Below are 144,179 nucleotides of genomic sequence, written 5' to 3'. Positions count from 1 at the left end.
ACTATGACAGAGTGTCTTTAAGGGCACTTGCATGAAGCATAGTTCCAAAATTCGATATAGAATAAACAAAAAATTTTAGTGTTTGGGGTGCAAGAGTGAAAATATTAGCCTTAAAATTAGTATTTAGTGCATCGTAAATAGCATCCAACATATCATACAAAAACTTTGAAACTGTACTTTTTACAAAACAGTATAGGCCTAATCAATGGAAAGATGTAATTGCCAGATGTCAAATATCGAAGTGCCACTTGTAGTTGCAATTGAGCCAGAGTTAACTCTTTAATGTGAGTATCGATTTTTTAAATAGAGCTCAAATCACACCTCTTCAAGCGCTCGAAATCTGTTTTGCTGAATTTATTTGAAGTTGTGCAGACATATGTTAGTTAACATTCAATGACTGTCATTCAGAATATGTGTGAAAGACAAAGTCTGGAATAAGGTACTCTGAACACCTAAATCACTGTAAAGTGGAAACACATAAGTACACTATACTGTATTTGCAAACCACTTCATGTAACAGAATAACTGGCCTACTAGCACAAAGACGCCAGTAAGCAGTAACAATAATTTGTAGACAGCTAATGTCCACCTACCACAACCCAAAAAGTTCCTTTACAGTAATTTCAGTCATCACTTGAACAAATTATTTTTCGAGATTATAACGTTTGACACACCTAAATTTCTGATAAAGAATTTACCTTATTGTGGTTTCCAGTAAACCAGCCATTTCAGTCCATAAATTCCGAATTATATCCCAATTATATTTTTCATCCTAAGGGTACCACAAACTACTCCTCTGACTAAACTTAGCAGTTTCTTACAGTCTATATTCGTGTCATGTGGGCCATTATGACCGAAGAAAAACTAATTTGTATTTAACCGATTATCGTCTGAAATCCGTACGTTCGGTCGATGAGGTTGGCTACAATATGATCGTGCACAATGGCCGTCTTTGGACGATGTCAGTCATCAGCGCAATCCACCAATATCGCTGTCAGTGTGAGTGCAGCGTCATATGTAGAGCTGTAAAACTACTGTACACTACCGTGGACTACCATAAAGCTAGGTTCACACAAGCAACTAAATTGTCACCACAGGTAGTATCATACTGCAGTTGCATGTGTGGATTTCCAGTTTTTAATGGCCCAACTTAAGAAACGCACTTTTCGTCATGCCACAAAAAGTTTGGTTGTACTTTGTTGTGTCACTTTCCTTCCACCACTGGCCCCTGGTGGCAGTATTTCGAAATGCGAGCATTCTGTTGCAGTTATCGTAGAGTAATTGCTGTTGTAATCCGTTAGATTTCAGTGTGTTTTCATTTTTATTACCGAAAAAATTGAATGAAGTGGATGGCAGATACATTCTTGCAGCTTCTGGAAACACAACAACAGCAATATATGTTTGATTTTCTGCAGCAGTGTGCATGTGTGTGTGTGGGGGGGGGGGAAGGGGGGTTGGCAATATTTGCAAACCGATGATGTATCCCATAATCTTAAAAGATGTTTAGATGAATAAATAAATAAACTTAATTAATGTTACCCAAAAATCGAGTCATACAAACTTCATGATTTGTAAGACCAAGCGTTGTATGAACTGTGTATTCTATGCAGGAAATAGCTCCTGAGTGTAATGTGGCAGCTGCCAAACTAAAAATTAGTAATTAAAAACGTCTATAAAATGAATTCAATAAGATTCTAAACTCTTGGGAGAGTGGCGCATCTGCAAGTCATATTTACATGCCAATTGACGCCATACTGAAAGCTGTGCAACTACATAGAATTTGTGGCATCCTGTGTGAGCAGTAGCTCATGATCCCACAAAAACACCCTAAGCTGAGGCACCACATTAGTTTTGTGTTAGGATTACCAGATTATTTAATGGAAATGTAGGACACAACGTTAAAAATGTAGGATGTTTGAAAAATCTATGACATTATGTGTCAATGCAAAATAACATGAAGTTGTAATTTAAATGCTATTTATATATACCCATTGGCATATACTTTAATATTATCTTAAAATTCTGAAAAACACAATTTTAATTGGCATCAGCAACAGTAATCAATTATACTTCTCTAAAGAACTAATCTTAGGCAAAACTTTTAGCTTGTTTGAAATATAATCAAGAAATTCCACATGACTGAAATTTTTAAAATTATGCTTTATGAAACAATACCTTTGACTGAATCAGTAGGTAATCTGTTACTTTCATCTATTCAGTGAGGTCTTTTTATTGAAAATACTCTTTCAACATAAGCAAGATATGCAGAAATAGCAAAAAAATACGCTCCTGGAAATGGAAAAAAGAACACATTGACACCGGTGTGTCAGACCCACCATACTTGCTCCGGACACTGCGAGAGGGCTGTACAAGCAATGATCACACGCACGGCACAGCGGACACACCAGGAACCGCGGTGTTGGCCGTCGAATGGCGCTAGCTGCGCAGCATTTGTGCACCGCCGCCGTCAGTGTCAGCCAGTTTGCCGTGGCATATGGAGCTCCATCGCAGTCTTTAACACTGGTAGCATGCCGTGACAGCGTGGACGTGAACCGTATGTGCAGTTGACGGACTTTGAGCGAGGGCGTATAGTGGGCATGCGGGAGGCCGGGTGGACGTACCGCCGAATTGCTCAACACGTGGGGCGTGAGGTCTCCACAGTACATCGATGTTGTCGCCAGTGGTCGGCGGAAGGTGCACGTGCCCGTCGACCTGGGACCGGACCGCAGCGACGCACGGATGCACGCCAAGACCGTAGGATCCTACGCAGTGCCGTAGGGGACCGCACCGCCACTTCCCAGCAAATTAGGGACACTGTTGCTCCTGGGGTATCGGCGAGGACCATTCGCAACCGTCTCCATGAAGCTGGGCTACGGTCCCGCACACCGTTAGGCCGTCTTCCGCTCACGCCCCAACATCGTGCAGCCCGCCTCCAGTGGTGTCGCGACAGGCGTGAATGGAGGGACGAATGGAGACATGTCGTCTTCAGCGATGAGAGTCGCTTCTGCCTTGGTGCCAATGATTTTCGTATGCGTGTTTGGCGCCGTGCAGGTGAGCGCCACAATCAGGACTGCATACGACCGAGGCACACAGGGCCAACACCCGGCATCATGGTGTGGGGAGCGATCTCCTACACTGGCCGTACACCACTGGTGATCGTCGAGGGGACACTGAATAGTGCACGGTACATCCAAACCGTCATCGAACCCATCGTTCTACCATTCCTAGACCGGCAAGGGAACTTGCTGTTCCAACAGGACAATGCACGTCCGCATGTATCCCGTGCCACCCAACGTGCTCTAGAAGGTGTAAGTCAACTACCCTGGCCAGCAAGATCTCCGGATCTGTCCCCCATTGAGCATGTTTGGGACTGGATGAAGCGTCGTCTGACGCGGTCTGCACGTCCAGCACGAACGCTGGTCCAACTGAGGCGCCAGGTGGAAATGGCATGGCAAGCCGTTCCACAGGACTACATCCAGCATCTCTACGATCGTCTCCATGGGAGAATAGCAGCCTGCATTGCTGCGAAAGGTGGATATACACTGTACTAGTGCCGACATTGTGCATGCTCTGTTGCCCGTGTCTATGTGCCTGTGGTTCTGTCAGTGTGATCATGTGATGTATCTGACCCCAGGAATGTGTCAATAAAGTTTCCCCTTCCTGGGACAATGAATTCACGGTGTTCTTATTTCAATTTCCAGGAGTGTAATTTCATCAGTTTAGAATGGAAGTCCTCATGATTGCTGCCAGTGAAATATCTGATCCTTTTATCGTTACAAGATAGCTTCCCAGTTTTAGAGCTATGTTGCCACAAAAACTGGTTCACATAATGTACCTCACCACAACACTTTACATCATCTATAACAATGTGCATATTTCATAAGAACTGTACACACTTTTGTACATCATCCTTTCAGACTGTGTCATTTAAGTTTAACTCGCTAAAACGTTTGAACATTGGAAATGATAGATATTTTTTATTTAAACATTCCATACATTCGTCATAAGCTGAAAGCCTCCCGCTCAAAATTATTAACTTCTTTATTTAGACCCACCTGTGTAGAACTTATCAATGTTTTTTTCGTCTTTAGTGACATGAAATTACTCTCCAGTTCGTTGTTGACAACAAGCAGTATCTAATACTGCAGTCATATCAGCAGTGGCTATTTGTTCATTTTCAAGTTGTTTCATCCCATGCTGAAAAACAGACATTAACGAATGTAAGTGATACAAATAATCCTAACTCAAATTCTTTTCAAAGAATATCTTTACAGCATCTGGAGCACTGGATGTTGACAAAAGTAATCTTTTAAAGCCTCACACAGTTAAAGTACTCTGTCAAGTGCAGGGAACAGATATAACTATTTGGCTTTACTGTGATGAATAAGCTGTTGTAACTAATTTCTACAAATTCACAGTACTGTTTGGGTTTCTTAGTTTTTTATTGTATGTATAGATAAGTGATTGTACAGCTTGAAAACAACACACTCTAAATCTACACTTAAACTATCTGAGCTCTTCTCAATGTCACTATCAAGAATATGAGCTGGGCAACCCACTCTGACCAAATTTTCACTAACATCTGAATTAAATCTGGTGAATTCATTTTACCCTCTGGTCGTTTAATGCCACCAAAATTTGGGTGCATACTGTCAGCTAATATGCTAAGCATTTCTGCTGGAGGACAAACAAGGTGTTGTGGTTCATGTTCACTTCTTCTTGCCTTGAAATACTTATACTTTAACAATGAATGATTGAATTTACATTCCTGTTTTGGATTGTAACAAAACAACTGTGAATTAACTTTAACTTTCCATTTCCTTATTCTCCTACAACCAAGATGTAAGTGGAAGAGTGAGAGTAAAGCGTTGCTTTGCTTTGCCTTGGAGTGCAAACGCTGCATTGTTATATATCTCACTTAATGATGTTAATTCATGAGTATGGTCTTTGACTTTAGCTGGTGCAGCCATGTTACCATAGCAAGTTGCAGTTGCAGCTGATAACCAGTTATTCATTACTATTTTTCCAGTTGTAAGTTCATTTTCTAACGATTACTACTTGTTTCTGAAAATCTAGAAGAGACTTTTAGAAATTCCTCCCAGTTGCTGGAAAAATAGTTAAAATTTATGGCATGTCTGGCATGTTTCATCATGGCACTGTAACACGAGGATGTCTTCACACTGTCCGTCATGTCACATCACATCATATCAATTCGCTAAGCCTAGCACTGAGTGGTGAAAGTGAGGATATGAGATGTCATCTGTGATAGAAATAGTCAGAGTGTACTATCAGAATTAAGGAACTTATAACAAGTTTATTAATGCTAAAAACAAAATTCTGGATCAGTTTTGTGTGGTAAAGTACTAAGGAGTGAAACATTTCAAAATATTATAATTTTTCTAGGGAAATTATGTACATAAAAACACACCAAAAATAATATTTATACTACAATAAATAGAACCTGTTTACTTGATCATTTCTTTTACTTCTTATGTAACTAGTAACATCATGAAGTACTATATTTTCATCCATCATTAGAGGTGAGTTTTTCACTGAAAGTGTTATTTAATGAAAACTGCATCATATTTTTGTGTTCTCATTTATATATAGTGTGGCTGTCTGATGTGTTCTGTTATTATAAAAACTAAATAATTTTTAGCTGTCACAAATTTGAACTCACTTGTGGAAGAACACCTACTGAAAAAATACTCAAGTGGTTACGGAACAATTGCTATGTGCCACGAAAGCAAAACACAATAATTCTCTAATGACCTTGATGTCGGCGGGAATTTAAACTGTCTTTCCTAAAACACAATAAAAAAACAAAGTTTAAGAAGACACAAAAGCTCAAAATCCAATGCTGTAACATGAGTAGGCGTGGCGAAACTAGGTTAATTTCCTATGTTAGGAGACGACAACATCGTCAAAACTTTCTTCCCGAGAACCTTGACGTGACGTGACGTGACGGTACGGTGACAGCCTGTGCGAGTGCCGTTATTTGAAATGGACTGTGGAAGGTTTCAATGTGATGTGAAGTGACAGGCAATGTGCATTGGCCTTGCAGAACGTTGAAGTTATTTTTTAAATAAATTGGTCTTTTACAAGACTGGTTTTTCTCATGCTAAGGTTTCTTGATCAATTAAAATGGTCTATTGTTTTTCGCTGAGGCAGTCAATTTGAAACAAAATGCTTCATTCTACATTGCCTTGTTTCAACCATTACTGAGTTTCAAGTACCTAAGTTGCCGGTAGCACAAGGTTTTGCTATTGCAGTCATGAGTCTATTATGATTAATTTATGTGATGAAAATAGAGGACGTTTCTATTATGTGATGCACAGATAAGTTTCTTGTGTAAGAAAGTATTATTAAATTATTAGTGATAGCTGATTTGTAGTTTCACTATAGTTTATTTAACTTTACAAATAACGAAACTTAATCCAATACATATTAGCTTTTAATTAGTCTTTGGAGCATCTTAAATAGCTTTTAACATTACACGATTACTCTTACACTGCACTTTCGAAAATGTGATTTAATAGTTGAACGATGGCAGATAATCACCAGATGAAGAATATTGAAAAGTCACTTTTAGATTCACTCTAGATTGGACTGCATCTTTAATTTGAGTATAGAATTTTGTAGAGTCTCACTTTTATAAGTACTCGAAATTGGATTTTGTTATTCGAAAGTAATCCACAAATAGGTCTCAGTTGACGAGTACTGCTTCGTTTATAAGTTTGTTTGATGTTGTTGTGTTATTTCTGCATAAAATCCACTTTCGAATCTAGCATTTACGCTTTCTCTTCTTATTCCCTAATCAAGTATGTGCTCCACTAGTGACTTTCGATTTTGAATACAATTCATATGCCTTCTGGCAACTGCTATCCAGTACCTCATGGGAGCAGGAAAACATGTATACATTACCATTACAAAACAGTAACACACTATAATGCTAGAGCTGTGCGGTTTCAGATTTATTACCCATGTGGAATGCAATGCTGTTAATATTCGAATGTAAGAAACATATTTCCAGCGCATGACACACATTCCCCCTGTACGTTTCTCTCCAATAAACTATGGTTTGCAATTGATGAAGCATTTCCCATCGACAGAGCTCAGAAACTAAATGTACTTTTAATACCAGAGCCTGGAGATGATCGCAACTCGTTGCGGAAACCATGGCATCAAGTAGTCCAGATCAGAAACAGTAACATTAGCGGACGCCTTTGTGATGGAGGAACCAGCAGAGCCTTTGTACACCAGTTTGTAAATTGCCTGCTGTCCGTGGAGGGCGCCCTGATCGCATATCAGGCCAACACTTGTGGGGGGGGGAAGTTGCCTTGTGACCATTGGCCGTTGACAATGGTGGATGACCAATCGACCTCACAAGGAATACCTAGTGTTCGGTAAATATGTTGAATGTGTTCATGTTTCTTGGGATCTGTCTGTCATTGTGGCATATTTATGTGCGACTAGTAGTCGATAGGTATATGCAGATGCAGAAGTGATGATTTAGTATGGTACAGGATATGATTTGTATTTACTACAACGATATAGTATAGTGGTACAACCGTTTGAGGTAGAGATCGGCTTCCTCGACAGTAGCAGAGCAGTGTAATTGATGAAGTGTCTTTGGCGATAGTTTCCATATTTCAGGATGTGCAGACCACTTTTGCAGGGTTTAACTCTCAGTGCAATATGGCTGCCGTATGTTTTTAGATCTGTACAAAATAGTTTGTCGCTAAAATTTTCGTAATTTGTTCGTCTGCAGAAAGTGGTGGATAGTGTTCCCACACCGGTAGCAGTAATTTGTGAGGAAAATTCAGTAAGAACCAATCAGAATGCTCCATTCACAGAAAGATCCAAGACCTCAGAGAGTCACAAGACAAAGTTGAAGATCACAAGACATCATTTGTGGAGGCAAAGGAGTCTCAACATGATGGGGCCCGAGCAAGGTATCTACAGAAAGTTCCGTGACGTCAGAAAGTGACGTGATATCTTCTTTGTTCGAGTGTTCAGAGACAAGTCCAGGCAAACCAGCCTCTTCCGGTCCAGACATGTGGGATGCTGTCCCCTCCACATCATTGTGGCTTTAAAACATCTACAGACCAGCAGTTGCAGGACATTGTCTGTAGAATAGAGCTTCAAATTCTGGGAGAATTTTATAGGCATCCGATCTGCTGTGTGTGTTTTTTTCGCGATTTGTTGTGGGTTTCCAAATATGTCATGAACTTTTCGACATGCAGTTGTTCCGATTTTCCCGTCTGTGCTTAGACGCCATTGCGCTTCGAAAAGTGAGGAATGTAAAAAATAAGTGCCTTAACATCCCCGACTCCAGCAGCAAATGTAAATTAACCCCACTCAGCATTTCAGAAAAGTGATGAACACTGCCACATCTGTAGGATGCAGTAATTTTTTTCTTTTTGACAGTGCCTTCAAAACAAGCAGCTAAAACTCAGAACTGGTGAGCATCCTGTTTAGACTCACAGAGATATTTATTTATTTATTTCGAGTTGCAGGTGAAAGAGGGCGCTCTATGAAGAGTTTGAGCAGGCCTGCAGTTAGTTTCGAGCTGTACTGTGGCTTTTTAACACCAGTTGTGTAACGTTGTCAGTATCGAGCTCCATTGTGATTTTAATAATAAATATAAAAACTGTGTAAATTACATCCCTGTAAACTTGTTAAGTAAATAATATTTAATGTTGCCTCGTCTCCTGCAAATTGTTTAAACAGTATTCCAAAGCCTTACATTGTTTTAAGATATGTGATCGATGATATATTACCCTATTGTCTTGAGATCCTCACAGGACTGCACGATTTTTCCCATCATTTTTTCTGGGAGGGTTGGGATGTCCTCTGCTGGTGGCATTCCTAATTGTTTAAATAAATAAACAGGGTGAAATTGTTTAAATAAATAGTATTTTGATGATCCCAGTCTGGTAGCTCAACACAGACTGAGCGAGTTTAGCGCCATTTCCAGGGGTGATATGGCTGGTAGGTGGTGGGGGTGAGGGGAAGGAGAGAAGGGGGTGGGATAGGCAATGAGTGGTAAGGGAATGGACTGATGTGCTGGCTGGGGAAAACCTATGACATCATTAGTTGATAAATTAACTAATTTCCATAATTAATTTGATATCAGTTTGATATCAAAAGTGCGCCAGAAACAGCTTTGACATACTACTCAAAGAGACAATGATTTCTGCACCTGGGCCAATGGCAACCACCAAAATGGGCACAGAAGTCAAGGAAATTATGGAAGTAATATCAATAATTAATCCAACTGGAATCTGTTTAAGAATGGGAGCAATAATTTTAATAGAAAGAGGAGAAATGAAATGGGCTATGACACCTCATTTCGACTCAGGAATAAGGGACAGGTGAATGAACAAGGACAAAATGCAGGGCTGGCAAAATGGCATTCAAACCAAAGGGCACAAGATAGGAACCATCCTGTGATTAACATTAATGTTATACCAAATGCCAGCTCCTAATCAGCAACCACAATGGCTACTGCCACAGAATGAGGTACTGCAACAGATGCATCAATCTCACAGTGTAGAAATGGTGTGGATGACCCACAATCAAGTACATTGGAAGTCGAACTCCACACAACCTATGTAAGAATTCTGCATGTGGTCATGGGTGCATGAAAGGGGGCATTCAATATGTAAATGTATCCATGTTCAGATACAATGTAGGGTTGGATCAGAAAGAAGAACTGTGCTAATCTGAGAAAGTGCAGTCAGAGCAATACATAGTTGCTACAAGCCACAATGAAAGGAAACATACACAGTATGCCTGTGAATGCATTTATTGATATCAGTGCTAGTATATCCATTATAGACTACGATCTCTTCAAGTGCATCGGTCAGGTGAGTAAGTCAGAAAAAATACCATTTCAAAACTGTAGAATTGTATGAGCCGTACCTGGATGTATGCAGCGAATTCAGACTCAGGTACAGGCCATCAATCAAGTAGAAAACAAGACGATATGATGCTCATTCCTTGTTGTGAACAATTTAGCGTTTCCCTTATCCTAGAATGGTAATTCTTAATAGAAAGATGCCAAAGGTAGACCTTTCTCGAGCTGTATGACAACTTATGAGTAAAGGAAGGTTAGTTGAACTGGTAATGATAATAACAACTACTTTTCGTGGATACTATGGCAGCAGTTAGAAGGTAACCTGTAAGAAACCCATAAATAGTTGTACAAAGCCAGTATGATCACACTTTTGATATCAAATTAATTAATTAAACCCAAACCGAGAGACACATCTGCAAGAAACACACCTCGAACTCCCTCTCGATAGCATGCGTTTAGGCCACTGCCACTGATTGAAGAGCCTCACTGACTCGACTCACGCATCCAGTTTGGCATCTATCATTCATTCACAGAGTGGACTAAGTTCACATCACAGGCTACAACAGATATAATGTTCACATCAGGGAATAGCAGTGAGACTAAATACTGGGATAGCAAGATTACCAATGTCTGCAAGAGGATTATTACTGATGAGAACATGGACTCTTATGCAAGTAAAGTAACAATTTGCTGTTTATGTAAATAAAGAACCATATTAATCAATGTGTGCATTTGTGTTGTAAAAAGAGGATACCAGCTACACATAACAACACCCTCTACCTTGCTTCTTAGTGTTACAGGACTCTATATAACCCATGATGCCACTTTTGGTATTCAGTGACTGAACACAAGCTGCTTCAGGCCAGACCTGTGTTATTCAAATAGCCTTCCTCTCACTCTGTCAAACTGCTCTATCAGTATGCTTTTGTGTTGGACAGTTTTCGTTATGCATACTGCCCAATTCTGGAAATATTGATTGGCGGGAAATCGATTGCAGATTGTAGAATATTGTTTTTTTAAACAAATGTTTGGGAAATGATTGACGTGTGTGAAATATTTAAACAATTGCGGCACGTTTTTGTTCTGATACTGATGAGGGAGACAATGAATCAATAATTAAATCACTGAAGCCTAAGGACTTTCATGGATATGGCAGGGTATCTAGCAGAATACTAAAGTACTGTACTGCACAACGTATCCCTGTACATAGACATTCATTTAGGAATGGTCAGTTTCTTGAACGATTAAAGTACTCAGTAGTAAAGAGAGAAAATTTTAGACCTACTACTAAATTTATTGGAAAGGCTGTGTATGTAAGGGTAACTTATTATTTTACTTCACATAATTGGCTGTCAAATGTACAGTTTGGTTCTAGAAGTAATTTAACAACTGAAAATGCTATACTCTCTTTTCTGTAAGAGGAACTGTATAGATTAAACAAAATGACTCGAGCACTAGGCATCTTTTTGGATTTAAGTAAGGCCTTTGATTGTGTTGATCACAAAATATTGCTCCAGAAGTTGGACCATTATGAAATATGGGGAGCAACTCACAATTGGTTCATGTCTTACTTTAAGGACAGACAGCAAACAGTCATTCTCCACAGTATCAAGAATGGCTATGATGTGGGGTCCAAGAGGAGAGGGGGAGGGGGTTGCCCCAGGGATCAGTGCTGGGATCACTCCAGTTCCTCATTTATATAAATGAGTGCCGTCTAGTATTATAGGTGATTCTAAAATATTTCTGTTTGCTTATTACACTAGGTTGGTAGTAAAAGATATTGCATATAAAAAAAGATTGCATGTTATGCTTATTGTTTTATTTATTCCGACAAAGACAACAATTTATAAGTTTCAAATAAAATACTTTCATCGTAAAAAATTTAAATTCAGTAACATAATAAGCAGTAAGTACGTAAAAGTTTCCAGAATTTACTGGCTCTGAAAGTAATCTGTAGTTCTGGTTTTCTTTAAACATCTGATTACCTGTGGCTATAATACCTGTGATTATAATAGCTGAGAACACATTATCCAGTACCCCCTCACGCCTCTCCATGTATGATCTGATTGTACCAAGAGCTGCTTTGGCCTCCCTGGCTGTCATTGACGGTGCCTCTTCGATCTCCCCCTCCCACTCTTTTCAACTTACTTTTGGTCATTGTTGCCACCTTCTTTTCCGTTTTCTGTCTTCACAGAGCAAACAAAGTCGGTTTCTGTTAGCGATCCTACTACTACAACATCATTGTTCACATCCATGAAATCTTCAAAATGAACATTAGCGGTGTAGATGTGAGTCACCACTTTTGTCTATTCTGACGTGAGGATACTGACATGGAGTATTCCCTCTAACTACTGAATGAAATTAAAACTTCAGTCAAAATTCCCATAAACCAGTCTCATAATCAAACTAATATTTTATGTGCTTAAGTATTAAACCCACCAGCTGCTAAATTTAATATGTCGTCGAAAATCCACATGTTCGCAAACAATTGACGATCGTTTGCTCCTTCACGTTTCTCCACGCTTTATCCAGCAGTCTCATAGCATATAAAATGTTAGTAGTTGTAGGGTTATCATCATCAAACAAGCTAGGTAGTGCAGTGGTTTGCACACTGGACTCACATTCAGGCGAACGATGGTTCAATAGATTTACGTTGTTCGTGATTTCCCTAAATGGCTCCAGGCAAATGCCAGGATGGTTCCCTTCAAAGGACACAGCCAAGTACCTACTCCATCCTTGACACAGTCCGAGCTTGTGCTCCATCTCCAGCGACCTCAATGTCGATGGGATGTTAAACCCAATCTTTCTTCCTTCAGTCATAATCAATATTGCAGCCTGTCATTCAGGCCACTTCATATCTATAGTTCTCTTTAGCGTTCTTGATTTTTCCTTGATCTAAAGGCTGCAATTTCGATGTAGTGTTAGACGGTAAAAATTGTACTGTTACAGATTTTAATAGAAAGCTAGCATTGTGTGCATTGCAGGTGTCCACAAACAACATAACTTTTCGATTTTCATGAGTCATTTCCCTATAAAAATCCTTTGAGTAGTTGGAAAACACTTCTGAAGTCATCTATGCTTTCTTTCTCGCAATGTACTCCACAGGGCACTACTTACAGCAGGTAAAACATCATGGTTTCTTAGGTTTTCCAATCATAAATGCTTGAGTTTTCATATGCCAATCATATTAAATGCTAACAGAATAGTTACGCGATCTATTCTTAGTTGGCTCATTTGGCATTTTTCTCCTTGGAAAGCCAAAGTTTTGTCTGGAGGATAGTTGTAAAAAAGTTCAAGTTCATGTGTGTTAAATTCATCATCCGGTTTATAATCTTGAAGGGCCCTCTGCAATTCAAACTTGCACTCATAACAAATTTTTCCCTTTTCGGAAAAAGATATCGTGTGTTTTCGTGAAATGTTCTAATCAGCCATTTCTCATATCCCAACGCTGCTGCAAAAATAATCTGCCATTTCTTCCAAAATAAGTCCACTAGTGTTCACTTTATTCTTCCTCTGCTGTCAGAACCAATGCACTAAACACTCTTCTAAATCTGGAAACTCAGCCTTTCGTTGTCGTTTCTGAGCTGTCCCTTCAACTGTGGTAATCCTCCACTCTTCAATCTTGATTACTGTCGATAGTGTGCTTGCTGGAATCCAAAGCATTGCAGCTATATCTTTATTTCCCTCCACACCTGCTTTCACTTGGTCAATTAACTTTTGATTTTTAGCGACATCAGACATTTCCGCTTAGAACCCGTGACTGACACATACAGCTCACATTCAATCAAAACAAACACTGCCTAAAGTCCCACCTTCACTGATGACATAGGAACTGCCATGTGATGCGTATCTCTCTGACACATCAAAGGAGGGAGGGGAGGACTGGGATTCTGCTATTTGTGTGCATTTTGATGTACAAAGGTATCATATAAAAGGCTTCGATATATACAAGTGACTTCGATACAAAGAGTTTTTGTGCACTGAACTTTGACGTTCTGAGGTAAAATCTACCCTTCTCAAGGCTTCCAAAAACTTCGATGAAAGGTAGGTGTTCCTCCAAATATCAAGGTTTTGGTCGTCCAAGGAAATGGAATGAAGAAAAAATTTGATGTATTGAGGTTTTCGTGTGCTTTGTTTTTATGATATTCATTAAAAGATTATTTACATATTGTTCTGTTCCATCTTTTCTACATTTGAAATTCTACAATTGAAATTATCAGTTGGCTTGTCAATTTCACAGGTTTTACACTTCTTCAATTTAATCAATTTCATTTACTATAAAAATTAGTAATATATGAAGATTTAAATAGTATCAAAAAATATATAAAAATATTGGTACGACCGATTTGTGTACATTTGCTAATATGAATATCAATGAAGATGGAATATATTCATTAATTATGAAGCCAAAAATGTTGATATGGATTACAAGAATATTTTAGATAACTGAAGCTCCATCTGCCAACTGTGCCTCACATGCTAGTGAAAAACATTGTAATTGTTATAAAAATTCCTGCACGAATTAATCCTCCCGCTACCAAATGTAACATATGATACAACCTTTATTAATGAACCTGGATTATATTAATTAATTATGAATTTTTTAACAGACAATGAAAATATCTAACTGAAATTTGAGAATTCGAAAATACAAAGAAAGCATATCAAGAAATATACACTGATCAGCAGAACATTATGAGCACAGATCTACTATCAATGTAAATCCATCCAGGCAATAGAAGTATCACTTTGTGAGGAATAACTGTTAGTCAGATGTATACATGGTGCATGTAAGTCAGTGAGCATGTTGTCCATGTTTAGAATGGGGAAGTCATGCAGCCTATCTGAGTTTCACCAAAGGCAGATTGTGATGGGTCAGAGGCTCAGTATGAGCATTTTGGAAACTGCACGACTTCTCAGATGTTCAAGGAGTGCTGTAGTGTGTTTTAAATAATTAATATATATATATATATATATATATATATATATATATATATATCTGTGTGTGTGTGTGTGTGTGTGAGAGAGAGAGAGACTGTGTGTAAATATGATTATTTATATTATTTTAATTTTTGTTGAACTGAATTGAGATAGATGGAAATATTTTAAAAAATCAGTGAATAAACCATGATAAGGTGGCATCGGACATATACTTTGAAAATTTCGTCGCCATATGAATGAGGTTAATGGGCCACGTTATTTCTGAGCTAAAATGAGATAAATACTGGAAATACAGTTTACATACAATGTTGAAATTTTAGGATCATGGATTAAACAAATAATGAAAGCACAATTAATCATAACTATAATTACGGAAGTGCACTATGCTGCTTACATTTGGAATGCAATATTAATCACTAGTGATATGTTGATTATCCGCACGTCGGTATCTCGTCCGTGATCAGTGGAAATTTCCTTATATAATTACTAGTATGCGCGAGTATGTGCCCTGTAGTACGCAGTGACTTTTTATAAAATTAAAAAATTTAAATTAGAGCAGCCAGTCTAACGCACGAGGCATTCCCTTGACTCCATTCCAGAACAGATAACAGAAGAAGTAATTAACAAAAGACTAGACATCCTTTCTGTGTCTCACCAGCGATTACATGCGACAACGCACAAGATAACTTGCATTGGCTTTCATGCTTTATCAAACAAAAAAATAATAGATGTACATGCTATGGCTAAAAATCTGCCTTTAAACCGCCCCCAAAGTTGCGAGGCAAAAGATCACATCTTTAGACAAGCAACTTTCCCAAGTGGGATGGCAAAAATAAAAAAATAATAAATAATAAATACTCATACAATTCCTTAAACATAACAACATATACAGACACATTATGAGTGCATTTATTTACAATTTGACAAATCAAGTTCTTAGCCGGTCTTTAATTTGCCAGATTATGTCCCTTTTTTGACCATAGTCTGTTATTGTAGTGCTCGCACATGCGCTTCACTGTATGTTGCCGGGATCGTTGCTGGATACTCCGTCTCGCATAGTTGCCAGTTTCAGTCTCTGTTGCCGCGTGTACATCCTCGGATGTATCTCGTGATGATAACTGCGTACCAAAGTTCCTTGCAGGTAAGTACTTCATCACTTTGAAAAGAAAATATTTTCCATTGCTTTTTAATGTTCATTGTACTGGTATAGTTTGTAATTTATTCATTTCTTGCATCCGTTAGGTTCTCGTGCCGTCAATTGACGTCAGCAGTCAATGTCCATTTGTCGGTGTTATTGCAGATGTGGGACAGGTTTGTATTGTCCATTAAAGTTCATTACAGTGCACCTTTTCCTCGCTTTTAACGAAGGAAAGGTTCATTTTTGTCGTTTGATTGACTATTTTGTCGTTGTTCACAGATCCGGACATACGTAAGAGTTGAAGTACGTAACTTCACGTGTGCTACAAGTGTTTAGTCCTGGAGAAGGCATGGAAATCACTTCCGACGTCACAGTTTACTGATTTGGTTATCCAATGTTCTAAGGTTAGTGTTCGTCATACGTTGAATTATTAGCATTTTGAAGTGTTCCATAAGTTGCTCCTCTGGTCGCTTGCATGGCATTACATAGTTCGTTTCTCATGTCGTTAGTGAGTGCGCGACAGCTTGCACTCGTCGTCAAACATAATTGGCATAATGTCTTTGTTCAGAGCCGTTTGGACTGCAAATTTCACCGTATCACGTCGTTGTCATTGTTCGCATTCACACACAAGACCTAACAACGAACTCGTTCATAGACGCGAATAACTTCACACGTAAACACACTGATCACATTGTGTTTGCCGAAAGTTTCAATTTGTGGACATTTATATATTCTGGTCCTTTTCTATTCTCTTGTCCTTATTTACAGGTATAGATCAATACATTGACATGGAAATAAAATTAAGAATACAATTACAACTATATTTCTCACTCATTCATGTGAGGGTTTCATGTCACACATGTACAATATTATTCACATTTCTCCTTCTGTTGTGATCTAGTTTTCACAACTAAATAACATAATGAAATAAGTATCCTTTCTCAACAAGGTATGGAAAGAATTGTTTGAAAATAAAAAATTCAACAAATATATAAAGTTTAAAATTACCTGAAAATAGAGAATATAAGACAAAATACATCATAACTAGAGCACTGGACCCTGAGGCGCTCATTAAACATAAATGTTACCACATAACGGAAAGGAAATTTATTCAGTAAATCATAACCTAAGGTAACCATGAAATTAATTGGCCACTGTGTTCGCGTCACTCAGTGTTGTGTGTTTTTGTCTCAAATCGGTGTGATCAAGAATTTCTATTTGTTCCGCAGGCGTGCGCGTGAATCGGAGTCACAATCTACACATCGTACTGAAAACTTCTTTAATGGATCTGTCTTGCACAATCATATATACTTAATAACAAATAATATCACTTACCTTCTATCTTAATGACTATAATATTCAGCATCAGCGTTCTGCAATCATGTCTTCTTTCTTCAGTCAGGTACATAAATATTACTCAACTAATATTAGTATCCTCTGCCTGTCATTTTTCAGTGCATTCCCTTAAAATTACTATTTACATGTAGTTATTCTGTGTTGTACTTTTTAATGTCTTTATGCAGATATAATCCTATAATCTTGTCATTTCTCCTGTTCTTTAGTAAGTACGCTCCTGGATGTGGTATCCCATGGATTATATTTGGACCGTCGTAGACAAGTATCCACTTAGCATTCCTATGCATCAGAGCTGAGGATTTGTGGTGAGTAAGCAAAAGTCCAAATTCGCCTTGCTTGTAGTTTAGTCTTTTCTTAGGTGTAATGTAGACTTCTCTTAGCTTGTCTTCTAGTGTTTCAACTTCAGTATTGGAATACTCCATTCATTTCTTTCTGCTATGTTAAACATGATTTACATAGGTGTATAGGTAGTGTCATATATATTTAGATTATTATGCACCTCCTCAAATGAGTTCAATAGGCTTACCCATTTGGTTTGCTTATTTGGTATTTATGTCCTGATAAACCGATTGAGTTCCTTAAATACTCTTTCTGCTGGGTTACCTTGTGGTGCAAATTTACTAATGAATATGGGTTGTATGTTGTTGTCGGATAAAAATTTCCTCCAACGAAATCCTGTGTAGCATGTGGCATAGTGTGATAGGATTTTAACAGGTTTTCCTACATGTGGTATGTAATCGTTCTTAAATCCCCCGATAATGGCATTTGCTGTTGCAGATTTCAGTGCAAATAATTTTACGTGTTTGCTAAAAACATCATAAAATGCAAGTATGTTTTGTTCCTCCAGAGCTTGTAGGATGAGGCCCAGATATGTCAGTACTAATTATTTCCAATGGTTTGGTAGGCAGTATTGAATGTAGTTCTGTTCTGTGTGACTGGTTACTTGCTTTTGCTTTCTGACATATGGTACAAGTTTTGAGTGTGTTATGTACTTTTCTCCTCATGTTCGTGAATTAACAGTATAAGTTTAATTTAGAGAAACGTTTCTTAGATCCATAATGACCAAAAAGAAAATGTGTATGCCAAATAAGCTATCCTTCATATTGCTGGGGAATACAAACGCACCAGTTTTTACTCAAAATGTGTCTTCTGTAAAATAATACTCCTCTATCTAGTTTATATCTACTACACAGTGTGTGCTGAGGCTGATCTGTGATAACTTTCCTAATTTTTGACCAGTGAAGGTAGTGTTTCCATGTTTGTGCACAAGTCTTTGTAATACTGAGTATAATTGCTATTCTGCATTAGTAAAATTCTGTAATCATGGAGGTTCTCTGTTTCTGTTGTATCCTTACTTAATCCTTGTGGAAGTCGTGATAGTGTGTGCTATGACATTATCTGTACCTTTAATGTGAATTATTGCAAATGAGTATCCTTGAAGGGAAATCGCCCACCTGGTTGATCTGGCATGTAATAATTTACATGATAGAAGAAATGTCAACGCATGATGATCTGTGTATACCCTTGTGTGCTTGCCAAAAATATAATAGTTAAATTTATTGAAACCCCAGACTATGGCTAATGTTTCTAGTTCTGTAGTTGTGTAAGATCTTTCACATTCTGTGAAATTTCTGCTAGCAAATCCTATAATTCTAACTTCTTCCTTACCATCTTTATTTACAACTTGGAAAAGACATGCTCCTAAACCATAGTTGGAAGCATCACAAGCTAAACAAAATTCTGAGCTAAAATCTGGGTGGCATCAGATGCCTGTATTCATTAGTGCATGTTTAATTTTCTCAAAGCCTTCCTAACACTCCTTACTCCAATGCCAACTCTGGTTTTTCTTAAGTAGTTTGAGTGAATGTGGGTTGTTTCGAAGTGGGTGAGGTAAAAATTTTCTAAAAAATGAGAAAAACCCAATTAGTGACCTTAGTTGTTTCTTTGTCCTGTGTGGTGGGAGATTCTTCAGTGCATCCATCTTCATAGGATCTGGCCTTATGCATTTATTATATGTCCTAGAAATTTTATTTGTTCACAAGCAAACTTAGACTTAGATAGATTCACTGCAACACCACATTCCGTAAATCTGTTTAATAGCTTGTTAAGAATGTATGAATGTTCTTCCCATGTGTGGGTGGCTATCAGAAGATCATCCATGTAGTGTGTGACAGAATGTTTTAAGTCTTCATTCAGTACAATCTCTAAGGCTGAGAGAAAAACACCAGAGCTGATATTCAAGCCAAAAGGCAGTACACAAAATTGATAACTCTTTCCATTAAACGAAAAAGCTGTGTATTTTCTACACAGGTTCCAGTCTTGTTTCCCAGAAGGAATTGACCAAATCTAAGGAACTAAAATATCTTGCATCTATAAATTTCTGCAGTTGCTCTTCAAGGTTCTCAGGTTTAGTTGTAACAGGTAGTATAATATGGTTTATTGCCCTAGCATCTGATACACAGGACTAATGCTACCATTAGCTTTCCTTACAACTAATAGTGGGCTGCAATATGAAGATGTGCTGTGCTCAATAATATTCCACCCCAGCATCTGTTTTAACTCTTTCCAAACTGCTGGTTTCTGTGAGTGCAGTACACTATATGATTTGTGGCAGAATACTGTATGAGGCTTCACTTCAATGTTATAAGAATATGTGTTAATTACTCTTGGTCTATTTGATAAAACACTGGCATATCTATGCAATAGTTCTGCAAGTACACTTCGTTCATCCTCAGATAAGGCCGATGATTGCTGTACCTTACTCTGTATAGTTGTATCTGTCTCAAACATGTCTTGCTTAGGTACTGGTGTGCATGTCTCTGTATCATCATGTTCATGTATTATCTGTAACTTGTATCCTGGACAGTGTTTATCATGAGTTACTTCTCTAGTTTCTAAGTGCATGGTGTACTGATTGCCAAAATCCTTAAAACTACATGTTTGTGCAGAAAAGTCAATTATAGCGTCCCTTTCACACAAGAAATCCAGTCCCAGTATAGCATCACATATTAAATTAGGTACAACTAAGAATGCCCAATTGATCGATCCATTCTCTACTTGAAATGGTATATAAACTTGCTACTTAATACTAATAGGCTTGTTACCTACAGCAGTCAGTATGTTTCATCCTTGCACTGGAAACACATCCACTTGTCCATGTTCTTGCATTAAATTGCAAAAATTCTCAGATAACACGGTTACAGCTGCACCAGTATCTAGTGTGAGACTTGTAGTTATACTTCCTACTTTTGCTTTAGTGGAAGCAAGTACTACTATTTTGTGTGATGAACGGCAAATATTGTCATCATTTTCAGTAAGCTCATCTGATAAATTTTGACCATAATTATAACGTAAGAATAACACAGGTTCATGTTTGTAAATAATTCTTACTTTTTCTTGTTTAGTACTTACTGTGTCAGTCTTAAATAATTCTTTTAAATCAAAGTCGCCCCCATAGTATTCCTCAGCCACAACTTTGGGTCTAGTAATGGCTGTAATTAGTTTGAATGTCTATCTTGTGTTCCATCAGTCTGTCTTGGTGTAAGCGGGTTATTGTCTACCTCTATTATGTTTACATTCAGGTACTGTCTATTCCAGTCACTCGCATTCCTTCCTTGTTGCTATGTAAAAGTTGCATTGGGTGTCTTTTGTGTTGCGTTCTGTACTGCATTGCTGTAATTCCTTTGCGGCGGTGGCTGTGATTGAGTTTGATGTTGCCATGCGCCGTTGTTTACATTCTGAGGCTGTGGATATGCTGGATATTGTATTCTGTAGTTTGGGTTATTACTGTACCAAACCTGCCCCTGTTGGTTTTGGTTACCATTGTAATTAAAATTTTGTCGGTTATTTTGTCAGTTTTGGCCATTTTCAAAACTGCGGTTTTGTTTATTGTTCCGCCTGCGCTTGTAGCCATTGTCGCTTGGCGAAAATGTGGGGTTAGTGTTCAAGATGGGTGGTTGCATATTAGGTACACTGTTGCCAGCATAATTTGCATTCGCTGCAGGGCCAAATTGCGGCGCAACATATGGTATGGTAGGTGGTGTGTATTGATGAGGTTGGCTATACTGCTTGTTTTGGTTGGAATTACGACTGTCATATTGTTTGTTGTCATGTCGGCTGCTACGCAGATCTTCAAATAACAGATCAACAGTATATACAGCCTGGAGAAAATATTCTATGTCGTAATCCGAGATATGTAATAATTTCTCTTTGATATAGAACGGTAAACGTGCTTTCAACGCATGGAGTAGATCTCTAGACGTGACAGGTTCTGAAAAGAAATGCGTCATATTTATATACTTCTCAAAGTAACGTCTAAGATTCCCGTACTTTGGATTAAATGGCTCAGGTTCTACGATTTGCCTCCTTCTTCTTTCCTACACTGTATGTGACCAGAATTTTGACAGGAAAGCAATTCGAAATGTTGAAAAGTTTGGCATCTGTCTACCTCATTGTAGGCCCAAATAGCTGCGCTTCCTTGTATATAAGACACTGCAAAATTAATTTTCCTCCACTCACTCCACGTGCGAGGAAATGCGTCTTTGAAAGCTTTCATGAAAATTATAGGGTGAATGGTTTTCTTGTCTGAAGTAAAAGGTTTAAAGGTTCGGTGTTTTATAAAACTTTCTCGCTGTCTGTCAGATCTATATGTGGGTCAGAATCATTTCCGAAATTTCGGTTTTGTTCTACTTTTATGTATTTACATGTCTGAGTTGTCTGAATAAGTTTCTCTCTTATGTCTGTTACGTCTCCACAATTTATATCGGTTGTGTGTTTGAATGTAACTATCACTGTGATCTGAATTATCTGTACTATCAACATCGTGTACACGTTTGCTTACACATATTCTTGTGTGTGCGGCATCAGGTACTTTGCTCGCTTTCGTTACAACATATTCATCTACAGTCTGTTTGACTACTGCTGGTAGGTTTGTCCTAATGCATTCGTCAAGATTTTTTTTTGTCAATTCACTCATGAAATTCTTCATTAATTTTAGAAAAACGTCTGCCTGTCTCTAATTTGATTGTCTGGTCAATTGTCTTTGTCATGGTTTCTAAATCTGTCTCTACTTGTGTGACACACTTCGTGATGTCATCATGAGCAGTGACGCGCTTTTCTACTTTTGTCGTCACGGTGTCACACATGCTTCTGAACTGTTTGACATTGGTTTCAAGAACACTGATTTTTGTTTCATTATGTTTTGCTAAAACTGTTAGTTTTGAAAACTTCTTGTCCATTTCATCGATCCTTTTGTTTAAGTCAGTACCAATTTTGGTTAATTTAGCGTCATTACCCTCAAGTTTTTTGTTTATTTCCTGAAATTTATCCCTAAACTGTTTGTCATTGTTCTGTAAACTTGTATTCATCTGCTGAAATTGTTGCATGACTGCATTGATAAATTGTGATAAATTTACTGTTTGAACATTATCTGCCCCCAGTAAATCGTGAGAATGTACTGCTTGTGATTCAGTTTCCGTATCTTGTGGCCCTATGTTACTGTCTGTTGCTACTGCTAGATTTTTTAGGTTCTGTATTTCATTTACTGTTTCGATTGTTTGAGCATTTGTGTTTTGTGCAAGCATAAATTGATTCTGTGCTTCTTCATTGGATACGGAACTTGCAGTAGGCGAACTATTTATGTTATCCATTCTATTTGCCATACTACGATTCGTGACCATATCAATAGCAAAAATATAATAAAAATTTTTTGAAAATTCAGTAAAGTAAATGCGTGAAATATTTTTAAACTCGTCTCTACAGCAAATGAGTATCTACAATGTTTAGCTTGTATGTAACTGTTATTCAAACAATGCAGAGAGTTGATCTATTATTGACGATGTATCTACACGCCATGTTGTCTCTACTAAGCTGTGTATCGGCAATATTCCAATAATTATTGTCATACTTTGAAAATCCGAATAAAATTATGAAAAAAATCACACTCAGTATTAAAAATCACTTCTTTTTTTAAAACTTTTGCAAAGCTTCACTATATATCGCGAGTTAATGAAATATTGCACCAGAGTGAAATGCGATAGATATAATCTGTCTGTCCTACCTTCTCTGTTGTCGTGATTTTTGTCACAGTCTGACCAGATTTTCCATTATGCTTTCTGGATTTAATATTCTTTCCATTCCTTCTTGGTGATTTCTCAGATCAATGTTTGCGATGAAACATGAAAAAAAAATTATTAGCTCACAAATAATTTTCAGTCACGGTCGTCAATGCAAATAATTAAATATGATTATTTATATTATTTTAATTTTTGTTGAACTGAATTGAGATAGATGGAAATACTTTAAAAAATCAGTGAATAAACCATGATAAGTTGGCATCGGACATATACTTTGAGAATTTCATAGCCGTAAGAAGGAGGTTTGTTGGCCACGTTATATCTAAGCTAAAATGAGATAAATACTGAAAATACAGTTTACATAAACTGTTGAAATTTTAGGATCATGGATTAAACTAATAATGAAATCACAATTAATCATACCTATAATTACTGAAGTGCACTATGCTACTTACATTGGGAATACAATATTAATCTGTACTATCAACATCATGTACACGTTTGTTTACACATATTCTTGTGTGTGCGGCATAAGGTACTTTGCTCGCTTTCGTTACAATATAATCATCTACAGTCTGTTGATTATCCGCACGTCGACATCTTGTCCGTGCACAGTGGAAGTTTCCTTATATAATTACTAGTATGCGCGAGTATGCGCCCTGCAGTACACAGTGACTTTTTATAAAATTAAAGAGTGTAAATTAGAGCAGCCAGTCTAGCGCGCGAGGTACTCTGTCGACTTCATTCCAGAACAGATAACAGAAGAAGTAATTAACAAAAGACTGGACATCCTTTCTGTGTCTCACCAGCGATCACATGCGACCGCACACAAGATAACTTCCATTGGCTTTCATGCTTTATTAAACAGGGTTCTCTGATTAAAAAAAATAGATTTACATGCTATGGCTAAAAATGTGCCTTTAAAGTGTTCATTAGATAGTGAAATCAGAACAGATAACAGAAGAAGTAATTAACGAAAGACTAGACATCCTTTCTGTGTCTCACCAGCGATCACATGCGACCGCACACAAGATAATTTCCATTGGCTTTCATGCTTTATTAAACAGGGTTCTCTGATTAAAAAAATAGATTTACATGCTATGGCTAAAACTGTGCCTTCAAAGTGTTCATTAGATAGTGAAATCAATGTGAAACCACTTCCAGACGTTATGGGGTTGGGGGGCAACCCCTCATTACAAATGTCATATGTCGCAGGCTAGGCAGACTAGTAAAACAGTACAGGTGGTGAACTGTGGTGAGTCTAACACCTGACTTTAAAGCTGGGCATACTAGAGGTTTGTCTGAACACACAGCGCACCAAACACACCTAATGATTGGCCTCCACAAACGTCTACCCATGCATGTGCCAATGTTAACAGCATGACAACAGCAACTATGATTGAAATAGGCATGTGACCACTGGCACTGGATATCAGTTCAGTCATATAGTGATGCATGGTCTCATGAATCACAATACCTTCTTCATCATAGCAATGTAAAGGGGCTAATCCGTTGTCTTCCAAGCAAAGAGCTCTTTGACAACTTCATTGAGGGATGTACTCAACCCGCAGCAGCTCAATAGTGCTCTAGGAAACATTCATGTTGCCAGGCATGGGTCCAGTGGAGTTGGTGCAAGACATCATGATAGTCAAGGAGTATCATAAACTGGTTGCAGAGAACATACACCCCTTCATGACTGTCATGTTTCCTGACAACAATAATATTTTTCAACAATATAATGAACCATGTCACAAGGCCAGGAGTGTCATGGGGTAGTTTGAGGAATACAGCGGTGAGTTCCAAGTGATGTGCTGGCTTTCAGCACTCCAGACCTGACCCCAATCAAATACATCTTCGATGTGATTGAACATAGCGTAAGAGCTCATCTCCCCTCTCCCGGAATTTACAGGAATTACATGACTTGTTTATGCTGATGTGTTGCCAACTCCCTCTAGCAACCTACTAAGGCCTCACTGCTTTGATGTCATGATGTGTCACTGCTGTTATCTGTACCAAATGTGGATGTATCGACTATTAGGTAATTGGTTATAATTTCAGGCTGATCGGTGTATGAAAGTATAGCGACGAACAATTTTATACAAAAACTTACAGTATTTACTAATGTGCCCAGATTGTATTAATTAATAATAAAATCAAAAATGCAACAAGAAAAAATTGATAAGATTACTGAAAAATGACACTGATAAAAAGTTTTTGTATTACGTTGAGTCATTCATAGATGTCGTAAAGAAGCTGCTGATATTTTGTAATATAAAAATACAAAGGCGATATTAGAAAAAATGTTTATGGAGATGATAATATTCCGTTAGGAAATTTTTAAAAGAAGATGGATTCCTGTGAAACCCCTTACAACACAAAAAACAACACTGAATTTATCAAAAAACACAGTTTACATTCTTTAATTTTATCATCAAAACAGGAAGAAGCTAAAAAATAAAAAAATGGATTACACTTGAAGTTTTACCATAAGTTATTGAACCTGGGGAATATATCTTTGGAAAAGAAGTAATAAATTTATATAAATATCAAATGAAACAATTAAAATATAAATAAAATTAATGATAACAGAATTAAAAATGGAAGTGATACAATTAAAATTAATGATACACAGAAAACATTAATGAAACAGTCAATAATTCTATAGAAATCTTACATGAAAATTACCTGATTTTATCCCACAAACAATTAATGAGAACTTAAAATCAACTTTTGTTGTCTTAAGATTATATACTGACAACTATGTATTTAAATATCCTGTCATTAGAAAACAAAGAAAAAACTTCAACAAAACTGAACAGTATTAAAGATAGACATCGATATTGTGATGAAATGTACAGACTTGGTTACCATCCTATTTCAAAAAATTAATGTCAAAGAAAGAAAATTCAAACATTGTTTGCTATCCTAGTTATTTCAATATTTAGAACATCTATATAGAAGAAAAATTGATTAATGATATAATAAATCTTCATCAGACTGGCTTACTATAAAAAGTATACACCACTGCATTATCTTTGTGATGATATTTCAGCTCTAATGAGCACCTGTGATAATAAAAAATAAGAAAATTCCAGAGTCCAAAAATATGGGCCCTGCAAATTTAAAGAGAAAAAGATTATAGTTCTTATTAAAGACTCTGTAAGAGTGGATCACTTACCCAACCAGATAGATATAGCATTTAAGCACATTGATGATGAAGATAAAAGTATCAAAAATATATGAAAATATAAGGAGGACCAAATCCTTTCCCCTTTAAATAAACAAATACATACAAATTTTGTGAATAAACTTGGCTTATATTAATTAATTATGAAGTCAAAAATGTTATTAGCTGAACAATTTTAGGACTGGGTATATACATGAAAGGGTACATTTTTATCTCCTGAAAATTGTAATTGTCACAAAAATTACAGCATGAACAACTTTCTGCCCCCTTGAAATGTTGAAGAGGATCTGAGCAAAAATTAATAAATAAATAACTAATGATAGGGAGATAACTGATTCAGTCACACTCTATAATATGCTAAATAGCACTATAGTTATTAATGAACCAGGTCTTACCCTAACGTTAAAATAAAAACAGCAACAAGCTAAACAATATCAAAAGAGCATGAAATCGCAGGAAAAAGTGATTCACTATTTTTGTAATGAGCATGGATTATGTTCATTAACTACTTAACAATATTTACTACATTTTTTAACCAACGAATTTTACATCTCCACAACAAACCCTTGGATATGATTTAAATTTGTATTTTCTTTTCTAAATATATTTAAAAAAATTTGACTGTCTCTGACTAATTGCACTGTTATCTTTGAATAAGTTTGAGCTAAATAAAAACAATTTATTCCTTTAAGTCTGGCTCTAGGAAAATATTCTCTAACAACATTCTGATTTTGAAGAATGAGATAATTGAAAACACTACTGGCCTATCCTGATCTTCATCTAGTGCTATAATTTCGTCCTTATTTTCAATAAAGTAGCTATGTGCACTTTATTTTCCATTCAGATATTTTTATATTTTCATGAACTCTTGACACATTTGTTCAAATATGTTTTTAGAATAGTAATATAAATAATTGATTTTGTTCCATTGTAACCAATGTGTGACTAAAATATAATTATCCACCATTAATGTCGTTTTTCTACCTCTTTGTCGTGTTATTTCACGTCAAATTGAGTTAGTTAAAAGTTTGGGGTGTTCATTTTTTCAATTCTGCTAGGCAATTATTGGTTGTTGACTCCAGACTGTTTTTATTTAATTAGTAATAATTAATTAGGTGTAAGTGAGTATATTATTTCAGTTAAGTGGTAATTCGTCTGTGCTCAAGGAAAGATTGACTGTACCTATAAGAGATATCAGTAGTAAAAGAAATATTGCACTGGTTGGTGTTACTCCACATATTACATAGAATAATAATAATAGCTTTGTGATAGAGAAACAACTATAATTGATCAATGTAGTTTTCAAAGGTTTAGAAAAGTACGTTCCTGACAAATACCCTAACATACACATTGAAGCTGAAGAATGTTTATATAGTTACTATTTGCGGTGATGTTAAATTGTATATGGATGTAAAATAATTGGAAGTGTTTTAGGGTTTAGTAATGAAAAGCATATCACTAATGATATTCAAAATTATGTTATCTGAATTAATTAAATTGATTTAGTGATGAAATGTATGTAATGTGTACTGATCACTTTCATCAAGACACTGATATATTTGCCTCATTTAAACTTATTGAAGACTTTAGTGTACCTATCGTTTGTGAACCATATTATGCTTTATTCTTCCACAATTCATGATAAAATTCAGGACAAAGAAATAACTATCATTGATGAAAATGATAAATAGATTGACGTCATTAGTGCTACTGTTACATTATTTTAGAAGTGTATTAAAAAGGTTTTAGCCATAATAAATGAATAAGACTGGAACCTATCGATTTTAAACATTTTCTGTGAATGAGAAAAAGAAAAATATGCAACTTAAATATTCCTAATACGCAGACTGAAATTAATGTTAATATTGGCAATAGTTGGGTTCATTAAAATCATACTCCATTGTATAAGAGTTTTAGGCTTGTTCATGTCATTGGCCCACATTATCAAACATATATTTGAAAACCTAATAGAAAATTAATTGATAACTATGTATCAAAGCTATTTGATTAATTAAATGGGACATCCATTTATTTCATCATCAATTTTACTGCATTTAACTTCATCTCGTCTTAATAAAAATGCATGGAATGTAGATAAAATGCATGAAAATAAAGTACTTTATCGACTGGAAATGTTTGTGGAATTTATTAAAGATTACAAAGATGTGATGCATAAGGTGATTTTACAGTATGTTTCACTTGGAGCTCAAGTGAAAATGATCCTATACTTAGACACACCGAATCTGATAAACGTGGAATTGGAATTAAAGATACTCTTCTAAAATAAGGTAAAACTCTAGCTGCTTTTGAGCTTGAACAATGAGAAAACACACTTATCAAAAGAATTAGGGGATCAGTTGAGATATCAATGTTCTGAAATATTGTCATCGGCAGATTGGACTAAAATGATTTGACGTCTTTCTGTTGGTACTACAGATTGGAGACAACAACATTACAGTCACTAAGATAGTGATAATAACGAAAAGTTGCTGCAGAGGACGTTGGTGTGACTTGTGTTTGCCAAACGAATTACACAAGCAGGTGGGTCCAGATAGTGTAGTGAGCAGGCAGTGCACCGTAATGACAAGGTGGCTTACTCGAAGCTATGGCATGGAGAGCCATAGGACGGTTGGAAGTGGGACAGACACAGAGGGAGGTGGCTGCAGCTATTGGAGTGTCCCAAAGTGTAATTTTCAGGACCTGGACGCGATTTCAGACGACAGGAACCGTTACAAGAAAGCAAGGCCAAGGTCGTCCATGGGTAACATCAGCAAGAGATGACTGCTATCTCCAGTTAACAGACAGGAGGCTGAATGAGGCAGTGCACCGCAATGACAAGGTGGCTTACTCGAAGCTATGGCATGGAGAGCCATAGGACGGTTGGAAGTGGGACAGACACAGAGGGAGGTGGCTGCAGCTATTGGAGTGTCCCAAAGTGTAATTTTCAGGACCTGGACGCGATTTCAGACGACAGGAACCGTTACAAGAAAGCAAGGCCAAGGTCGTCCATGGGTAACATCAGCAAGAGATGACTGCTATCTCCAGTTAACAGACAGGAGGCTGAATGCAACTCACTTGCAACACACCTCCACGCAGCAACAGGACGCTCAATATCAACACAAATAGTCCAAAATCTCCTTTGGAAATGTGGCCTCTATGCACAGTGGCCTATGGTGTGTGTTCCATTAAAACCATGACACCTTTTAGCCCTCAGAAACTGCGTGGAGAAACATCAGGATTGGAGTTGTAACGCGTGGCACAGGGTGCTGTTCACAGATGAGTCAAGATTTTGTGCTCAGCCAGACCATCGTCGGTCCCTCATCTGGAGAGAACGTGGAACAATACTGCTTACGTGCAGGAAACATCACCATATCATGGTCGTGGACTAATGGTGAAGGCAGGAGTCAGTATTGGCGAACTTTCAGACCTCTGTGCCTTTCTGAATTGGCGCTTTCTCTGCTCAGAGGTGTAGAGACAAGATCCTTCGACCTTTTGTTGTGCCCTACACTGATGCCATAGTAGGTGGTTTCCTTCTGGTGGACGATAACGCTCGTCCCCACAGAGCTGCACTGGTGGACAACATGCTTGAAGCTGAGGGAATTGAATGAACTGATTGCCCCGCTTGATCACTGGACTTAAACCCAATGGAGCATGTCTGGGATGCACTTGGCAGACGCATTGCAGCCAGACCAGCATCTCCCACAATGTTTGCAGAGCTGGGCATTGCAGCCATGGAAGAATGGCCTAATATCCCTCGAGAGCTGATTGATAACCTCATACTGTCCATGCCAGACGGGTGTGCAACTGTACTGACCGACTGAGGTGATCACACATCACATTAGAGGGCAACGAGAATAACTGTTTCACTTTTGTGGTAGCCCCATGGTGCCTCACTCTACATAAACGCCATGTAAACCTCAAGTAAATAGTCTAGACAGCAAAATTTCATACTGTATCACACATAAATTACAATTGTAACCGATATCTGAATAAAATATGTTACCATATGTCTGTTGTGTATGACATCTTATCTGATCCCCTAATTATTTTGAGCAGTGTATGTTGAAAGATCCTACAATACCGATATCTTTTTTATGAACTTAGAGGTTTCTGTATGAACTGAGAAAAAATTTTCGAGCTAGATAGCACAAATTACTATAGCTCAGTGGAGTTTGATATGCCTTATTCTACATTTGTTGTGTTTCAGACAGATCATAAGAATCACAACTTTATTGGTTCATGAATATATGATCATGTTAAACTGTGCACATAATATCCGAAAGATGGAAAAATGAACTATCTCCATAAATAGATTAGGAATTTATCTCAAAGCTGATGAGGCCTTCCGTGATTTGAAGCAATTTTCACAACTAAAAGAGGATGTTGACAAAAATCCATATAAATTCATAACAAATCACCATATCTACGTGATCAACATGATACAAAGAAGAAATATTTTTAGCTACACAAAAAACGACAACGAAATTTTGTGCTACTTTCATTGCTAATACACCAGCTAATAGACTTGCTTATGTAATTACATTGAAATGAAAAATCTCGCATTTGATGCTCAGCATAGGATATTAAATAAAAATTGTTAAGTAAATAAATGAATGAGAGAAACAAAAATATTATTGCTTGTTTTTCTATTTTCTTATACACGTTTTCAAGAAAAAAGGGAAAATAAAAACTGTACATTTTCACTAGGTTTAACAGAAGATGACACCTTCCACTTTATTATTTATATTTTGTTCTTTATTGTTTTTCTGAACAGCTCTTTTAATGTAGATTATGTTAGCATTTAAATGTTTTAAATCGGTTAATGTTTGGGCAAGAAATTAACAAAAAAAAAGTGTTCCCCTTGCCCTAGAAAGTTAGGCAACTTCACTTACTTCCATGTATTGCATGTAGAGCTCTATCCAAAAATGCAATCTGAATTCAATTACGTATAAAAGTAATAAAGCTATAACAAAAATAAATTTGATACCCCTTAAGGGAGACAATGCAATTCACATGTCTAACTTGTGAAATATTTGACTGAGAGGATTTGAGCTGCAGTGGTGCCAAGTGTTAATTGTGTGAATTAACATGTGTTAGTGCTCTGTGGTTCTTAGCCAAGTAAATTTTTATTACATTTTCAGTTTTCTCTTAATTTATGCCATTTTCATCACTGTTCCAGAGACACAGTAAGAACAATGTGTTACCATATATTTTCCTTCGTTATTTATGATAATACACTAATTATTTTATAATTTATTAAATTTACTCAAACCAACTTTTTTCTCATAACTTATTGTATATAAAAGGGCTGCCCTTTTTTAACTCAGCCAAACTGTATACATGCACTGACGAAATGGAGTGGCCATAGTGGTAGTATGGAGAATGCTAGCCATTTTGCTAAACACTTCCTATTCTTGCTTCTGTATGATTTTCATCAATCGACCACTGTGTTAATTCAGAGGTAATCCAATACTGAGCCGAGCTACTTTTCTAAATTAGCACTACAAATGTGTTCATTTGTTGCTATTCCCCGCACATCACAAGCAACACTATGTGTTGATCAAAAGCAAGTCCCATCTTGGTTGCTTGAAACCTGTTGAAAAGTGAAACATGTATGGTAGGGAATATTTTGCATTTTTTCAATTATTTAACTTTCACGTTTTTTATTTTTCTTGATCATATCGACAATTTTTTATATTATACTTAGGAGATATAACTTGTATGTTATAGCTCACTTTCTTAGAATTAGAAAAAATCATCAAATTTCAACTAAATATCGTGAAAATCGATGAAATGTTTGCCAAAGCAGGGGAACGATTTTTAAATGCACTACAATTTCAAGAAAAGTGAAAATGCTTTAAAAATGGTGAAAATATTCGAAAGATGGTGGAAATGCTCGAAAAATGGGGAAACGCTTGCAAAATGATGTAAAAACAGTTGTTTTTGTGTATGTTCCCTCCATCTACCTTGTCTTTGTTATTCTATTCTGATTTTTGGGGAATTTATTTTATTTCGTCAAATTTTCGACTGTTATCATGATATTTAGATAAAAGTTGATGATTTTTTTCTTATTCTTAGAGAATGAGATAGAATGCACAAATTATATCTTCTGATAAGCCAGAAGATAATGTCCATGAGCACACTGTGCAGAACAGAAATGTAAATCATGAAGTAGTTGGATCCCTCTACTTTTCTAAATTAGCACTACAAATGTGTTCATTTGTTGCTATTCCCCGCACATCACAAGCAACACTATGTGTTGATCAAAAGCAAGTCCCATCTATTTTCTGCTCAATCCAGTACAAGGAAATGTGCAAGATATTTTTGTCATCAGTATCTCAACTCTACAAAGAGAGAGTATTATGAAAGGCACCTCATTGGTAGCCTGTGCTAAGAACTAATATGTGTGGAAATGCCTACCAAGTATAAAAGTTCTTAAATATTAAGAATGCTCACCAGCAGGAATGATTCCCTTGTGTAACCTGACATCGAATAGCTCCTGGTTCCTGTAGCTCATTGTGAAAGTAACCCCTCCACCTCCCAAACCACCTTCATAGGCTGGTATGTACCTTATTCATTATTGTATTGAGGTGTATGCTCTTGTGACTATAGTTGCAAAAATTCGAATCATATATCAGGGATAATCCTGTCAGATGGGTGCTCTCTCAGCTTCAAAAACCTACATGCGAAGTTCATTGGAATTATGACGACAATGCTTGCATGACTGACTCACATGGAAACGATGCATTTTATGAACAGGCAGTTAAGTGTCATATATGTGGCCTGCTATTGGACAGAGATACAGAAACTCCCTGTAGTGGCAACTGTCATCTGAAAGAGAAGTTCTGCTATGTAAGTCACGATGTACGCAACTTGAAGTACCAACTGACATCATATATATATATATATATATATATATATATATATATATATATATATATATATATATATATAAGCATGTGAATTTGTAAATACAGGTTGTAGATAAAGTCTGGGAAACTTTCAATTATTTATTGCAGAAGAATCAAACATTGTACAGATGTCATACATATTACATTTTGAAGAGAAACTCCAAAAGTTTTTACTACAAACATTCGATATGTAAACCATGAGTGACCCAGCAGACGCCAATATGCTGATCGAATTCTTGCCATACTCGTCCCAGCATGGCATCGTCGACTGTGGCAGTCACTTCCCCATAGAAAAAAGTCACATGGAGTGAGATCTGGCGATTGGGGAAGCTATTTCATGAAACAGCTGTCCCCTTGTGCAGCACGGCCGATCTATCGATGCGGCAGCTCTGTGTTCAGGTACCCACGAACTTCACAATGAAAATGTGGTGGAGTCCCATCCTGCTGAAACATGAACGGCGAGTCCGATTGCATTTGAGGCATCAGCTATTGCTGAAACATGTCCAAGTAGAAATATCTAGTGACAGTGCTCTCGGCGAAGAAGAATAGCCTGTACAGTTATCGACATCACAAACAACATTTACCTTTGGGGAATCACGCTCAAATTCAATGCATTTGTATGGATGCTTTGTACTCCAGATTCGACAATTATGCCTGTTCACTTTCCCATTAGTGTTAAACGTGGCTTCGTCGCTAAAAATTACGTGATCAGCAATGTCATCCCCATCCTCATTCAATTGTTGCAATTGTGAACAAAACTCAAAACGCTTGTCTTTGTCGCCGTCATTGAGCTTCTGCACTAGCTCCAATTTGAATGGTTTCATAGACAGCTCCTGTCGCAGGACTTTGCACACTGTCATTGGAGCCATTTCGAGTTCACTGGATGCACAATGCATTGATGTCTTCAGACTCTTTATGAATGTCTCTCGTACGCACTCCACATTCACTTCACTCACACTTGGACATCTGCTTCTCTTTGCTGGGCACAAGCAACCTGTCGTAATGAATTTGTTGTGTCAGTGGTAAATGGCCTTCCTTGTTGGTGGCTTCTTACCGTACTTGGTTCTAAACATTCGTTGAACAGCTGTAGCACATTTGTTTTTGTCGAACTCCAACACGCTGAAAGCTTGTTCCGCACCTGAACTCGCCATGTTTGTTACTAGCGCTGACTATCGGCAAATTACCAATCTACGCTGTCGCGGTATACATGAAAAAAACTTTGAGGGTTTCTCTTCAAAATGACGTATGTATTATATCAGTACAATGTTTGGTTCTTGTGCAACAAATAATTGAAAGTGTTCCTGGACTTTATGTACACCCTGTAAAAGAAAAAAATATTAATAAATAAAGTTAATTATTGCTTTGTAACAAAAGGAATCTTTCATAAGAAACCATAAAGTAAATTTTCATATTATTGTCACTATTTCCAAACCGTTTCTCTCCAGAATTATTGTTTATAACATACCTGAATCTCTCCTCACTATGCTCACTCGCAATCATCTCGAGGACATTTGTTTAAGGAGTTGTTCATTCTGACTACTGCTTCATGTTATACATGTTCACTCATGAAGTTTATTGTAAGTAATCCACTTAAGTTCAAAAGGAAATATGATGTACATAATTACAATACCAGAAGGAAAATGGCATTCATTATTCCACATTAAGGTTGTCTTTAGCACAAAAAGGAGTGCACAATGTTACAAAAAAAAAAATTTGTGACCACTTGCACAGTGATATAAAATGTCTGACAGACAGCAAAGTACAATTTGAAAACTACCTGAGAAAGCTTCTCCTTGACATCCTTCTATTCTGTAGAAGCGTTTCTGTTACTACAGTGTGGAAAAGGAGATACATAGGACCTACCAACTCACAGTATCTGTATATCCTTTTTCTTTTTGAAAAAAAGTAATAAATGTTCAAAATGTAACCATATGTAGAAATTAATTTGCGATGTGAATGTAAAATGACTTGTTCCACATTACCACAATCTATAATGCAAACTGATACATGGAACATGAAACTAACTAACTACCTCAGGAGGTGATCCAATTACAATTTTGTGTCCACCTTTGACACTGAGCTTTGACAAACAATTTGACATGCAGCTTCAATTTATATCTTGATAGATTTTAGTTTCTTATCTATTGTGACAAATCCACCATCTCCATTTCACAGTATCCTATTCTTCGATACATATGCTTAAATTTTCCCCAATAAACTAATGGCTGTTAAGTTAAGGTTTTAATCAGCTTTCTGCAACTACATTTTGTGAGCTGCACTGCTTTTCATGAGCGCTCTAAACTCTTTCAATTTGTTTCGAATTCTTTTTACAGTAACTACTAGCATTTTAAGACTCTCACTTGTGATGTGCACACCTTTTGATCCTACACCAATACTTCTGGGTCTCCTACAGCTGATATTACCTGGATTGCGTGGAGAATTCCTAATCTAAAAAAATCCCAGTGTGCATCGCACAAATAGTCAGCTACCTGAGTAGCAGCCTTTGATGTGTAATGCACACCTAACCCATTTAGGGGGATTCTCATAAAAGTTTTTAATCCTATGGCGCAAGTTCAGGAAGTCACAACCTGGCTTGTTAGAACCTCTGAAGTCTCTGGTTCAAGTCTTTCACCTGATTCAGCATTAAGTGGCCATGCTCAATTCTTCGAAACTCCATGTTCAAGGCTGGTCGCACTCCACCTTATCTTCCAGTTGCTGGCATGATACAAGTATTAACTAAGAGTACATATGGCAAGCATAGTTTGTTTCGACATGAGCCACAATCTGCAGTTGACTGCACCCTGTTTCCTTAATGGCTGCTGGAACAGCCTCTTCAACATGTCGAGTGAGGCCACCAGGTGTACACGATGTCTGTGCCTTGTGTTCCTTCCCATTTATTGCTGCCATTTCTCTAAGAACTACATTATTAATTGTATATTTGAACTTCTGACGATTAACAGACCTCTGCCCTTTCACGTTTACCTCCTCTTGAGCAGGCAACAGCAGGTTTCCCAATAAATGAAGTGAAACCCATTGTCTCCGTTTCAGTTATAGACAGCACATTGAACTTGTTGGTTTGGGGTATCAGTGTAGCACCCTGACTCTCTGTCTCCCCCGTACAGGGCATCCCAGCCCTGCCAGTGACATGCCACTCATAGTCAAATGGATGACAAATCTATACTTCCTTCACAAGAAACAGAATCCACAGGCGAATCCAAGTACGACCTTGGAGCACACATGACAAGCATAGTTCGTTCCAACATGAGCCACAACCTGCAGTTGATTGTATCCTTTTGCTCAATATCTGCTGGAATAGCCTCTTCATCATGTTGAGTGAGGCAACCACGAAGGAATATCAGTTTTCTTTGGTATCTCTGGTACACCACTCTGGGGAGCTCTCCCAAAAAACTGAATGTCAACCAACTCCTGCCATGTTCGAGAAAAGTATTCATGGTGTGACAGAATTGTGGCTGGTGAAATGTTTTACAGGAAAGTCAGTAAATAACTTTAAAAAGAACATGATGATTTTCTTTTTGTCTGTTAAGCAAAAAATATTACTAATTTTCTTTGAGAGCTGAAGCAATTAGTCCCCAAAACGAGACTTCTATTAAGGCAACAGAAAAATTTATCATAAAAACTACTAGTTTCCCAAAAGTTTTGAATTTTCAGTAGCTAACAAATTCGAGAATAGGGTAAATTTGCAGCAAATGTTGGTAATATACCCTCCTCTTGACAGGAAAAAACTGGATATAATACGATACGTTAGTTACAGTATGCATTACAGTAACCAGATCAAAAACATCAATTTAAGCGAAGGAGCTTCTCCACACAACAATCGTAGCTTCCGAATATTTTCATAAATGTACGCGTATTCACATTGATCTTCCCTGGAATTCGGGGTGAAGCATGCTTTGATAGTGAATGTAAATCACAAGTGTCAATTTGTTACAAAGTAAGTTATTCACAATACTCGTAAGTGACGAAAATTTTCAAAAATTGCTGATAACTGTATGTGTTGTTTCAAGGCACTTGCAAAGTTCAAAATTTCACCATGTATTAAGATGCACAAGTATGAACACAGTCAATGAAAAATAATGTGGAAGCAACGTGAACAGTAAAATATTCGAATCTATAATTCTACTAAATTCGAAATGGTACAGGACTCTGGCACACATGGTCTCACACAGACGAAATTCTGCTTATAAAGGATGTGGCAAAATATCTTCCCTAATTTAAAGATCAAATAAAAACAGATGGTTCAAAACAAAGAAACTGTATTAACGTGAATGATGTTTAAGGTGTGAGATGTTTTGTTTGCATGCGATGCCATAGTCAGACATTAAAGCAAGTAGCGAAATGGTTAAAAAAAGTGGGGGAAGGCTACAAAGCATTCAAACTCCAGAATAAATTTATGCAGTTGCCGTTCATTTGAGAAGACTTCAAAGAGATCTCCTCTAAAACACTCTAGAGTTGTTCAGTTATCTGATTGGTGCGCGTGCCGAATTTTGCAACGGGACTTGCAAATTCATCTGTGCAAGATGGGTGGTCTTCAACAGTTGTTTGAACATGATTCCCAAAATCGTGTGGGGTCACGTGCAAATGTCCTTCAAAATGGGCATGAAGATGTTGTGGACCTTTGCAGTAATGAATACACTTATCGGGATCCCTTATAGGGGCGTGTTTATCGTCACAATTTCCGATGTTGGAGAGGATTGTATCCTCGTGAACGTCATGAAAAACCCTTAACGGCTGAGTTATTATATGGCGCCCGGTTGTAAGAGTCAGGATAATTGGTCCTTACTGTTTTGAAGAGAATACGCTGATATGATCACCTTTGTATCAAGATTCAATGCGCTGCAGATTGGTCAGAGGCAGCTATTTCCTGGACACTTAATTTCTTCACGTCGAGTCATGACAATGACCGGGAATTACACGCTGCGACTTTTTCCTATGGGGGCATCTTATACTGATATTTTCAAACACTGGCCGATGACTCTGCAACTCCTGAGAAATGCAATACAGGAATGGTCTTACTCCTCAAGAAAAGCTCTTTAGATTGATACAGTATGTGTGTGAAGTCGCTTTTAACATGCATTGATAGTGGAGGATGCCACTTGAGTGAAACAGTCTAAAATTGCAGAATTCCCTATGCACAGTTATAATTCTTGTTAATAAAGTTTTTTTTTATTATTTTGGTCCATCTGTATTTTATTTGAACTTTTAATCAGTGATAATATTTGCCACACTCTGTATACGCAAATAAACGTGCGAATTTGTTAATTTTTTTTGCTTAGCTGAATCTGTGACAACTTCTACACTGGTGTGCCGAAGTTGACCACTGCAGCGTCAGTTCTTGGCTATAAAATTTCCACTTTTGTCCTTTAACGAAATATAGCTAATTGGTGCTCAATAGTAGTGCAAACCAGCTGCGATGTTTTGCTTTGCTGCGGTATGAATCAGTTGTAGATTCTGTCTTTCAACCTTTCCCCTAAATCAGGGCTGTTAGAATAAAATAAGAATGGCAGAACAAACTCATTGAAATAAATGCACGCTGAGTATGTCATCTCTGCACGAAGCATTTGCAGCGTACATCGTTGATCCAGTACACGTCAATCATGTCTGCTATTGAAAGTTGACAACTTGTGTTCGGATTGATTGGGGGTTAGGTTTAACCCCAGGAATGTTTGTAGTGTGTGGTGTTGTAGTTTTGTGTGAGATTTAAGATGTTATGTCCATTGTAGTGTGAATTTGAGTGTAAATATGGCCAGTCCTAGAACCCGCAGAGTTCTATCTGAACTGAAACCGATTGACGAGAATTCGGTAAGTGTAAGTCATTGCGTTGTGAAAAGTTTGCAGCAAAGTAATAACAGATTTTTAATTATTTTTCATGTATACCTTTTTTTTCAGAAATGTTTCGAGTGTGGGACTCACAATCCACAATGGGCCTCTGTGACATATGGAATATGGATTTGTTTAGAATGCTCTGGAAAACACAGGGGACTGGGAGTTCATCTGTCATTTGTGCGGTCCATTAGTATGGATAAGTGGAAGGATATTGAGCTTGAAAAAATGAAGGTGACTGTCGCAGGAGTGGTTGTGTTACACATTTGGCTATGTTTGCAAAGCACCTTCTTTGTTATTTGCTTGTATTATTCTGCTGCACATGAATCTGTCTGTTGTTTTCACTCTGTTAGAGGCCTTTAAATTTATGTGTACACAAATTGTGACAAAGTGTTCTGCAAAAAGTAACTAGTAATGCCAGACTATAAAGCTGAACTGCTGTCTCCCGGTTTTATTTGGTCATACTTGCTGTAGTCTTCATTATATGTAGCCACTCGGCAGTAACTTTTTCCTCTGCCTGCACTAATGGATAGTTAATTCAGTTGTATGAGACATGTGTAATCAATGAATTAAGACCTATCCTACAAATTAAGGTAGATCGATGCTCCCCAAATAAAGGAGGCACTGATTGGAAAGTGGGCTTGTTTAATCTTGAGATATGGTACAAAATTAGATTAGCAACAGCAATAGAAATGTAGTAATAGAGGAAAATGTACGTAAACACCTCCAGTAAATTCCATTTATGTAGTCAGATGTTTTGAATCCTGCGATCTATTGCACCCCCCCCCCCCTTACCACTCAATTTGTAAAGGTTACTTTATAATTAAAGGTAATTCTTCAAGAAAATAAGCTGTTGCCCTGATGCACTGGTATGTGGTGACAGATTTCTGTGTCTTCTTAAATTCTAATGATTAAGCTACTTGTGAAGTGAGATATGATGTTGGTGTAGAAACTGTTTAAATGCAAACAAAGCTCCACTGGCTTACACCAGAGACACTGTCACTTTCTGTGGAAGTAACAGCTTTTCAAAGTAATTAACTCTTGATGCTTGAATTATTGAAAGTGTTCTGGTGTAATGGTTTTTCCTTTGTATCTGACAAGGTGCATTTCTATATTTTGGTATGAAATTGTAAACTTCTGCACAAGACAGCAATCAGTTTCATGCTGAAAGGCATAAACCTTAAGTTCGTAATGTTGTAACATTTATGCAACTGTTTATCAGATTTTGCAGCTAGTTTAATTCATCTTTTTGAAATGTGCAGAATTAGGAGTGGAATTTACTATATTTATTTATGCATGGATTTATTTCACCTGACGAGACTGCAACCTTAAAGCTCTCTGTTACATCCAACAAGACATCCTTAGTAAGTTAACAATTTCTGTGGATAATGTTGTGGTCTTCAGTCCAGAGACTGGTTTGATGCAGCTCTCCATGTTACTCTATCCTGTGCAAGCTTTTTCATCTCCCAGCATGTAATGCAACCTACATCCTTCTGAATCTGTTTAGTGTATTCACCTCTTGGTCTCCCTCTGATTTTTATGCTCCACGTTGCCCTCCAATACTAAATTGGTGATCCCTTGGTGCCTCAGAACATGTCCTACCAAACGATCCCTTCTTCTAGTCACGTTGTGCCACAAATTTCTGTTTTCCCCAATTCTATTCAATACCTCTTCATTAGTTATGTGATCTACCCATCTAATCTTGAGCATTCTTCTGTAGCACCACATTTCAAAAGCTTCTATTCTCTTCTTGTCTAAACTATTTATCGTCCACGTTTCACTTCCATACATGGCTACACTCCATACAAATACTTTCAGAAACGACTTCCTGACACTTAAATCTATACTCGATGTTAACAGATTTCTCTTCTTCAGAAAATGCTTTCATTGCCATTGCCAGTCTACATTTTATATCCTCTTTACTTCGACCATCATCAGTTAGTTTGCTCCCCAAATAGCAAAACTACCTTAAGCGACTCATTTCCTAATCTAATTCCCTCAGCATCACCCAATATAATTCAACTACATTCCATTATCCTCGTTTTGCTGTTGTTGATGTTCATCTTATATCCTCCTTTCAAGACACTGTTCATTCCGTTCAACTGTTCTTCCAAGTCCTTTGCTGTCTCTGACAGAATTACAATGTCATTGGCGAACCTCAAAGTGTTTATTTCTTCTCCATGGATTTTAATTCCTACTCCAAATTTTTCTTTTGTTTCCTTCACTGCTTGCTCAATATACAGATTGAATAACATCGGGCAGGGGCTACAACCCTGTCTCACTCCCTCCCCAACCACTGCTTCCCTTACATGCCCCTCGACTCTTTTAACTGCCATCTGGTTTCTGTACAAATTGTAAATAGCCTTTCGCTCCCTGTATTTTACCCCTGCCACCTTTAGAATTTGAAAGAGAGTATTCCAGTCAACATTGTCAAAGACTTTCTCTAAGTCTACAAATGATTGAAACGTAGGTTTGCCTTTCCTTAATCTATTTTCTAAGATAAGTCGTAGGGTCGGTATTGTCTCACATGTTCCAACATTTCTACGGAATCCAAACTGATCTTCCCTGGGGTCTACTTCTACCAGTTTTTCCATTTGTCTGTAAAGAATTTGTGTTAATATTTTGCAACCGTGGCTTATTAAAGTGATAGTTCTGTAATTTTCACATCTGTCAACACCTGCTTTCTTTGGGATTGGAATTATTATATTCTTCTTGAAGCCTGACGGCATTTCGCGTGTCTCGTACATCTTGCTCACCAGATGGTATAGTTTTGTCAGGGCTGGCTCTCCCAAGGCTTTCAGTAGTTCAAATGGAATGCTGTCTTCTCCTGGGGCCTTGTTTTGACTCAGGTCTTTCAGTGCTATGTCAAACTCTTCACACAGTATCATATCTCCCACTTCATCTTCATCTACCTCCTCTTTCATTTCCATAATATTTAATAATAATGTAACTGAAATGCCAAATGGACAAAGCCTCAAGAGCTACCAACCTGAAGCTTAAAAGTACCTAGGCATTTTGGAGTAGGACAGTATCACCCATGAGCATGTACAAAATGTGGTCAACAAAGAGTATACTGAAAGGGCCAGGAAAATTTTGAAAAGCAAATTGAATGATACCTACACCTTCAAGGCCTTCAACATCTGGGCCATAAGCATCCTCAGATACGCTGCAGGCTTTGTGAACTGGATATACATAGAGCTGGATAATCTGAACAGGAAAACAAGGAAACTCATGACACTTCACCACATACATCCAACCTCACTGTGATGTTGATAGGCCAAGCATGCCCAGAAAAGCAGCCGGTAGAGGACTGTTGCAAGTGAGGCAGACAGTGGAAGAAGGGAAACAGGCATTGCCAGACTTTGTGAAAGATAGCAAAGAATCAGTGGTGATCGAAGTCAACAACAGAAAGTTTCTCAGAGTACAGAAAACCAAAAATCAGTACCAAAAAGCTGTGCTCCAAATCCAAATCAACAGCCTTCATAATAAAGCATTGCATAAGCAGTTTTTGGAGAAAACTGAAGACGAAATAGATAAAGATCTGGTCTTGAATGACGAGAGAACTATAAAGAAGAACACTGAATGAAAGATTTTTACTGCACAAGAACAAGCCTTCAGAACTAATGCCATCAATGCAAAAATTGACACACACCCAATGTGCACACTCTGCAAAGAAGCTGATGAAACAACCGATCATATCTAGAGCTGTTGTAGAAGGTTGCTCAGTCCAATTATAAGCAGAGGCATACCGATTAGGCATGAATGATCCACTGGAACTGGAACATTGCCATCTGTCAGTGGTAAGAATCTTGTAGAACCACAAACCAGAAAAAGTTGGTGAAAATGAACATGCTAAATTTCTATGGAACTTCTGACTCCAGACACCAGATATCACAAATGTGAAGAAAAAAAAGAAAGAAATTGTAGATCATTGACTTTGCCATTCCAGGTGACAGCAGAATAAGTGAGAAACTACTACACTACTGTTTGGAAAAAGTGAAGCACCAAGACAGAGATGTGATATGAACGAAATGTATTCCACCTATTAGGGCATGAACTACACACAATTAGTATTACAGACCAGTACATACACTGTGAATGTGGAAATTCGGTATAGAGTTGCTGTACTGCATGCTACAGCCAGAGCTACTAGATGTTGTTGCATGGAATCAGAATGTGTGAATATGCTGCTGGGGAATACTCTGCCACACAGTTGGTGGGCATGTCCACAGAGCATCAATTGTGCCTGCAGGGGGACCTGAATGAAGTTGCTGACCTACAATATCTGTGACCTATTCAGTGGGTGACATGTCAGGAAAACAGGCAAGCCATTCTACAAAGAAGACTATCATTGTCGGACAAGTTGAAGTGGAACTTGTCTGAAAAAACTACATTTTGCCACTCAGCATGCCAGTGTTTCTTGTGCTCAATTTGCATGCATAAATGTGCAACAATTTTAGAATTTTATCTACATTTATTTTGCTTTAATGTGTGCAAAGGCACTGGTAACCTCACCATTGAGCACCTGTAAACTCCAAACACACACTGTCGGTGCTATGTAAGACCACCTCCTCTTCACAGGTTCCACATATGCCTCACTGTTGGACCAGTCTGCCCTGTATGAGGCACTGACTGACAAACTCACCTCACACAGTCCTGTCATTGGAAATATGGAAGCGTTCAATCCCGCCCGTCTGCTTTGACCCATGACGTCACAAATATGGCGGAAACGACCATAAAGCACGATTCCAATATGGCGCATATAAAGTTGTTACGTACACATTATGAGGACGAAAATACATCGAAAAAAACACACACACACACACACACACACACACACACGTTCCACAAAAAGCCTAATGACACTAACGGGACAAGTGCGGGAAATAGGGGGGTTTTGGGTGGGGACAAAGTAAATAAAACAAATTTGGACACCCACCACCATACAAAACCATGCAAAACGACGAAAAAAACAGACATCACAAAACTCCCCAAATACCACTAAACACAATATCATGTGGAATCAGATACTTCCCTTGACCTCTACAGCTCAACAGCAGCTCCCAGTCCCATAAATTAGGACCTAACACTTCCCTTGACCTATATAGCTCAAAAAAATTTCCCGATACCAATGCCAACATTCACAGCCACACATTGGGATCAAACACTTCCCTTGACCTGTCTTCTCCACATACAGCTGTCCCTGGTCCGAGACACGGGAACTTTAAGTAAGCCTCATTTCTTCACAATATACTGAACACTTCACGACTATATCCAAAAATCCGAATAGTTGAAGAAATTTTATTAGAGACAACGCACTGTCCACCATCATAGCCGACAACCGAAAACTGTTGACCCTGTCAGTCATATCCATACCTACCAAAGACATAAAAAAAGCAATTTACCAAAATTCACATGCGACGCCACACTCACAAACTAAACCAAAAACATCACCTAACACACCACCAGAGAGTACCACCGATCGCATCAAAACAACACCTACAAACACGCCACTCTCACAAATTGGATTCCGCGCCATCGTGACGTCACACACCACAACAGCCTTAAGTCACAGGTCAAAGCCGACGGTTGGGATCGGACACTTCGGTCGACCCGTCATTCTGCTCTGTTCAAATGCTTTCACATGCCAATATTCCACCCTGTGATGTTGGTGAGGCATAGTGGCACTTGGTCACACATTTCCATTAGTATGATGGCTCTGCACCAACTGAATGTTGTCACACAAAAGGGCACTTTTGGGCCTACATGCACATTTAAATCACTTATTATGGTTCCACTAGTGTACAGGTCCCTCTTATCATGGTGTGTTGCAGACCATTTCTCCTGAGAATGACTGTGGCATAAACCATTGAAAGTGGTCCCAGTGGCTCTCAACACGCTGGAAGCAGTGCCAAAAGATATTAGTGGACACTTGAAAAGCATTGGTATTGATGAAATATCCATCTCCCTGCTGCAAAAAGCCATTTCACTGTGATCTGCACGAATTATCCAATGACAAATTGTACAGTCGTAGGCACTTGGGAAATGTGGGAGTAGCGATAAAATACAGAATTCTGGTAGTAAACTCATTTGCTGTGTTTACTGTTGTAAACAATATGAATAACAGTAATAATACTAAAGTAATTTATGAATTAGTATTTTGGAAAATTCATTCTAATTAATACTTGTGTTGCTCAATATTCTCATTATATTTTGTTGGATGTGGGTAACAACATCTACAGAAATGTACAGCACCAGCACAGGGGTAATGAGATACGAAGAAAAGGTTGACTGGTATGGAGAAGAATGAAAAATGATACAGTTATAGAAGTATTGGTCTGCTGTTGGACAGAATGAAAAGAGCTGGGACAACTGGGAGGAAGGGTACACTGAGGAGGAAGAGCTTCAAACTTCTAATGCAGAGTAGTTTTGGGAAGAGAAGGTAGCTACTGAGTGCTTTGTTCCAGAGTTGTGTGGCTGAAATGGAAAAGGGATGAAACAGATTTATTGTTATACTTCAGTACAACCTAGTTGCTGGATGTATAAGGTGTTGGTGTTATTGTTGTCTTGAGTCTGAAGACTGGTTTGAGCAGCTCTCCATGCTACTGTATTTTGTACAAACCTCTTCATCTCTGAACAACTACTGCAACCTACATCCTTCTGAGTCTGCTTACTGTATTCATCGCGTGGCCTTCGTTTACAATTTTTACCACCGCACACTTTTGTCCATAAATTGGTGATCCCTCGATGAATCAGAATATGTTCTATCAGCCGATCCCCCTCCTTTGGTAAAGTTGTGCCTCAAATTTCTTGTTTCTGCTATTCTGTTCAGTTCTTCCTCATTAGGTATGTGATGTACCCATCTAATCTTCAGCATCCTTCTGTAGCATCACATTCAAAAAGCATCTATTGTCTTCTTGTCTAAGCTGATTATCATCATTGTTTCACTCCTATACAAGGCTAACTTAAATCTGTATTTGAAGTTAAAAAATTATCACGTTCAGAAATGCTTTACTTGCCATCGCCTGTCTGCATTTTATATCCTCTCTACTTCAGCCAACATCAGTTATTTTTCTGCCCAAAGAGCAAAACTCATCTGCTACCTGTAGTGTCTTGTTTTCTAATCTAATTTCCTTAGCATCAGCTGATTTAATTTGACTACATTCCATTATTTTTGTTTGGATTTTGTCGATGTTCGCCTTCTATCCTCAATTCGACTCTGTCGATTGCATTCAGCTGCTCTTCAAACTCCTTTGCTGTCTCTGACAAAAGTACAATGTCATCAGCAAAGCTCAAAGTTTTAATTACTTCTCTGGACTTTAATTCCTACTCCAAATTTTTCTTTGGTTTCCTTTACTGCTTTCTCAATGTACAGGCTGAATAAAATCGGGAATAGGCTACGACCCTGTCTTAACCCTTGCTTTCCTTTTATGCCCCTCAACTCTTGCAACTGCTGTCTGATTTCTGTACGAGCTGTAAATAGGCTTTTGTTCCCTTCATTTTGTCCCTGCTTTCTTCAGAATTTCAAAGAGAATATTGCAGTCAGCATTGTCAAAAGCTTTCTCTAAGTCTACAAATACTTTGAGTGTAGGTTTGCCTTTCCTTAACCTATCTTCTAAGAGAAGTTGTATGGTCAGTATTGCCTCACATGTTCGTACATTTCTCTGGAACCCAAAGTGATCTTTCCCGAGGTCGGCTTCTGTCAGTTTTTTCTATTCTTCTTCTGTAAAGAATTTGTGTTAGTCTCTTATAACCGTGACTTATTAAACTGATAGTTCGATAATATTCACACCTGTTAGCACATGATTTCCTTGGAATAGTACATTTACATTCTTCTTGAAGTCTCCTACATCTTGCAGACCAGATGGAACAGTTTTGTAATGGCTGGCTCTCCCAAGACTGTCAGTAGTTCTGACAACGGATGTACTCCAGGCACCTTGTTTTGACTTAAGTCTTTCAGTGCTCTGTCAAGTTCTTCTCTTAGTGTCACAGTTCCCATTTCATCTTTACCTACATCCTCTTCTCTTTGTTTAATATTGCCTTGAAGTTGCTCACCCTTTTATAGACCCTCTATATATACACTCCGCCTTTCAGCTTTCCGTTCATTGCTTAGTACTGGTTTTGCATCTGAGCTCTTGATATTCAAACAGCTCATTTCTCCAAAGGCCTTTCTAATTTTTCTGTGGGCACTATCCATCTTTCCACTTGTAAAATATGACTGTAAATCCGAACATTTGTCCTCAAGCTATTTTGCACTCCTGTCAATCTCAATTTTTCAACATTTGTATTTGCTTTTGCCTATTTCATTTGATGCATTTTTGTATCTTCTCACTTCATCGGTTAGTCAGTATCTCCTATGATATCCAAGGATTACTACCAGGCTTGTCTTCTTACCTACTTAATCCTCTGCTGCCTTCACTACTTCATCTCTTAGTGCTATCAATTCATTTTATAGTGTATTCCTTTCTCCTGTTCTAGTCAATTGTTGCCTAATGCTTCCTCTGGAACTCTTCAACAATCTCTGATTCTTTTTAGTTATCCGTCTCTCATCTCCTTAATATCCTATCATTCTGCAGTTTCTTCAGTTTTAATCTACTGCTTGTAACCAATAAATTATAGTCAGTCCTCATCTGCCCCTGGAATAGTGTTGCTGTTATGGAATGAAAATAGATATTTGGAATGTTATGAAAAGTATAGGACTCAAAGGACAAAGAAACAATTTTAGAAAATATTTAAATGTACGTACTTTTATATTGCTTTTAATCGAATAAAGATTACTTTTTAAAAAATAACATTTTTGGGTTCTCCTTGCAATAATCAGTAAATTCATTTAAGGAATAAAATGCATTTACCTCTAGTATTTCTCTTTGTGCTTAAAGGTATTTTAATGTTATTTATTGAGCTGATGCTGTTTGGAAGGCAATTGAATAGGTACATTCCCATATATAGTACACCTTTATCATTAAAATTACCAAATATGCAGCAACCAGTCGCAAAATCATGTTTTATTTATTCACTTTTTCAAATTGATTTCAACTGATTAACAGCCATCATCGGTGCTTTCAACCAATATGTGTCCTGAGTAGTAATAGGCCCCTACTGTCTTAAGCAGAGGTCAAACATAACGTTATGTTTGACCTCTGCTTAAGACAGTATTACTGCTCAGGATACCTATTGGTTGAAAGCACCGATGATGGCTGTTAATCAGTTTAAATCAATTTGAAAAAGTGAATAAATAAAACATGATTTTGCGACTGGTTGCTGCATATTTGGTAATTTTATGGTTTATGGTCATTGCACGACTTGGGTACCATATGGAGCCCACCATTCCTGTGTTGGATTGCTCTCTTCTTGTCTCACGTTGATAAACCTCTTCATTTTCTTAAAATTACTGTTTTTATTATTGTGTTCTGTTATTTTGTTCATATAAACATTTGTTACAGTTAAAATGTTTGGCAGTTTAGATTCTGATGTGCAGTTTGTTCTTCGTTTTGCATAGCTCAGTATGTGTATAGCCCTTTTCTGTATGAGTGCCTTTTTTGTGTGTACTGAGCTACCCCATAGTTTTATGCCAAATGACATTATTGATTCAAAGAGTGTAAAGTATTTTGAGGTCTTAAATACTTACAATTTTGGCTAACTTCCACAGTGCATAGCAGCTGAATTTAATTTACTGTTTATACTACTGGTGTACTCTGTCCATGATTTTAATCATCAATGTGGAGACCTAGATAGTTTATACATTGCACATGTTCAATTTTGTTTTCTTGATTTTTAAATTTTAATTCATTACCATTTGGTTGACTGTTTTTAATACCCATGAGAGTGGATTTTTTTAAAAAATTTCTCATCAGTTTATTATTTCTAAACCAGTTATCTGGTCAGTTTAAAATACTTTCAGCTCCATGTGTAGCTTCTTGATCTATTCCATCAATTAAAATGCTTCTAAGAGCCAATGTTCCTATGATGTTTTTGCCAACCCACACATACAACTCATTGATATCTCTTTTTAAAGTAGGTGCCACATCACAGTATTAATCCAGTGTTTGAGAAATTCATCTGCTTCACCTTCATAAGTAATATATTAAAATCAAATGCCTTGATACAATCAAGCAGTGTTAAAATGGTTGCGTCATACCTGTCTGTGGCATATTTGATATCGTTCACCTCCTTTTTTAATGCAGTTATGGTGCTATGATGTTTTAAAGAATGTAGTCCCAAGGCTTTAGGTGGTGCGGGTAATATAGTGATTGATTTGTAGTCTTCTAGTGGTTTTGGGCTGTCATTCATGAGTACTTGTTGAATTAAGCATTGTTGCTGCCCAGTAAGACGTATACTATTAATGAGAAACATATTGAAGACGTCTGTAAAAACTGAAATTATAATATCTGTAAGATTTTTAATCATACTTCTGCTCACTCTGTAATTGTAAAACTTAAACTTTCATGGCCAGAAATTTCAGGATTAATAAAATGTTCCAGATTATTATGCCATGGTCAAATGGATACTTAAAACCCAACATTTCGTCCCATCTGTGGAGGACATTTTCAAGGGGGATCATAGCTTCTTTGAATGTCTAATTCACACCCTGGCTTGGTACTGACTACAGCAAAATTCTGCTTCTGCATGCTTCCGCGCAATGCCGTGATGTCAAGTTTTCAACGTGTGACTGCAATTGGCTATTGTTGACTACCATCGTCCACTGTTGCTATCACCTCATGGTGGAAGACTGGTACACATCATCTTTAGCACCGGAATCCAGATGTCATTCAGTTTCCAACCCTCCTCCTTCCTATTGAAACTCCTGGCGTGTTTTACAATCTCTGTGGCTTCTTTGTGTAACCTTTCATGGTATCTGCTCGTGGCTGCCAGTGCTGGAGTCCTATCAAAATGAATGTGGTTGTCTCCTGGCTGCAAAGCATGTTCAGCAAGAGCTGATATGTCAATATCCCCTCTTCTGCAATTGCCTTTGTGCTCTTAAAGTTGTTTTTTGACCATTTTTATTGTAGTACCCATATACACCTCCCCTCAAGTACACAGAACCATATAAATACCTTTTTTCCAGCAGTTGGTGAGCATCTTTCCTGATTTTAGGTGACCGTGTAATTTCTGGGCAGGTTTGTAGATTACCGTGATGTTCCGCTTTTTCAAGATTTTTCCTATGCAGTCAGTAATGTCCATAATGAAAGGCAGGAAAACTTTAGATTTCACCAGTGCTTGAGCACTGGTATGATTTCTATGCAATAGTCTTGTTGCTCTTTTCGCCTTAGCGAATGAATAACTGTTCTTGAGGATTGCAGTGGTAAGATGTATTAATTCTGCTTCAAGCAGCTCTGGTTTCCATATTTTCCTTTCTCTATCCATGAATTTTTTTATGATGCATCACTCTTGGTGTGTGTGTGTGTGTGTGTGTGTGTGTGTGTGTGTGTGTGTGTGTGTGTGTGTCATCACTCTTGATGTGTGTGTGTGTGTGTGTGGGGGGGGGGGGGACCAGAACATTGTGGTAATCTACAAACCCACCCAGATAGATGATCACCTAAAACTGGCCAATGGTGTCTGGTGAAGATAGCAGGAATTTGTTTCGATCACCCCCAGGAATTTCAATGAGGAGGAGGAGGGTGTGAAATTGAATGATATCTGTATTCTGGTACTGAAGGTGATGTGCACCAGTCTTCCACCATGGTGTGATAGCAACAGCAGACAATGGCAGTTGACAATTCAAAACTTATCACGCCGTTACACGGAAACAGAGTTTTGCTGTAGTCAGTAGTGAGCCAGAGTCTGAATCGGACCTTCAAAAAAGCTGCGATCCCTGTTGTGTCCTCCACAGATGGGGATGATACATTGGGTTTTAAGGTGAAATCCATTTGACCCCAGCATAACAGCCCAGAACATTTTATTAATTGTCACTCCATAATTGCCTATTGCTTCTGAGGACATTCTCACGATTGCTTTCTGTAATGTGCATGCAGAAACAAACTTCAAGAAAAATGCATCTGTCTCGAGATGCTATCTTCTAGCTGATAACTTTCACAACTTGTGGACCATCCCCGGTTGCAAAAAGGTCTTGTAATTCTTATTCAGAGGCTTGGAAAGTAGGATCAAAGTTTGTTTCAATTCATGTTTGAAAAGAAATTATGTCTCAAATGGTTCCAGAAATATTTGATGTGTATATCTTAGCTAAATCACCCTATATATCAAGTCCATATTTTTCTTAATGGGTGTTTGGGTGGGTTTTTAATTAACACATTAATTTTACATGAGGGTCATTCCATGTCAAGTGGCCTAAATTTAGACAAGCTCCCCACTCGACCCTATCCAATTTTGATGAAATTTTTACAGGATGTACATATAGACCTTACATGAAGCACTGCCATATTACAGCTTCATAAGTAGTATGGTGGGGCCACTAGCCACCTTTTCGTAAAGGCTTGTTTTTTGACATTGCGACTGAAATGAATAAATGATCAACTTTGTTTTACCATTGTTCAGTATCTAAGAGACCTGTCGTGCTGAAACTTTGTGATCCTATTCAACTTTTTGGGTACAATAGCTTGTTGCAGTACAAAAGGTCAAACTATGGTAAATTCATCATAGTGTGCTGTCAAACTGGCCCATAAATCTTGTCATACCAAATAAACTGACATTTATATTATATTAAAAAATACATGTACCATTTGTACTCTTTTATGGTTCCCAAGCCAAATATTTCAGTTCTTGTTCATTCATTTGCTGAAATTTGTTACAAATAGCAATTACAGTTGATTCTAACAAGCTATGTTGTCGGCCCATTCTTGTTGCTGATGGAGCTGGAATGACAGAAATAATGTGTTGGTTTGGAATCCAACAAGCATCCTGCCGAACTGGCCAATAGAATGAATGTGCAGGTCCATTGGGGTGCACGAAACTGACTAAAACATCATTTTCTTCTTCTGAAACTTCAGACACGTTACCAATCTACCATTTTCCAACATATATACAGGCAATGTATTGGCCCAGTTTGTAAGGCTGTAATATTTCGAATGAAACTGTTGCTTGACTTTGGTCAACATTTGCCACAAAAAAAATTGTACGATTGGATACTCTTATAATACAAACTTGCTTTTCATTTAATGCCACAAAATGGTGATACTCTCTTGTTCCTGATACTGTGCATCCATTTTTTAACCTTGCTTCCTGCTCAGTTTTTAATGTTTCAATTTCTTCTTTTGAAACGAAAATGAATTGGATTCATCTGATATTCTTTGTACAGTATTTAAACAAATCAGTTGGCGTCAAAATCTGGTCCTCAGTTGGTCTTTGAAGACTTGCTTTTGCTGCCAAGCACTTTGCAGTTCCTCCAATTCCACCACATGGAGATTTTCCATGGCTTGTAGCAATAAAGTTCCATTCAGGTGAGATTCCAAAGTCATTTTGATGGTGGCAGAGATTCAGAAAATTTTTGAAGGTTTGTACTGCGCTGCTGACCCATCACTGAAGTAGTAAATGTGTGTGATTTTTCCAAGGAGACACTTTAGATCTTCTATTAATTTCACTATAAAAGCATGTACAGTGATTGCAGCAAGTTTCAGGCTGTTGTTTCTGAGCTACTCAACAAATGGGTGTAAGGTTGCTTGGCTGTTATTCCAGTGAAAACCTTGAGCTGCATCCTGAACAATGAAGGAATAATTTTCAGCAAAGTCCATTAATATGATGAGTTCAGTTGGCTTACAACTTTCTTTTATGCATTTTAGGTGCTTGCTCTGGTGCTTTGCAACATAATCATGATGAGTGGAAAGTTTGTCAATTTTTGAAATCAGATCTTCAATAAAATCCTCAGTGGTCATCTGCTTGCTTTCTAATGTATCTCTATCAGTGTGCACCCACTGTTTGGTCTCAATGGTATCATCTGGATCACTGTCTTCAAAACTACTTTTTAAAAACTGTTCCAGTAGTTCTTTTCCTGGACAGATTTCACAGCGGTGAAGCATGCAATCTTTGGATTCCAAATCACACACTGTTTCAGCAATCAGACTCTTACAATCTTCTTTAACTGGAGTGCTTGCAAGCATCAGTTTCATATTTTGGTGTAAAGTGCAAACACAGACTGAGTGCATTCCTGCAGCACCCACAGTGATTCACTATTTTGGCCTCAGTTCACAAAATTTGGAAAATCCAATTTAAGGCCCATGCTGAAGTTGATATGCAGCAAGCATTTCTTTCAAATTATTCAGTAGAAGGTATTTTTGCATCAAAGCTTTCTTTCCTTCTATTCTCATTGATACAGTCTTTTTTACCTGGACAAATTCAGTTAAATTCTTCATTCTGAAAAAATATTACCACTCTTTCTTTTATGGCATCTGGAATCTTCTTGCCACACTTGTTCTTTGGCAGAGCTAATAGACCATTTTCTGCCTGTAACTTCCTAGCTGCTTTTACGATCCTCTCTGAAACACCAAATTCTTGCATTGTCTATTTTATAGTCCAGCTTTGTGGTACTAATGTAAGTATTTGCAATTTTTGAGGCTGTCTTGACAATTGCAACTTCTCTTTCAATTATTTAATCAGCTGCTTATAATCTTCACAATCAGGACATGCCTTGCTTGTACTAGGTGTTTGAAGAGCTTTTGGGGCGAATCGTCCAGCAGCAGCAATGTTATTCGCAATTGCCTCTTGAGCTTCGCTTATTTTTCATTTTGCATAACCTATCACATCCCTTTTTGATACTATCTGAAATTTTAGAGGGGAGACCCCAAAAGCAGGTAGACTTCAATCGATTGATACTTCTGGATATGATTCATCTTCTGACTGGTTTGAAGTTGACTGATTTTTCTGCTTTCTTTGCTAAAAATTGTTTTCTGCAAGTTGGACAGATCTTCTGACCAGGTTTGACATTGCTCTTAGTCAAGGCTTGCAATTGTTTTGCTGTTCCCACATTGAAAATCCGTAAACCCTTTTTAACAGAATGGTTCTTTGCACCAAAAGGATTACAACAAGATCTCTGTAGAAAGTCATATTTGTCCACAAGTATTGCTTTGTGATGAAAGCATACTTGTGCATTTTCAGTAAGACATATCTCACTACTTTGGTTTATTAATTCCTGTTGCTCTACATAACATTCTTTGATTGGAATGAAGCCTTGTTGATGTGTTATGTTTTCAGATGACATGCAGAATTATCTGCAAGGCCAATGACATATGGTACTGAAACCTCGCTGATATCCATTAAACTACCATTAAATTTATGATTCCAATTGCAGTTTGTTTCAATATTAGATAAAGTAGAAGTGGAGTATATTTCCAACTGAAAAATGTTAAACAATCATAGATAATGGGAACCTCCTTGAGAATAAACAGGAAAAAATTAAACCTGATAAACATTTCTAAAGAGTTACCCCGTACCTTGAAATCATTTTTACTTGCCGAAAAAAAGAGGTTTATGCAGTAATGACAATGCACGTTACATAATTTAAAAAGGCACACAACATCTGAACACTCTTCACAACACAACAGTGTTGTTCAGACTGATTGTTGAAGCATGTTACCAAACTCCATTGTTGTTGACACTAAACTGGTCTGTCTCCAAAATAAAAAACAAATTTTTCTGATCAGACGAGGTGAGCACAGATAACACAGTTATTATTTGAGCAATCTGGATGCCACTTGCAGGCTTTATGACATGCTGACAGGTTGCAGATAACTAAAGTATCAGCTTCAGAAAGTTATTTTTCAGTAGATACAAGAGAATAAAGTATAGTCAAAATTTGGTACAACAATATTTATGAGCCACTTTGATAGCATACTATGATGAATTTATGATAATTTGACCATAAGTACTAAAACTAAGCGATTGTGCCCAAAAAGTTGATCAGGATCACAAAGTTTCAGCACAACAGGTCTCTTAGATACTGAACAATGGTACAACAGAGTTAATCATTTATTCATTTTAGTCACAATGTCAAAAAACAAGCCTTTACAAAAAGGTGGCTAGTGGCCCCACCATACTACTTATGAAGCTGTAGTTTGGCAGTGCTTAATGTAAGGTCTATATGTACATCCTGTAAAAATTTTATCAGAATTGGAGATGGTCGAGTGGGGACTCTTAGGCCACTTGAATGACCCATGACCATCAAAGGCTTACCAGAATTCTTTAGCCATGCAGAATGCATCTGTATAGTGACATTTATGCTTAAGTGTGATTAAAAGGTGTGGCATAGGAACACTGTATATCAGTATTTGCTTGACAGATGAAGAGAAAGTGGTTTTAGAAATGAAAAATGGCAAAGAATAGCTTTATAGAATAATGGGCAAGTAGAACTCCCACTCTCAAGGTTCTGTATAAACTTGACTATATTTATTTATGGTTCATCCAATGTGGGAGTCAAGAATCTAGCCAATTTTTGCTTGTTATTGATATTGAAACAGGCAAGGTATTGCTCCTGTGAATTCAAAGAGTTTAATTTTATGTTTGAAGTCAGATAACAAATGACAAAAGAAATAATTTTTGTGGGATATAAATACAAGTTAACACTATTTTTTTCCCTTCTATCTGTATTGTGAAACCTTGTCTTTCATGATTCTTGGTCAACAGGAAGTATCCTACAGGTTTGATGAACTTGAGTTTGCGAGTATCAAAATAAGTGATGTAAATGTCCCTGTCTTTTGTTTGCTTTGACTTAGAAACTTCAATATTTACATCACTAAGGGTCAGTAGACCTTAATATGTGGCATAAACTTAAACTTGATATGTCTATACCCATTTCTGAGTACAAGGGTTTCTGACTGACTGTACCAAGAATGAAGACTTATGAAAAGATAATTTTACAGAAAATCAAGAACAAGATAGAACCACAATTAGGAGCTAACAACAAGGTCTTTGATGTGGAAGATCAACTATAGGTCCCATATTTACAGCTAGATAGACTGTAGAAAAGAAATGGGAATTTGCGAAAGACATTGTACTTTCATTCGCAGATTCAAAAAAGGCTTAAGACACTGTTAGATGGGAAGAGAGATGGCAAGTTTCTAATAGATTGGAGCTGTCAAAAGGTATGCAACTCAGAATTGGAAACATATAAAACAAATTCCTGAATTGGGTCATAATAAATGACAAAAAGTTGGAATGGTTTAGAACAGGCAGACAAGGAAGTGTGCTCTCAGCTGTGTTCTTCAGTATTGGTAGGGCAACATCATAAGGAAAGTTCAGCAAGGATTAGATACAAAAATCATAGCATGTGCAGATGATTTGATGACGTGGGAAGACAATGAACAAAAATTGGAATAACTCAATACCTGATAGAGGATAACTGGAAAAGCAGGCATGAGAACAAGTTTAACAAAAAGTGTAGTAATGAAAATTGGCAGGGGAAAATGAAAAAAATTGAGACTGTATGTTGTAATGCGTGGAGTAGATGCTTTCAGGTATCAAAGAAGTAAGTTGATGAGGAAAGAAAAGATCAAGGAAGAAATTTCGAAGAGGATAGAAAACTGCTCAAAATTGTGTATTTGAAATAATTAGTAACTGGAAAATACCTGCCAAAGGATATATCATGGCATACAAATAGTATTATCTAATAATTTTGACCTGTGGCTCAGAATGTTGGACCTGGGAAAGAAAGCTCTGAACAGAATTTAAGTGATAAAAGTGTGATTTCTACAAGGGAACCTGGTTGAGGACAGAGTAAAAATGAAACAATACAAAACGTGATGCTGATCAATCCACTAAAAGAAACTCTTGAGAGAAATAGATTGAAATGGTTTGGTCTTGTTAAGAGGTTGGGGAGAAGACCAACTGGAAGACAATGAAAAATGTGGAGACACGAGGTGAAGGATGATGTGCTTTGGAGAGGAAAGAATTGGGAGGAAGTTCTACAAGGTCAAGTGCACCCAGGTCCAGTTTTCATGCCAAACCTAAAAAAAATTCTCTGACAGTACTGGGAATCAAACTCAGATTTTTTTCAAATGGCAGTTACATATTCTGACAGTTCAGCTACTGTGTATGTTCTCAATAATGAAATTTAATGTTGCTCAGAAAGATAAGCTGCATTTACCTTATGTTTTCGGTAAAAGATTCTCATGTATCATATTTGTTTAGGTTGGCGGCAATCGAAGAGCAAGAGAATTTTTTGAATCACAACCAGACTGGGATGACAGCATGTCAATCCAAAGACGGTACAATACGAAGGCAGCTGCTCTTTACAGAGACAAAGTAAGTCATGCGCCACATTCTTGTGCAGAGTTTCTAAGCTGAGTGCATCTTAGTCTTCCATGTTTGTCAATCATTCCATTAACTGTAATTTCTTGATCCGAAATGATGATGCAGATTGTGATTTACATGAAAGTATGTGTACGAACGGTAAGAAAATGGTAGTAAGTGGAAGCTATTTAAACATAATGCAGTGTGTTACAATGCAATGTGTACTCAACAACAAACATGGAGCTGTATTTCCTCTATAGCACAGTTACTGCTACAAAAATGAGCATATTTGTGGTTGATTGGTTGTAAGACAACAAATCCAAAGGTTCAGGGTTGATTCCACAATCATCCCTAGAATTCTTTCTGTCACTTCCTTCCCACCGCCATCCCGCCACTTCTTCCGCCCCACCCCACCTCTTCTTCCGCCCCACCCCACCTCTTCTTCCAACCCACCCCGCCCCTTCTTCCACCCCACCCCGCCCCTTCTTCCACCCCACCCCGCCCCTTCTTCCACCCCACCCCGCCCCTTCTTCCACCCCACCCCGCCCCTTCTTCCACCCCACCCCGCCCCTTCTTCCACCCCACCCCGCCCCTTCTTCCACCCCACCCCGCCCCTTCTTCCACCCCACCCCGCCCCTTCTTCCACCCCACCCCGCCCCTTCTTCCACCCCACCCCGCCCCTTCTTCCACCCCACCCCGCCCCTTCTTCCACCCCACCCCGCCCCTTCTTCCACCCCACCCCGCCCCTTCTTCCACCCCACCCCGCCCCTTCTTCCACCCCACCCCGACCCTTCTTCCACCCCGCCCCTTCTTCCACCCCACCCCTTCTTCCACCCCACCCCGCCCCTTCTTCCGCCCCACACCACCCCGCCCCTTCTTCCGCACCACCCCACCCCGCCCCTTCTTCCGCCCCACCCCACCCCGCCCCATCTTCCGCCCCACCCCACCCCGCCCCTTCTTCCGCCCCACCCCACCCCACCCCGCCCCTTCTTCCGCCCCACCCCACCCCACCCCGCCCCTTCTTCCGCCCCACCCCACCCCGCCTCTTCTTCCGCCCCACCCCACCCCGCCCCTTCTTCCGCCCCACCCCACCCCGCCCCTTCTTCCGCACCACCCCACCCCGCCCCTTCTTCCGCCCCACCCCACCCCGCCCCTTCTTCCGCCCCACCCCACCCCGCCTCTTCTTCCACCCCACCCCACCCCACCCCGCCTCTTCTTCCGCCCCACCCCACCCCGCCTCTTTTTCCCCCCACCACATTTTCCCCCCACCACATTTCCCCCACCACATTTTTCCCCCCACCACATTTTCCCCCCACCACATTCCCCCCCCCCACCACATTTTTCCCCCCACCACATTTTTCCCCCCACCACATTTTTCCCCCCACCACATTTTCCCCCACCACATTTTTCCCCCCACCACATTTTTCCCCCCACCACATTTTCCCACCCACCACATTTTTCCCCCCACCACATTCCCCCCCCCACCACATTTTTCCCCCCACCACATTTTCCCCCCCACCACATTTTTCCCCCACCACATTTTCCCCCCACCACATTTCCCCCCCCACCACATTTCCCCCCCACCACATTTTCCCCCCACCACATTTTCCCCCCACCACATTTCCCCCCCACCACATTTCCCCCCCACCACATTTCCCCCCCACCACATTTCCCCCCCACCACATTTCCCCCCCACCACATTTCCCCCCCCACCACATTTTCCCCCCCACCACATTTTCCCCCCCACCACATTTTCCCCCCCACCACATTTTCCCCCCCACCACATTTCCCCCCACCAAATTTCCCCCCCCCCCACCACCACCACATATCCCCCCCACCACATTCCCCCCCCCACCACATTCCCCCCCACCACATTCCCCCCCACCACATGCCCCCCCACCACATGCCCCCCCACCACATGCCCCCCCACCACATTTCCCCCGCCCCACCACATTTCCCCCGCCCCACCACATTTCCCCCGCCCCACCACATTTCCCCCGCCCCACCACATTTCCCCCGCCCCACCACATTTCCCCCGCCCCACCACATTTCCCCCGCCCCACCACATTTCCCCCGCCCCACCACATTTCCCCCGCCCCACCACATTTCCCCTGCCCCACCACATTTCCCCCGCCCCACCACATTTCCCCCGCCCCACCACATTTCCCCCGCCCCACCACATTTCCCCCGCCCCACCACATTTCCCCCGCCCCACCACATTACCCCCGCCCCACCACATTTCCCCCGCCCCACCACATTTCCCCCGCCCCACCACATTTCCCCCGCCCCACCACATTTCCCCCGCCCCACCACATTTCCCCCGCCCCACCACATTTCCCCCGCCCCACCACATTTCGCCCCCCACCACATTTCGCCCCCCACCACATTTCGCCCCCCACCACATTTCGCCCCCCACCACATTTCGCCCCCCACCACATTTCGCCCCCCCACCACATTTCGCCCCCCCACCACATTTCGCCCCCCCACCACATTTCGCCCCCCACCACATTTCGCCCCCCCACCACATTTCGCCCCCCCACCACATTTCGCCCCCCCACCACATTTCGCCCCCCCCACCACATTTCGCCCCCCCCACCACATTTCGCCCCCCCACCACATTTCGCCCCCCCACCACATTTCGCCCCCCACCACATTTCGCCCCCCACCACATTTCGCCCCCCACCACATTTCGCCCCCCACCACATTTCGCCCCCCACCACATTTCGCCCCCCACCACATTTCGCCCCCCACCACATTTCGCCCCCCACCACATTTCGCCCCCCACCACATTTCGCCCCCCACCACATTTCGCCCCCCACCACATTTCGCCCCCCACCACATTTCGCCCCCCCACCACATTTCGCCCCCCACCACATTTCGCCCCCCACCACATTTCGCCCCCCCACCACATTTCCCCCCCACCACATTTCCCCCCCCACCACATTTCCCCCCCACCACATTTCCCCCCCCACCACATTTCCCCCCCACCACATTTCCCCCCCACCACATTTCCCCCCCCCACCACATTTTCCCCCCACCACATTTTCCCCCCACCACTTTTCGCCCCCCACCACTTTTCGCCCCCCACCACTTTTCGCCCCCCACCACTTTTCGCCCCCCACCACTTTTCGCCCCCCACATTCCCCCCCCCCACCACATTCCCCCCCCCCCACCACCACCACCACCACCACATCTCCCCCCCACCACCACCACATCTCCCCCCCCCCCACCACCACCACCACATCTTCCCCCCACCACCACCACCACATCTTCCCTCCCCCCCCCACCACCACCACATCTTCCCTCCCCCCCCCACCACCACATCTTCCCCCCACCACCACCACCACATCTTCCCCCCCACCACCACCACATCTTCCCCCCACCACCACATCTTCCCCCCACCACCACATCTTCCCCCCCCACCACCACCACATCTTCCCCCCCACCACCACCACATCTTCCCCCCCCCCACCACCACATCTTCCCCCCCCCCCACCACCACATCTTCCCCCCACCACCACCACATCTTCCCCACCACCACCACCACATCTTCCCCACCACCACCACCACATCTTCCCCACCACCACCACCACATCTTCCCCCCACCACCACATCTTCCCCCCACCACCACATCTTCCCCCCACCACCACATCTTCCCCCCACCACCACATCTTCCCCCCACCACCACATCTTCCCCCCACCACCACATCTTCCCCCCACCACATCGCCCCCCACATCTTCCCCCCACCACATCTTCACCCCCGCCGCCACCCCCCTATTTACTCCCCCCCACCTCCCCTCTCCCCCCACCACCACCTCTTCCCCCCAATTCTCCCCTCTCCCCCCCATCACCACCTCTGTCCCCCACCACCACCTCTGTCCCCCCACCACCACCTCTGTCCCCCCACCACCACCTCTGTCCCCCCACCACCACCTCTGTCCCCACCACACCACCTCTGTCCCCACCACACCACCTCTGTCCCAACCACCACCCCACACTACCACCACGACCACATCATCTGGTCCAGAACTCATTAGGAATGGACCGCCTGTCACAGCCCGGGTGCCAGCCGAAATACTGTGAAGGTACCAGGACATAGCTGGGTCTGTTTGGAACCATGTGACCCAACGGGGGCAAGTAGTCTGTGGGACCAGGGACATCTTGTAGTGATCATGCTGCCACCTGCTTGCCTGGCAGGCACACGAAACCTTATGGCTGTTGTCTGCTGGAGTGCATCCTGTGGCTTTGCTTTGTTGCCATCCGCTTTGATGCTGATGTCTGACTAGTTGCTATGTGAGAGGTGAATGGCTGTGATGTAGCAGTTCTGACCATTGTTTACATAGACCTGGTGACGTATGTTGAATAGTGTCACTTTTGAAGTGCAGTGCAGTATTCAGTAAGTTACCATAATAATGTGTAACTTACTTTTTCAAGTTGCCTTGTACAATAGATTTTGAATAGTCTGAAAATTTATCTGTTTTTGACAACTTAAATATTACATTTCCCTTTCCTGTGACAGTATCAGTCTTTAAAAACAAGAAAGTTTTGTCTCATTATCATTGTGACCTACTTCACTCATAACATCGACTTCTGCATACCATTAGATAAATTAATTGCATCATAATCTCACATACACTATGTGATCAAAAGTACGCAGACACTCCCAAAAAATGAATGCTTTTCATCTTAGGTGCATGGTGCTGCCACCTACTGCCAGGTACTCTGTCAGTGACCTTAGTAGTCATTAGACATCGTGAGAGAGCAGGATGGGGTGCTCCGCGGAACTCATGGACTTCAAACATGGTCAGGTGATTGTATGTCACTTGTGTCATACGACTGTATGCAAGATTTCCACACTCTTAAACATCCCTAGGTCCACTGTTTCTGATGTGATAGTGAAGTGGAAACATGAAGAGACACATACAGCACAAAAGCGCACGCGCAGACCTCGTCTGTTGACTGACAGAGACCGCTGATAGTTGAAGAGGGTTGTAATGTGTAATAGGCAGACATCTATCAAGACCATCACACAGGAATTCCAAACTGCATCAGGATCCAATGCAAGTACTATGACAGTTAGGTGGGAGGTGAAAAAACTTGGGTTTCATGGTCGAGCGGCTGCTCATAAGCCACATGTGATGCCGGTAAATGCCAAACGACGCCTCGCTTGGTGTAAGGAGCATAAATACTGGACAATTGAGCAGTGGAAAAACGTTGTGTGGAGTGACGAATACCGGTACACAGTGTGGTGATCTGCTGGCAGGGTGTGGGTATGGCGAATGCCCGGTGAACGTCATCTGCCAGCATGTGTAGTGCCAACAGTAAAATTCAGAAACGGTGGTGTTACGGTGTGGTCGTGTTTTTCATGGAGTAAGCTTGCACCCCTTGTTGTTCTTCATGCCACTACCACAGTACAGGCCTATATTGATATTTTAAGCACCTTCTTGCTTCCCACTGTTGAAGAGCAATTGAAGGGTGGCGATTGCATCTTTCAACACGATTGTGCACCTGTCCATAATGCACAACCTGTGGTGGAGTAGTTACGTGACAATAACATCCCTGTAATGGACTGGCCTGCACTGAGTCCTGACCTGAGTCCTATAAAACACCTTTGAAAGGTGTTGGAATGCCGACTTCGTGCCAGGCCGTACTGACAGACATCGATACCTCTTGTCAGTGCAGTACTCCGTGAAGAGTGGGCTGCCATTCCCCAAGGAACCTTCCAGCATCTGATCGAACATATGCATGAAATTGCTAAAGTGAGCACAGAATTGATAATATGGAACATTTTTGTGAAAAAACACCAGGATAAGGATACCTAAAATCAAAGGTAATCAGAAGCAATTATGTCCTAGCCAAGGGTGGTTTGATATACTAGTCATTGATCTTAACTGCATCGGTTACATCAAGGCTTTCAAAGTTAACTACAGTATTTTCTCAACTTATAAACCAGTACTTAACTATACCTGTCCTGGCTTGACAGGAAGTTTTAATTCATGGTTTTTTGGAAGTCGAACGTGACTATTGTGAAGTTCACTATTCATTCATTATTTGACCTTGAAATTTCTGCATTTGATTGCCTGACAACCCAGTTCACTTTTTAGTTTGCTATTTACCTGCGAAATTTTGTTATGTTTCTTCTACTTGATAAGCTACTTCATTTTTTGTTTCTGCAGTTTGATAACAAACTTCGACTTGTGACTGACTTACAATTGTTATCCCCTTAAGCAAATTTACAGGAACTGAATTTCCACCCCAAAAATGAAGTTGCAGTACTTTGATCAAAGCCTGTATTATTCTTCCACTCCATACTTTCCATATCTGCTTTACTTTTTTAATTGATGTGGCCATAATTTCCACAAATTTGTAGTTTCTACAGTAAAAATAATGAAATTTCACCCATTTTCTCCAAAAGTTCCACTTTACTGAACACTGAATGAAAATACAAATGAGGTTTGAGTAGTTATCTGTTTAATTTTTCCTAAGGCAGCAAACGATGCAGTCCACAGCACTGAATGTAATTATGTGTTTGGTTAATATTAAACTTTTGGCCTCCAAAGCTTGTTCATACACTGAGGTGACAAAAACTGTGGAATAGCGATTGCATATATACAGATCAGATGCCAATAGTATCACATACACAAAGTATAAAAGGGCAGTGCATTGGCGGAGCTGTCATTTGCACTTGGATGATTCATGTGTAATAGTGACTGGTGTGATTATGGCTGCATATGGGAATTAAGACTTCGAATGCGGAATGGTAGTTGGAGCTAGACAATGTCACATTCCATTTCGTAAATCATTAGTGAATTGAATATTGTGAGATCCACAGTGTCAAGAGTGGTTGCAAGATAATGGACAGGAATTGTGTAGAGAATAATGGAAAAACTGGTAGAGGCTGACCTCGTGGAAGATCTGGTTGGGTTCTGAAGTAATGTCAGAACATGTGACGCCATACTGACTCTTCAACCTATCTTAGATTGAAGACAGGCAAACTTACATTTATGACATTTGTAGATTTATGGAAGGCTTTTGACAATGTTAACTGAAATTCTGAAGGTGGTGGGGATAAAATACAGAAAAGAAAGGTTATCTGCAACTTGGTCAGATACTAAACTGCAGTTATGAGAGTCGAAAGACATGAATGGAAAGCAGTAATTGAGATGGGAGTGAGAGAGACAGTACACACTGTGTCCAATGTTATTCAGTGTGTACACCAAGAAGGCTGTGAAGGAAACTAAAATGAAATTTGGGATGGGAATTTCAGTTAAGGAAGAAGAAATCAAAACATTGAGATTTGCTTATGACACTGTAATTCTATCATAGAGGACATAGGACTCGAAATAACAGTTGAACAGAATGAATAGTTTCTTGAAAACAGGTTATACAATGAACATAAACAAATGTAAAACAAGGGTGACAGATTGTAGTTGAATTGGAATGATCACATGGAAAATGTTGTGGGATAGCAAACTAAAGACGGTGATTTATTGGGGAACACTTGGAAAATTCTAACGATCTACTATTGAGACTGCTTACACTATGCTTGTCTGCCCTCTTCTGGAGTATTGCTGTGCAGTGTCGGATGCACATCAGTTAGGATTGATGTATGCTATCAAAGTCCAAAGAAGGGCAGCTCATTTTGTATTATTGCAAAGTAGGGGAGAGAGTGCCATGGGTATAATACATGAATTGGGTTGGCATCATTATAACAAAGGTGTTTTTCATTGAGGCAGGATCTTCTCATCGAATTTCTATCACCAACTTTCTCCTCAGTGAGTGGAAATATTTCATTGATGCTCACGTACGTATGGGGGAATGATCATCATAATAAAATAAGGAAAATCGGAGCTCGCACAGAAAGATGTAAGAGTTTGTTTTTCTCGTGTGCTGTTTGAGAGTTGAAAGGTAGAGAAATAGCTTGAAGGTGTTTTGATGAATCATGTGCCAGGCACTTAAATGCAGAGTAATCATGTACATGTAGAAGAACACTGTTGTAATTAGATTAGGAAGTGACACAGTAATAGCAGTAGCTTGTTACTTGGGATGCAAAATAAGCAACAGTGGCTGTAGTAGGGAGTATAAAAAATCCAGACTGGTAATAATAAGAAAACCAGTTCTGAAGAATAGAAATTTTTTAACATTGGATATAAATTTAGATGATAGGAAGGCTTTCCTGAACATATTTGTGTCGATGGTAGCCTTGTACAAAAGTGAAACACGGACGATAAGCAAAATAGAAGCTTTTGAAATCTGGTACTACAAGAGAATGATGAAGACTAGATGGATAGATTAAGTGATGAAGAGGTACTGACTCTAATTGGGGAAAAAAGAAATTTGTGACAAACTCTACTATAAGAAGGGATTGGTGGATAGGATGTATCCTGATGAATACAGTACCTAGGTTCAAAATTGATGCAACAGATTGTAGAGCTTAAGAGACTTGCATAGTGTAGATTAGGGTGGAGAGCTACATCATTTCAGTCTTTCAACTGAAGATAACTGTCACCATCTTTTTGCACTTTTTCCCCAATGACATGGGACATAATAAGCGTCTCAACCGGTGAAGTGTCTCACTGGCTCAGTTTCAATTTAAGACAGCACCTCAGACATGTTGTTTAGGTTGATGGATGTGATACCCTTAGTTGTCCATGGTGCCTGTTTCTTTGTACAGTGCCCCTCAACATGCCACTCACAGTCATGGGCTGATAGGTACTGTACTTCCTGGTGAGGAGACGATATCCACAGTACCCGCCAAATACAACCATTCAAAGCTGCTTCCAGGAGCTACAGTTAGATTTTTCCAGCTGCTTATGAACAGCAACTAACACATCCCATTCCCAAGGGCACATCCACAATGAGACTGTATTTTTATTTGTGCAGTGTTTCTGTTTTAATTTTAGAACTTCTCATGCTTTAAAATGACTGCAAATTCCTTTTAAGATTTGAAGCTACAAGACCCAAGAAAGATATTTGTGTGAATAATAGGAGAAAACCTCAGATAAAATTGATGTATTTATTGAATATAAGTGCCTTGACCTTTCGTTGAGGTAATGCTCACTGATAGACATGTGTAACAATTTCAAAAACAGTGGTCATGTATGACAAATGTTAAAAATATCACTACAGTTGGATTATATATGGCAGTAATAATATATGCAAAACACAATGTTACACTGCAACACAGTTCATTTCATAAGAGCTAAGTCCATATTATGATCATAAAATTTCAAACAATGACTTGGAAGAAACAGGTCAGTGAGCAGAAAATAGCAAAATCATTGCATTAATCACATTCATAGCCACACTGTGATAAGCACAACAATTTTTTGAAAAGAGATTGCTTCCAAAGTTTGCAGAATACACAACTGTAGTTCACAGCTTACTACAAGGTGTGTTACGTTTAATGCTTACAAGCCTCTGCAAAGTCTCAGAAATATACTTTTTAATCATGTAAAGATACACTTAATTAGGGAGGAAAAGACTGATCAAGGATACTGCTTCCAAATTGTCTAAGGACCTTAAATGCTATTAACACTGAAGATATAATATAAATTTTGAGCAGTTCTCCCAAACATTCATAAATACGTAATATAGATCATAGTGTATGCAAGAATTGACACAATAAGCGACAGATAATGTAGAAATGATGCAAATAGTTAAAAATTAGTCAGTTGAATTTCGTACAGGACCTATCTGGCACACGTAATCACTCACAAATGAAAATCTGAAATTGGCTTATATATGTAAGTAAACATGAAAAATACACGGATTTTTTGCTTAGCTGAATTTGAGACACTTTCTACACTAGCACGCCAAAGGTGAACAATCAAGATAGCAAAAATCTTGGAATACTGAAAAACCATTGGGTTGGATAACAATACAATTCTAGTTATGTGACCTTCTCAAATTCTGTTGTATATCATACCATGTAAGTGAGAAGTGGAACCAATTTATTAATTTGCATTGATTCTATAGCACAGTAATTTGTATAGCAATGCCCCATGGTCTGCATCCAAAGCCTTTGCAACAAAAGATACCTGCTCACCGCGATATTGGGGAAATGGCAACCCACCAGTAATTCAAGCAAAAAGGAGTTAATTGGGTCAACAACTTATGAGCTACTACTTAATAAATAAATGAACAACAGGTCAATTAAGTACAATTACTGAAATAAGCAGTAGTTTTATTGTACATGGAATTCTCGTAGACACTGAAAATTTATCATAAGGATATTGACCTTTAGTTGTGAATCTCGTCCCCTTTCACTCTCTCTTCAGAAGAGAGCACATTGCTTGGATCAGCCTTGGAAACACTTAACACTTTCCCAAAAGAGTGTTGGGTAAGTAACTGAGTATATCCCTAATGCAGGCTGCACGATTTTTTTTTTCCAACTTTGTATCTGACATTCCCATCTAATCTTTTTGTGGAAGATATATACATGATTGTGTGGCACGAATTCTTACTCTTTATGTCTACAGTTGACAATAAGTGGTCTGTGTTTTTTGCACATGAAAAGGGGAAAATTAAATATTAATTACTTCTTTTCCCTACATGCTTTACTTGTTGTGAGCTACCAAGACTTATTGTCCATGGCCTTTTGTGATAAAACATTTTGTTTCAATGTTTTGGCAGATTGCAACTCTTGCACAAGGAAAGTCATGGGACCCAAATACATCTTCTGCTCAGAAGCAAGCATCACCAACAAAATATAGTAATCCGTATGAGTCTGGAGACTGTGGTGGCAGTTACCAAAACATGACAGCTGCATCAGTGTATGACCAAAAGGAAGCATTTTTTTCTCGTATTCAGAATGAAAATGCGCAAAGGCCAGAGTGAGTAAATTTTACAACTGTTTATTATATGTGCACCTAGTTTCAAAAACTGCTTTGAATCTGCCAAAATATTTTGTTCATATTGCATTCATAATTTCCAGTTTCTGCATTTAATACATATGCATGCGTACATGCAAACAAACATAGATCTATTTTTATCATCTTCTCCCAAGCTTCAACATAAGAAGCTGTTGATGGTGAAATTTTTAGAATTCTGTCATCATTATTACTGTACTTCGTGGATATTATAACTCTAAAGTCTTACAAACTCTATTTTCTTTATTTTCTCTACTAAGTTTTACAAATTTGTATACAGAGTATTATCTGTAGTTTATGAATATACATTCATATCTTATAGCTTTTCTAAATTAATTCACTTGTCCTTTATTCTAGTTCCATACATTAAGCGTACATGTTCTTTGCACCAATTTCTGTTGTCCTTACCCCATGTCTCAGTAGTTTGTACCAAATGTGCTTAAAAAACCTGCATGCTGCCATGGGAAACAATGTTGCTAAAAATGTCAAATTTTTAAAATGTTCATTGCCTGTACAGTGTAATGATGTTTATGTTCTGTAAATCCAGAAGTTTTTATGTGGTCATAATAATATGTACAAAAAAGTATAAATAAGAGAACTCACCAGCATTTTCACAGGTAGTAATTACACCCGTAAAACTACTGTTGAACAAAGGATATTACTAGACAGTTGGCAGTTTTTACTTATTTGTCTTAACTCAATGACGTTTCTAAAAGAGAAATAATGTATGCAACAGAAGAGAAATGGTTGTGTTTCGAAAGTGAAATGTGTTTGGAATAAAAGGGGAGGACAAGAAGGATGGGGCACATTTGTTAGCTGACTATGTCAATATGGAAAACATTAAATATGAGAGGTAAAATATTAAGAATTCTTCGGTAGTTGTTGATTATTTTTGTATAATGGGAAATGAAATTAAGCAGATTGAGAGAAGTCTGTGTATCCAGTATGATGAAATAGAAGAAAGGTTGAAAAACATCATTTAGTCTGTTTGAAGTGACATTTTGGATTTGTATGTGATGAAACAAAGTGAAAAGCATTTTATTTTCTCCTTCCTCAAGTCGTCCCTGCCATATGCCACAACATTGTCATCTTCAGGAGAGCAGCATTTTTCAGCAATTATTCTGCTGATGATGGAGAAAATACAGTCCTGCCAAACAGCACCGAGTGTGTGCAAGAAGAACTGATGGAAATGTGTGTATAAAAAAGAAACTAATTGTTGCTGTGAAATTGTCATGTTCCATTGCCTGTACCACTTTAAGGAAATACCATGCTGTAAAAAAATAAAAAAGGAATGCTAAATAATTAATATCTTCCAGACTATTATATAAAGACAAGGCATGGTTTAATGATGTTCGTAAAAATCTAAAGGTTTTGGTTGATTTTGCCAATATTTATACAATTCTCTAATAAATGTCCAGACGGATGGAAACAGAAAATATTGTAAGAAAATGTCCTGAAAAGTTCTTGACTTATTTCCTTGAAATTTAGGCATGTTATTCCAGTAAATACTCAGATGGACAAAGGCTAAATATCTTTTAACAACAATGTACAGATTCTTGGGTAAAACAGACTGTGAGAAAGAAAATGCTGCACTGTGAAAATTTGCAACTGCAAAAGCGGGACATTTAAACCATTAGACAAATTGTTTCTCCCATAGAAAATACATATATAAAAACAGGAAAGTTGTATTTATGGCTTATGGACTTATTAGAACAGTGCACATAACATGTATCTTCCAAAAATTTGTAATCCTACACGTTTGCATAGTAAAACTTAGCAAAATACTGTCTATGAAGCTGCTCTCCTCAAAGATCCAGCAGCAGGAGAGGTCTCTCATACCCCATATACCAATGATCTGAGCCAATTTATTCATTCATTTTAAGTGACTACAATTCCCTATCCAGGATTCATTGGCAGTAACAGTAAACTGACTCAAGATCAGAGAGTGAGGGAAGAGGAGATGGGCAGAAAAGGGGAGGAAACAGATTTAGAGAGGGGGGAAGGAGAAGATGGACAGAGAGAGGTGGGAGGAGGTGGAGGGAGAGAGAGAGAGAGAGAGAGAGAGAGAGAGAGAGAGAGAGAGAGAGAGAATGAGGTGATGGAAAGAGGGGAGGAGGAGGAAGAGGAGGTGGACAAAGAGGGGGTGAAGTGGTCATGAGAGGAGGAGGGGGTGAGAAAGAGAGAGAGAGAGAGAGAGAGAGAGAGAGAGAGAGAGAGAGAGAGAGAGAGAGAGGGGGGGGGGGTTAGGATTTATATCAAATTCCTGTGCCCATTTTAACAATTTGAAGCATTGGCAGGTACAGTAGTAACAAATAATTGAAAATACGCTTTTTATTTTTTAAAAGCAATGTATATCAATTAATAGAAGTGTTCCATAATGTATTTTGACATACTTTGAAAATTTAAAGAAAAGCTTCGGAATCTTCATAGCTATCAAAATGAGGAATTTCCTATAAATCAGTCATGCAAGGGGCTAACATGACTCCGAAAAAACTCTTGGGGAGAATGAATGATCACAGCACACACTACCTACTCGGTTATTTATATCTGGTTATTATTGTGTTGTGGCCTGTAACAGCTAGAATTTGGTTTACCATGTAGTTCATTTAGTGTGTGTAGTTGCTAACACTTACTTTCTTGTTTCTCTTCTTCATCTTGAGTCATCAGTCTTCCGACTGGTTTGATGCGGCCTACCATGAATTCCCCTCCTGTGCCAACCTGTTCATGTCAGAGTAGCAGTGTCCTCAATTATTTGCTGGATATGTTCCTGTTTCTGTCTTCCTCTACAGCTCCTTGTAGCACCATGGAAATTATTCCGCTGATTCCTTAACAAATGTCTCATCATCCTGTCCCTTCTTCTTGTCAGTGTTTTCCATATGTTCTTTGCCTCCCCGATTCTGCGGAGAACCTCCTCATTCCTTACATTATCAGTCCACTTAATTTCCAACATTTTTATTTAGCACCTCATCTCAAATGCTTAGACACTCTTCTGTTCTGGTTTTCCTCACAGTCCACATCTCGCTATCATATGACGCTGTGCTTCAAACGTACATTCTTGGAAGTTTCTTCCTGAGATTAAGACCTGTGTTTGATGTTAGCAGACTTCTCTTGCTCAGGATTGCCCTTTTTGCCAGTGCTAGTCCGCTTTTGATGTTCCCTGTGCTCTATCTGTCTTAGGTTATTCTGCTACCTAGATAGCAGAATTCCTTAACATAGTCTACTTTGTAATCCCCAGTTGTAATGTTAAGTTCCTCACTGTTCTCATTTCTGCTGCTTCTCATTACTTGGGTCTTCCTTCGATTTACTCTCAATTTATATTCTGCACTCATTAGATTGTTCATTCCATTCAACAGGCCCTGTAATTTTTCTTCACTTTCTCTTTCACCGAGGGTAGTAATGCCATCAACAAATCTTTTTATTGATATTCTTTCACCCTGAATTTTAATCCCACTCTTGAACCCTTTGTTATTTCCCTCATTGCATTTTTGATGTATAGATTCAACACTTCGTTCTTGGTCTTCCAGTCTAATTGTTCCCTTTTGGTTCTTAAACAAATTGTGTGTTACCCACCTTTCCCTGTAGCTTACTCTTCCTTTTATCCAAATTTCAAATAGTTTGTACTGTTGTACATTGTCAAATGCTTTTTCCAGGTCTACAAACCGTATGAATGAGTCTCAATTTTTCTTCAGTCTTGCTTCCATTATCAGTTGCAATGTCAGAACTGTCTATCTGGTGCCTTTCCTAAAGCCAAACTAATCATCATGTAACAGACTTACGTACAGCTCTTGATTCTGAACTGTAGCAGCAGACAGTAAAAAGGTGTGTAGTATTAAGAGTGGTGTGCAAGTAAGAAGGCTGGTGTTTGTGTTTGTGTTTGTGGGGGTGGGAACAGGGGTGAGGGAGGTGGTTTACATGCCTGTCAACTGCTAAACATCTCAACTACACATTTGAGTGGTTACCTGTACTCTTTCCATTATGTGCATATCACCCAGGCCTTTCGAGCGTCGTATAAATTATGTAGCGTTCATAATTATATATGTTAACTTTAATTTTCAGTGGTGTACCTCCAAACCAAGGTGGGCGGTACTCGGGATTTGGATACACTATGGAGACACCTCCTCGTAGTAGCTCTCAAGAATTCTTTGATACTGCAGTTTCCTCTCTTGCAAGTGTAAGTTGATTTTTATTTTTACTTGTTTGTCCTTATGGTTTTCATCTTTAAATGCTTTGACCAATTTTCCAGAAGTGGTTGGTTATTAGTATAACACCCAGTATTAAAGTAAATAAAAGAATTATTAGAAGACTGTGGAGAATTTCCATCTGAAACCTCTGCTTGGCACAATTCTAAATTATAGTTAGAAAATAGTGTGGAAACATTGCAGCTGACACATCTTCTGTTTTATTCAGGCTATTAGAATTTTTGCGTTCTGTGTTAAAAGTTACCACTTTAGATTCTTCCTCTGCAACAATTAGATTTTTAGAGGTACATACAGCATTTGAAATGATATGATAATTCAGTATCTCGCACATCTTAGAGTAATGTATTCTTTGTCATCAGAGATTTGTGCATGTAGTATGTAAAATCTTTAATTGATAATTATATTGTTCTAAACAGCTGATTATAAAAAATTAGATTTCTTCTTTTTTGTATACAATAATTTTTTTTTCCCCCTTTACATTATTGCCATGGTGTGTTGCCATAATCATTAGTGATATGAAGAAGATTCATTGGTCTGGCACAGAGATGCCATTGATAAAAATAAAATTACTAACAATGATACGCCAAGTGCAATAACCCAAGTCTTGTGTCAATTTGATGTGTGTTGTAGTTTTCTTAATATGTTTTTAAAATAATCATGTTATATATCTACATTGTTGAAATTGGGAAACTGGATTACTGTGCAATGACAGAAACCTATGTTTTGGACTGTTGGTCACCAATGGAACTGGATGGAAAAATTGTTGAAAGTTTATTGGAGGTGATATATATGGAGACAAACTAGACCTGCAACCTGATGTGAATTGATCATCTTGAAAAAAAGGTTGGATGTCAACTGGCAGATTATCTAAAAGTCTTCAGGTTGAACTGCACGGAAAGAAGTGTGCAGCAACTTGGGTTGCTAAAAACGAAAAGTAATCTTCCTTAAAGACATGTCACAAGCCAACATACTTCTTTTGACGTTGGTAAAGCTGCAGTTGGTATAACATCTGTCTTTGACACCAAATTTGTGATGTCATTTTACTTAATGTTAAGTGAAATTGCCTGTATAAAATAAGACACAGTGCATTGATCTAAAAGGTGGAAATTGTGGAGATGAAGAATACTGGGTATGCAGAAAAATAAGATACTGGCAGTGTTCCACCAGTAAGGTAACAACCATCGGTATATGCCTAAAACATGACACCAAGCAAGGAGAAGAAGTGGAAAGTGTTAAATTCTTGCGATTACAGCTTGACAATAAATTCAAGAGGGAGGAGCGTAGTACAGAACTGGTAAAGCATCTAAACAGATCTTTATTTGCAGTGCAGATCATGTCAGATGTAGGTGATAAAAAAATAAAAAAGCTAGCACAATTCTCTTACTTTCGTGCCTTAATGTCGTAGGGGATCATGTTCTGGGGCAACTCGTGAAGCAAAGCTAAAATTTAAGTTAAAAAACGTGTACTATGAATTAATTGTGGTGCAAACTCGAGTGTCCTGCTGAGGCCCGTTCAAGAAATTGAGTATTCTAACTCCTGCTTCCCAGTGCATTTATTCCTTAAGGAAATTTGTCGTACATAATACTGTTTTTGAACCAACACCTCACTGTGAGGGTCAGTACTATAGAAATATGTATTGTATGTTCTTCAAACACTTGAAAGTCCAGGATTAACAGTAGTATGGAAAGGATAGATGACTACTCACCACATAGACAAGGCGTTAAGTCACAGACAGCCACAGTGGAAAAGAATACTAGAAATATTAAGGCTCGGTTGGGCTTCAGTACCTGGAGGCAGCAAGCACGCTTGAGAGCTCTACTTCTGAGGAAGGAATTTGTCTGAAAGCTTAAATATCTATAGTATTCTTTTTCATGTTGCCTGTCTGCAACTCAACACCAACAGTACCAATCTGTTCTTTCCTTATTGTTGTTAATATCTTATTTTTATATGACATGTTCTAATCCTTAAGGATCTCCTCCCTGTGGATCTCTGGAGCAAAAAGCAGATCTAATCTAATCTTTAATTCAAATCAATAAGCATCCAGTAAATTATTATGTTATTTTTTCCTTGACTAAATTTCATTGGTCATGGATTTCAGACACTCATTTTAATAATATGCTTATTATTGACATGTTGATTTACTGTTACTATGTAGACTTGTGAAGCAGTCTTAAATAGGAAAATATTTTACATGTACGTATTTGGCAGACTGTTTCCAGAATCTCTATTTAAAATATAAATAAAACTGCAATGTAATCACCACTACATTTCAAACTTTTTAAAATAATAATAATAATAATAATAATAATAATAATAATAATAATAATCCCCGTGGAGGCCCGGGAAAAGAATAGGCCTCCGGTATGTTCTGCCAGTCGTAAAAGGCGACGAAAAGAACAAACCACTAATAGGGCTAACCCCCCTTTTAGTGTGATTAGTTGGTTCAGGACAGAACTAAAGAAGCCTCGGACAAGTGCCGTCATGGTCGGGGACGACGCTTGAACCCTATGCCCGCCCACAATGGTAACGACACTGCTAGCCAACTGGAAAATGATTTAAATCCAAATAGAGGTGTTTTGCAGGATATGCTTCCTACAACCAACCAAGAAGGAAAACAGACAGGGGATGAGATGGTCAGATGAAGTTAATCGACACCTCATTTTCTGTTATTACCAAGCAACAAACTTAGGAACCAACACAACTGGATACAGGTCACAAGTATACACAACATTTAATATTAGATACCCGGAATTAAAATTTTTAACAGAACAACGACTAGCTGATCAGATCCGTGTAATAATCAAAAATAACAGGATACCCCAATCAGAATTAGAAAACATCAAACAACAAGTACAACAAATACTGGAAGAAAATAATGTGCAATCAGAAGAATAAGAAAATACAGTAATGGACTCAAACATCCCAGAGCAAACAAACAAAGAACAACACGCATCAATTAAACAATCAGAGGAAAACGAAATCTTGCGACAGCCACCAGAACAAGCACAAATAGAACACGAAGTGACACACATGTTAGATATAGAAGAAAAATTTCAGCTGACATATATAGAATACAAAGACACAAATACAGACATTAGACCATTCTTGCATAGACTGCCAAGTAACCCACAAGTCGAAACAACAATAAAAACTATCAACACAATCATACACAACAAAATAAATGAATATACAACTATGGAAGAGTTACAACTACTGGTTTATATAGGAGCACTCACTACACTAAATATACACACTAGGCAGAGATCAGAACCAACCAACACACAGAAGAAACCCACAAAACCAGCATGGCAACACAGGCTACAGATCAGAATAGAAAAACTGAGAAAGGACATCGGACAGCTAACACAATTTATAAGAAATGAAATGTCAGAAAAAAAAAAAAAAAAAAAAAAAAAAAAAAAAAAAAAAAACCGAAAAAGGTTAGGTAAAATCTCACAACAAGAAGCGATAGAGCAATTAGATGAAAAGAAGCAGAAATTACAAGCATTGGCCAAACGACTTAGGAGATACAAAAAAAGTGAAAATAGAAGGAAACAAAACCAAACATTCAACGCAAACCAAAAGAAATTTTACCAGACAATAGATAACACACACATTAAAATAGACAATCCACCAAACATAACAGACATGGAACACTTCTGGAGCAACATATGGAACACTTCTGGAGCAACATATGGTCAAACCCGGTACAACATAACAGGCATGCACGGTGGATACAAGCAGAAACAGACACATACAAGATGATACCACAAATGCCTGAAGTGATAATTTTGCAACATGAAGTCACCCAAGCTATTAATGCTGCTCACAAGTGGAAAGCCCCTGGAAAAGATAAAATAGCAAATTTCTGGCTAAAGAAGTTCACCTCAACACATTCACATCTAACTAAATTATTTAACATTAATGATATGGTTATAGTAGAGGGAAACATTCCACATAGGAAAAATATATCTAAAAACAAAGATGTTGTGACTTACCAAATGAAAGTCCTGGCAGGTCGACAGACACACAAACATACACACAATTCAAGCTTTCGCAACAAACTGTTGCTTCATCAGGAAAGAGGGAAGGAGAGGGAACGACGAAAGGATGTGGGTTTTAAGGGAGAGGGTAAGGAGTCATTCCAATCCCGGGAGCGGAAAGACTTACCTTAGGGGGAAAAAAGGACAGGTATACACTCGCGCGCACACACACACATATCCATCCACACATATACAGACACAAGCAGACACATTTAAAGACCAAGAGTTTGGGCAGAGATGTCAGTCGAGGCAGAAGTGCAGAGGCAAAGATGTTGTTGAATGACGGGTGAGGTGTTCCCACTAACACCAACCTATCCGAACTCCGGAGATGGGAACTTGCTCTTCAATATATCCTCTCTTCCCGTTATCCACCAGTCCTCAATCTCCGCTAATTTCAAGTTGCCACCACTCACACCTCACCCGTCATTCAACAACATCTTTGCCTCTGCACTTCTGCCTCGACTGACATCTCTGCCCAAACTCTTTGTCTTTAAATGTGTCTGCTTGTGTGTGTATATGTGTGGATGGATATGTGTGTGTGTGTGCGAGTGTATACCCGTCCTTTTTTCCCCCTAAGGTAAGTCTTTCCGCTCCCGGGATTGGAATGACTCCTTACCCTCTCCCTTAAAACCCACATCCTTTCGTCTTTCCCTCTCCTTCCCTCTTTCCTGATGAGGCAACAGTTTGTTGTGAAAGCTTGAATTTTGTGTGTATGTTTGTGTTTGTTTGTGTGTCTGTCGACCTGCCAGGACTTTCATTTGGTAAGTCACATCATCTTTGTTTTTAGATATAAATTATTTAACAGTTACATTGCAGACCCATACACATTCCCTGATACACTTACACATGGAATAACTTATCTGAAACCTAAAGATCAAGCAGACACACCAAACCCAGCTAAATATCGCCCCATAACATGCCTACCAACAATATACAAAATATTAACTTCAGTCATTACACAGAAATTAATGACACATACAACACAGAGCAAAATTATAAATGAAGAACAAAAAGGCTGTTGCAAAGGAGCACGAGGATGTAAAGAGCAACTGATAATAGATGCAGAGGTGACATATCAAGCTAAAACTAAACAAAGGTCGCTACACTACGCATACATTGATTACCAAAAAGCTTTTGACAGTGTACCCCACACATGGTTACTACAAATATTGGAAATATACAAAGTAGATCCTAAATTGATACAGTTCCTAAACATAGTAATGAAAAATTGGAAAACCACACTTAATATCCAAACAAATTCAAATAATATCACATCACAGCCAATACAGATTAAGCGTGGAATATACCAAGGAGATTCATTAAGTCCTTTCTGGTTCTGCCTTGCTCTGAACCCACTATCCAACATGCTAAATAATACAAATTATGTATACAATATCACTGGAACATACATACACAAAATCACACATTTGCTATACATGGATGATCTAAAACTACTCGCAGCAACAAATCAACAACTCAACCAATTACTAAAGATAACAGAAGTATTCAGCAATGATATAAATATGGCTTTTGGAATAGACAAATGTAAGAAAAATAGCATAGTCAAGGGAAAACACACTAAACAAGAAGATTACATATTGGATAACCACAGTGACTGCATAGTAGCGGTGGAAAAAACAGATGCCTATAAATATCTAGGATACAGACAAAAAATAGGAATAGATAATACAAATATTAAAGAAGAACTAAAAGAAAAATATAGACAAAGACTAACATAAATACTGAAAACAGAATTGACAGCAAGAAACAAGACAAAAGCTATAAATACCTATGCTATACCAATATTGACCTATTCATTTGGAGTAGTGAAATGGAGTAACACAGACCTAGAAGCACTCAATACACTTACACGATCACAATGCCACAAATATAGAATACATCACATACATTCAGCAACAGAAAGATTCACATTAAGCAGAAAGGAAGGAGGAAGGGGATTTATCGACATAAAAAACCTACATTATGGACAGGTAGACAATTTAAGAAAATTCTGTATTGAACGAGCAGAAATCAGCAAAATACACAAAGCAATCACTCATATAAATACATCTGCTACACCACTGCAATTTCATAACCACTTCTACAACCCTTTAGATCACATAACATCAACAGATACGAAGAAAGTAAATTGGAAAAAGAAAACACTACATGGCAAGCACCCGTATCATCTAACACAGCCACACATTGATCAAGACGCATCCAACACATGGCTAAGAAAAGGCAATATATGCAGTGAGACGGAAGGATTCATGATTGCAATACAGGATCAAACAATAAACACCAGATATTACAGCAAGCATATTATTAAAGATCCCAATACCACAACAGATAAATGCAGACTTTGCAAACAACAAATAGAAACAGTAGATCACATCACAAGCGGATGTACAATACTAGCAAATACAGAATACTCCAGAAGACATGACAATGTTGCAAAAATAATTCATAAACAGCTTGCCTTACAACATAAACTTATAAAACAACACGTTCCTACATACAAATATGCACCACAAAATGTACAGGAGAATGATGAATACAAATTATACTGGAACAGAACCATTATAACAGATAAAACAACGCCACATTACAAACCTGAAATCATACTCACCAATAAAAAGAAGAAATTAACACAACTAATCGAAATATCCATACCCAATACAACAAATATACAAAAGAAAACAGGAGAAAAAATTGAAAAATACATCCAACTGGCTGAGGAAGTCAAGGACATGTGGCATCAGGATAAAGTTGACATTATACCAATTATACTATCAACTACAGGAGTCATACCACACAATATCCACCAGTACATCAATGCAATACAGCTACATCCAAACTTACATATACAACTACAGAAATCCGTAATTATTGATACATGTTCAATTACCCGAAAGTTCGTAAAAGCAATATAACATATACCATACAATTAAAAGAAAGTCACGCTTGATCAAGGTTCGTGTCACTTTCCATTTTTGACCAGACATAACGTCTGAGGAAAGAAATAAATAATAATAATAATAATAATAATAATAATAAAAAAACCGTGGAGGCCCGGGAAAAGAATAGGCCTCCGGTATGTTCTGCCAGTCGTAAAAGGCAAAGAAAAGAACAAACCACTAATAGGGCTAACCCCCTTTTAGTGTGATTAGTTGGTTCAGGACAGAACTAAAGAAGCCTCGGACAAGCGCCGTCATGGTCGGGGACGACATTTGAACCCTATGCCCGCCCACAATGGTAACGACACTGCTAGCCAACTGGAAAATGATTTAAATCCAAATAGAGGTGTTTTGCAGGATATGCTTCCTGCAACCACCCTAGAAGGAAAACAAAGACAGAGGATGAGATGGCCAGATGAAGTTAATCGACACCTCATGTTCTGTTATTACCAAGCAACAAACCTAGGAACCAACACAACTGGATACAGGTCACAAGTATACACAACATTTAATATTAGATACCCGGAATTAAAATTTTTAACAGAACAACGACTAGCTGATTAGATCTGTGTAATAATAAAAAATAACAGGATACCCCAGTCAGAATTAGAAAACATCAAACAACAAGTACAACAAATACTGGAAGAAAATAATGTGCAATCAGAAGAATAAGAAAATACAGTAATGGACTCACATCCCAGAGCAAACAAACAAAGAACAACACGCATCAATTAAACAATCAGAGGAAAACAGAATCTTGCGACAGCCACCAGAACAAGCACAAATAGAACACGAAGTGACACACATGTTAGATATAGAAGAAAAATTTCAGCTGACATATATAGAATACAAAGACACAAATACAGACATTAGACCATTCTTGCATAGACTGCCAAGTAACCCACAAGTCGAAACAACAATAAAAACTATCAACACAATCATACACAACAAAATAAATGAATATACAACTATGGAAGAGTTACAACTACTGGTTTATATAGGAGCACTCACTACACTAAATATACACACTAGGCAGAGATCAGAACCAACCAACACACAGAAGAAACCCACAAAACCAGCATGGCAACACAGGCTACAGATCAGAATAGAAAAATTGAGAAAAGACATCGGACAGCTAACACAATTTATAAGAAATGAAATGTCAGGGAAAAAAAAAAAAAAAAAAAAAAAAAAAAAACGAAAAAGGTTAGGTAAAATCTCACAAGAAGAAGCGATAGAGCAATTAGATGAAAAGAAGCAGAAATTACAAGCGTTGGGCAAACGACTTAGAAGATACAAAAAAAAGTGAAAATAGAAGGAAACAAAACCTAACTTTCAACACAAACCAAAAGAAATTTTACCAGGCAATAGATAACACACACATTAAAATAGGCAATCCACCAAACATAACAGACATGGAACACTTCTGGAGCAACATATGGTCAAACCCGGTACAACATAACAGGCATGCACGGTGGATACAAGCAGAAGCAGATACATACAAGATGATACCACAAATGCCTGAAGTGATAATTTTGCAACATGAAGTCACCCAAGCAATTAATTCTACTCACAATGGGAAAGCCCCTGAGAAAGATAAAATAGCAAATTTCTGGCTAAAGAAGTTCACCTCAACACATTCACATCTAACTAAATTATTTAACAGTTACATTGCAGACCCATACACATTCCCTTATACACTTACACATGGAATAACTTATCTGAAACCTAAAGATCAAGCAGACACAGCACACCCAGCTAAGTATCGTCCCATAACATGCCTACCAACAATATACAAAATATTAACTTCAGTCATTACACAGAAATTAATGACACATACAACACAGAACAAAATTGTAAATGAAGAACAAAAAGGCTGTTGCAAAGGAGCACAAGGATGTAAAGAGCAACTGATAATAGATGAAGAGGTGACATATCAAGCTAAAACTAAACAAAGGTTGCTACACTACGCATACATTGATTACCAAAAAGCTTTTGATAGTGTACCCCACTCATGATTACTACAAATATTGGAAATATACAAAGTAGATCCTAAATTGATACAGTTCCTAAACATAGTAATGAAAAATTGGAAAACCACACTCAATATCCAAACAAATTCAAATAATATCACATCACTGCCAATACAGATTAAGCGTGGAATATACCAAGGAGATTCATTAAGTCCTTTCTGGTTCTGCCTTGCTTTGAACCCACTATCCAACATGCTAAATAATACAAATTATGGATATAATATTACTGGAACATATCAACACAAAATCACACATTTGCTATACATGGATGATCTGAAACTACTGGCAGCAACAAATCAACAACTCAACCAATTACTAAAGATAACAGAAGTATTCAGCAAATACATCGGCTACACCACTGCAATTTCATAATTTCTAACTTCTACAACCCTTTAGATCACATGTCAACAGATATGAAGAAAGTAAATTGGAAAAAGAAAACATTACAGGGCAAGCACCCGTTTCCCCCCAGGGGGTCCACAACTCTTTTGTGGATAGGTGCGTAGCGAGCACGGGACCCCGAGCTAATGTGGCCCTCCTTCCTTTCCGGGCTGCATACCTTCCTTTTCCGCATCCTTCCCTATCCCCCATCTTCGTCCCCCCTACCCTCACCCCTGGCTCTTTCCTTCCCTTTCTCCCCCTCTGGGAGTATGGTTTGTGCCTACGTCTGGAGACGGACGCTCGTAAATGTAATGATTCTTCGCCTTCTCTGCTTGTATGTCTTCATCCTTCCTCTGTCCTTCTCTTTTCCCTACCTCTTCTCTTTACCCTTTTCTCCACTGCGGCATTTGAGACCTCTCTTCTTTCCTTTCCCTTTCTTTGTTTTCCCCTTTCTCTTTCTTCCTCCCTGTGCATGTCTGAAGACCGACCCACGCATTTTCGTGCGTAGCCGGTGACGGGGTAACGCGTAATTCCCCGCCCCGGGTAGACAGGTAGGACACGTACTGGTAACCCGAGCTGATACCTTCCGAAAGTGCTGATTGGTCCCTCCGTCCATTTGTCGGGAGGTGTGACCTGAGGTGTGAACAATCACCTAAGGTGGGAGTGCCCTCAGAGAGTGCCCCCACAAGGGAGGAGCGCGCCATCGGAGATGCCGGTAATCATGGGGGATTCTTCCGGAATGGTTTCCTCATCTTCCACTATGTCTGCTTACAAGCGTAAGTTCACTGAGTCTCAACCACAGTCAGTTCTTCCATCGTTGCCACAGTTCCTTGTTGTTTCTCGGTCTGACGATGCTCACGACTTCTCCACGGTCAACCCTTTCATTATTCAGAAAGGTGTCGACGTAATTGCAGGTCCTGTAAAGTCTTGTTACAGATTACGGAATGGCACCTTGTTGTTAGAAACAGTCAGTGCCCTCCAGGCACAAAAATTGCTGCGTACTTCACTGTTCCACACCATCCCTGTCCGGGTTGAAGTGCACCTACTTTAAATTCCTCACGTGGAGTCGTTTATACACGTTCCCTCGACGGATTGTCTGACGAAGAAATTCAGCACTACCTGTCTGACCAGGGCGTAAAGGCTGTTCATAGAGTTATGAAAAGGATTGACACGAACATCATTCCAACCCGCACTGTCTTCTTGACATTTGACAAAGTTCAACTTCCATCGCAATATCAAAGCAGGCTATGAGATAATTTCCGTTCGCTCTTATGTCCCAAACCCTACGCGTTGCTATCGGTGTCAGCGGTTCAATCACACCAGCCAGTCCTGTTCCAATCCGGCCAAATGTGTTACGTGTGGCAAGGATGCCCATGAGGGTGCTTGTCCACCCCCATCCCCTCGTTGCATCAACTGTATGGGTGACCACGCTGCTTCCTCTCGAGATTGCCCGGTTTTTAAAGACGAAAAGCTCATCCAGGAAATCAGAGTGAAGGAAAAGGTGTCGACCTTTGCTGCTCGAAAATTATTCCTCAGTCGACAGCCCACCGTGCCTGAGACAGGAAAATACAGCACTGTCCTTGCTTCTCCTCGGCCAACAAAGGAGGCGGCCATGCAGACTTGTGACCTCACCTTTAGTGCCACGGTCGTCAGATCGGCCAGCGCAAAGATCGCCCGTTCAACCTCACCACTTTCGCCTGCCCACTCTATGGCTCACCCTTCATCGGGTTCTGCTAAATCTCGAGCCCAAAAGTCAGACACCAAGACTTTGAAAAAAGAGCATACTCATGAAGATTTTTTACGTACCCCAACTTCACAACCATCGGTTCCTCCTTCATCTAAACATCATGTTTCCAAGAAGGCTAATAAGAAACCCAATTCATCTCCTTCTCCCCCAAGGCGTGTCTCATCTACAGCACCACCTGGCGGAAATCGCCCTCGGCAGTCTTCTGTGTCGCCGAGGCGCACTGCTGGCGGCCGATCAACCGGCCGATCGCTGGTGGCAGGAGCTGCTCCTGAACAACCTATGGATCAGAATCTTCTGCCTTCGGCTGAATGCCATTCCATGCTGTCAGTCACAAGCTCTGAGCGGTCGTTGAGTTGACGGCAACCTTGGTCACATTCCTCCATTTTCTGTCCACCCTATGACCATTATCCACTGGAATATCCACGGCATTCGAGCCAATCGGGATGAATTGTCGATCCTCTTACGATCGTACTCTCCGGCCATCTTCTGTCTTCAGGAAACGAAGCTGCGTCCCCATGACTACTTTGTTCTCCCCTATTTTCAGTCCGTCTGATTTGATCTCCCCTCTGTTGAAGGCACTCCAGCCCATGGAGGACTCATGATTCTTCTCCATGATACTCTCCATTATCACCCAATCCCCTTAAACACTTCCTTCCAAGCTGTCGCTGTCCGTCTTTCCCTTTCTGGGTATAACTTTTCTCTTTGTACTGTATACATTCCATCGTCCACACCAATGGCACGAGCTGATCTCCTTCATCTTCTTGGTCAGCTTCCACCCCCCCTATTTGCTGGTTGGGGACTTCAATGCCCACCACCCGCTTTGGGGATCTCCACATCCTTGCCCACGTGGCTCACTATTGCTAGACGTCTTCCACCAAGTGGATCTAGTTTGCTTCAACACTGGGGCCCCTACATTTTTGTCTGCCTCCACGACAAATTTCTCTCATTTGGACCTTTCGGTCGGTACTGTTCCGCTAGCTCGGCACTTCGAATGGTTCGCCCTTGATGATACACACTCGAGTGACCACTTTCCATGTGTCCTTAGACTGCAGCCTCAACTGCCATATATGCGCCCGCGACGCTGGAAGTTTGCCCAAGCCGATTGGACACTTTTTTCGTCTCTAGCGACATTCGATGACCGTCACTTTCCTAGCGTCGACGATGAGGTCACACATACTACAGACGTCATTCTTACAGCTGCGAAACGCTCAATACCACGCACCTCCGAATTGCCCCGGCGCCCCCCCAGTTCCCTTGGTGGAACGAGGCATGCCGTGACGCAATAAGTTAGCGGCGATGTGCTCTTCGTGTTTTCCGCCACCATCCTACTTTGGCCAACTGTATCCGCTATAAGCAGTTCCATGCGTGATGCCGTCTCGTCATCCGCGATAGCAAGAAGGCAAGCTGGAAATTCTTTATTAGCGCATTTAACACCTTCACTCCCTCCTCGGAAGTTTGGAGTTGGATTCGACGGTTATCAGGCGCACCTAGTTTCTCCCCGGTCTCTGGGCTAACTGTTGCGCGTGATACGTTAGTGGACCCCGTCGCAATTTCTAACTCATTGGGTCAACACTTTGCTGCAATTTCGAGCTCTTAAAATTACCCGCCAGCTTTTCTCCCGAAGAAACGTGCAGCGGAAGTGCAACCTCTTGCTTTCTTCTCTCAAAATCGCGAAAGCTATAATACTGTTTTCTCCATGCGGGAACTCCAACATGCACTCTCTCCTTCTCGCTCCTCCGTCCCAGGACCGGATGGTATCCACATCCAAATGTTGCTGCATTTATCAACCCATATTCTGTGTTACCTCCTTCGCCTTTATAATCGAATTTGGACCGACAGTACTTTTCCCAGACGATGGCGGGAAGCTATCGTTGTTCCTGTTCCGAAACCTGGAAAGGACAAACATCTCCCCTCTAGCTATCGCCCCATTTCTCTCACGAGTAGTGTATGTAAGGTTTTGGAGCGTATGGTGAATTGCCGTTTAGCTTGGTGGCCGGAGTCCCGCAGTCTTTTAACACCAGCCCAATGTGGTTTCCGAAAGCATCGTTCTGCAGTTGACCATCTTGTTTCTCTCTCCACTTATATCATGAACAATTTTCTCCGGAAACGCCAAACAGTAGCAATATTTTCTGATCTGGAGAGAGCATACGATACCTGTTGGAGGACAGGCATCCTCCGCACACTGTTCTCTTGGGGCTTTCGAGGCCGGCTGCCCCTTTTTCTTCGCGAATTTATGGCAGAGCGCACATTTAGGGTGCGGGTGAACACTACTCTCTCCCGCACTTTCTCCCAAGAAAACGGGGTACCCCAGGGCTCCGTGCTGAGTGTTGTACTGTTTGCCATCGCTATAAATCCAATTATGGATTGTCTCCTTCCCGATGTCTCGGGCTCCCTCTTTGTGGATGATTTTGCGATCTACTACAGCTCTCAATGGACCAGCCTTCTTGAACGACGTCTTCAAGGATGTCTCGATCGCCTCCACTCTTGGAGCATCGAAACAGGCATTGTTTCTCTCCCAGTAAGACCGTTTGTGTTAATTTTTGGCGACATAAGGAGTTTCTTCCGCCCTCCTTACATCTAGGACCTGTCAACCTTCCGTTTTCAGACGTCGCTAAATTCTTGGGTCTTATGTTTGACAGAAAACTGTGCTGGTCCTCCCACGTTTCCTATCTTTCGGCTCGCTGTCTGCGATCGCTTAACACCCTCCGTGTCCTGAATGGTACCTCCTGGGGAGCGGACAGAGTGGTCCTTCTCCGCCTCTATCGCGCCTGAGTGCGCTCGAAATTAGATTATGGAAGCATAGTCTACTCCTCTGCTCGGCCGTCTATTCTTCGGCGTCTCGACTCTATCCACCACCGTGGATTACGTTTAGTGTCTGGAGCTTTTTACACTAGCCCTGTGGAAAGCCTTTATGCTGAGACTGCTGAACCTCCGTTGTCCAATCGGCGAGCGGTCCTTCTAAGTCGTTATGCTAGCCATCTGTCTTCCATGCCTGCTAATCCAGCCCATGCCCTTTTTTTCGACGCCTCATTTGATGTAGGGTATGCTGGCCGCTCCTCCTCCCTACTACCCCCGGGAGTCCGCTTCCGTCAACTGCTCCATTCTCTTTCCTTCCGCTTTCCTAAAACCTTCTTGACAACTTGGGGTACAGCACCGCCTTGGCTCCGTCCCCGGATCTGCCTGCTCCGTGACCTTTGTCAATTTCCCAAGGATGGTACCCCTTCACATGTTTATCATCGGGCATTTGCTGCTCTATGTGCACAAATGAAGGAAGCCACATTTATTTACACTGATGGCTCGAAAACATCGTTAGGTGTAGGGAGTGCCTATATTGTTGGCGACACCCCAAATCGATTTCGGCTTCCCGACCAGTGTTCGGTTTATACTGCAGAGCTTTACGCTGTTCTCCAGGCTGTCCAATAGAATCCGCTGCCATCAGCGGATACAGTGTGTTATCTGTTTAGATTCTCTCAGCTCTCTCCTCAGTCTCCAAGCTCTCTACCCTGTCCACCCTCTGGTCCACTGGATTTAGGACTGTCTGCGCTTGCTCCACCTGGGGGTCGTCTCGGTGGCGTTCCTCTGGCTCCCAGGACATGTTGGTATCTGTGGAAATGAGGTGGCCGATATAGCGGCCAAGGCTGCAGCCTCCTTCTTCGGCCAGCTATTCGATCGATTTCCTTCGCCGATCTACGGAGCGTTTTATGTCGTCGTGTTGTTCTTTTATGGTACGCACATTGGTCGACACTTCCCCATAATAAATTGCGGGACATGAAAGCTCTTCCCTGTGCTTGGACCTATTCCTCCAGAACACGTCGTCGGGAGGAGGTAATTTTAACTAGACTCCGGATAGGGCACTGTCTTTTTAGCAATCGACATCTTTTAAGCGGCGATCCTCCCCCACTCTGTCCCCACTGCTCTCAGCTGTGGACGGTAAGACACCTTTTAATTGAGTGCCCCTATTTTACTCTGTTACACGCCTGTCTACTGCTGTCGCCTGATATATCGTCCATTTTAGCAGATGACACGCGCTCGGCCGATCGTGTTCTCGAATTTATTAGTGCCAGTGAGATGTCAGTCATTTGAAGCTTTTTTTTGGGGACAACCAACCCCTTTCTGTAGTGGATTTTTAAGCTTTCCTTCTGCGTTTAGTTTCTCCAATTTTTTGGGTTTTGTTCCCATTGCTGCTGGTTTCCATTTTCGTTTTTTACCGTTTCCTAAGTCACAGACTGGGCGCTACGCCCTAAAACAAAAAAAAAGGCACCCGTATCATCTAACACAGCCACACATCGATCAAGACGCATCCAACACATGGCTAAGAAAAGGCAATATATACAGTGAGACGGAAGGATTCATGACTGCAATACAGGATCAAACAATAAACACCAGATATTACAGCAAGCATATTATTAAAGATCCCAATACCGCAACAGATAAATGCAGACTTTGCAAACAACAAATAGAAACAGTAGATCACATCACAAGCAGATGTACAATACTAGCAAATACAGAATACCCCAGAAGACATGACAATGTAGCAAAATTATACATCAACAGCTTGCCTTACAACATAAACTTATAAAACAACACGTTCCCACATACAAGTATGCACCACAAAATGTACTGGAGAATGATGAATACAAATACTGGAACAGAACCATTATAACAGATAAAACAACACCACATAACAAACAAAAATGGTTCAAATGGCTCTGAGCACTATGGGACTCAACATCTTAGGTCATAAGTCCCCTAGAACTTAGAACTACTTAAACCTAACTAACCTAAGGACATCACACACACCCATGCCCGAGGCAGGATTCGAACCTGCGACCGTAGCAGCCCCGCGGTTCCGGACTGCAGCGCCAGAACCGCTAGACCACCGCGGCCGGCACATAACAAACCTGACATCATACTCACCAATAAAAGAAGAAATTAACACAACTAATCGAAATATCCATACCCAATACAGCAAATATACAAAAGAAAACAGGAGAAAAAATTGAAAAATACATCCAACTGGCTGAGGAAGTCAAGGACATGTGGCATCAGGATAAAGTTGACATTATACCAATTATACTATCAACTACAGGAGTCATACCACACAATATCCACCAGTACATCAAAGCAATACAGCTACATCCAAACTTATATATACAACTACAGAAATCCGTAATTATTGATACATGTTCAATTACCCGAAAGTTCGTAAAAGCAATATAACATATACCATACAGTTAAAAGGAAGTCACGCTTGATCAAGGTCCGCGTCACTTTCCATTTTTGACCAGACATAACGTCTGAGAAAAGAAAGAAATAATAATAATTGTTGTTGTTGTTATTGTTACTATTTACAGCATTCTTGAAAGGCTTGGCTCCATTATCAGGTTCTGGTGTTCAGTTCAGGTACATCACTCCTGGGAAACAAACACTGTTAAATACCTAGAATGTTTTATCAATTTGATTGTAGAATGCCTTTGGTAGATTAATAAAAAGAAATATTTTTCAACTAATGTGATATACTTATAATCATGTGCATCTTCATTGCGTTTCTCTCCTTGAGAGCAGTGCGGTACAGTACAAACTGAAGACATGCAATGTTGCAAATGTGCCACATCAGTTCCAAAACATTTCTACTTACTAATCCACCTAAAGTATCCTCAAATCAAAGTGATGAACTTGAAATATTCAAGATAGTGTGACAATGTCAGTGTCCCAAGAGTAATGCTTCTTAACTAAACACCAGACCTGCCTTCTGATCAAAATGCAGAGCCTCCAAAATTCCCCATAAATTTAAAAAATTTAAATTTAGTGACCAATTATATTGTGTTTTTTCGAACATTATGGTTATTTATTAGGCAGGGTCGTATTAGAGGTGGTATGAACATGCCTTCCTTTCGACCTTTACCAAACTTACACTGTGTAATTAGGCATTTTTATCATTGTCAAATCTTTACCACAGTTGAAAGAAATAATAAATGATGGAAGTTCTAGGACTGACAGGGAACTGAACCTGTGAATTTGTAGGCTGGCATGAGCCACTGAATCATTCTTAGAATTTATTGGTGTATAGTCATTCTTTTCTCTTTTCCATCCTCAACTATCCCTTTCTCTAACCATTTATGTTTTTAAATTCTTAATAAATTGAATTAAGAACTGCATGAAATAAATATTATTTCTGCTAAAGCTGCAGTTTTTTGATGTGTTAGTAGTGAACTGGTCAACGAAGGCAGTCAGACAGCTACTGAAAGTTAACACTTTAATAACTTTATTTATAAAATGTAACAGTATTATGAAAAGGATAGTTGCTACACACCATATAACAGAGATGCTGAATCACAGATCGGCACAGCAAAAGGACTGTCATAAAATGAGCTTCCTGCCAACAAGGCCCTTGTTGAAAGTAAACACACACACACACACACACACACACACACACACACACACACACACACACACACACACGAGCACAGTCTCTGGCAGCTGAAGCCAGACCAATCTTTTCATAATATTGTTACAGTCCATCCTGCATTTTCCATTGCTTTATTTATAATATGAGCACTTAATGACTGACATATACAGAACTTTGGATTGCTATATGTCCTTTTTGTGGTGCTGGCTTGTATACAATGAGAGTAATCTTCTTGACAAAAAGGAATTGTCTTGAATTCTGATACAACCTGATAAGTCACTGACATGTTATTTTGTCCAAAACAGACATTTTGATACTTCGACTGTATGCAAAACGCAGGTTGATTCTTGCAAAGTAGAAAACAACCACCAGTCACTATTGATAATGCTATTTATTCACACAAATAGCATCATTTCTCCAAATAAATAGCGTTGTCAGTAGTGGGTGGTTGCTGTCTTCTTGTTTGCAAGAATCAAACTGTAAACAGCTGATGTGTAATGATCCTTGGTAGCGTTGTTCTTTCTCATTGAAATTTCCTCAATGGCGTCTTCCATCCTAAGGTTGATAAGTCTCCATAATTATTGAATCTGGGCTGAAGGTGATAGTGCAGCAGCTTAAAAAGACGCGCTGGCTAATCTTACACGCAGTAAAGTCGTGTGAATTAGGCGTCCTCTGGTGGCATGTATGTGTAGCGGCCACCTATCAGAGACAGCGAGCAATGGAAGATCAAGCTCACTGGCAACATGCTGGCAGAAGATTTAAGTGCTATCTCCTGTATAGCTGTGAGGGCGTTCTAGTTGTGATAAACAAAGGTGCCATCAATACCACATTCCTCTCCCACCTCTTCTCTCCCTCCCCAGAATAGCATACTGTTGTTGTATCGTGTGGGTATAGTTGTGGGTAACAACAAGGGGGATATCTGTGACGTGGTACTGCTGATGGGGTGGGCTGTGGCACAGTGGAAGATGCTGCCAACCAGTGTGTGTCCCGACACTTGACTCGCAGAACACTGGGAACATCTGCCAAAAACCAGACGTAGGACATTTGTAAAAAAGCAGAGATGGGTGCAGCATTGGGTCTGCCGAGGATGCAAAAACCTGTATGGCTGATGCATGTCTGATATCCGTGACTATTGCAGTGAATGGTGACAGTAGTGGCAGCTGTGGAGGCGGCGGCAGCTGCTGGAAGGGTGATCAGGGGTCAATCTCCATGCCAGAGTTTTTGGAAGGCCAGTGCGCCCAGATATCTGGCAACAAAAGGCCTGCTGGGGGACAGCAGACAGCGTGTCTGAAAAATGAACATTTATGGCAGGTTCACTACAATCCTGAAAACAAAGTTGGCTTTGATGTCAATGATGGGTGCCCGATGCACCATGAATGATATAATGAGCATGGCCAGTCGTCTTAGTGATAATGCTGTGTTCCAGATTGTGAGGATTGTTATGGACACAATAGAAAACTTTGTCTTTCATGTGGAACTTCGTTGTGAAGTTGGCATTGAAAACAGTGGCAAGGGTACAGAGATGCAGTGGTGTGTGGTGGTGGTGGGTGACCATGTAAGAGTTCTGCTGGTAAAGTGTCTTGAGCAGGCACCATGTGGTAGGTGCTTGGAAACAACAAAGGATTTTTCCTCAAGTGTGAAGCATGAAGTTTGGACATCTGAGCCTTGAAATTGCAAGTGTACGTTCGGCATCACTGTTAGATTGTGGAGAGAATGGTGCCATTCAGATATGCTGAATTCCATTTCCTTGGCAAAGGTTGTTGAAACTCCAACTAAGAAGATTGCGGGCCATTGTCTGAGACAGTTGTTTGTTGCATGCATTCTAATCAGATTGAGGTCAACCTAGCCAAATGAGCAATCATAATGTTCATTGTGTTCGGTAGCATGTACAATCTGCCAAGAATAGCTTGGAAAAGCTTCAGTGCTTTGGTATTAGAATAATTAATTTGTAGGCATAAAACTTTTGATGTATCAAAACCCAGATCATTCCCATAGGTAAGTGAGACAGTGTGTCTGCTTTTGCAAGCTGTGCCATGGGGTGGTCAAGAGTTTCATATTGATAATTGGAGAGTTGTACTGATAGACTTTGGAGCCTCTGTGCTCTATGGTCATGGACACCTTTTGCTGGATGAAAAAGAACAATCAGCCTTATGGTCAATCACAAGAAAAAATTTTCTACCTTGCAGATATTTATGAAATTTTGTGACACCGTAAATTATGGCTAAAGCTTTCTTTTCCAGCTGACTAGTTGTCTTGAGCATTGTTCAACATCTTAAATCTGAATGTGTTCCATTTGGCAACTATGTGAGCCAAAACTGCCCCCTCCCCCAATGCATCAATTGCAAACACTATTAGTTTGTTTCAGATCAAAGTGCATAAGACATGAAGAACTAAGAAATGCTTGCTTCAGTTTCTGAAAAGACTGTTTGCATGCTCCAGTCCAATTAAAAGTAATATCTTTACACCAGAGACAACGCAAAGGAGTGGCTCTGTGCACAGTGTTTGTAATGAATTTGATGTTGCATGTCACTTTGCTGAGAACAGCTTGGTGTTCTCGTGTATTTGTAGGGGAAGATAATATCGGTATTGCCTCTGAATGCTTAATCAAAGTACGAGCACCATGGATGCCAATGAAGTGTTCCAAATATTCAATTTCAATATTGAAAAATGAACATTCCTGTAAATTACACTAGAGTCTTGTGTCAGCTAAAACTTGAAATGAGACACCAAATTTTTGAGATGCACTTCTGTTGTTTGTCCGCATAGCAATGTCGTCTAAATAATTTGAACAGGGCGGAACTTTTGACAGCACTTGTTCAAGAAAGCATAAAATAATGCAGCAGAGGCACTTCCAAAGGGAAGGTGCTGGTATTGATGCAGGCCATCTTGTGTGTTAACAACCATAAATATTTGTGCTTCCTCATCCAGGGCAAGTTGACGGTAAGCTTTGGCAAAATCAATTTCAGAAAAGAATCAGCTGCTTGCTCACTACCTGAAAGCAGGGAAGAATCAGTCACTGTTTGAATATTGACTGTAAGTTTAAAGTTGGTACAAAGTCACATCTTCCTGTTGGTTTTACTTTTGATCACAAGGACGTAGACATACAGAAATGGTTTTCAAAACTCTGATTTGTACCAGTCTATTGAGTTCAGGAGCAGATTCATCACGAATGGCATGGGGTGCCAGACGAACGCAGTAAAACTTAGGTTTTTCATTGTCCTTGAAAGTAATTTACTTGTAAAATTTCTTCGCATGGCCATGTCCCATCGAACAAATGTCTGTATATTTCACACAAATGATAATTATGTGCAAGGATAATTTGTGAATCAATAGCATACTAATTGTCTGTATCTACATAAAATAAATCAAAATCATCCATGCCAAAAATATTGAGACTAGAATGTGACTGAACTACTGTGAATGACACTGATGTAGTCATCTTTCTATATTTTGGCAAAGCGCATGTTCAAAGTAGGCCATGAGGCACAGGCATGATTTTCATAGTTGAGCATGTGCAGAAAGGTGAACAGTTTGTGGTATGCACTCTGCATGTGACTATCTGTTCCGACTTGTGGATGACTATCTTTGTGTGAACTGTGATTGGTGAAGCATTTAGATGTACATCTATTTGAGGATAGCCAGTTCGAATGATGCAAGTGTTACTATGTGTGTTTTGTTGTGTGATTATGTCACTTCTATTCATGGGTTGTGTGTGGATTGCCATGAGGAGTGGGTACTGACTCAGTGGCAGAGAAAGCAGTTTTTGCAGCATTGTGTTGTGTAACATTTTACATTAGACTTCAGGAGGTTTGAATGAGTTGAGGAAGTGACTGAGCCTTGTGCTGTGTTTATGCTGTTGCCTGTGTTGCCTTTGAGAGACTGGGGCTGTTTTGAACAGTCCACAGTCAGCATTGCAGCAGAGATCACATTAAAGTTGGGTTTAGTCAAGATTTGCACTTCCTGAGCTTCAGTTACTTTAAGCACACTTGTGAGAGCAATGTCATGATGCTTTAGAATTGCAGTCCATATTCTGAGGGAAACATTCCACGTGCGAAAAATATATCTAAAAACAAAGATGATGTGACTTACCTTACCCCCTAAGGTAAGTCTCTCTGCTCCCGGGATTGGAATGACTCCTTACCCTCTCCCTTAAAACCCACATCTTTTCGTCTTTCCCTCTCCTTCCCTCTTTCCTGATGAAGCAACCGTTGGTTGCGAAAGCTTGAATTTTGTGTGTATGTTTGTGTTTGTTTGTGTGTCTATCAACCTGCCAGCGCTTTCGTTTGGTAAGTCACATCATCTTATATATTGGCAGTGGGAAGCATTTTGTCTTTTAATAGGGCTCCACAAGGGCTGTTAAATTCATTTCCTAGCCATGCTCGTGAGTTCAGCAACCCATTCCTTTCAAGATTAGTTGTTGTGAAAAAATTTTAAACTGGCAGTTGCTACATGAATTTGAGTGTTGAAGAAGTCTTTGAGTTTTCTAACAATGTTTTCATAGTGTCGGGTTTGGCATTCTGAGGAAACCACTTCATACAGAGCCTGAAAATATACACTCCTTTCCAAAAAGAAAGAGCATTGTGAGTCACCTGATATGTTGTATGATTGAAATGCTGCCCGAACTGCAGGCGGTACTCCACCCATTCCTGTTGTTTTGCATCAAAAGAGGGAAAGGGAGGAGGTGGCACCTGGCTGCTGGCATTCTTTTTTTCAGTCATTGTTGCTTGCTGGTGCTGGATTTGTGTGTCAATCAATCTGCCAATAGCAGTGTGCAAGGTGGTAATTTGTTGACTCTGAAACTGAAAGTTCTTGCTCTCCAGAAGTTACCATTGCATACACAAGTTAAAGACACTGTAAAATGTGATACACACAAAAATTATGTAAATCTTTATGACTTTCCGACAAGTACCACGTTTAAGCACTAGACTCGTCACTAGTGGATGTGTGATATGTTGTTAATTGAGGTGGCCAATGAAGAGAGTCAAATATCTACAACAGATAGCACAATAACAACACACAACTTTTGTATTGCCGTAGGTCCTTTTTGTGGTTCTGAGCTATAAGCAATGTGAGTAATGACCTTGACAGAATTAAATAGTCTTGAATGCTGTTACAATCCAATGTCAGTAACATGTAGTAATGCTTCATTTCGTCATGCTACGTACATGTTATGTCCTAACTGCAGTTGCCTGTACTAAGATTAACAAGTCTGTAGATTCTATGAATCTGGGACAAAGCTCAGTGTGTGGTTGTTCAAAAAGACGTACCAGCCAGTCAGTCATAGGCAGTGAGGTCATGTGAATTCATCATCTATTGGTATATATGCATTGCGCTCACCCATTAGAGACAGCATGCTGGCACGAGGTTTAAAATTGTCATCTCTTACATAACTGGGTGCATTGCGCTACATGCGGTCAACAAAGACGACATTGACACTAGATTTTTAATCTTTATTTTTACTGCTAGTTTTGAGCTGTGCTCATTGTCATGCTCATTGTGAAGTGGCACATATGTATTACATTTTAGATAGAAGATGGCCTAATGTTAATTGCATATAGATGTATTATTGGCTGAAAATGACCACAACTGAGGGTTTATAATTCAAAGATGGTACAGCATCTAGAGATAAAGGAATACTGTACATAATTGTTTCACAGGAATAGGTATGAGATAAAATATTGTCCCAGAAATGAAAGATATTGTGAAGGACCATCACACATTTTGTTTTCAAGGATGGTGAATATTGTGTGTGTAGTTTGTGTTGTGTGTGTCATCTGAGCAAGAAGAAATACAAATCTGTGTTGATTGTAACACACAGTGTTCATGGCGTGCACACACACATTTGATGCTTTCTCTCTCTCTCTCTCTCTCTCTCTCTCTCTCTCTCTCTCTTTCTTTCTTTCTTTCTCTCCCTCCCTCCTTCCCCCACCGCCCTCTTTCTGCCCCACCCACTCCCACTCCCTTCTGTAGTGGATTAGGAAAATTATAATTTTAATAACATAACTTTCATCAACTGTAAAGATAAAAAGTGCTGAAATGTACCTTACTAATCTGCTGCTGTACATTTTATTTGATAGGGATGGTCAGTATTTTCGTCTTCTGCAAGCAAGATTGCAAGCAAAGCAACGGAGGGAGCCATCAAGATTGGAGGGATTGCATCTCAGAAGGTAGCTGAAATTAGTGTTTCTGTTGGTGAAAAGGTAAGAGCTGTAGAATGCTTCTTCCCAATAGGCTATACAGTTTCTCCCAGCTGATGGTTTCAAGAGCAACTTAAAACTGGATTCACCATTTCTAGAGTTTTGGCCTGTTGGTCTTTTGTGTTCTTCTTACTGGGTTTGTGTTTGTATAGTGCGTCTCAAACCTATACGGTCAAAATTATGCACAAGGTAAAGGATCTTGAATTGAGATGTTTGAGACAAGGAAGTTAATAAGTAAGTTTTTTGTTGACATAAATAACTTATAGCTTCTAGCTGCTTTTCAAAGTGACCACTAGCAGTCTTCATGTAATCATTACAGTGGCACATAAAATGTTGTCACATTATCTCAAATATCCCTGTTAACTGCTGTACAGTGAGATAAGCAGCTAACCCCCCCAAAAAAACTCTTTTCAGAGTTTACTGGGTTTCATGCAACCGTGCATGAGAAAACATACAATACTGAAATTCAGCAGTCATGTTTCCCTTGAGATACGACCACTTATACCAATCGAACAATAAGGGTATCTTTTATTCAGGTACCCACAGACATTAACATCAAAATGGTGCAGTGCACTGTTGTTGAAACCGCAATCTCTCACAGACAACAGAAACAGTCTCTAACAAATTGCCTTATTTGTATATCACTTTAATGCTTAGTAATATGTATCATAAAATTGAGATGGCAACAAATGAGGTCTTTTTGTTAATCTTCTGCAATTTGAGCCCTCAAGCTGATAGAGAATTGGTACTGATAGTATGAGAAGAGCATCTGAATTTTCATCACTCTAGACATAGCTACTGAGGCAGTTGAAATGCCACCCATCATGGTGAACATGGTCCCGTCCATACTGTAGAAAGTTCAACAAGTTATTGCTGTGCTGGTCAATCCTGTGACAAAACTTAACTCTAGCTTTGAAGTCATTAGGCCCCATTGTGTTGCACACGATTGTGATACATGTTTAATTTCTGCTGAATCAGTATTCTCCATGCTGCATTCTGCAGAATATCCATTTCACAGGCATGTTGCTCATCATAAATCTCCTCGAGTTGTGCTACTCAGACAGTTGTTTGTTGAGAACTTCAGTCAGTTCTGTGGCTTGAACTACTCAGTTTTTCAGAATTTTCTACTCTTGGTGATAAATATGTTCCAATTAGGTTCCAGTTGTGAAACATTTCTCTGGACATTTACTTGTATTTCTGGGTACTACATTGTGATGGGACTGATGACCTCAGATGTTAAGTCCCATAGTGGTCAGAGCCATTTGAACATTGTGATGCACCACAAATGAATGAAAGAATGAATATATGTCTGCAAGTTCCTGTTATGAGTAACACTCTTTGACAATTGGTAATGAACTGAACTGTAAACAGTGGTAGTCTCCACTGTGGACACATCACATGTGAATGAATATTGTCTTTTGAGGTAGTGCCACAAATGCTGATGAAGCAGACTGCTGTTTGTAACAAAACACAAGCAGTTTACAAACATGTGCTTCCCCCACATTGCTCCTCCAAGATGTCTTACTACCTAAAATATTAATTTCCAAACACTGACTCCTTATCTCAAAATATTCAATTTAACACCCCTACTGCATAGAATGTCCTGCATATTATGTGAGACTATCAGGCTGTGGTACATCCATTAGTCTACAGCTAAAATAAAATATGGCTATTGTACTTAATAGAGGTAGTTCATGATGTTGTTCTCTCCAGGAATAGTCTGAGTCACATTCCTGTCCGAGTGAGTACTGGAATTTTCATTATTATGAAATATGCTCAAAGACTTAAAAAAACCAACACCATGAAGAAATTATCCAAGTGGGATGGCGATTGGTAGACATCATGTACATGTACAGCACAAAAAGATTCAATTGAAGAATAATTGGATGATTTATTCAAGAGAAAGAACTTCACAAATTGACAAGTCAGTAATGTTTTGATCCACCCCTTGCCATTGTGCAAGCAATTATTCAGTTTGGCATTGATTGATAGTCAATTAACACATTAAATCATCAAAATACTGAGCTGGTTGATGGGCTGTGCTCATAATGCTCTAAAAATTTTCACTTGGGGAGAGATGTGGTGACCTTGCTGACCATGGTAGGAGATGACAAGCAGTAGAAACTATCACCATGTGTAGATAAGCATTGTCTTGCTGAAATGTAAGCCCAGGATGTCGTATCTTGAAGGGCAACAAAATGGGGCATAGAATATAGTCAACATACAGCTGTGCTGTAAGGGTGCTGTGGATGACAATAAAAGGGGTCCAGTTATGAAATGGTACAGCACCCGAGTCCATCTACCTTGGTTAACAAGCCATGTAGTGGGTAACAGTTAGGTTGGAATATCACCACTGTCAGGGATGTCTCCAGACATGTCTTCGTTGGTCATTGGGGCTCAGTTGAAGTGGAACTCAGCACTGAAGACAATTCTACTCCAGGCAGTGAGATTCGAGAGGCCCCAATAACTAATGAGGATGTGTCTGGAGATGCCCCAGTCAGCAGTGGAATACTGACCTGACTGCCACCTGCAATACGGTGCGACAACTGGTTTGGGGTGCCATTTCATTTTGTAACAGGACCCATTTGGTTGTCATCCACAGCACCCTTACAGCACAGCGGTACATAGACGATCTTCTATGCCCCATTTTGTTGCCATTCATGGCAAGCCATCCTGGGCTCATATTTCAGCAAGATAGTGCCTGCCTACATACAGCGAGAGTTTCTACTGCTTACCTTCATGATTGCCAAACCTTACATTGGTTAGCAAGCCACCAGATGTCTCTCAAATTGAAAAAAAAATTGAAGCACTGTGGGGGAGTGCCATCCAACCAGATGAGTATTTTGACACACTGTCGCACCAATTGGACAGAATCTCCCATGTGGACATCTAACAACTTTTATTGGTTGATGCCAAGCTGAATAACTTCTTGCATAAGGGTTAGAAGTGGATCAACACTTTATTGGGTTTATCAATTTGTGAAGCTCTTTCTCCTGAGTAAATCATCCATTTTTTTCTGAAATTGTAGTCATTTGTTTGTCTGTACTTGTAAATCGCGTCTACAAATTTCCATCCGCAGGTAATTCTTTCATGTTGCATCTTTCCTCCCCCTCTTAGAATGTATAATGGCTTAACATAAGTTTCTGTTGTAGGTTCACTTTAGTGTTTAGACGATGTAAATGCTTATTTTTTTAAAACGAGAATTTATTTATTCCCATTGCTGTTCTCCCAATCCAACATATTATGAATCCCTGTGTTTGGTTTCATCAGACACCTTTTTGAATAGCTTGTTCCCCATGCTATTGTAAGTGTTAATATTATCCAGTGCTTTCTAAAACTATTTTTAAGTGCTACCCTCAGTTGCAGTCAACAAAACATCACAATCTTACAATTTTCTCCCATTATGCAGAGTCCAGCAATGCTTCACATGGAACTAAATGAAGATATAGCAGTACTGTTACAAACTAATAGGCCATGATTGAGATGTCTGGGGTTCATTGTTATCAGAGGTCAGTGACACAGAAATTATTTGGGTGTAATTGAGGGTTCTTAAATTCAGTTAAATGAAAATTTGCATTTGGTTAATTTATTTGTGGTCAACATGTCAAGGTGGTAACTGCACTCAGTATTTGTCATCATTTTACATCTTAAAAAAATAATAAGCACAGTGGCAGTGTCTTATTTTGCTGATCTACTTAAAGCAAATCCCACATTGGTAAAAGAGTGGCTGATCACTGACGTCTTCATGCTTCTTCTCTTTGTTTTTCGTTTCGGTCATCAGATGTCTTCCTTTCTGAAACCATGAATTCATGTGGTCATCAGGTTTGAAAACTCTTAGTAGAGGACCAACCAACTTCATGAAAATAAGATATTCTATTCTATTTAGATGCAAAGGTGGTCTTGTTAGAGTCTTTGATCAAGTTCATTTGTGAGGAGTCTGTTTCACATTCACATTGAAATTGGGATACTGCCCATAGTGTTAAAAGGGGCAGGGCAGACATTGGGCATTTCTTCTGAGCAAGATATTCATGGAAATCTCTTAAGATTAGTCTTCCATGAATCTTAAAACATGTACACAAGTTTCTTATTTCTGCTTCTCCATAAGTTACATCATGTATTTATGGCCAAGTGGTAGTGTGCAAAACTGTAGCCAATTCTGGGATTAAGTGTGTTCTGACATTAAAAGGTGATTCTCCATATGCCTGCTGAGGCACTTGCAGAACTTCACAGCATCAACATGATTCCCTTTATTTCTTGCTCCTTTTGAGATTCACCCCATTAAACATTAACAGTGCTTCTGCTTCCAAGGCTCCAGTATAGTGTGGGCCATGTTTTGTCTTTCTTCCAGCAATACCTTAATTTTCTGGTGTATCTCCTAATGGGCCAAATAAAATGTAATGCATGAGCTTGCAAGTCAGCACACTAAGTTCTTCCAACCGTTGAAGGGTATCGCACATCAGTGTGAGGTTTAATATAAAGTTGACATGGGTTATGTGTTTAAGGTGTTCTCCATACATGTCTTGCTCATTTTTTTATCTCTTGGCATCATCTTTGGCAATTTTGAAATGTGTTGTTGAAACTTCAACATTTTTCAACATGACTGAGGCTGCTCTTTAAGTTAGAAGCATTTTGTATCTAGAATCCTTAAGGAATTACACCCTTCTTCTTTGCTTGCAGTACTCGAGCCTTATTAGTTGAGACTGTAACAAGATTGTTTCAGAACCTCATCATCGAACCCCAGTGCTCACTAATAAGTCATCAATCACTACATATGTCTTCAGCAGTGACATCTTGCCATTCAGTAATTCCTAAAAAAAATTTTTGGCTGGCTGATCAATATTTCGAAGTTTTGTTCCCAGATACTTTATCTGTGATGACAGCTGACTGAGTGTGGTTCTATAAGGAGGTCAGTTTTACTATTCCCATGCACTATAATTTTTGCTACCTTGTTCCTCATTTCTATTCCAACAACAGAAGCAATTATTTATGAACTGCTTGAATGGAATGAAGAATGCAGGCCATATTGAAACCATTAAACTTCTGCATGTCAGTTCGTTTCAAAATTGTGGAAAGCTTGATTTTTGATGACTTCTTTATTTGTTCAAAATACATTGCCAGGTACCGTATTTACTCGAATGTAAGCCGCACTCGAATCTAAGCCGCACCTAAAAAATAAGACTCGAAATCAAGGAAAAAAAATTTACCTGAATCTAAGCCGCTCCTGAAATTTGAGACTCGAAATTCAAGGTGAGAGAAAAGTTTTAGACCGCCCCTCCAAATCGAAACAAAGTTGGTCCATTGTAACGTGAAACACAATTGAGGTCGAATGGATGAAGATACAGCTACAGTAGTTTGGTTCGAGTCGTAAGCTCAACAGTTAAGCTTTACCAAGTAGCCATTGCTGTGTGTCAGGCGCTCCGTCCGTATTTATACGTGTACCCTTCCTTTTTCACGTGCTTCGTCTGGTTTGAATCGATTGCTTATTTTGCTTTGATCTGATAAGTGCCGTTCTCTTTGTTATAGTTGTTTACGTCACTCTAAGCTGAAAATGCATTATTGTACTGTGTCGTGCATTGTTTGTCGCATTCTGATAACGAGTGTTTACGGCCTGTTGCCGCTCGCGGCGTGGCTTGCTTAGCGCGCACTACCGCCGCTTCCCCCCAGGGGATCCACAACTCTTTTGTGGATACGTGCGTAGCGAGCACGGGACCCCGAGCTGATGTGGCCTTCCTTCCTTTCCGGGCTGCATACCTTCCCTTTTCGCATCCTTCCCCATCCCCCATCTTCGCCACCCCCCCCCCCCCCCCTTCACCTCTGGCTCTTTCTTTCCCTTTCTCTGGGGTTATGGTTTGTGCCTACGTCCGGAGACGGACGCTTGTACATATACTACATTCTTCGCCTTCCTTCCTTGCTTGTAAGTCTTCATCCTTCCTTTGTCCTTCACTTTTCCTTACCTCTTCTCTCTACCTTCTCCGCTGCGGCATTTGAGACCTCTCTTCTTTCCTTTCCCTTTCCCTTTCCCTTTCTCTTTCTTCCTCCCTGTGCGTGTCTGAAGGCCAACCCACGCACTTCCATGCGTAGCCGGTGACGGGGTAACGCGTAACTCCCCGCCCCGGGTAGACAGGTAGGACACGTACGTACCCCCTGGTAACGGCCAGGCCCAGGGAGGGGTGATTACCCGAGCTGATACCTTCCGAAAGTGCCGATTGGTCCCTCCGTCCGTTTGTCGGGAGGTGTGACCTGAGGTGTGAACAATCACCTAAGGCGGGAGTGCCCTCAGAGAGGGCCCCCACAAGGGAGGAACGCGCCATCGGAGATGCCGGTAATCATGGGGGATTCTTCCGCAATGGTTTCCTCACCTTCCACTATGTCTGCTCACAAACGTAAGTTCACTGAGTCTCAACCACAGTCAGTTCTTCCATCGTTGCCACAGTTCCTTGTTGTTTCTCGGTCTGACGAAGGTCACGACTTCTCCACGGTCAACCCTTTCATTATTCAGAAAGGTGTCGACGCAATTGCAGGTCCTGTAAAGTCTTGTTCCAGATTACGGAATGGCACCCTGTTGTTAGAAACAGTCAGTGCCCTCCAGGCACAAAAATTGCTGCGTACGTCACTACTACACACCTTCCCTGTCCGGGTGGAACGGCACCGTACCTTAAATTCCTCGCGTGGAGTCGTTTATACACGCTCCCTCGATGGATTGTCTGACGAAGAAATTCAGCACTACCTGTCTGACCAGGGCGTAACGGCTGTTCATAGAGTTATGAAAAGGGTTGACACGAACATCATTCCAACCCGCACTGTCTTCTTGACATTTGACAAAGTGCAACTACCATCGAAAATCAAAGCCGGCTATGAGATAATTTCCGTTCGCCCTTACGTCCCGAACCCTACGCGTTGCTATCGGTGCCAGCGGTTCAATCACACCAGCCAGTCCTGTTCCAATCCGGCCATATGTGTTACGTGTGGCAGGGATGCCCATGAGGGTGCTTGTCCACCTCCATCCCCTCGCTGCATCAACTGTATGGGTGACCACGCCGCTTCCTCTCGAGATTGTCCCGTTTTTAAGGACGAAAAGCTCATCCAGGAAATTAGAGTAAAGGAAAAGGTGTCGACCTTTGCTGCTCGAAAATTATTCGCCAGTCGACAGTCCACCGTGCCTCAGAAAGGAAAATACAGCACTGTCCTTGCTTCTCCTCGGCCAACAAAGGAGGCAGCCACGCAGACTTGCGACCTCACCTTTAGTGCCACGGTCGTCAGATCGGCCAGCGCAAAGATCGCCCGTTCAACCTCACCACTTTCGCCTGCCCACTCTCTGGCTCACCCTTCGTCGAGTTCTGCTAAATCTCGAGCCCAAAAGTCAGACACCAAGACTTCGAAAAAAGAGCATACTCGTGAAGAGTTTTTACGTACAGCAACTTCCCAACCATCGGTTCCTCCTTCCTCTAAACATCATACTTCCAAGAAGGCTACAAAGAAACCCAGTTCCTCTCCTTCTCCGTCAAGTCGTGTCCCATCTACAGTACCACCTGGCGGAAGTCGCCCTCGGCCGTCTTCTGTGTCGCCGAGGCGCACTACTGGCGGCCGATCAACCGGCCGGTCGCTGGTGGCAGGAGCTACTCCTGACCAACCTATGGATCAGGATCTTCTGCCTTCGGCTGAATGCCATTCCATGCTGTCGGTCGCAAGCTCAGAGCAGTCGTTGAGTTGACAGCGACCTTGGTCACATTCCTCCATTTTATGTTCACCCTATGTCCATTATCCACTGGAATATCTGCGGTATTCGAGCCAATCGGGATGAATTGTCGATCCTCTTACAATCCTACTCGCCGGTCATCTTCTGTCTTCAGGAAACAAAGCTGCGTCCCCATGACCGCTTTGTTCTCCCTCATTTTCAGTCCGTCCGATATGATCTCCCCTCTGTTGAAGGCACTCCAGCACATGGAGGACTCATGATTCTTCTCCATGAAACTGTCCATTATCACCCAATCCATTTAAACACTTCCTTCCAAGCTGTCGCCGTCCGTCTTTCCCTTTCCGGATACACGTTCTCTCTTTGTACTGTATACATTCCATCGTCCACACCAATGGCACGAGCTGATCTCCTTCATCTTCTTGGTCAGCTTCCACCCCCATATTTGCTGGTTGGGGACTTCAATGCCCACCACCCGCTTTGGGGATCTCCACATCCTTGTCCACGTGGCTCACTATTGCTAGACGTCTTCCACCAAGCAGATCTAGTTTGCCTCAACACTGGGGTCCCTACGTTTTTGTCTGCCTCCACGGCAAATTTATCTCATTTGGACCTTGCGGTCGGTACTGTTCCGCAAGCTTGGCGCTTCGAATGGTTCGCCCTTGATGATACACACTCGAGTGACCTCTTTCCATGTGTCCTTAGACTGCAGCCTCAACGGCCATATATGCGCCCGCGACGCTGGAAGTTTGCTCAAGCCGATTGGACACTTTTTTCGTCTCTAGCGACATTCGATGACCGTCACTTTCATAGCGTCGACGATGAGGTCACACATATTAACGACGTTATTCTTACAGCTGCGGAACATTCAATACCACGCACCTCCGAATTGCCCCGGCGCCCCCCAGTTCCTTGGTGGAACGAGGCATGCCGTGATGCACTACGTGAGCGGCGACGTGCTCTCCGCGTTTTCCGCCGCCATCCTACTTTGGCCAACTGTATCCGCTATAAGCAGCTACGAGCGCGATGCCGTCGTGTCATCCGCGATAGCAAGAAGGCAAGCTGGAAATTCTTTATTAGCTCATTTAACACCTTCACTCCCTCCTCGGAAGTTTGGAGTCGGCTTCGACGGTTCTCAGGCGCGCCTAGTTTCTCCCCGGTCTCTGGGCTCACTGTCGCGCATGACACATTAGTGGACCCCGTCGCAATTTCCAACTCGTTGGGTCAGCACTTTGCCGAGATTTCGAGCTCTTCAAATTACCCGCCAGCGTTTCTCCCGAAGAAACGTGCAGCGGAAGTGCGACCTCTTGCTTTCTCCTCTCAAAATCCCGAAAGCTACAATACTGTTTTCTCCTTGCGGGAACTCCAACATGCACTCTCTTCTTCTCGCTCCTCCGCCCCAGGACCAGATGGTATCCACATCCAAATGTTGCTGCATTTATCAACCCATAGTCGGCGGTACCTCCTTCGCCTTTATAATCGAATTTGGACCGACAGTACTTTCCCAGACGATGGTGGGAAGCTATCGTCGTTCCTGTTCCGAAACCTGGAAAGGACAAACATCTCCCCTCTAGCTATCGCCCCATTTCTCTCACGAGTAGTGTATGTAAGGTTTTGGAGCGTATGGTGAATTGCCGTTTAGCTTGGTGGCCGGAGTCCCGCAGTCTTTTAACACCAGCCCAATGTGGTTTCCGAAAGCATCGTTCTGCAGTTGACCATCTTGTTTCTCTCTCCACTTATATCATGAACAATTTTCTCCGGAAACGCCAAACAGTAGCAATATTTTCTGATCTGGAGAGAGCATACGATACCTGTTGGAGGACAGGCATCCTCCGCACACTGTTCTCTTGGGGCTTTCGAGGCCGGCTGCCCCTTTTTCTTCGCGAATTTATGGCAGAGCGCACATTTAGGGTGCGGGTGAACACTACTCTCTCCCGCACTTCCTCCCAAGAAAACGGGGTACCCCAGGGCTCCGTGCTGAGTGTTGTACTGTTTGCCATCGCTATAAATCCAATTATGGATTGTCTCCTTCCCGATGTCTCGGGCTCCCTCTTTGTGGATGATTTTGCGATCTACTACAGCTCTCAACGGACCAGCCTTCTTGAACGACGTCTTCAAGGATGTCTCGATCGCCTCCACTCTTGGAGCATCGAAACAGGCATTGTTTCTCTCCCAGTAAGACCGTTTGTGTTAATTTTTGGCGACATAAGGAGTTTCTTCCGCCCTCCTTACATCTAGGACCTGTCAACCTTCCGTTTTCAGACGTCGCTAAATTCTTGGGTCTTATGTTTGACAGAAAACTGTGCTGGTCCTCCCACGTTTCCTATCTTTCGGCTCGCTGTCTGCGATCGCTTAACACCCTCCGTGTCCTGAATGGTACCTCCTGGGGAGCGGACCGAGTGGTCCTTCTCCGCCTCTATCGCGCCTGAGTGCGCTCGAAATTGGATTATGGAAGCATAGTCTACTCCTCTGCTCGGCCGTCTATTCTTCGGCGTCTCGACTCTATCCACCACCGTGGATTACGTTTAGTGTCTGGAGCTTTTTACACTAGCCCTGTGGAAAGCCTTTATGCTGAGACTGCTGAACCTCCGTTGTCCAATCGGCGAGCGGTCCTTCTAAGTCGTTATGCTAGCCATCTGTCTTCCATGCCTGCTAATCCAGCCCATGCCCTTTTTTTCGACGCCTCATTTGATGTAGGGTATGCTGGCCGCTCCTCCTCCCTACTACCCCCGGGAGTCCGCTTCCGTCAACTGCTCCATTCTCTTTCCTTCCGCTTTCCTAAAACCTTCTTGACAACTTGGGGTACAGCACCGCCTTGGCTCCGTCCCCGGATCTGCCTGCTCCGTGACCTTTGTCGATTTCCCAAGGATGGTACCCCTACACTTGTTTATCGTCGGGCATTTGCTGCTCTATGTGCACAAATGACGGACGCCACATTTATTTACACCGACGGCTCGAAAACATCGTTAGGTGTAGGGAGTGCCTATGTTGTTGGCGACACCCCAAATCAATTTCGGCTTCCCGACCAGTGTTCGGTGTATACTGTGGAGCTTTACGCTGTTCTCCAGGCTGTCCACTACATCCGCCGCCATCGGCGGATACAGTACGTTATCTGCTCAGATTCTCTCAGCTCTCTCCTCAGTCTCCAAGCTCTTTACCCTGTGCACCCTCTGGTCCACCGGATTCAGGACTGTCTGCGCTTGCTCCATCTGGGGGGCGTCTCGGTGGCGTTCCTCTGGCTCCCGGGACACGCTGGTATCTGTGGGAATGAGGCGGCCGATATAGCGGCCAAGGCTGCAGTTTCTCTTCCTCAGCCAGCTATTCCGTCGCTTCCCTTCACCGATCTACGGAGCGGTTTATGTCGCAAAGTTGCTCATTTATGGCATGCGCATTGGTCAACACTTCCCAATAATAAATTGCGGGAAGTGAAAGCTCTTCCTTGCGCTTGGACTTCTTCCTCCCGAACGCGTCGTCGGGAGGAGGTAATTTTAACTCGACTCCGGATAGGGCACTGTCTTTTTAGCCATCGACATCTTTTAAGCGGCGATCCTCCCCCACTCTGTCCCCACTGCTCTCAGCTGTGGACGGTAAGACACCTTTTAATTGAATGCCCCTATTTTAATCCGTTACGCGCCCGTCTACAGCTATCGCCTGATCTGTCGTCGATTTTAGCAGATGACACGCGCTCAGCCGACCGCGTTCTCCAGTTTATTAGTGCTAGTGAAATGACGTCAGTCATTTGAAGCTTTTTTTGGGGACAACCACCCCCTTTCTGTAGTGGATTTTTAAGCCTTCCTTCTGCTTTTAGTTTCTCCAATTTTATGACTTTGTTCCCATTGCTGCTGGTTTTCAGTTTCGGTTTTTTTTACTGTTTCCTAAGTCACAGGCTGGGCGCTAATGACCATAGCAGTTTTGCGCCCCTAAAAAAAAAAAACACTACCGCCGCTTACAATAAAAAAAAGAGAAATTATCTCACTAGCGAAACAATGGCAAGAGACTGCTTTTTGTTGTTACTTACACTGCCGCTTTCTTTGATAATGATCAACAAGAACCAAATAATAGCTGCGTATAATAGATGTTCTGAACGAGAGTTTAGCGAAAATTTTTCTCCGTTAGAAAATCTTTGCAGACGCCTCTTTAGTACATTACAGTCTGCACAGAAATTAGTCATCTTAGATTTAAAAATTCAGGCAGTTGCCGTGCTTCATTTCTGACTGTATCACTATACAGCATAAGAATAATACGAATATAAACGTGACATGATATGTATATTCTTCCGCGTCTTCTCGGTCTAGTTTCGTAGTTTATTAGGCAGACAGGATTTAAATGAGGTAGCAGCAAACACGAAAGAATACCTGGCATAATGTTTACATTCTTCTACCTGTTCTTTTAATTTATTTACTGACGCAGAGGTTTTGGCGCCAGTATTTATCTTTGTGCCTGCAAAGCATACCTGTGTTGCGCTACATATATTTGACGGCAGAAGTTAGTTGTGGCGACACCTACTAACATTTTTCAGAACGTCCTCTTACTTTGCACTCGATTCTAAGCCGCAGGTGGTCTTTTGGATTATAAAAACCGGAAAAAAAGTGCGGCTTAGATTCGAGTAAATACGGTAGTTCCTTTTCCTTTTCAAAAGCATTAGTACATGAGGTTTCCAAAGTTCTTAGTTTTGTAGTTTTTAGTGTTTTAACTGCATGCAGATGAGTTGAATTGTCTTTATGTATCAGTATTTTCTTGCAGAGTAAAAGCATTTGCTGAGATTTCTTTCCAGCTCCACCAATTTCACAAATAGAAACTGAAATCCACTGCTGTGAAATATTCATCCCTCATGCCAACCTCTTTAAAAATTTTGCAGCCAAATCTTTTATTTTTTACCACCAACCATTCATACTTACTGCAAAATTTCTGTTTTTTTCTCCAAATCCCAGCATTTGGGAATATCCTCCATCCCAGTGCTACAAGCAGTTGAAAGCTCTTTGTTGTCATCTTCTTTTGCATCGCCACACAGCAATGATCCCATTTCACCATCATTGTTTACATTTGAATCAGTAACTTTCAGCTGTTACACTGCTAGGTTGGATGTAAGATTGAAAATTCCTTTTTCATGATTATTGGAGTATGGACCATCAGATAATTTTCGTTCAGCTGTGCAGATTACCAACACGATCTAACACTTTCATTGAATAATAATATGAAAATGAATGATAGATTGCTACTTGAAGTAAAAATGACAGATTGAGTTGCAGATAGGCACAATGAAAAGACTGTTACCCATTGATCTGTCAGCCAAAGCCTTCTTCAGAAAAGGGGAACACACACACACACACACACACACACACACACACACACACATTCACGCAACCAAGTGCACATCAAGCCCACATGACCACTATCTCCAGTTGCTCTGGCCACAATGCAACTGCATCATGTCAAACAGAAGAAAGAATTTAGAGTGGGGCAGGGAAGGGGGAGAGATAGCAGGGTATGGGTGGAGGAGTGGAGTCAGCATTGACTGGCAGTGTGTGCAGGGGCTAGGTGGTAGGAGAAGGCTGCCAGGTACAGTGGCAGGAGGCTGTGGGGGAGGGAGGAAGTGGGGGGGGGGGATGTGGAGCAGAAAAGGGGAGGAGCAAAGAAGGGTAAAGAAACTTACGTGTGTGTGTGTGTGTGTGTGTGTGTGTGTGTGTGTGTGTGTGTTGGCAGAGAGTGGAGCACAATTAAGGTGAGGGGATGTGAATTAGGAGTTGATGATTGGACAGAGGGGGTAGAATGGAAACTGTTAGGTGAAGGGTGTGGGGACACAAGGATACTGTAGGTTGGGGCCCCTGGGATGATACCAGGAGTGGAGAATATGTTGTAAGGATGACTCACATCTGCATAGTTCAGAAAAGCTGGTGGTGGAGGGAAGGATCCAGATGGCCCAGGTTGTGAAGCAGCCATTGAAATCGAGCATATTATGTCCAACTGCGTGTTATGCCAGAGGGTGGTCCACTTCGGAGTTGCTATAGTTGTTGTGGCCACATTGGGCAGTGGCCGTTTATCCCGGTAGACAGCTGATTGGTGGTCATACCAATGTCAAAAGTTGCACAATGATTGTATCAGAGCTGATGACATGACAGCTCACACAGGTGTCCCGGCCTCTGATGGGGTACAATAAGCCTTTGACTGTACTGAAATAGGAAGTGCCTGGTTGGGTGGACTGAGGTGATCTTGCTCCTGGTTCTTTGTCAGAGATATGATCCTGTGGCAAGGGGCTGGGTTTGGGAATAGCACAGGATGGGCACTATGATGTTGTGGAGGTTGGTGAGTGACAAACACTACTTTAACAGAGGTAGTAAGAATCTTTGGCTGGACAGCCTTCATTTCAGGGCCTGATGATAGATAATCAAAGCCCTGGCAAAGGATGTGGTTCAGTTGTGCCAGTTCAGTGTGGTACTAGGTGATGAAGGGGCGCAGTCCTTTGTAGCTGATATTTGGGAGGGGGGGGGGTAGTAGAGGATTGGTGATGTGTGGGGATATGGTATGGGAAATTTGTTTGCAGACTAGGTCTGGAGGATAGTCCCATCTGTGAAGGCCTTTGTGAGATCTTCAACATACTGGGCAAGGGAGTTCTTGTCGCTACAGGTTAACTTACTTCCAGGTGGCCAGGCTGTATGGGAGGAATTTTTTTGTGTGAAAAGAATGACAGCTGTCAAAATACAGATGCTGTTAGTGGTTGGTGGATTGAATGTGGACGAAGATGTGGATGGAGTCATCAGAGAGGAGGTGGTCAACATGGTTAAATTTAGGTGTAGGGCAGAAGGGAGGCTTTTCGATAGGGCTGAAACTTCTGGGGGCTGAGGATTTTGTTGGAAATGTTAATAACAGTGTTCTGGGATTGTTTTAGCTGTGGATTTAATGGAGAGTTGCAAGGTGTTTTAGGGGATGTGACAAGTTGGAAAGGTGAGCTAGGCAGGGTCTGAGTGCTATGAGAGATTGACGAGGAGGAACACTGTATGGCACTAAAATACATATTTTTGCCTAAACGAGTAAAATTTCTTCAAATAAAGCAGCTGTTACAAAGCTATAGTTGAGCAAATAATAATCTGATGCTTAGTGCCAAATAGAAAGTGATTTAGTAGGTAGATTTTAAATCAAAGATTACCCAAAATATGCCCCAGCTTTTCTGAACAGCACATTGACGCCAGCTTGTCAATGTACTTTCAAGTCAGAAGTTAAATTTTCCAAACTAGATACAAATGTACCAGTATTTTATTAAACAGTCTTCAGATGTTTAAGGGGTTGCATGTGTTTGCATTCCCCCTGAGAAAAACCCTGATATTGACCATCTTATAATTGTATTGTGCTAGGTATTTTTAATGATCAATATTTTGAGGGTGTTTTCTAATTTTGAAACTGTTCTTCTTATCATCATATCTCTTTGAAAATTGTGCAGTTTGTCTTCTTTAACCCTGAAGCTAATTTTTTAAAAGTTGTAGAATACCATTTGTGGTGTTTTCTTTTTCAATGTCTTATGCCTTTTGTGTATTATTTCAGTAAATACACTATTGTTCTGTGTGATGGAACTGATTATAGTATGGCAGGTTACAACAAGTGTTCTAAGGATTTGACTTCATTGCCTTATATCCATGAACTGAATGACACCTTCTGAGTTGGATCTATAAATTACATGCATAGATTACAGTTTATACAATGGCTTGTTTGTATAGAGAGCCAACATAATCTAATTTTTTAGCACTCAGCATCGTAAGATACACACACAAGCCTTCTTTGTTTGGACCAACTCCACACACAGAAAAAGACATATGACAAATCATAGATGTTGTCTTCATAAAATACCATCACGTTCTAATGTTATGGTTTTAATTTCAGAATAAAATGTTCTAATAATCTTAAATTGAGTGTAACCCTTCTCTTTGGCCAATTAACTTTATTTTGTTTAGACAGACTTATTGTTATTTCGGCTGGTTGTGAATTTCATTATCTGAGTATTTTTAGTTCCTGCAGTTTTATATGAAGTAGCTGTTACAGTAAAGTTTGTAAGGGAGAAAAAAGAGGCCCATCTTACAAAAATATGTAAAATTAAATTCATTCATATGTTAGCTGCTCTTACTGCTCTTGATACCACCACCTCCACCACTAATGCACCACAGCTTTATACCAAAAAGCATGCTTAGTAAATTTAGACATTGTTCCAAATTTCTGTGTATTTATTAACTAACTTACACATGCTGTGTCCTACAAACACTAGAACTAAAACTACAAGTCAGACAAGGTAACCAGTGCTTACCGTCAGGAGGCTGAACACAGAGCCAATATAAACCTACAAACATAAACAACAGTTAAAAAAGGAATATTATGACAAGGATAGTTGCTACTCACCATATATTGGAGATGCTGATTAGCACATAGGCACAACAAAAAGACTGTCAGAAAGTTAGCTTCCAGCCAGTAAGACCTTCATCGGGAATACGCCCTCACACGCACGCGCGCGACCACAATTTCTGGCTGCTGAGGCTAGATTGAGTCTGGCCTTGGCAGCCAGAGACTGTATTCGTATTGTGTGTGAGTTGCAATTTTGTGTGTGTGTGTGTGTGTGTGTGTGTGTGTGTGTGTGTGTGTGTGGTTTTTTTTTTTTTTTTGTCTGTTTCTGCCGGATTGAAGGGAAAAGGGAGGGAGAGGTGGGGGGGGGGGGTGCTCTTATTACCTAGGTTGAGAGATACACATGTAGTGTGAGGAGAGAGAATGAGACGCGTTACAAACTACTTCTTGTCTTTGATTTCTTTAATATGTTAAATCAACTAACCAGGGTACAATGAATGGCATGTATTTTGTAACTGAAATGTACTGGAATTAACTGCTCTGTATATAAGCATTTTTATTACTAAAAGATACTTATTCATTCATGATTAGACCTTTTGTTTTTCCTTTTCTGGACGGTGGAGTACAGTAGCATATACCTCAGTTATCCTGGTGCATAGTGGTTTGGTATATGGGTGTTTTGGTTTTAAACCTGGTCCTGCTTTCCTAGTGGCTGGATGTATTATATAATTATTGTATAAATCAAACCATTTTCCTGGTGACATTTTCATGTCTATTTTGGTATGCTTTCCCAAATGTATTTTACTGCTGTTTAACTTTAATTTTAAAACCTGACCCTACAAGAAATCACACGAATAAGTTTTCTTACTTGTTTATATATTGATTGGCCTTAAGTGCTCTTCCATGACTGTTCACTAAATATTAGGAAGTTTTCTCATTTCTCAGTGACAGAGAGAGAAATTTAAGATAGCATATTCATTGTTGTGATGCTCACTTGTTACTTTCTTGTTATTTATTTTGTTGGTTTGGACTTTTTAATTTGCTAGTGTTGTATATTGAACATTTTTTTTCTGAACCGTTGTTTGGTATGTTGTAACACATACAATTAAACGATGTTCTGTCTGGCAGCATCTGAAATTTCATTATATAGCATGTAGGTTATATAATGCTCTCTTTAAAAGAGAGGTAAAATGACAGTGATTATAGGAAAGTTGTCAGCACCAGGAACTGAGAAGCATAATGTCTTCATTTTATACTGCTGTTGTATAATATGATGGCTATATTCTCTCCAAAAACACTTTTAAGAACTCTTTAGAAAGTTAGGGTTTAGCTGTTGGGCTACATTTATTAAACCAAAGGAAAGTTTTCCCACTCAGACTGTGTATTTATTAAGACCTCATGTTAGTTGCTGAGAAAACTCATAATAAATATACAATGCAAATGTATAAATGTTGTCTTCATTCAGCCAATTTATGGCTGTGGTCCCCACTATGAAGAAGATACACATTTATTAAATGCCATTCTGTGCACCTTTTGGGATGCCAGGTTCTACAGTTTTTTAGTATTCTTTGTTGTTTGTTCATTATTTTATCATTTTAACTTTTTGTAGTGCTGCTGAAACTTCAATTTCTACCTGTAATTTTGTATATATGCTGGAAATTATGAGCAAATATGTGAAGAGAGAGTATGGTTGCTTGCAGAAGCCATGTGTATAATCCTAATGTTGAGAGAATATGAGCTTCATATAAAATACACTAGTGTCCAAAAGTTACACATAATTAATAAATGAGGGCATATTTTCAAAGCTGTATGTCAGTCATTAGCAAACAAAACTTAATCAGAAGGGAACTGGCAGTTTGGACAATATTTATAACTACATGTAAAGGATTCTGAAACTGAAGATAAGCATTTTAAATGGGAAAAACTAGAGCAAAAAAGTTATTGCCTACTCCCTACACTTATGAGTAATATCTCCATAAGAACATTTAAAAACTTTAACAGTCAGTTACATTCCTGAGAAGGAACTGTCTGGAAATCTGGCAGAGTCCTTGGTGACAGCTGATGGGCTGCAAAGTATCTCCCCAGTGCATCACAGGTTTGCTTTAATAAGACTCAGAGGAAATCAGGCAGAGTGCTCTTCGCCTGCAAGAAATTTAGTCACCAGGAATACTTAATGCAGCTGAATATTACCATTCTTGAAGAAGAAATCTGAACCAACTACACCTCCTCCTAAAAGACTGTGTGATTGGTTAAGTACTTCATCTATGTTGAGAGGAAGTATTAAGCTCTGTATGTTTTCCTACAGCAGTACTTTATCACTGTGTGACTTTATAGTAACAAAGTGGGTCTCTTTCCACGACATCTCAATAATTATAGAGGCTACTGGTTTCTCTCTTGATGAAATTGGTTAAAGAATCATTGAGCAGGCTCCGTAGTATTAAAGTATGAAGAATTCATTTTTCCTGTCACTTGTGGTCCTAACTGGTTTATGATTGACTGAGGTAGTGTGGTGTTTAAGGCATAGGACTCACATTTGGAGGGGTGGAGTTCAGTGTGCCATATGGCCATCAAGATTTTTGTTTTTCCTTATTCCTCCTAAAGTGCTTACCACAAATTCCAGGATGATTCCTCTGAAGAAGACATGCTCAGTTTCCTCCCTAGTCATTGTTTTATCCAAACTTGTGCTCCATCTGTAAAGACCACATACTCATTTAATTGAAGATGCTGATTCTACAGTATACAAATCCATCCCTGCACTTGCATGGGCAGGATACATACTACCAAATATCTGGTGTACCAACCAGTCTTCAGTACAGTTTATCAGGAAACTGAGGTTCCCAAGGCAGTTGTAAACTATACTGATAACTGTCTTGCAGACAGTTGGATTTTGTTATGAATTAAGGCTAGACATTTGTCCTGTTGTGGAGTGGCTTGACATTGTATTGGTCCATGCTGGACGTTTCCTGTGTCTGATTGTTGTTGAAACTTTGAAATGGCATGTTCAGCTCCGCTAAAAGTCTAGTTTGAGTGTGACCTGCTTCATGGTCAACAGGGTTTCTATTTTCCATAACGGACTCCACACAGTATCTCTGCAGTTGGACATTGTAAGCTTCACCAGGAGCCTACACTCTGCTGATTACAAAAGTGCAAGCATGAGTGGGACATGACACTTGTAATGCACTGGTGCTTCTCAGTATTTCTGGGTGAAGTCCTTTCTAAAAGAACGAAGTACTCCTTTCTTGTATAGAGTGCACAGTTCTGGTCTATGAGGGAAGTCTTGACAGTTATTCAGCTGTTGTCTACCATTTGGATTTTCATTTTCTTTTTATAACTTTTGGACACATTTGTGATTATTGGTATATGTACATATTTTTTAGTAGTTACACCTGTAGTTGTTAAATGTAAAATTTGTACTATTTCAGTTTGGACATAAAAGTAGTAATTCAGAAATTCATCAAAGGTAAGGAACAATATCATATTTTTAGTTCATTGGGTATGGGTGGCATGCAAGGGTTAGACCATGCCTGGAAAATAGCTGCTCTTATAGGGCAGTAGCACTGCTGTTAATGCTTTGCGCATTCCATTTACAGTTTTATTTGTTTACAATGTGTAGTTGATGTGCATGATCATTATGTTTTATGCATCAGGTAAAGGAAGGCAAGCTGCTTGAAGATGTTAGCTCTCAGGTGTCAAATCTAGCAACAAAGGTAAGTTTTTGCAATACACACATAAAGGAATTGTTTCTGTGACTGGCAAATACTGGAGAGTGCTGACTGTTGTAGGTAGGAGATCTGGGCCGCCGTGGTTGGAAGGATATAGCAGGAACAAACACACCAGCTCCACAGAATGAATCTAGCCCAGAACCATCCACGGAGAAGTCTTCCTTACTAATTGAGGGCAGCAATTCGGTTAGGTAATTGGGCATTTATTTACTGTATCTCAGTTTGCTCAATTTATCTGTAATTGGTTTTTTCATGAAAAATGTGTGTATATATGAGGAGGGCATTGGAATTGAAGTATGCCATACGCCTCAGGAGAAATGCAACTTATGGATAAAGTTGGGCAATAATTGTCATTGATTCAGTAAGACAGTAACACGAGTTAAATGCAGATGAAACGCAAGAAAAAATTATGTAGAGCTTAAGAATTACTTTTTATGTAATTTAACTTTAACATCAAGTTATATTGTACATCTACATCAGAATTCCAAAAGTCATGTTACAGTTCATGGTGGAGGGTTATTTAGATCCCACTATTCTCCCCTCTCCAGAGCCATTTGCAAATTGTGCACAGGGAAAATGACCATCAGTAAGCTCCAGTCATGGTCATTTTGAAATACATAGGTGAGAGAAAGTGATGTGTTGTCTTACTCTGCTTGGAATATATCCTGTCAGAATTTGAACAGTAAATGTCTGCAGCATGCACAATGCTTCTCTTATAGTGTTTGCCATTCGAGTTGGATCAGCATCTCTGCGATACTCTCTAGATACAAATATGACATTCCCATGATGTTGATGCCATACATAAATAACTCTATACACTCTCTGGGATACACTTTAAATTATTGTTGACAACCATATGAATTGGGTGAATTGCTACTCACTGTGTAGAGGAAGCATTGAGTGGAAGAGAGGCACATTTTAAAGTATATTAAGCTATCAGACAAAGTCAATCATCAGATTACAGATTAAGAAACACACATGCACAGCTCTCTACAAGCCCTAGGGTCCTACTTCTCGGAGATGACAGTTGTCATGTGTGTGCAAATCGTGTGTGATTTTGTGTGTGTGTGTGTGTGGGGGGGGGGGGGAGGTGTTCTATACCTGGTGGAGGACTTTGTCTGATTGCTCAGCCTGTATTTACATCTGCCTGTCACTCTGTGTGGTGAGCAACAATGTTGCCAATTCATATTCTTACTAGACCCAGATTCCATTATTTAAGTTACTTTTACATGTAACAGTTTTGTGAGGAAATCATGAACTCAATCAAAAAATTGGTGTCATATTCCATGAGCTTGTATTTGAGTCAGGGAGCAGTAGTGAGGAACTATTGAATACCTCCTGGGAGTCAAGGAACACAGCTTCAATCTTTACACTGCCAAATACTGTGTTCTGGATCTCAGAGACACCCAAACAAGCAGTTTCACAATATTTGTCGTTTGCAAAACCCAAATTGATTCCTGTGGAAGACATTTTAATCTAAGTATGTTGTTGTATAAAAAACAAAGATGCTGTGACTTACCAAACGAGAAAGCGCTGGTAGATTGACAAAATAAAAAAGCACACAAACACACACACAAATTTCAAGCTTTTGTAACCCAAGGTTGCTTCATCAGGAAAGAGGGAAGGAGAGGGAAAGACGAAAGGATGTGGGTTTTAAGGGAGAGGGTAGGGAGTCATTCCAATCCCGGGAGCAGAAAGACTTACCTTAGGGGGGAAAAAGGACAGGTATACACTCGTGCGCACACACACACACACACACACACACACACACACACACACACACACACACACACACACACACACACACATCCATCCGCACATACACAGACACAAGCAGACATTTGTAAAGGCTAAGAGTTTGGGCAGAGATGTCAGTCAAGGCGGAAGTACAGAGGCAAAGATGTTGTCGAATGACAGGTGATGTACGAGGGGTGGCAACTTGAAATTAGAGGAGGTTGAGGTCTGGTGGATAACGGGAAGAGAGAATATATTGAAGGGCAAGTTCCTATCTCCAGAGTTTTGATAGGTTGGTGTCAGCGGGAAGTATCCTGATAACCTGGACGGTGTAACACTGTGCCAAGATGTGCTGGCCGTGCACCGAGGCATGTTTAGCCACAGGGTGATCCTCATTACCAACAAACACTGTCTGCCTGTGTCCGTTCATGCGAATGGACAGTTTGGTGCTGGTCATTCCCACATAGAAGGCTTCACAGTGTAGGCATGTCAGTTGGTAAATCACGTGGGTGCTTTCACACGTGGCTCTGTGTTTGATTGTGTACACCTTCCGGGTTACAGGACTGGAGTAGGTGGTGGTGGTGGTGGTGGTGGGAGGGTGCATGGGACAGGTTTTACACGAGGGATAGTTAAAAGGGTAGGAGCCAGAGGGTAGAGAAGGTGGTTTGGGGATTTCATAGGGATGTACCAAGAGGTTACGAAGGTTAGGTGGACAGCGGAAAGACACTCTTGGTGGAGTGGGGAGGATTTCATGAAGGATGGATCTCATTTCAGGGCAAGATTTGAGGAAGTCGTATCCCTGCTGGAGAACCACATTAAGAGTCTGATCCAGTGCTGGAAAGTATCCTGTCACAAGTGGGGCATTTTTGGGGTTCTTCTGTGGTGTAAAACCTGTCCCATGCACCCTCCCACCACCACCACCACCACCACAACCACCTACTCCAGTCCTGTAACCCGGAAGGTGTACACAATCAAACGCAGAGCCACGTGTGAAAGCACCCACGTGATTTACCAACTGACATGCCTACACTGTGAAGCCTTCTATGTGGGAATGACCAGCAACAAACTGTCCATTCACATGAACGGACACAGGCAGACAGTGTTCGTTGGTAATGAGGATCACCCTGTGGCTAAACATGCCTCGGTGCACGGCCAGCACATCTTGGCACAGTGTTACACCGTCCGGGTTATCTGGATACTTCCCACTGACACCAACCTATCAGAACTCTGGAGATGGGAACTTGCCCTTCAATATATTCTCTCTTCCCGTTACTCACCAGGCCTCAACCTCCTCTAATTTCAAGTTGCCACCCCTCGTACATCACCTGTCATTCAACAACATCTTTGCCTCTGTACTTCCGCCTCGACTGACATCTCTGCCCAACCTCTTTGCATCTACATGTCTGCCTGTGTCTGTATATGTGCGGATGGATGTGTGTGTGTGTGTGTGTGTGTGTGTGTGTGTGTGTGTGTGTGTGTGTGTGTGTGTACCTGTCCTTTTTTCCCCCCTAAGGTAAGTCTTTCCACTCCCGGGATTGGAATGACTCGTTACCCTCTCCCTTAAAACCCACATCATTTCGTCTTTCCCTCTCCTTTCCTCTTTCCTGATGAAGCAACCTTGGGTTGTGAAAGCTTGCAATTTGTGTGTGTGTGTGTTTGTGTGTTTTTTATTGTGTCTATCTACCAGCACTTTCTTGTTTGGTAAGTCACAGCATCTTTGTTTTGATATATATATATGTCCCATGTGGAATGTTTCCCTCTATTATATTCATAAGTATGTTGTTGGATAGATAAAAAATCTACTCACCAAGTGGTAGCAGAACACATGTATAAGACGGTTGTAACTAGGCAAGCTTTCAAAGCTAGTGGCTCCTTCTTCAAGCAGAAGTGTTGAAAGGGAAAGAAGAGGAGTGAAGGATAAGGACTGGAGAGGTCTAGGAAAAGGGGTAGATTTCGGAAAAGTCACCCAGAGGCGTGGCTCAGGGAGACTTTCAACATGGGATGAGAAGGAAAGACTGATTGTTGGGGACTGCATTGGATGAGATTTGAAAACATGCATACAGTAAGTCTCCCCTGACCCACGGCTCTGGGTGACTTCACTGAAATCTATTCCTTTTCCCAGACTTCTCCACTCCTTTTCCTTCATCCATCTTCATTCCCTTTCAACCCTTCTTCCTGAAGGAGAGCTTGCCAATTACAACTGTCTTTTATGAGTATGTTCTGCCGCTGCTTGGTGAGCAGATTTTTTATCTTTCCAATTGAATTATTTTGTCAAAATATGATTGTTGTCATTGTTGAAGTATATTTTAATTCACAAGCATAGAAAATATGTAGTATGAGACTTAGTTATGCTTATTCGTTGGAAATTTAAAACCTTTTTCCAATAGCTCAGAACATTGCTTTGCTTCAGCTGCCTAGGACAAACATTTAAGTTTGTCTCTTTAGATACTGAGACAAAGCTAGACTTTTTGGTGAGATTTACTTTGTCAGTGATTTCATCTGCTTATACACACGAACTTTTAAGTAGCTTAAGGTTGTTTTAACAGCATTCATGAAATTCCCCTTGTGTGGGCAAGCAGTGAAGTGCCTTCGTGTTACTAATAAAAACTGGACTGACAGAAAATTGAGGATAGTGTAAGGCCTGTTATGGTAAACCTGTACTCGCTGACCAGTGAAAAGTCACTAAGAAGAGTTGAAAAATTGCTTATGAATATAGTCATTCCTCAGGTGTAAAGCTCACACATGCACAGTCAGTGCCTGAAGGAGGCATGTAGGGTTCCCGGCTAACCAGGGAAGTGGGCAAAAGGAGTAAGTGTGAAATGAGAAGACACAGAAAGAGGATAAAACAAGCCAGAAGAAAAATCATGTCAGTCTGGGCCAAGCAACTACAGATTAGAGAACAGCATGAGAGAGAGAGAGAGAGAGAGAGAGAGAGAGAGAGAGAGAGAGAGAGAGAGAGAGAGAGAAAACAAGAATTAACTCAAAATAAACATTAAACTCTACCTTGCTCTGTCTGTGACTTAGTCCAATGATGACCAGTCCACCACTCTCTCCTGTTGTTACCTAATAACCATTTAGACATAGCTAACCTCAAACCCTCCGCAATGACATCAGCTGCATAACTGAAGGGGGAAAAATGTCACTATTCACTACCTCAAAACCACCTCTGGCTTAATCATCCTCCCTTGCAGGTAGACACTGTGCTCAAGGCATACGAGTATATGATGATCCATTTCCAGTACTCAGCAGGATCTTTAGTCCTTTCTTAAATAATCTCAGGAGAATTTTTTAAAACCTGTTTCTGGTATTTGTCCCCACCAAAATGGTCCCTACAAATGGCAGTCTTGTGAAATTTGAGTCACTCATTTTGTTCACAAAATCTGTGCCATGTTCCTTGACTTCTGGTACACAATTTTTCACTGTTATTTAATGGTAAGAAAATAAGTTATGCATTTCTGGATTTGCTTTGTGATGGGTTCAGAACTTTTTAGTGGATGGATGTTGTTAACGGGGGGAAATCATTAGGGGTGACACTTTTGTGCATAACTCTGAGCATTAATGCAGAGTTATAGGATTATTTTTCTTCTTCACTGTCACTCTGGCTTGGAAGGCCTGTGTCATGTACATTCCTGCAGTGTATCCTGTTCCTGCCTTTTGTGATCCAATCTCATTTTCTCAGGCCCACCAAAGCGACTATTCATAATAAATATAATGATAAATTGGAAGTTCCATAGGTCTATTTGTGAATGATGCGGATTGTGTAGGGAAATCACAATGGTACAAAATTGTAGTGGATTGCAGGAAGGCATGCAGAATATTGTTTATTGGTGTAGAGACTGACGGGTGAAACTCAATGTAAACAAATATGTTCTGATATACATAAGTAGACAGAAGGAGCCATTCTTACTTGGTTAAACACTCGATTAGTTGCTGGAAACTGTCACAGCCATACATTATCCAAGGTTTTGCATCCAGAGTGATTTAAAATGCAGTGACCACATAAAACAAGGAGTAGGAAAGCTAGATGCTGGTAGACTCATTGGCAAACTCTGAAGGAAATACAATTTATGCACAAAACGCATAGCTTACAAAACTCTGGGGTGATACATTGTAGCTGGTTACTTCACTCCTACTGAAAGTGTCACTGCTGTTTTACACCAGCTACTTCATACTACTGCCCACAACAGTGGCAACTGATGAAGACAAGTAATAAATGTGCAAAAACATAAGTGCGTCAACCTATTGGACAATGAAAATATATCTTCTGATGATTTCACAGAAACAGTTATAGAATTCTGTTAACTATCTAAAAATTTTTCCTTGTTTGTTTACTTAGGTAGGGTAGCAGTAGTAAATATTTCTTTCCTCTTTCGTTCCTAGGAATAACCAATCAAGAAATGTTGCATCTGGATTGCTATCTGAACGAGAGACACAGTCTTCTGAAAATACAGAGCCTGACGACTGGGGGTGGAGTTCAGAGAAGGCACAGCTTTCAAAGTAAGTCAACACTTAAAAGATCTATGGTCATTATTGATTGTTGATTTTAGCATAATTTTGACACATTACATGTCATGGTTTCTGCAAACCATTTTGTCAGCTTGAGAGCCAGTAACTGTTTGTCATAAAGAATCAGTTGCATTCCTGTGCTGTATTGTTTTAATTTAATTTTAATTATTATGAGAAATGGTCAAATTTTTGTCTCATAAAGATGTACAGGTAATTTATTATTTCTGTCCATAGTTAAGTACATGTTGTCCTTAATTAAAGATCATTTCAAAATGCTGTACAGAGAGAACCACTGCTCAGAATGACATCAAATTTGAACAGCATATTATTGGTACTAGGGAAATGACATAAAAAAATTAACGAAAATTTTACCACTGTAAGTGTCTTAACGTAAATGGGATTGGCCATAAATGACAGATGAATTGCAATACAACAGACAAGGTTTGAGCTGGACATTATACCATTCTGTACTGTTCAATATGCATGACTGCACAAGTTCGGCTGTCAACAATTGTTGTAAAACATTGATGGGAAAAATCGGTTTTTAATTGTCCTGGGGCCAAATACCATATAAAAAGCAAAATGACACCGGTTTCTAATTGTTGTGAGACTGGTGTAAGACATGCGCAATATGCTGTCCACCATGTTCAGCCCAAAGTTGAAATTGAGAAACAGCATGTTTCGCAACACATCAGAGTGGCTCAGGGTCACGTTCAGAATGTGTTGTGCAATCCGTGCCTTCAGCTATGTTCATAATTGTAGCACTAAACACAACCTCTTTCAAATAACCCTACATCCAGAAATCATATGGATTAAGATCAGGCGATCTGGATGACCAAACTTCAGGCAAATGATGGCTGATAATTGTAGCATTTTCAAAATGCCTCTCTTGTAGCCACTTCACCGGTTGTGCAATGAGCGGAGGGGTGCTATCTTGCATAAAAATGACTGTACCCACATAACCACGCTGTCGGAGGATTGAAATGATGTTGCTGCCCAAGACTCTTAGTGTGTACCAGTGATGGTACCGGTAATAGGACCAGCAGGACTCATCTCCTCGGAGAAAAAAAAAAAGCCCTGCAGCAAAGTACACCATCAAGCTGCACCCAAACTGCTTTCCTCCCTCTGCCACATTGCACCTCTAAAGTACCTGTCTTCTCAAGTTTTGTAATCATTTTGCCTAGACACTCAGCAGACATCAGACCATTGCTTTTTTTATACCCTTGAGTGCCCAGAACTTCTGCAGAGCTACTGGTACTCAGTCACCGCTCTTATAAAAGAGCTTCACCAGCAGTATGCGATCCTTCATGAAGAGTCATGTTGGAGATCTTGGATGCAAACTGAGGAACAGCAATGTGCCACACTTCTGTTGGTATGCATATTCTGATGCTTATCGTGTCATCTATTGGTCAAATTTTCATTCAATTTTTTCTTTCTTTCTTTCTTTTTCCCTTTCCTTTTTTTGTTCTGTGATTTCTCCCTCTGCGTCAGTAACATGCTGTTCAAATTTGACATCATTCTGAGCAGTGGTTATCTTTTTATGGTGCTTTGAAACTGGAACTTTAATTATACGCATCTGTATATTAACCTGTGGAGAAATGATTAGTCCAAAATGAAGTACTAACCAAATAAAAATAGTGTTTAATGGTTAGATTATATGACTTAAAATATTTTCTGTTGCAAGGATTTCATTATTATTTCCACATTTTCTTGTCTCCTGTGACGTGATCTGGGGCAGCTTCTGATTGATATTATAAATGTTCCTTACAAAGAGATGATACAACAGTCAGATTTTTGCTATTTTTGTATTTATGATACATCAAGTTCAGAGTTCAAACATCAATCGACCAAAGCAGTTCAATCCAACTCTCAAAACTTCACTAGAAAATTGAGTTTGAAGTTTTCTGTGCAACCATAATTTATGAAAATTAGGACACGTTTTCAATGGCCCGCGGGGTTCAATCGATAGTGCTTGATGCTGGTAATTATTGGGTCACTGGTTTGAGTACCCCTCCCAATCCAATCCAAATTGAATACTTACGTCATTTAAATATAAAAATCATTAAATATGTGGTAACTGATGCATATCTAATGGTCATTTCTTTATGGAAAATACATGTCATATTGCTAATTACATCTAGTACAGGAACTGTGATCAGACACCACACTGTAATTCTTCATAAAGCGCACAAGTCAAGTCAACTGTCATCAAATAATAGTGCAGCACAGAGTGTAAAGTTTGTAAACATGAGCAAGTAACAGATACTGTTAACTCTCTCCATATGAATGCCACTCTGGTAGTATGTTTCCCCTCAACTCAGATGTGTTGTTGATAAAAAAAATTTTATATGTGTTAGTTAGCTTGTATTTCATGAGTTTTATACTTAAATGACCTAGGTATTCAGACTGAATGAAAAAAAAAAAAAAAGTTATGATTGAAACAAGACTCGAACTGGTGATCCAATGATTACCGGTCACAAGCACTGTTGATTGCAGCTCATGGCTCATCAAAAAATTGCCCTAATTTTAGTGAGTTAAGGCTGCTCAGAAAACTTAAAAATTGATTTTCACAAGAATTTTTGATAGTTGCGTCTGGCTGCTTTGGCTGATAGATACTTGAGTTCTGAACTTCAATTACCAAAAATATTGAAAAATCACAAAAGATTTTAGTGTGATCTTGTTAGTTATTGTATACAGATATATTTTTCCCACGTGGAATGTTTCCCTCTGTTATATTATTATACACATAGTCTGCTTGATATGATAACCTAGTGTGTGGATTTCCAAAATTAGAAGGTACCTAAATAAGCTGCAGAAAGCTTCTAGCCGCGCGCGCGCGCCTGTGTGCGTGAGTGTGTGTGCGTGAGTGTGTGTGTGTGTGTGTGTGTGTGTGTGTGTGTGTGTGTGTGTGTGTGTGTGTGTGTGTAGCTTGGTACTCACTGTACTCCAGGGAACTATTTAATTTTAGACTTCTTTCATATTTTCTTGTTTTGGACATACTATGATTTGCAGTTTAGCTATAATAAGAGAGAAGATGAATCAATAGAAATTATTTATTTATTCAGTGTTTGCACTACAGAATGGTCAGCTTTTTCATTTTTTGTATACTGTGAAGAGTACTCAAACCCTTATGGCAATAGGTCTCCAGTATAACATGTGAAATTTTAGATTGGGCAGAGTACTAAAGAGCAGTTTGTTGGCTAGGAATATGTGAGGGACGCGTGGCAGGTACACAGACTATGCATGTTTACACAGTAGTTCGAGATGTTCGGAGGTGGTGCACACTGAAGGGGATCTGCATAGTTCAGAGAAGCTGTTGGTGGAGGGGTGGATCCAGATGGCCCAGGTTGTGAAGCAGCCCTTGAAATTGAGCATGTTATGCTGAACTGCCTGTTGTCACCAGGTAGTCAAATTTTGTTCCTGGCAACGATTTGGCAGTGGCCATTCATTCTGGTGGACAAACTGGTTGATAGTCGTACCAACATAAAAAGCAGTGCAGGGTTGGCAACAGATTTGGTATATAACATGGCTGCTTTCACAAGCGGCATAGCCTCTGATGGGGATAGGATAAGCCTGTGATAGGACTCGAGTAGGAAGTGCTGGGAAGTTGGATTGGTCAGGTCTTGCACCTTGGACTACCATAGATACATGATCCCTATTGCAAGGGGTTGAGTGTGGAGTAGGATGTTTTGTAGGTTGTATGGGTGATGAAACATCTTATTAGGATGGTGAGAAGGGTCTTGGGTAGGATGTCCCTCATTTCAAGGCATGATGATACATAATCAAACCCCTGATGAAGGGTATGATGCAGTTGTACAAGTCCAGGGTGGTGATGAGTGACAAGGGGGGCACTCCTTTGTAGCTGATTCTTAGGGGTGGTGGGAGGATGGAGAGTTGTGTGGAGATACGACACAGAAAATAAGTTTTTGGACTATGGTTGTGGGCGATAGTGCCTGTCAGTGAAGGCCTTTGTGTGAGTTCTCATCACTGCAGCAACATCGTCCATGGGTGGCTGGGCTGTATCATAGGAATGAAGGGATGGCAGCTGTTGAAATGCAGGTATTGTTGGTGAATTTGTTGTGTTCAGAGTTAGGGATAGTGCCATGAGAGAGGTGGAAGTCAGCATCCAGGAAAGTAGCACACTGAGTTCAGTGAAGCGGATGGGAGTAAAGGTGTTGATTGTGGAGGAATGAGGATAGTGTGTGTCAGCCCTGAGTACAGATCATGAAGATATCTTCAATGAACCTGAACCAGACAAGGGGGTTGGGAGGTTTGGAAGGGTAAGAAGGTTCCTTTAGTTGGCTCATAAACAGGTTTGAAAATGAGCATGCCATAAAAACAAATCCCTGGGCCATATCACCACAACTGTGCTTATGTATGAGTGCTTAAAAGTATACAGTACGCTGTTAAATGAATATGCAATGACTAGTAAGCTTTGTGTCGATAAGGTTTTTGCTTACATGACATGTTCTCCAAGCTGTGCTTATAAGTGTATTGGTATGTGCAAGACTATATTTGTAACACTCAGCATATGTATGTGTGGGAACAAGTGGCTGCCACTGCATAACCTCAAACAAGTTTTTTTAAATGTGACACGTCACCAGTATCATTCATTTGAAAATGACCTAAGGCCAAAACTGAACAGTAATGTAACTTATGTGCATGGTGTATTATAGCAACAAATCTGACAGCCTATGGTTAAAATGATTCCACCATTGAGAGGATGCATTTATCCATAAAGAGGTTTTTGTATGAGAGCTTTCAAATAAAAATACAATAACTTGTGGAAACTTATTCTCCTGCAATCAATTGAACCTTCATTTACCCCTTTATTTGGCACACATGGAAATATTGTGAAAAATGTGAATTAATTGAAATATATGTATATGGTCACGTGAATAATTTAACGTGATCTTTTTTCAAAATACTGTAAGAGTTATTACCCATAAAAGGCACATGGGTGCTATAATATAAGTACTACAGTTTTGTTCCTGTGGCTGAAAAAATGGTTGCATTTTGCACTATTTTGTGTGAAATGGTTTAAAACAAGTCATTTTTGTACAAAGCACAGAGCAAGTGACTCCAGGGGGTTCGCAGCTCTTCTGTGAGTATGTGCTTGGCTACCATGTGCCCCAGCCTTTGCAGCATTACTTCCTTTCTGTGCTGCAAGCTTATACTTCCACTATCCCTTTCCTCCTCTGCCTCTCCATTGGATGGTTTTCTTGGTGCAGACCCTGATTGGACCTGGTTTATGATTGAGACTAGTTTCCACTTCCATTGTTTTCTGCCACTTTTCATTAAATGAACACATGGTCCCCATTGGTGGGTTTGACCCGCCACCAATTTTCAAAACTCTCCAGAAGCGCGTTTTGTGCAGGAAAGGTTGCCCAATGCTGTGTATGCTCAACCTTCGTGCCTTTCCATATTTGCACCCTTCCCTTTAATAAGGCAATATACCCAAAACCCAGCATGGTAGCCATCCCATTGCGAGGGGGGCCGTCATCAAGCACTTGCATGGTGGAAGCCCCCTGACCATTCAGGGATCGCAGTGTTGGTGCCTGAGCTAAAAACTCCCCTTGTATGCCAAGGAGTATGTGCCCATTGTGAATTGGGCATGGGAACTCCAAGCAATGGATTACTGGCCAGGTAGCCATTGCTGAGGCTAGGTGGTGCCCATGGGAGAGCCCCCTTTTAGAGTGAGTGCCACCATGGTGGATGAGCCACAAATGAAGCAGATGAAGTTATCTCCTGCTAGTGGCCATATGGCCCCTTCAGTCTCTATTAAAGGAAAGTTCTCTTTTAATACAGGGAGATACAACCCTAAAATATTCCTTCCCTGTCTATATCATGGGAGAAACGTAGGGCTAAGCGGCAAGCAGACAAATACTCCCCACAATACTTAGTTTGCACAAGGACTGATAGGCATTGCTTCTTGGCTGCAACGCCCTTTATCTTTGTGGAGAACTTAGAAGACAAGTTTGAGGTAGTGCAGCCATCTCTAAAATGAAAAGTAGGTCAATTTTTATCAAAACAGCACACCCTGCCTGTCATGGGTTCTGCTCACTAGTAACAAGCTGCGTGACATACTGGTGACTGTCACTCCCCATAAAAATATAAATATGGTTCAGGGTATCATTTTCCACCAAGATCACTCTTACAATCTGACGATGAGCTATGCACCAAATTGGAGCTGTGGGGTGTACACTTTGCTTGTCATGTACATAGAGGGCCAAAGGAAATAGGTTCGCTATTGGTGTCTTCATCTTGGCCTTTGAGGGCAATTCGTTGACTGAAAAGGTAAAAGTGATGGTATACCAATGAGATATGAAAGCCTGTGCCCCACCTTCCCTTCCCCACCACAGTGCTCGAAGTGTTTGAAATTCGGGCATATGTCTTCCTGTTGCAACACTAGCTCCATCTGTAGAGTTTGTGGACGAGTGCTGCATGCAAACACTCCTTGTGCCCCAACCCCCTTGTGTGTTAAAAGTGGAAAGCACTGTTCTTCCTGCTGAATAGATTACACTGTTTTTACAGAGAGAGAATAAAATTCAAGAATACAAGACACTGGACAAACTAACTTACCAAGATACCAAGAAGACATATAAGTACTTGCACCCAGCATGTGAAACAGTGTCATATGCTGCAACTGCAATAATGTCACCCTCTTTGGCAATCATACATCTGTCCATTATACCTCCTACAGTGGGTTCTCAGGGCCGCTCAATCATGCTTGCCCCCTGATGATTGGGAGCTTCCCTCTTGCTGCTTCCCACACACGTAATTCGAGAGTGATGGATTCCCACCCACCAGGGACATTGGTTCCCACATCCCAGCTGCAGACAAACCACCTTCCTCTGGCTTCTCTTGCCAGGATACCAGCCATTGGCTGAAGGAGCACCGGGCAGCTGGTCGCAGGGCTTTGGGGCCATCATCTTTGCTAGAAAATGATTCATAGAAGCAGTCACAATCATTGAAATCCTCTAAGGAGAGGAAAGACAAGAAATTGTCCTCCAACAAGGAGAGCATTTTGAGGCCCCAGTTAACACCACATAGTGAACCTCCCAGGGGGCTCACCACTCTTGGGTGAGTCGTGCTTGGCTTCCATGGGGCCCCAGCTTTTGCAGCACCTTCTTCCTTTGCATGCTGCATGTCTATAATCCTGCTATTCTTTTTCCCCTCCCTTGGGCAACATGTCTGGGATATTTTTGGGAATGTTTTCTGAAATTTCAGTAGCCTGCTATCAGGAAAGTCCCTCCACTGTTTTCTTGTTCCTTCTTTCTTTGGTTCCATCTCCTATCCGTCCTCTGCTTTGGCATTTGACATTTCTCTTCGTTTATTCTTTCTTGCTCTGTGCTCCTGAAGGCCAACCCATCCATTTGATGCGTAGCAGGTGACTGGGTAATGTGTAATTACTAGCCTCGGATTGACAGGTAAGGGCCAGGCCCAGGGAGGGGTGATTGCGTGAGTTGTCACCTACCAATATTGCCAATTGGTCCCTCTGTCAGGAGTTCGGGAAAAGTGACGTGAGGTGTGAGCAATCGTGTAAAGTAGATGAGTTCCCCTCTGAGGGAGGGTCCCAGTTGCAAGAAGCATTCCATTGGAGATGCTGACTATCATGTTGGATTTTCCCGCAGTGAACCAATCACCATCTTAGTCTGTTTACTAAACATAAACATAGAAGGAATGAGGTTAACGATTCCAAGATTCCCTCAGCTGCATCTCAGTTCCTCGTGGTATTACCTACTGAAGGAGGTCTGTCCTTTGCTGTGGTTAATGCGTTTATGAGGTGTGATTTGAAAGTTTTAAGAATGGATCTGCTACTGCTTACTGTTTTGGCAGGCAGGTACACGGGGGGTGGAGAGTGAGTCATTGCCATGTCCTTGAATACTCTCTGACAGGAAACTGCATTTCCTTTATTCAGTTCATTGTGGCAGGTGATTAAGTGCAGGTCTGTTAGGGCTTGTTGCTGGATTCTGTCTGCGTGAATAAAAATGGAGCAACGAGTTTGTGTGAAATTTTGTTTTAAACCTGGGAAATCAGCTTCTGAGACTTACAAACTATTAAAAACAGCTTTTGGAGAAAATTGTATGAACCAGTCAAATGTTTTTGTCTGGTTCCTCAGATTTAAAAATGGCTGTGAATCATATGAAGATGAACCACAGTCCGGCCGTCCTTCCACCTCAAAAACGAATGAAAATGTTAAAGTTCATGACTTAATGTGCTCTGATCATAGACTTAAAATTAGGGAGATGGCTGATGAACTCAATTTAAGTTTCTGTGCAGTTCTGTCAATTTTAACAAACTCTTGAGTTGGGTGCTACACCATGACAATTCTCCGGCTCATCGTGCCTTCTCCATTGTTGAATTTTTGACGAATTCAAAATTTCTGTGCTTCCATGACCACCACATTCACCTGAATTGGCCCCTGTGGATTCTACAGATTTCCTAAAATGAAATTTTCACTGAAAGGAAAGCGATCTGACTCGACTGAAGACATCCAGGCAAATACACAGTGTGTCCTTAGTACACTTCAGGAAAAAAATTCCAGGAATGTTTCCAAAAGTGGAAACACCATTGGAGTCAGTGTGTTCAATCAGAAGGGGACTATTTTGAAGGGGATGCATCACAGTATCATGTAAGTACCACCATTGTACAATTACAAGCCCATTCTTAAAACTTTCCAATCACACCTCATGTATTATTCAGAAAGGTGCTGATGCAGTTGCAGGTTCTGTGAAATCGTACTCTCGTCTGTGTAATGGCAATTTGCCTTTGGAGACAATTTCTGATTTTCAAGTCCAACAATTGCTTGTAGCTTTGCTCCTCCATGGCTGTGCTGTTCATGTCAAGGCCTATTGAACGCCGAATTCTTCACATGGTGGTGTTTACACTAGGCTACTCAATGGTCTGACCGAGGGAGAAATCGAAACCTACCTCTCTGATCAGTGTGTCAATGCATTCCATATGGTAATGAAGTAGGTTGATCCAACCTTAGTGCCTATACACACTCTTTATCACATTTGATAGAGTAGTGGTTTCATCAAAGATCAAAGCAGGCTGTGAAGTCATCACAGTCTGACTGAACATTCTGAACCTGATGTGCTGTGGGGTCCTCAGTATTACCCTCCTTGTATGCTGATGACTTTTGCTTCTGCTTCTACTTCTGCTCCTTTAGTGTGGGTGTTGCTGAAAGTTAACTGCAAGATGCCATATGAAAGGCACAGGCATGCCCCACCCCCTCACACATGGCTTTTGGTTTTCAGCCACCAGGACTCGCGTCATACAGTTCTGTTGAAGTCGTACCGTTCAACCACATCCAGAACTTTACCTTGACAACCAACTACTCAATGTAATGGTCACTTATTGCTTTTTACAACTGGTCTTCGATTCTCGGTTGATGTGGATTCCCCGTCTTTTCCAGCTTTAGTGAAAGTGCTGGCCATAACTTAATACACTTCGCTGAGTACCACCAGTTGGGGTGCAGATGGCACAACCCTTCTGCAATTTTACAAAACCCTGATATAATCCTGCCTTTATCATTGGAGTTTGGCATCCTCTTCAGCATTGCCCTGAGCATTGCGGATACTGGATCTGATACACCACCGCGAGGTTCAAGTTGGGACAGGAGCCTTTCAGACTAGCCCTTTGAACAGCTTACTTGTGGAGGCTAACGTCCATCCATTGCGGATCAGGTGCCAACAACTGCTCTTCAGTTATGCTACTCACATTCACAGATTCCCTAATCATCTGAACCACCATCTCCTACGGAAATCCATTTCCCGCAATGTCATCCCAGATCGAGGATTATGATCACAATCCACATCCGGTCACTCCTCTATGAACTCCAGTTGTTTCCTCCTCCACCTCTCCTCTGGGCCCATTCACATACATGTCCTTGGCGCATCCCTTGACCACAATTTTTTCTTGACCTATCTCCAGGTCTGAAAGACTCAGTCCCTCTTGAGGCCCTCTGCCACAAATTTTTCTCAATCCTCAATGCATGCTGGGGTTCAGAAGTAGTCTATACTGATGACTTAATGGTTGAAGGTCACGTGGGCTTTGCTTATACTCAAACAGGATGTGCTGAACTGTGCTTCTTGCCAGATGGCTGAAGTGTTTCCAGTGTGGAGTTGCTAGCCATCTCCTGTGCTCTTGGGCATGTCCATTCCTGCACCATGTGGGTCCTTTCTCATCAGCAGTGACTCCTTGAGCAGTTTGTAAGCTCTCGACTGTGTTACCCTTGCCATCCCTTGGTCATCAGTGACCTTTGTCTGGACCCCGGGCCATGTCAGGATCCTGGGGAATGAACTCGCTGATAATGTGCCTGGGTAAACTATCTACCGGTAAACTAACTCTTGAGATTGGTATTCTGGAAACAGACCTCCAATTGGTATTATGCTGTCAACTTTTAGGAATGTGGAATATAGAAAGGCTCACTCTGGCTTCACCGAAATCTGCAGAGGTCCTCCGTGCAGGCTTCACCAGAGCTTTCTTGTCCTTTGCCTTCTCCCCATTGACCATACTTTGCTGACTCATGGTCATCTCCTCTGTCACAAGGACCCACCCAGCTGTCATTGTAGTTCCCGTTTGACAGTATATTGGTAAAGAGAGAAAAAAAATAATAATAATTCTGTGATAATAGTAGAATTCCATGGATACTGAAATGGCCTTTCTGGACTGTTTTACACAGGGTAATAAGGCTGTTAGGTGTCAAGTTCTCCAATAAAATGCAATCTCTGCAAATGTAGAAGCAGGTGATGGGTCTGCCCAGATGAATCGGCCAGAATTACCTTAATTTGGAATACCAGAATACAATGTTGCCATCATTCATGTCAGAAACAAGAAAACATGATTCTCTCTTAAAAGACAGAACAGTTGAAATGAAAATATAGAATAAAAGAAAAAATTTTTGTTCAAAGAGGACTCCAGTGAATTTTGCACAGTTGATCATATGAGAGCTTATTTTGTGACATTGGAAAGGGAGGACAAAACATACCGATTGACACCACCAGTAACTTGCATGCAACATGCCATACAAGTATGTACCACACACTTGAAGACACTTCAGGTCTTAAATTTACAAGTTTTGTAGCATTTTTTTCCTGAAACAGGCTTTCCCAAGACTAGATTTATGATGCAATAACTATACAGATTTCAATTGAACTGTGATATAAGAAAAAGACATGAGATAAACTCAGGCAAAAAAGTAACACCCTTCCTTTTAATAAATACCATCATTTTACTTCAAAAACGCCATGGTAACTATTTAAAATTTGAGTTGCACCACACTAAAATGCAATAATGTTTGTAATTAACTTGATCGTGCTGTGCTCTGTCTCTCCAGGTCCAGTACTGTGCACACACAGCAAATTCATCATGCCACAAAAATAGGGACACAACAAACTCCATTAACACGTGTCAGAGCAATAGGAAACTACACCTGTACTTTCGAGCAGGAGAGAATGATTATGTATGTGCATCCCTAATCTCTTTCATTTTTCATAATCCATATGCAAGACATACATTTCTCCAACAGGCATTCACAAAAACGTCCCCACTAATCTTCTTGCGATGTACTTTTTGTAGCGTTAATACTACTTTGCATATCACCACTGGTGCTTCAATATGTTTTGAATTTTTTTTTTTTTTTTTTTTTTTTTTTTTTTTTTTTTTAAATCATTTTGCATAATGTTAGTTCGTACTTTAGATGTGTGCACTGAGACACACAACTTGTAATTCTGCTGTGTGACTCAAAATTTTACTTTCTTACCATCATAACAGGAGCCCGGCCAGCTCCAAGTCATCAAATGACTGGGGAAACTGGAGCCCTGTGAAGGAGCAGACGCCAACGCCATCACCCTCACAGACCAGTAATGGAACATCCACTCGCAAGACTAAGAAGAAATCTGGAGCAAAAGAAGGTCTCCTCATTGACTTCGCTGAAGATAAAAATGGAAATGATTGGAATTCAAAATGGGATGATGATGCATGGGAAATGTTAAACAAAAAGGATTAAATACCATAAAATGGCATTTAGATGATTTTCAGATATTGTAAACTTGTTTGCTAGAACTGCTGTGTGATTCAGTGGTCCGTGACAGTTAACATTCTATTCTTGAGGGTGTAAATTGGCCATACTTTGGAGTTCTTGCACATAATGACAATAGGCATTCTTTTAATGCCATCAGCAGTGATATCCTTCCTGTTAAAATTTCTTATCTTACAGCAGAACCAAAACTTTCATAGGTAGAAATCGTGGACACTGCTAAACTTGAAGGGCCATTAATATTTATTTTCGAATATGTAGATTACATAAACTTGTGTTGTGCACAAATGTGTTATCTTTTAAACTGGTTTTAAATTTATTGTATATGTATCATGTCTGTTGTTTTCAAGATGATTTATCAAGAGTATTGTAATCTTGAAATGATAAATGTAATGGTATTTCATCAATGCATGTTTATTCAGAATAAGTATTTTTTTATGAATCTTGGTGCTTATTTTTCCTTATTTATCTTAAGTTTAGAGAGTCTGAATACAGACCATTGCCAGTTCCCTGTGTTTGTGTGTGTGTGAGTGAGTGAGTGAGTGAGTGAGATTTGAAACTGCCTTAACTTCTGTGAAAAGTACTACATTTCAACTTTGTTTTATGATTTTTATTACAGTACTGTTTGTAGACCTGAGCTGCTGTGTTATCTAATATTACATTTTGATCCAAACTGAAATTGCTTTCAATTTTGGATTTACTGTTTGTTGAAGTATTTCTTCAATGAGAGTTCTGGAAGAAGAATGGTGTGATAGTGTATAATATGCATTTCAGGAAATTCAGCTCCACACGTTCTTCAGTGACCAAAGTTCACGTTGAGGAAATGGGAATTCTTAGTACTTTCCCTTGAATAAAATATGTAAGAAAACACCAACTGAGCTTTTATTTGCCATTTGTAATTCTAGTCATCAGTTTCACTCACTACTGTGGATAACAACTGTTACTGGTTGATAAGCAATGTACATCTGTGTTTACAAATGTGAGACTGCAACGTGATTGAGGAGTCTGTTTGAATTGAAAGATGAAATTAAACTAAGTTTACAAACAGTTGTATGAGGACACTATTTATTTAGAATACTTCATACTCAAGTGTTGCTTAATGTTGCTTGTGTGTAATTAATCAATGGTCTCAGGGTTTGCTTTTACATAATTCCTTTTTAACATGAGTGGTAACAATTTGATATAATAAAATTGAGTTTGCTGTTAAGACTTTCCTCTCTCTGGAAAACTAAATATGCAGGATACCTGATTTTTGTAATATTTATTTTATATTACTGCATGGTTTAGAACTACACAAAGTTAATGTTCCTCACGTGGAACCACAATAATATAGTCTGACCAGCTTTACCTTCACACTTGCTACTTATGTACTTATTTATTTTATTTTGTGTACTATAATAAATAGTACCACAGCCTGAAGGATCACTGTTTTTCCTCAGACCTGTCTCAATTTAGTTTTTAACTTTCAATTTCAGTGTATAGTGATTTAATGGTGGATTACTCTAAAAAATGCACTGTGAGTCAGTTGAGGTAAAGCACTTTCTCACAAAGAATCTGCTAATCTCTTTAAACCTCCGCATATCTGCTTCTGTGTTTATCTGCTTTCTTCCATCAAAAGACAATCTCATCTGTTTCTTCATCACCCCTTATGACAGCATTTATGTAACCATAATGTGAATGGTATTGGTTCAAAACTATGAGCAATATTATGTTTAAACTTTATTTCATGATTTACTGTCAAATTACACACATCTCTACTCCAGTCAAATAACTGCCCTCTCATTGTTTGCTGTGACTGGACTCCAATTGGACATCAGCTCCTGTTATAGTACCAGATATAACTATAAGGGGCATGTAACTCAGAACTCTTGACCTGATAGCCAGTTAACCAGCCTGCTGACTAGCTTTGTTAAATAGTTCAAAGCTGTTTCATTTGCCAGTAATATAAGCACAGTTGTTTCAGAATCAGACCAGGAACTAAACAATAAAGAAAAAATGTATTTGAGAAATTAATTTCCATAATCACAACAAATAGTGAATCTCAGTTGTAATAAACACCATTTCTCATATATAATTGTCTGAAGGGTGTTGGTTGATTCCCTTATGTGGTGGTATAGCTAGTGAAGTGGAAGAAATAAGATTTCTTGAATTGAAATAGTAATTCTGCTGGCAATTTCAGTGTTCCTAGAAGAATATTAATTGTATAACAACAAAAACTACCAATTAGTGATCAAATTATTTAACTGGATGGATAAAAAATCTACTCACCAAACAGCGGCAGCTCACTCACACAAGACTGTTGTGATTGGCAAGCTTTCGGAGCCAGTGGCTCCTTCTTTAGGCCTGAAGGGGAAGCCACTGGCTCTGAAAGCTTGCCAATTACAACAGTCTTTTATGTGTGTGTGTTCTGCTGCCACTTGGTGAGTAGATTTTTTATCTATCCAGTTAAATAAGAATATTAATTGTGTATCAGCTTCATAGGATAACCATAAGCAACATTCATAATCCATCAGCGACATGAGACACATTTCCTGAAAAGTTAAAATATTCATCAGTAAAATTGGAGATAGGGAAACTATCTGTAAACTTAGACCTATACTACTCCATATAATCTTGTAATAAGTATTTTTGGAAGTTGTCTGTGACAGAATACTTAGTTTTCTGGGTAGAGCTTCACAGAGAGAGCAATATGAGACCTCACAAATGAATAGTGAAAAGGGCTAAACAAAAAACACAGTGTGTACTGTTATATATTTTGTGACCCTGCCAAAGCCTTTGAGTGTGAGGATCAAAAAATTTTGCATGACACACAGCAATACTTGACCTGGTTCTTGTGCCCACTCTTGATCACTGCAAAGCTGAAAGTCTGAATGAGTGTGGGATGGTGTTTTCCTGAACCTGATCAGCCCTACAATTACAGTAGTGAAGTTAATTGATCTGTTGTGGCACAAAAGAAAGTTTTAATTTACGTGAAAAAGTGACAGTTTGTACTTAGCAACATCCCGTAGCAATTTGTTAAAAAATGATTACACTTCAGTAGTTCAGTTAATCCAGTCCATAATGAGCATCCTTGTGTCATGTAATGCTTTAAAAATGGCTAGGTTGGATTTTCCTGTTTTTGACGAACTAGAGGAACTAATGTTATTTTGATTTATAAAAAGAAGTTGCTGGTCAGTAATTTTGAGAAATACATGGATACTATTGTTATTACGCAGTGTGGATCCCCTTATTTACATGTAGAAGCACCATATTGCAAGTTATAGTAAATTACTGTATGCAATTATATACAGAACAATTAAGACAACTAAAGTCAAAGGTCAGAATCTAACAGTGTATGTGATGAAATTTGAGATGGGAAATGGGGCTGCTTGATCTACAAGTTATGTTTTTGGAAGCTAATTAGTTCTGGGTAATTTGAAATGTTACTGGGAAGTCAGAGTGCGTAGCTTTCAAATGGTGTAGGTGATTATATGGAATTGTGCTGATTATCTCCCAAAGCTTCACAGGTATGTAACTATAGCACTATCTTCAGTTAGCTGTATTTTCTGATTTTGAATGCCCTAATGAAAACTGATTATGTCAATGTAAACAGAACAATCAAAATAATACCCTGAACAATAAATTAAAGTGAAATTAAGTATAAATAAAATCTTGAGATTTTTGTGTGTCACATGCCAGTAGATAAATTTATTGAAAACACGATAAAAATTAGTACAAAAAAGTTATTTCTGGGAATAGAGAAAACATAACAAGTGGAAAGAATCCACTATGCTATGTCACAGACAGACTAAAGTGTTATCGCATTTGTGTGTGTGTGTGTGTGTGTGTGTGTGTGTGTGTGTGTGTGTGTGTGTGTGTGTCATCAAGGTGGCACTATCCAGGCTCATTCTTTTGGGAATTCACATAAGCAAACAGCTAGTTAAGCTATCAGTCAGCGTTTTGTAACCAGGATCAAAATTCATGTCTGACATTACAGCACTACAGCCATTCCACCAAATAACAGAAGTTAAAGGAGGTCATTAAGTAGTGGAAAAATGCCCAGGGCAGACAATGATGCCCTTCAACCGAATGCAAACACCTGTGAGCCTCTTGTTCTGAAAACTGATGGGGCATCCTAGCTCCTGCTGCCACTTCCATCCAGCCAGAGCCGCTCCACAATACTGCCTTACATTGATCACTCCATCCACCGTACTGTCGATTGCGCCATCTCGTGGCCAGTCACTGAAATTGATGTGCCACCACAACACAATTGCTTCCCAGAAGTGAACAAACAAAGGACTGACTGACTCTGGGAATTCAAAGGAAGCATAGCCACACGGCTCACAACCACAATACGACACAAGACAAAAAATAAATGTTATGTGGAATTTACCTCCTTATTTACAGTTTGGAGTGTAGTCTCATATTCTGATGCCAAACATAAGTCTATTGGTTGTAGTCTGAGCATGATCAGGTAACCTTTCTCTGGGTTTTGGATGCAGCATATCTTTGAGAAAGTGTCATTTGCAAACGTTACTTTACAGGATTCTTTCAAAGTGAAAGACAGCAAGTGTGAGGGTACTGTGTTGCACTTTAAACAAGTGCTAACTTTAACATACTTTTTATTCAGTCATGAGAACTTTGAAAAAGTAGATGGAGTCACCATGGGAAGCCCTTTATTTGTCGTGGAGACCAACCATCTTGTGGAGGATTTCGAAGAGAAAGCAATACAGTCAAAAACTTGCTTTTGGATGATACATTTGTGGTGTAGCACCTTTGAACTGAAACATTACTTGTGTTTCTTCAGCATGTAAATTCGTTCCATCTGAATATTCATTTGGCAATAGAAAGGGCACAGTTCCTTTCCTGGACATTTTTATATAAGGGAAGGCTTACAGAACGCTGAGACAGCACAGCAGATAAGCTAATAAATAGGGACACAAGATTCCAGTTAAATGCAGCATGGAGTCCTGCAACTACCATCCGTAGATACAAAGGAAAATAACAGTTCCCAATGACAGTTACACGACGATGTTGTGGAGGTTTTTTTTTCTATCAGTTTTCGTTTGGCTTCCAACCACTGCAACACTTAGCAGCATTGGTTACAGGTGCCTGTGCAGGCCACAGCTTGACTCCCAGTAGGAGGTGCCCTGAACACACTACTGTCTTCTATCTGCAAGTAACTTGACTTTTAAACGAGCAGACCACCACAGTGTGGACATGCAATTGCTACTTGCCAGCAGAAACCAACAGTCTCCACTTGGTGATGTCTAGCTATTGCCTCAAAGAAATGTTGCAGGACACACAAAATGTGGTCTGGCAGCCTTATTCGACCATATCCACCAGCAAGTCCGAAATGTCTCTCATGCTATTGTTATAAAACATCTACCAACTCATGAAACTGGTCATATACATATTTGTTTGAAAGGGACAGCTGCAACTGTTCAGCAACAGGGCTCTGCTAGAAATGAAGACTGTCAGTGAGAAACAATTTTCAGACTTATTTGGAGGCTTGACACACACTTGGTACTGTATGAATGTCAAAGGTTCTTTTGATTGTGAATAATGATGTAGCAAAATTTTGTTTTTGTAATTATTAGCTTTTGTTGAATTTTCTGTTGTTTTCTCAAATCATTTCAGATGAACAGAAGGAAAGAAAATAATTATTTAATATCTTATGACACTGTAATAATAAATGAGTCCAAGCTTGAATGGGGGAAAGAGAGAAAGAAATTAGCTGTGTCCTTTCAAAGAAACCATACAGGCACTCACCTTAAGGGTTTAGGGAAATCACAGAAAACCTATAACAAGGAGGATAAATGGAGATTTATGGGGCAGGTAGTTAGCAGAGATTGAGGCCACGACAATTTTAGGAATGAACGACATGTTACAAGGAATGTAGCTTAGAAAAGCTGGTGCCAAGGGAAAGCAGCCCAGCATGTTCTGCTACTGAGTGGTCAATTCTGTTCTTGGCCACAGTTTTGTAGTGGCCATTTGTATGGCTGGGTGGTTGGTTGGTGGTCATGGCCACGTAAAATGGTGTGCAGAAGTTGCAGCAGAACTGGTGTATGTCAGGGCTGCTATCACAGGTGGCCCTGCCTCTGATTGGATAGGATAAGACTGTTATGGGACTGGATATGACCAATGTGTCAATGTATTGGATGTGATGTGGCTTAGGGATGGACTCACTTTAGGAGGGAAGCGAAGGAGTGTAGGCAGGGTGTTTCTCATTTACAGGTATGATGATGAATAGCTGAAGCCCTGGTGAAGGATGTAGTTCATTTCTTTCAGTCTATGATGATATTGGGTGATGGTGAGGCTGGTTCTTGGAGGTGGAGGGAGAATTAGAGGAATGTGAGGATATGGCACAGGAAATCTGTATGGAGACTAGGCTTGGGGGAAAGCCTTAGTGAGACCTTCAGTGTACTGAGCAAGGGAATTCTCATCACTGCAGAAGCCCATGTGTGGCCATACTATATGGGATTGATTTTTTAGTGAGGAAGTGATGACACCTACAAAAATGCGGGTCCTGTTGATGGTTAGTGTGCTTGATGTGAACAGCAGTATGGATGGAGCCATCAGGGAGATGGAGGGCGGTGTTGAGAAAGGTGGTACATTGGGCTTAGGAAGAAGCGAATGGAAAAGGTGTTCAGGCTGTGGAGCAGTGAGGATAGGGTGACCTGGCCCTATATCAGATTGTGAAGATATGATTGAACCTGAACAAGACAAGGGGTTTGTGGTTTTGGCAGGTAAGGAAGGTTTCCTCTAAATGCCCGAGTGCCAGACTGCCATAGGAGGGTGCCATACTGGTGCCCATTGTCATGCCACAGGTTTGTTCCCCTCAGTAGAGAAGTAGTTGTGTGAGGATGTAATTACTGTAGTTAGTTCTACAAGAAATAAGGGCAAGGATTTTGAGTTGGAAGAACATTGAGAGAGGTAGTGTTCAATAGCAGCAGGGTGACGGACATAGGGTATGTAGATGTATAGGGAGGTGGCATCAACAGTGCAAGTAGTGATCCAGGTGGTAATGGGATGAGAATGGTTAAGAGTCGTTGGAGGAAGTGCTTCTTATCTTTAATATGAGAGGCTAAGGTACAGGCAGTTGGTTCAAGGTGTTGTCTACAGGAGTGGAGATTCTTTCAATGGGAGCACAGTAACCAGCTACGATGGGGAATCCAAGATTGTTAGGTTTATGGATTTTGGGACACATATAGAAGATGGATGTGCAGGTGCCATTGTGATGAGGAGGGTAACAAATTCGTAGGCCCATGCCAGAATCATTCCCTTGAATCCATCTCTCTTCTCATCTCAATGATCCTGTTCCCCACAGTCTCCTCTTCATCTGTTCTGTCACCACTCCCAATCCATTCCCCCACATCACTTGTCATCATGCACTGCATGGACTAACTGATGCTAGTGTCCATGTATCGCTTTCCTACCCCATACACCTGCTGTGCCTCTCTGCGAGCTATCAGCCACACTTCCCCAGCCCTGCCTCCCTCTCCCTGCCTCCTTTCTCCCCTTGCCCACTCCACCCAATACAGCCCCTCACCACAGAACTGCAGTCGTGGTATTGTTCATCCAGGTGTGTGTGTGTGTGTGTGTGTGTGTGTGTGTGTGTGTGTGTGTGTGTGTGTGTGTGTGTGTGTGTGCTGCAGCTTGAGAAAGGATTCATCCAAAAGCTAGTAATGGTTTTAGCCACATTCTGTTCTTCCAGTGCATAATGGGTTTCCAGTGTAATAACAAGCCGTAGTGTTGGTCAAACAGTCAGTGAAGTCAACAGTTTTAAATTATTAGGACTTAAGGTAGATGAAAGGCTTTCTTGGAAGTGTTACATTCAAGACCTGTGCAGAAACTGAATGCTACTGTCTCCACTATAAGAATGATCTCTACAGTTTCTGACACTGAAAGATTAAGGCTTGTTTACTTTGCTTGCTTACACTCCATTGCCTTGTATGAGGTACTATTTTAGAGTAACTCTGCCCAGACTGATCTGCAGTGTCAGTTCATGAACTTCCTGTAGGCCATTGCTCAGGTATCTCAGAATTCTAACTTTGCTGTCTTTATACATATATTCCATAATGGGATTTGTTGTTTGTTGACAGTACTGACTCATTCAGTAGAAACTGCTACATCCATTTAGTGAACATTAGACAGGAAAACAAAATACACTTTTATAACATCTCTTTAAGCATTGTACAGAGAGATGTGCACTATTCAGTAGGTTTGATGTTCAACAGGCTTCCAGCAGAACTGAAAAAATTCAGTGAGAAACGCCAAGTATTCAAACTGAAGTTGAAAGGTTTCCTTGCAGTACACTCCTATTCTGTACAGGGGTTCATTGCAGCACTTGAGACCTTTTTTATGTAATGCATTATTTATTCCTATACACTCAGTTTTCTCATATTTTATTAATTCTTAAATTTTCTAATCAACATTCTGTAAACTATGTACTGACTCATTCCAAGACCAAGTAGTTCTAGTTTTTGTGGTCCCACAGAACGTGGTAGGTAAATAAATAAAAACAAAATAAATAATGGTCAGCTGGCAGAATCACTCTAACAGTTGCTTCACATTTCTTTGTAAATACTAAACCTACAATGACATATTTATGGAACCCCTGTCAGATTCTATACAGTAATATACTGCACATCCCTCGAACAAAAAACAGTCCCTACTGATTGGAAGAAAGCTTGTGTCACACCTACCAACAAGGAGGGTTACACAAAACTATCATCCAAAGTAATTGATGTCTATCTGTTGTAGAATCTCAGCACCTGTTGTGAGTTCAAGCAAAATGAGGTATATCTGATGGAATCACCTTTAAAGCCAAGCATTTTTGCTTAAACCTTATTGTGACTTACTGGTGTCAATTGAAACAACAAGTTTATTGTTGCCAGTCACAGTCATTAATTTCCACAATTTGTTTCACAGGTTTAAACCTTATTCACAGTGGGGGAATTAATATGGAGTAATACAACATTGCGCATTATCTTGTTGAAAAATGATGGGGTATGCGTGGCCTTCATGGTGTTTTGCACGAGCTCCACTGGACCCGTGGATGCCCAGTTGAATGTTCCCCAGAGCATACTGGAGCCGCCGCCTGTTTGTCTCTGTCCCTCAGTACAGCTGTCAAGGAGTTGTTCCCTTGGAAGACGATGGATTTGCACCCTCCCATCAGCAACACCCTGCCACTGTGCTAGTGTCCAACACCACTGGCCACGTGCCCATTTCAGCCGTCGTTACCGATGTTGTGGTGTTAGCATTGGCACATGCATGAGATGTTGGATGTAGAGGCCCATTGTTAGGAGTGTTCAGTGCACTGTGTGTTCACATGCACCTGTACTCTGCCCAGCATTAAACTGTAATGTTAGTTCCGCCACAATTTGCCACCTATCCTGTTTTACCAGTCTGCCCAGCCTGTAACGTCCGGCATCTGTAATGAGGGGTGGCTGCCCAACCACATGATGTCTGGATGTGGTGACACTCACCATAGCACTCCTCAAACACCCATCAAGTGATGCAGTTGCCAAAGTGCTCGTGACTGGGCCATCACAAACTGCCCTCAGTCAAACTCAGATAGATCGTGCACCTTTCCAACTCTACATACAGACACGATGCACCGTGTGTGTGCCTGACTAGCAGTCACTCCTCACCAGGTGATGCTGCTAATTCCTGGGTGGGGTTATACTGATAGTAGGTCAGCAGTCATAATGTTCTGGCTAATTAGTGTATGTACTTAGCACTTATTATATTTTAGATGCCATCTCTGCTCCTTCAGTGTATATAAAGGGTAATAGTTTATGTGAAAACAAAAAGGAGCCTATGACCACTGTAGACAGTTCCAGAGGTTAC

At 40.3% G+C, this 144,179-nt stretch overlaps 1 protein-coding gene across 2 annotated transcripts; it reads left to right on the top strand.

Annotated features, from left to right (window-relative positions):
- The first annotated feature begins 39,046 nt into the window (after positions 1-39,046).
- Positions 39,047-135,764, top strand: LOC126259499 (ADP-ribosylation factor GTPase-activating protein 1). Of its 2 annotated transcripts, none has more exons than XM_049956349.1 (10): positions 39,047-39,289; positions 39,377-39,544; positions 57,383-57,496; positions 68,121-68,320; positions 72,413-72,527; positions 96,203-96,292; positions 115,985-116,044; positions 116,120-116,250; positions 122,174-122,290; positions 134,081-135,764. In XM_049956349.1, exons 1-10 carry the CDS (start codon positions 39,230-39,232, stop codon positions 134,313-134,315), a joined length of 1,290 nt encoding a protein of 429 aa, XP_049812306.1. In that variant the 5' UTR covers positions 39,047-39,229; the 3' UTR covers positions 134,316-135,764. The 2 variants fall into 2 exon arrangements, with proteins under 2 accessions (XP_049812306.1, XP_049812305.1); XM_049956348.1 differs by having other exon boundaries at positions 96,203-96,325.
- The last annotated feature ends 8,415 nt before the right edge of the window (positions 135,765-144,179 follow it).

Source organism: Schistocerca nitens, chromosome 5 (assembly GCF_023898315.1).
Source record: "Schistocerca nitens isolate TAMUIC-IGC-003100 chromosome 5, iqSchNite1.1, whole genome shotgun sequence".
In the NCBI taxonomy this organism is placed as follows: Eukaryota; Metazoa; Arthropoda; class Insecta; order Orthoptera; family Acrididae; genus Schistocerca; species Schistocerca nitens.
Note: the sequence above shows the minus strand (reverse complement) of the source record. Positions and strands in the feature narration are given on the sequence as shown.

Excerpts from the sequence above, each read along its gene's own strand:
- LOC126259499 (XM_049956348.1), top strand. The coding sequence starts at position 39,230 with ATGGCCAGTCCTAGAACCCGCAGAGTTCTATCTGAACTGAAACCGATT. Across the intron at positions 39,290-39,376 it reads AACCGATTGACGAGAATTCG|AAATGTTTCGAGTGTGGGAC; the intron begins GTAAGTGTAAGT and ends CTTTTTTTTCAG. Across the intron at positions 39,545-57,382 it reads TTGAGCTTGAAAAAATGAAG|GTTGGCGGCAATCGAAGAGC; the intron begins GTGACTGTCGCA and ends ATATTTGTTTAG.